General features: G+C 38.9%; 2 protein-coding genes across 12 annotated transcripts; both read right to left on the bottom strand.

The window, feature by feature from the left end:
• Positions 1–2,071: 2,071 nt before the first annotated feature.
• Positions 2,072–64,699, bottom strand: CALCRL (calcitonin receptor like receptor). 3 transcript variants are annotated; one of them, XM_033064949.2, is made up of 13 exons: positions 64,681–64,699; positions 29,077–29,176; positions 27,925–28,069; positions 26,373–26,483; positions 25,347–25,459; positions 22,888–22,979; positions 18,419–18,545; positions 16,870–17,023; positions 15,617–15,677; positions 15,445–15,511; positions 9,699–9,917; positions 9,311–9,352; positions 2,072–3,057 (listed from the first exon to the last, which is right to left on the bottom strand). In XM_033064949.2, the coding sequence occupies exons 2-13, from the start codon at positions 29,125–29,127 to the stop codon at positions 2,836–2,838; spliced, it is 1,404 nt and encodes a 467-aa protein (XP_032920840.1). In that variant the 5' UTR covers positions 29,128–29,176; positions 64,681–64,699; the 3' UTR covers positions 2,072–2,835. The 3 variants fall into 3 exon arrangements, with proteins under 3 accessions (XP_032920840.1, XP_032920838.1, XP_032920839.1); XM_033064947.1 differs by lacking the exon at positions 64,681–64,699 and adding an exon at positions 62,348–62,424; XM_033064948.1 differs by lacking the exon at positions 64,681–64,699 and adding an exon at positions 38,397–38,415.
• Positions 64,700–67,942: 3,243 nt separating this feature from the next.
• On the bottom strand, positions 67,943–109,007 carry TFPI (tissue factor pathway inhibitor). Of its 9 annotated transcripts, none has more exons than XM_033065350.2 (9): positions 108,827–109,007; positions 91,798–91,917; positions 84,452–84,652; positions 78,474–78,512; positions 75,226–75,426; positions 74,018–74,128; positions 73,453–73,545; positions 68,598–68,780; positions 67,943–68,231 (listed from the first exon to the last, which is right to left on the bottom strand). In XM_033065350.2, exons 2-9 carry the CDS (start codon positions 91,910–91,912, stop codon positions 68,119–68,121), a joined length of 1,056 nt encoding a protein of 351 aa, XP_032921241.1. In that variant the 5' UTR covers positions 91,913–91,917; positions 108,827–109,007; the 3' UTR covers positions 67,943–68,118. The 9 variants fall into 9 exon arrangements, with proteins under 9 accessions (XP_032921241.1, XP_032921238.1, XP_032921234.1 ...); XM_033065347.2 differs by having other exon boundaries at positions 74,018–74,152; positions 108,836–109,004; XM_033065343.2 differs by having other exon boundaries at positions 74,018–74,152; positions 108,827–109,004.
• Between the last annotated feature and the right edge of the window lie 35,172 nt (positions 109,008–144,179).

A 144,179-nucleotide genomic window follows, 5' to 3' on the forward strand; every position in this document is an offset into this window, starting at 1 on the left:
AGCTATGTAGAAACTGAAAAAGGTGAGGTAGGAAGACAAAATAAGGAATTGGTATTTTCCAATGCAAATTAGATTATCTAACCTCAGCAGGAGAGGGGAAATCTAGCTCTGCTATACCATGTGACCCTTCACAGCTAGAAAGATTTTCTTGCACATCCAGCTGGATGTCTTTCTTTTCCAAAGTGAAGATGGAGGTGTGTGCCTGGAAGGAAGATGTGATTGTCCACCTGGAAGTAGGATAACTTTTGGATAAAAACAATTTCCCTCCTAAATTACCATTACAAGTTTCTCTAAGAGAGGGCAGAGAGCAATTAGAAATATGTATTAAATGACAAAATCTATAGTCTGTTAAATTTAAACTGCCTCTCTGACAATTAAGCTTAATTAAAGTCTAATATGTATCATGTTCTAAACCAACCATGTGTTAATTAGAACAACAATCCACCAGGTACCATGAAATAATTGTCTAATAATATTCTATAAATGGCTTACAGCACGTTAAATGGACTTTGAGGCTCAGTGGTACCTGCAGATCCTGCAAAGGGCACTCAAGACAGATTTATACCAGCTGGTGATCTGGTCCCACAAATGTAAAACTGCTACACCGGAGCAGGGATTTTCTGCACCACTTGATAACTTCAGAACATTGCACAAATTTAAAATAACACTACAAAGATCAGCAAGCAGAGTTTAAGCAACCTCTAGTCATGTTGTAGCAGACATTTTTACTGTCACTCTTAAAATTTAAGAGACTGTGACATCTGATTGCCAGATCTCACACTGCCCTACACTACACAAGCCAACAGATTCTTCAGATCATTCCCATCAACTGACCAGACAGCCCTGCAGAAGAGGAGAAATCTTTATTTGTGCATCCTAGCTGAGATTCTACATTGTGAAACGAAATCATTAATAAAACACTTTCCATATTCAAACTCCAGTATAAGAACTGTAAAAAAAAACTAAAGAAAGGTGCAAGTGCCATGATCTTGCCACGTCCTCCTAATGTTTTCTAAGTCCAAAGCATTTAATGCCTTATGAAATCACAAATTAATGAACACCCAAAATTACCTAGAAGCATAGAGAAAAACTACTGACATAAATATTTAAATGCCAAAGTCAAGATGTTTTGTCTACACTAATTTAGTATCCAGATTTCAAACCGGTCTCAGAATTAACTGTCTTGCAATTTTTTTGAGTGGACTACATGCAGCAGAAATATCCTCATTAGCAAAACAGTCTATCACAGTTCCAGCATCTATTTCTTCTTCTGCCTAATTTTGGATTTCCCCCACTTCAAGTAGACTTTGCTGCAAATGAAATGTATATAATTTTTCTTACATTTTTAATTTTCAGTGAACTCACCTCGTTTCATGCCCTCATTCTTGAGCATTTTTGTCATTTCACTTCACTGCTATTTCTTTAAAGTGTAAAGATTTAACAAAAACATAAATTTCTATAATGACACATTATCTCAAGACCTTCCTGCAACCTCCTATTTTCAGTGAGCCCTTTATGCACCAGCAGAACCAAAGAAACAACATATAAAGTTCACTTCTTAGCTAATTGAGACTGAGATTCAGAATCAACCAATTGTAAATAATATTAAAATTCTCAATCTGTAAGGTTTTGAACCTTTATAATACAAACTTTCTACTGGATTTTCCAAATAATAAGAATTACTAACATTAGTTTGATGAGTCTGAGTCTCATATACTGGCTTTAAAGGTAGTATATCATGTGCACTGTGTTCAGTCTTGCATGCTCATCTCAGATAACAAAAACAGCCACAAAATTAATCAAAACTTTGCCCAAAAATGAAGGAATAAGTTATCAAGCATATGGCCAGGGAAATACATAAATGTAAAATCAGAACAATGCTACAACACATTCTGTACGTGATCTTCTCCAGTCGAGTAAATTCCTTAAGCACACAGTGAAGTTCCACCAGCTGCAGTTACTATGAGTGTCTGGAGGCACTTACAGTAACTCAGGTTACTCCTTTGCTCTCTGGCAGTGAGGCCTCATCAGTCTTGTCTTTGTTAAACCCAGAAGAATTAGGAGAAGGAGAAACCCATACAATTTAGGAGAAGGAGACACTTCTGAATATCCTGAAATAGCTTAAATAAAATTGCTCAAATCTTGGTGCAAGATATTACATTGCAGTACAGAAGTACATCAAGGCTAACACTGGAAGTGGTGTCTCTGTGCTTGGTGTAAAACAGTGGGAAGAGAACAAATCAAAGCATCAATCTCTTTAACCAAAACTGCGGTATCTACCTTTGAATCTGTTACCTCAGACAACCTGTCAGGCTTTTCTGGCAGCCCAACAAATGCTGAACCAAAAAAAAGAACCTGGAAAACTTCATGTTATTATTGCACCTACTTAAACCATTTTGCTTCATTCTATTTTAGGTTGAATTAAGACAACAGAGTATGGTATTTACACTCTAAGATTGTATAGGCAAATGAAGTGGCTTCAACACAGCACAGTCTTATACAAACTTCCAAGAAAATAAGAAATCCTTCATTGATTCCCTTTGTACAAAAATTTGCCAACTTTGTCTACACAGTAGAAACTGAAGAGGCAAAGTTTGTATCCTTATATAAATGCACATACATATATAGATATATATGTACAGATGTCCATACTGTATAGATACACAGAAACACAAACATACATATCTATGCATGTCTGTGTATATATATACATATACACACACACACATATGTATGAGAAACGTGTTGGTTGAGCTTGCATCATTCAGAATAAACACATCCCAAGGTAGGTGAGGTCTTCTGGCCATGAAGTCACTGAAGGAGCCCAGCCAGCTCTCAGCCATAGAGCTTCTCAGTCTTGAGTGCCACGCTGTCCATGTCGTGGTAGCCCTTGCCGTTGAGGTGCTCGCTGGTGCAGTCGTGGCCGTAGCCGTAGCCCTGCACGTCGCTGATGGTGGACACGGTGTAGGAGGCCGTGCGCATGGCGTCCGAGTGGCTGAAGCTGTGCTCAAACTGGATCTTGTACTGGTTCCAGTGCCTCCTCAGCACCGCCTGCACCTGCGCCCGGCAAAAGCAAAGAGCGGTCAGACGCTGGGGACATAGACATGGTCTCAGCAAAGGAGGCACTAAAGGCTCAGAAATCCTGGGCAGGGATTTCTGCCAGGAAAAGTGGAGTGAGATCCAGTTGCTGCAAGGTCTTTTAAAGCTAAACAGTCCAATAGAAAATTAACACCTATATTATTTATCCTTTTAACCCAATAACTAACTTCTTGTGACCCTCAGTGTGACACTGACTGACCAACCAGAAGCTACCACCTGAAACCACGAAGAAGGAAGATGAACATTGAGACACCACCCAAAATCCCCCATCTTGTCCCACACCCATCACTATAGTATTAAACCTCAAATTTAAAACCCTTTACCATGTGAAAGCACACACTTCTATTTAACTTCACACCTGTGATTTTAGCTCCATTACCCGCCTACATGCCATTTAGCACTTGAGACATTCAGAATTATTCACCCCTTAGGTAAGCATTATTTTCAGCAAATTTGGTGTGATGTAATGGCAATTCCAGTGTACTAGCTGCTCAGAAAAAGCACAGCTTACAGGAGGAACAGCAGCCACACAATTTTCTGCTTCCTCCCCTGTGAACTGCAGTCTAGTGTAGACAGATCAGAAACAGAGGTGAAAAAGGTAATTTCTGTTCATGCTTATTTTCAAAAGGCCACATCCTCAGCAGCTGTAAATTCATTTACTCTCAACAAAGCATAATTTGCATTTGCTATGATTTAGGCACAAGTCACTCTTTCCCAATTTCTGACTGTACCTTGAGCAAATGACTAGAAGGACAATTTCCTGAACTCCACATTTCTACCAGAGTTAAAAATAAAGCTGATAAAATAGCTGAAGGCCCCATTGGTTTACATGTCCCCACTGAAAGGATGTGATGTCTGTTGTGGCCTTCCTCCCTGCAGGATGGTTAAACACCTGTGCAGAGTGGAGTGATGAAGTGTCACATTCATGAAATTCACATGGAATTAGTCTTTTAGGGAAGATGCCAAGTGGGGAATGCTAACAATGGTAATAGCTCCTGTGGTTGCTTTTTCAAACATTTTTCTACATTAAAAAAACTGCCTACAAGTCATGAATATTTAATTACTTTTTCAGCCCAACTTTGTACAGAAAGCAGTCCTAACTGCTAACCCAGTGAACAGTGACTGCCCCAGTTAATTGTTTATATTGTAGGCAAATATTTTTAGGATTTTCCATATGTCTTCAGGATTTATGTTTGCTTTCCATTTCCCTCACACAATGGCTCCTTTTGTCTAATTTTACTCTGGCTTTAATGATGAAAAATAAAAATAAATACAAGAAAAGGGATGCAGTCTTTAGACTTCCTGCAGCCTAGTATCACAAACCTCTGTTTAAAGGAAAACTTTATATTTCTCAAATCCTTTACAAGAGAGTAAGGAAGAAGTATCAACCAATTAAGATAAAAAATTAGCATTTCAGGGCAAAGGAAGTGCTCTCTTACTGTTCATAAAAATTTGCTAATCCATTCTAAACATCTAAACACAAATCTTCAAACCATGAGAAATCAACGATCTTAATACTTTTGAGTTTCATATCACAATTCTGTATTTCTTCAGAGTCTAAAGGCCGAGTTCTTGTTTCAGCATGGGAAATTTTTGATTAATTAATACATACATTGCATAGAACCTTAGAATAGAGCCAACAGAGCCAGAACCTTAAGTCTTTGGACAGGTTGAATCCATCTCCTGTAACCTATCATAAAGCCAAGACACGAAGCATATTCAAAATTCCAACTTTTCCAAGAGGGAAGCTTAGAATTTAGTTTGGAATCAATCAATCTGTGTTCATCATGAAGCTGTGTTCTATTTGTTCTCCTTTCACAGTCAGTTGCTTCAATAGGCTCAGAGTTTGAATGTAGACACACATGCAAAAAATTACGCATTGAGCAATTTTCACTTTAGACAAGACAGGCTGGAGGTGGGGAAAATGCCAGCAACTGGAACTAAGTGACTTAACAAGGTCAAAGAAGTGTCTTGGCAGAGCTGGGAGATAAACTAGGCTTGCCAAATTACACACTCCAGTCCTCTCCCACACTTCTCGTGGTTACTTCAGTAACAATTGTTCATCTTATTTTTGCATGTTAATAACATTTGTTAACCAGTCCTAAAGGATACCCAAAGGATTCCACAGCTCCTGAGAGCCACTAGCATCCCTGCAAGACCAGTCTCTTGGGGCTACTGCCAGGGAAAAGCAGTCCAGCTGCTCCCTGCCAGGGACAGAGAGCTATAAAAAGGGTTTCCTGTACAGGAGAACAGCATTTCCTCTGTGCTGCCCCATCACACTCTCCATGCATTTCTAACTGAGCCATGTATTCCTGGCATTCTTCCCAAAGCTTCTCCATTACTGCTGAATCAGGGCTGCACCTCTGTCCTGCTCTGTGTCTGTTCTGGAGGGTCTTATATCCTTTCATCTGCTGTGAATGTCTTTCAGTCTTCTCTAACCTTCCAATCACTTACAGAAAAAGGTGGGAAAAATCAATTACACTCTAACAATACGTGTGTCTGCCCACAAAGAGAGAATAGAGCTTTTATCACCTTCTCCTCAGCTTTGAGCAGTGGCACAGAGCTGTAAATTCAGCTCAGGAGGGGTAGAACTTTGTAACTTTGTTACAAGAAAGGATATTAAAGAATACATTGAATGAAAAATATTGTAATAATAGTTGTGTTTCTCAGTCATTAACAGAGATGCTGGTTCCAGCTGGGCGAGTCTTTCTTTCTTTCTCACCTTATAACTCAACAATGGCTGGATTTGATGGGTTTGCAGGAAGGACTCCTTCCAGTCAGCCCTTTAACACTGGAAGCTTGATGCTGAATATCAGACAAATTAAACAGCTCAGTCGCCAACCAGGAGCTGGCAAACCAAACCAAAGCCCAACACAGACTTATCTCTCTCATCTATTGTACAGCAGACTGCATAACCTTGCAAACCTGAGACAGTGATCTTCATGGCAACATTTTTGTAGGGCAGTGAAATGAAAGGAAAAAAACAAACCCCACAAGGCTTACACAGATCATGTAGGTCATTATAGCACCGTTATTAAAATGTCAACAGGATATTCCTACTGGTTTATCAGAGATCCAGAGCAAGCTTCTCCTCTGACCACAGCCTGTATGACCCCAAAAGCCATGCTAAGGCCATCTGAAGCTGGAAAACATGGTGTTAGAGCATCTTACTCTGTGGGCTGCTGGCCCAGGAGCAGAATGTGAATGTCCTTGGGGAAGCCCTGCCACAGAAGATCCAAGCTGAAGGGCTTGCACATCCACCCTGTCTGGAGGAGGTTTGTGACCAACAGCTGCAGTGCCTGTAAGAACTGGATTTGACAGGCCATCCCTGGCTGCTCTGCTCAGCAAACTGGAGATGTTCCTTGGCTACAGTCAGTAGCACATACCAGCTATTTTTCTTGCATTTCTTAATTTATCTTCACTGAAGTTCTATCCTAGCAGATCACTTTTGTTCACTTTTTGGCCAAAAGTGTCTTGCTTGAACAGGATTTGGCTCCTGATATTTGATGTTGAATACACTAAAGTGTACAGCAACAGCTGGGACAGTCTAAGACTTAGAAAGAAATTAGTTCTTTTAGCATTTTTTAATTGCTAATAGCCCACTGGGAATCTCTGCCCCACTATCACCCCAATTCCATTGTCAGCATCACCTCTAAAACACAGACTCAGTGCAGCCAGGTGCTGCCAGCAGTCCCTGGTGCTCTCCTCCTGTAACCTCTCAGGAGGTGTTGCAGGGAAGGGGGATGAGCAGCAGCCCCTGTGCAGCCCAGCTAAGCTGCAGCTGCAGGTTCTGTTCAGCCCTGCTGTGGCTGCAGGGGAGCAGATGAGTGCCTGCAGCCCCACTTGCCTTGGCCAGAACCTTTTAGGAGACAAAGCAAACACATCTTTTCTGTGCTGACATTTTTCCCTACTTACACTGTCCCCTTGGATTTCCTTACTGATACAGTTGTTTGTAAAGCACTGAGTCCCTTTTTGAACAAGGTGTACTGAAACTAATTTTTAAAAAGCAAATAGTGGTCACTGAAGCACTGAACCCAAAAGTGGTTTAAAAAGCATAAATTTCCACTCTCTAGAGAGCAAACACAGACATGTATGTTTAAATAAGTCCAGGTCTATGATCTAAAAATTGAATTCCTAAATTAATTAATGTTAAAATACCTAAGTCCTCCTTTAAACATTATTCTGCCAGTAGATATTAAAGCAGTGATTCACTTATAAGCATTTGTAGGAGTTGTGGAAGAGCTCATCTTTTACCACTGATGAGTCCATGGTGAATTTAGTGCATGACTCAGGTTTGGTTTTTCTTACACAGCAGAAGAGGATATGTTAAAAAAATATGAGCTTTTAACAACGAAATATGAACAGACACAGGAATAGATTTCAAACTCAATCATAATTTAAAATTAAAAACAGCCTTGGAAGAGGCACAAGGAAGAAGACAGAACTGAGCAGTGGACAATGTTGTTTCATAAAAACTGCAGAAATTTCGAAGTTTTTCACCCCTCCTCCCTAATTTTCCAGTGCAGCAGAACAAGTTGATTTTTTTCCAAATACCTGTTCTTACGAGGCATTCTGAACTATACTGTGGCATTCTGAAGGCATCCTGAGCTTGTTGCTCTGTAGAAGGGAAAGAGTGTGTGAAATGTAAATGCAGAGTGAGGGCAAGTGATCAGATTGGATCCAGAGCACTTAATGATCTTGCTTTGAAGCAAATGTGTGAGCAGGGACTTGAACCTGCATCTACTCTCTGGTAAAATCAGATCAGGGTCCCTGCTCCAGGCCCACTGAACTCAGAGAAAGCCTTTCTTCATCTTTTCTGGCTCCTGGGCAAAAAAATCAGTGAGACTCATGCATTTGGGAGGGGGGACACACAGCAAAGACACACAAATAAACCTTCAAAGCCCATGGTAGTTTCATTGTAATTCTGACAACTTTGGACTTAGGAAAAAAAATATAGGCAATCTACATGAGTCAATTCTAGTGTTAGCCAAATATTTACCTGTGAGTAAAAATTACTGCCCAATAAACACTATGGAAACACACTGACACAATTTTAGAACATCTGATAAAAAACCCTAAGGGTTCAGTCTTAGGAAAACATCTGGTTACTCCCACATTTCTGCTTACAGCCCATACTGTAACCACACTAAATGTAGAACAAATGAGCAAACAGATGTGTAGGAATAAATATGACATTGCAATTGTTCCTCTGCCAAAAGCATTGGCAAATTACCAGTTAGTTTTTTTTGGTGGGGGTAGTTTTGTTCATTTGTTTTGGGGTTGCTGGGATTTTTTTTGCAAGCAAAAGCAACATGGAGAATTTTAGATCTATTTGATCTCTGACATTAAGCCTCTGGAAGTGCACTCTCTACAGCCTGGGGCAAGAGTTTCTACATGAAAGTCACCCTGTGCACTCCAGGGACCCTGACCTATCCAAGATAATAGCAAGGCTTCTTAGCTTCAACAGGATCAATACCATCTATTACTGAAACCTGGCACAATCCTCGAATGTCAGAACAAGGTTTGTGCTTGGAACTGGCTGATCATGGTACCTTAAACAAGCACTTCTAACCCACACATATTCCTGCCCTAAGTGCACCAAGCTGTTAAGGTCTGACCCTTGGAACGGTGCTTTTAATTTGTTCTAAAAAGCACTTTTCCAAACTGCAGCCTAAAATTTTCACAGAGTGTCACAAAACAATCCCAGACTCACAGAAGGAGAAGAGACCTTGGTGACCATCTAATTCCAGCCCCATGCCATGGGACACAGCCATACCCCAGCCCAGCAATGTGTGCAGTGTGTCCTGCTCCTGCTACAGAAGGACCAGGCAGTGATTCTCCAGGATAACATCCTGTACAGCTTCCAACACAGACAAATAAACCTTCTGGGTGTTCAACTGCTTTGCAATGTTATGATATTTATATGGACTTTATAGCAAAGTGACAACTGTCTTCAATTTCTTAATCAAGACAAATAGCTTAGTGTGTATAGCTCAGCACTCAAGAATCAGTTCTAACACACTTAATGGTGCCATGAATGATGGCACAGTCCTTTCAAAGCTCTGCTCTTGCCATCCTGATACTTTGTTTTCTTCTTTTAATTTAGGCAAATTTAGACATAAAATCAAAAAAGAAAAAAAAATTACCACCTCCTTAATTGCTGAAACAAAAACATAGAAAAATTATTATATAGTAAAAGTTGTTACTTTACCTCGCCATTAAAGAAGCAGAAAATTGTAGCCACCAGTAGACCCTGTAAAATAAAAACAAAGATTTTGCTTTAATTCATATGCATATGGGCTACTTCAGGTGTGAGATAATTAAAGGTTTCTGATAAAATTCAGCTATAGGTAGCAGAGAAAATGCAGGACAAATCTAAACATGATAAACTACTTCTAAAAATAGATCACTAAAAATATAGGGCCATCTTTCCTTTGAAAATGGGAAGGCAATTAAATGAAAATTCAGCAAGCGTATTGAGAAGTCAAAGACTACTGGATGAAGATCTTTAAAAACTGAAATAGCGCGATCATTTCTCTTTACTTTGCCATGCCAGCTGCTCTGGGCCCAGGTGAGCAGGGCTGTGTGCTGCTGCCCACCTGGTAGTGCATGAGGATGTGCATCACGTAGTCGTACACCTCCTCGGCGATCCGGCCCTCGGGTCGCCATGGGAACAGCACAAACTCGATGCCAAGCAGTGGCACCAGAATCAGGGTGGCTCTCACTGCTTTCATGTACAGGTTGGACTCTGCCTTGTGGGTGTCTTTCAGCTTGGTGATGAGAACACGGACGATATTCAGCAGGAAGAAAAGGTTCACCTGTCGGGAAAGGAAATAACACTGAGAAGGAGGTCTGAGAAATAATCCTACACAGTGATCTGTGAGACTGGAGACAGACAACACAAACTCACACTGCTTGGCTAGCACTGTGATTGTACAAGAGATAGCAGATAAACATCTTTGAAAACACCTTTAAGTAACTGAGATGTGTCTCTAACTTCCAGTATCCACATCCATCCCTCGAACTCTCCAAGCAAGTGGTGACAATGCACACACCTTTCCCTCTGCTGTCAGTAACAGTGCATGGGTGAAGGATTGATTCTTTTCAGGTTGGTCAAGGATGAAGCTTTTTCCTCCTTGTATTTAAATATGGTTCTTCAAAAAGCTACTTTTTATTTTTCAAACATGAATTTGGTAAATTTATAGAGAAGAAAAAAAATCAGAATAATAATTATAAAAAGGCAAAATGCTGTACAAGGAACTGTATATTCCTCCAGACAAACAGTAGATTTGGCATGCTTACAGTAGCTAAAGGTTGGTTCTTTTATTCTTTCAGCAGAGCTGCCAATGGGGCAAGAACTGAGATGATGCTCTATGTCATTCCCTTGCACTACTGAACCTGTTTATTTCCATAGTTACTAAGGCTTTTTTTTTGTTAGAAATGGTCTCTGTTCCTTCAGATTGACCAGAAAAAACATCCAAACTGTCACTGTGAGCTAGCACAAACCTGATACACACACAGATATGTGTATGGATGCACACACACAGATATGCGTATAGATGCACACAGAGAGATATGTGTATGGATATACACACACAGATATGTGTATGGATGTACACACAGATATGTGTATGGATACACACACACACACAGATATGTGTATGGATATACACACACATCCCCCAAGGATGAGTACGCAGAGCAGCAGCAGCCTGATGGATGATCCTACCCCACCCACATCTGCTGTGCAGCTCCTGGAAGAAGCTGCAGGTGGATGAGACCCTGAGAGCTCAGCCAGTCCATCCCCTTATCCAAGGCACAGAGACAGGACAGAGCTGCTGTGGAAAGGAGAGACACAGGCTCTGCTCCTGCCTCAGCTCCCTGAGGATTGTCTGCCTTGCCAACAACTAGAGAGGGGAAGGGGTAGGGAAAGAAGCTGGCAGACAGACAGACAGACAGAGACAACTCCCTTCTAAAACACCTCAGAATTCCTGTCTAGGAGGATGCTCTGTCTTGCCGTAGTACAAGTGCAGGAGGGAAGGCATTTCAGACCACGGGTGTCACGCTGCCTCCACAGCCCAGCAGAATTCCTTCTGTCAGTTCAGGCTTTCAGAATAAATAGCTGCATGCTATTATAGCAACACGGCCCTTTACAGATATGGGATGTTATTTATATTCTACTTGCATGCTATTTAAATCATTCCAAGAGGAAGTTGTTTTACATAGGAAACTACTGCACAAATTTCTCCTGGAAGCCTCCAGCTACCTTTAAGCTTTGTTTAAACAGCCAAGGTCTTCTGATTCTTTCTCGAGGGATTTATTTAGATTTTATGTAGCCCACGATCCCTATCCAACTTCCTATAGTACGTGCAGACAATGAGTCCTTCCTCCATTTCTAAATTTAATCCTTCTCAAATCTACTTGCTCCACATTAACGTGTCTCAAACACTGAGTTTTCTGCCCTCTCATGTTTTGGTAGCACGGCCAATTCCTATAACACTATCCTTAAGTGCTAACTGGAGATGAAAGTTGTAGCAGCCAAGCATAAATAGCTGCTTCTTTTACAATATGCACAGAGTTTTTCTATTTGTTTCACCTACTCAAACCAAAATGCATAAAATCAAGCAGGCAAAGAGTTTGCAAATTGCTAGAAGGGCAAACAGAAAGCTGGAGGAGGCAAAGCAGAGGGCAGAGCTGAGTAGAACAGGTTGAGTGTCAGTACAAGTGTGTAGCACCAATTTTTGATGAATATCTCTTCTGTCAGAAAGCAAGAGAGAAATTGGGATGAACTGAATTTTTAATTAAAGTAATGAAAACAGGTCCTGGTTTTAAGTGAGGTGCTGAGTAGATTTTTACATTTAAGCAAAAGTAGGGCAGTGGAACTCCTTGCATGCACATTATCATCAAATTGACTGTGATGGTTTTGAAAAGCCCAAAGGAGCTCTGTTGTGCTAACTGCACAATGAACACAGAGTGAAACAGCAACAGCCCCACAGTGACCTGAAAACTGAACAGGGCAACTGAGCAAAAATAGAAACAGGCAGAGAAGGCAATCCTAGATAAAAAAAATGTGTTGGTGCTTATACTAGAAACTTAGGAGCGTTTAGGTTCTGGCTTAAGAGTGGCAGTGAAATGAAGCTGAGTTCCTAAGTCAATAGGGGCTGCAGTTTTTGATTAAACTCTCCTCAGATGATATTTCTATTTCCCTCCATGCTGAGTTTGCACTAAATAGTGCAGTAATCCTTGTAGGTTTACATTCTGTTTCAATTCTTCCTTAGGATGATATAAACAGATCATTCTCACTTGAGGCACTCAGATATTCTTAGATATGAGTTGGTAGTTTTTGTTTGACTTTTAATGCAGTTGTGCAGCTCCATGTCTTTGCCTGCTTGGACACAACTGAGTAATCAACTTCTAAACTCCTAAGCCTGGCACAGATTTCAGCTTAAAGTCATTAAATACAAGGACATGAAAGGCAAAGCGGGGAGCACCTGAATGTCCTTCTAGCACACCTTCACTCAGAACTGGCATCTGTAATGCTCTGTCAGACTGAGACACTAATACAGAATATTATTACAAGGAGAAAGGAACATCCCTCTAACAATATTTACATAAACAATGGCATAACTAAATAATCCAATGGCACCCAAACAAACAAAACCACAAGAGCACTGGCGCATCTGAAGTAGACACAGAAATCATGACTGCTTTCACTAAAGTGCAAACCAATTCCTTTACCCTTCCCCCCTCAATTTTGATCAGTATTTGTCTAGCATGAAAACTAACATCACTCTCTACTGTCTCGTTCCCACTCTGTTTCTTTAATTTTGATTGCTTAGGCAGACAGCTGTAATTTAATGGTGAGTTGAAGACAATTCCAATCAAAGTGCAACCTATGTCTGCTCCTGTTTCTTTGGCAGAAGAACTGACCACAGTTATGTAACAACAGGGACCATAAAAGCAGCGTTGTTTTAAACTTTATGTAATTGTAGGATTTTCAGTGATGTACAAGAGTTAAATTCCCATTGATTTCTGCCAATTCTCCCTGGCACTCACTTGACAGTCCCCTTCACGTTCTTTGAGATCTGCTCCTGCAAATAGAAACAGTGTCTTCCCCCTCGTTATTTAATTTGCAGTTTAATGTTGTTGCTTAAATGTCTACTAAAGCAGGTCATGCTTAGTAAAGTGTGGAAATTGTATCTGGCAAGCAAGCTGCTTAAGCAAATGAGGGTTCTGTTCACAAAGCCTAAACACATGCATTTAATCTAATATCTTTAGCCCTGCCTTGTCTTTTCTGAATTGAAAGGAAAATATCTTTTTTTTCCCTGTCAGAAAGGAAAGCAACTCCTTTAAAGTACATTCACATTACAGGCAAGATGTGCAGTTTAATCTGTGATTCCTGCATGATTTTCAAATAAATTTATGATTGTAGTGAGGCAAGAAAAACACAAGAGAAACACTTTCAGTTGGGTCATGAAAAATAAAAGAATATCAAAGGTGAACAAAGTTGTAAATTGCAAAGAGGATGGACAAGGACTCTACCCAGATCAACCCCACAGTGATGACTATTATGCCTCCAGTAAAATCAAAGAACATTCTGAATGTGGCCTTGAATAGAAACAAGACTTGATCATTTGGGACAGATCCAGTACATTAGAATCCCACAGGAGTCTGGCCACTTGCAGTGTGATTTTGTTGAGGCCACTGCTTAGGAGGAGAAAAAATGACCTTACATCCTAAAATGAGGTCACTTAATGGAAGACAGTACAGTGTTACAGCTTTTACACAAATTTTTACATTGCTATTTAAAACAAATCCTAATACAAATTATCGTTTGGCTTGAAAGAGCTTTACTTAAATGATATATCTGTGAAGAGACCAGAGCAATAGAAGTAACAACCCACAAAAAACCCCACCCTATACTTTTCTGTGAAAACAAGGTTCCATCTTTTGTGTAAAGTAGAGAGAATAAAAACTGAAAGGACTTAGAACTGGGTTTAAGTTTACAGATTAGGGCACAGTAGATCCTTACATGAACAGATAGAGCAGACCTGACTGCCAGGACAAGAGATTACCAGCAATAATTCACACCCCAAGAGCCACAGCTCTCAATAACTTCATGGGCATTGCTCTGGCTGCCCACACAGAGGGGCTCAGGGGTGCCATGGTATCATCACAGTCTGCAACATTTAAGTTCACTAGTTAACTTCATGGTGGATGAAAAAGGGAGTCACAAGAATCTCAGGATTTATACAGTGGTCTTCTGAGAGAATTCTCTACACACAGAATGCCCTCCATGGGTATTTATTAAGTTAACAGAAGAGGAAATTGTAGATCAGAAACTGAAATCTTTCCATAAAATTACTTAAGGTTTTCATTCTTAATCAACTTCTTTTTGTGAACTGAAAAGCAGGAAGAAAACTCAGCAGCCATGGACCCAGCAGTTTGGCCAGATCAGCTCGAGGTTTCTGTTACAATAAAACAAATGACTGTCATACACAGTCAGGGGCTAATCACATATGGATTGCCTCTATGCTAATTATGCTCATTATGCAGATAGTTGTTTAAGTACACACCTATTTCTATTTAGCAACAATCTGCTGACTGAATTTCGTAGGGTAAATCCAGTCCCAATGTAACTGACACACAAGATAGATTTTTATGCAGTAATGTCCTCAGTTACCTGGAATTTGATATAGTAGTGAGCACTGAACAGAGCTGGCATTAACCTGGGGTGTCAGACAGAACACTGTGCTCTAAGATTTCATGAGCACTCCAGAAGCAGAGGAGCTGCAATACCCCAGTGGCCAAAGCAGACAGTGCTAAATTAGTATGAGGACAGGGGCAGTCACAGGTACTGACAGAACCATTTGCACTGGTTCTCTCACAAAGTGCCTGCTCTAGTTTCTCTCCATCCCATATTCCCACCACAGCCAGTCCTGGAGTCCAAACCCCTCTCCCTGAAGCTCAGACAGTCTGGTGGCCACAGCACAGTGACACAATGAGGCTTCTAGCAGGGTCCACCTGGCAATTAGTCTGGGCATGAGGGGCTAAAGAAAGGATTTTAAATTCCCCTCCAGTACTCCAGGTAAGGTTTAGTCCTTCCTTGTCTCTAGCATTTGAGTGGAATGATAATCAACAAAACCCTGAGTTTCTCGAAGGACCAGAGGCACAGATCCTTAACCAGGGCAAGACTTGCATCTTGTGTCTGAGGCTGGGTTAAGCAGCAGACTCACAAGTGACAGTGACCTCTAAATGCTAGCTTAAAGCTCTTACCTTTGAAAGTCCATCAGGAGTAGCCAGAAAACAAACAAGAAAACAAAATATTATTTGAAAAATGCTTACCAAGAGAGCAGCACAGATAGGGCCATGGATGATGTAAAGCAGATGAGTATCAGAGCTGATCCAACAACTTCAGAAAACAAGCAGGGGAAAAAAAATGCATTTATTAGATTTGGGTTATTTTTTACCTTAAGGAAAATATAAAAGTTTTGCAAAGCAAGTTGAAGCTACTTACTTGTCATTGTAATATAAACTTCTTGCAACAGCATGTATGCAGGCAGGGATCAGTGGAAAACCTGTGGAGAAAAAAACCACAGTATTTTCTCCATTAGTAAAGCCTGTTTAATAACTAAGTAAACTTGCAATCTTCTGTATTTTCACCTCACCCAAACTATATACCTGCAGAAAAAATAAACTAACATGGACCAATTTAAACTTTCTTTTCTTATCTTTCTTTCTGAGGGCTGTGTGAAACCTTATTCCCACTGACTTGCCAGGAAATCCACAACAACACACAGGAAAGGCAAATCAACTTTTCACTTTTTAGAACATAACAAGTGATCTCCATTAACCCAGCTGCTTTTCAATCTGCAGTAACACCAAATAGGAAGGTAATATTAAAATGGTGGTTGCATACATGAGCACAGTTTTAACAGCATGACCATGGTGAGCATGTTCTCATTGATACGAGGACAAAGTGTCAATTCCTTGCTGTATTCAGAAAACAACTTTGAAATTAGACTGAGGAAATGAAGGTAAATGAAAAAAATTAAAAAGAATAAGCAAATAAGTCACCTGGAGCCCTGGTGGTACCTGACCTTCAGGAGCTGCTGAGCCCCTGAGACCTTCCAGCCAGACCTCAGCTGTGCCTGCAGTGGGACAGTGACCCAGGTACCAAGTCCCATTGGAGCTGAGTGTGCAATGCAGCCAGGCTGCCAGAGCCTTCACTTCCACTGTGTGAATAAGCCCTTGTGCATTAGCTGAAGTGAGCAGGCTTGGCTTATTAGTTTTGATATTGATACTACTTGAGATCTTCAGTTACAGCTATTCTGTGTTTGCTTAGTGAACAGCATAGGTCAAATGGAACTGCTGGAAAAATAAATCCTCAGCCATGTCTAACTCAGTTCTGACTGTCCACCCTCGGCACGGAGAGACTTCTCTGAAAACAAACATTCATTCCTGAATAAACATCTTTGAGGTGAGGAACAATGAATAATTACTTCTTAAGGTCTTTTTTATAATAGGAGACTATTTTCTCTATCCAAAGGAGGAGTCACTTCCTGACTCCAGAAATGCATAATCTCTCTCTCAGCAGAGGTACACACAGCTTCCTACATTAATATTTCTAAGCTTGTTAAAACACTACAGACAAAGAATCGGGGTGTGCCACTGTCAGTCAAAGCTACAGCTCAGAGAGGCAAAGGTACAGCTGTTTGAAGGAGGAAGAGGCTGCATTGACACGAAAATACACAAGCTGAAATCACATACCCCAGCCAAGAAGGTAATACCACATCAAGTGCTGCTTCTCAGCAAACACAGCCACCACAATCAAAGTGTGCAGGTAAATGCCTTCACACAGCATCCAAAAGTAGTTGCAACCCATCAGGTACAGGTAGATGAACTGTGACACTTTGCAACTAACCTGCAGGAAAAGAAAAAAGCAGAGTATAATATAAATTTTTAATTTGCAGAAATCTCAGAGCTTTATTTGCAAAGTGGAAAAAATACCGCTCGAGGTAATGTTTATTCTGTTTTCCACTACAACTATGTATTTATTTACTTTACTTTTTAAAATAGAATTTTTATGGTATTACAATCCCAGCTTCATGGTGACATAAAACTAATAACTAAGACTGGATTTTTATTATTCATGCAAAAGGACCTTGAGATTCTCAAGTGTGGTAGAATGCTGTTATTTTGCCTTATTGCAAACCTTGCCACACTTAACCATTCCAAACCCTTGAATTATCTGATAGTGACCTCACAAGAAATGTACTTTGATGTGGGTAAATCTCCTCTCAGTTTTACCATAACATATCACTACCCCAGAGAACAATTCATGTTTTTAAAATGTTTACAGTACTTCCAGTTTTAACTTACTCATAACTGCACCTAGGGACCAAGAGTTTCCAGTAGGTTCTGGTGAAGCCTGGCATTTATTTGTATTTAGCTTCATTCAAAGTATATTCTGCAGTTCAAATGTTAGAATATAATTTATTGGGAAGTCTAAAATGTGAGGTTGTGAACAAGGAGCAACAGCTAACATGCAGAATTGGTCACATTAAATCCTTTTTTTCTCCCCTCCTTCCAGTATTGTTGCCTGTTTGATTGTTCTATTTCTGCCACTTGGCTTAAAACAAACCAAAATCCAATATTGTTTTACCATTTTCTGCTACCTAACTCACTTGATGATGATTTATTAGCACCTATCTCAGGTGTGTTTTCCAGCACATTGATGACAGCTTCTACAGGAGAAAAGGAAATTACCTTTTTACCTAATTCAGCTTCTGGAGTTTTACCTTAACTTTCATAGAATTAAGATTTATCTTCAACATCTAAATAACCATAAGGTCAGAACTAGGGATTTGTTTGTTTGTGTACTTCAGCTTTAGACGCTTGTATTGCAAAAATAAATTGTTATTTTAACTGAAGATGGCCAAGTTAAAGCCATGAGGAAGGGCAGACAGATCTAAAATGCCTGGCAAAACCTTTTTCCTGCCCTTCCTTGGTGAATTCAGCCGTCAGCCTCCCTGCCACCATCTAGAATAGGCTTTCCTGCAGTTGTTTCAGGGCAAAAGCGACTCTGCGGAGCTGGGAAGAGGCGCTCAGTCAGCTCAGTCCCTTCAAACACTTTCACTATTTCACAACCCCGAGTGTGCAACGTCCCAGGCTCTGTGAGACATCTGCTGTGCTTCGTCAGGCGGCGTCAGGAACGCTGAAAGCTCGCCACACACAGCATTCCATCAGCTGTGCAGCTCCCACCTCTGCTGAGCTGCCCCAGCCACCAAACCAACAAGGCAAACACGCTTTCACTTACTGGGTTAGTTGCAACTAATTCCTGGTTGTTGGCAACGGCTGTCAGTGAAATGATTGTTACAACAGAGTTGCAAACAAAAGAGAAAAACAGATTTTTATGCAGGGTAATCCTTTGGCAACTCAAGCTCCTAGAAAAGAGAAACAAGAACAAATGAGTACATGGGAGGACAACTATGTGTACTTGGGGACAGCTCTGACATTTTGAAAAGCTTTTGATTTTACTAACAAGTCTTACATCAACCCTTTCTTCAGGTCCAGAGCAAATTTAATACACCAAAAGCAAGAAAGCATGAACATTTAGATCCAATATGTTTATAGTGAATGATCTCCTTTGCAGTGGCCAGCTGAAAATTATTTAAATGCTGATAATAATTTTCAGATCATGTATTCTTTTTTTGGTTAGTATTGAAGAATTTTCCAATTACCTATTCTATGGATTTACCTTTCCCAAGCACCTATCACGCCTGTGCTTGATCAAGCTTTCTTATCCTGTTTCCATTTACCCAAATCTGTTCAGATCTTTTGAAGGTAATTCCTGTTATCATATCCTTGTCATTTTTCTTCCTGCAGCCTAAAGCTAGAGAAACATCTAAACAAGCAAAATAATGCAAATCTCCCCTGGCATCTATCACTTACACACATGCCACTGAGAGAAATCAGAAATATTCTAAAGAGCAGCAGAGGACATGTCTAAACTGTCACCCAAGGGGAAAAAAAATAAATCAAGTTTTCTGGCCTCTTCAAATAGCACGCCTGGAAGAAAAGATAAAGGAGGTATATTGGCCATTTATTTTTAATTTGAGAGGACAGAAGGAAAACCTTTACATTTCTTCAGAGAAATGTAGATATGGAATCTTCACAAAGGCTGGAGGAATGTATTGAAAAGTGCTGACAGATGAAACAACAATCAAAGACCCAAAGGAAAAAAAGAGCAGCCCCATAAGCCTGGCCATAGGGCAGATCTGGGCTGCATCCTTTGCAGCTCTCCCAGGGCAGAGTACAAAGCACCCACAGATCCCTGAGCTCACAGCACACACTGCAAGCCCTGGGACAGTCTGAGCACAAGGCACTAAAAACAGGGGAAGGAAACCCTTTTAGAAACCAGTGCTGCCATTAAAAGGGACCTACAGAAAACTTTGGCTGCCACGTGTCATTTGGCTGAAGAAAATACAAAAGAAAGCCTCCAAAATATGGAAAACAGGGTTGCATATGAATTTGAGGAAAAAATATTTTCCATTAGGCTCTTTAAGATTTTATTTGAGTCTTGTCTTAATGCCCCAAATGGATAAACTTCAATTGTTATAATACGCAGTGTCTCACATTCTTTGAAAGTGTATTTTTATATGTTCTTCCCCTGTATGGTTTATATATGAAAAGAGAGACAATACTAGATTCCAGCAAAGGGCTTTGTGTAAACAAGTCCTGAAAAACTCTGGAATTCTGTCTGCTTATTGTTAAGGCTCAAGGCTCAGGCAAGGAAGAGCACGTACAGCTAATGGGGCCATCTCTCCGGGTCATCCCGCAGCTGTTCCTGTTGAATATTCAAACACACCCATCCACACCCACCTCCACCCATGCATGAAAGGATTGAAAGGATCACCGGACAAGAAACAGAAAGCAAGACTGATGACATTTAAAAACTAAGACTGTTTTTGGTAATAAAAATTTTTTCCTAAGCTTCCGCACCCTCCCTCTTCTGTTATCCTTCCTATATTCCTTTTTTTCTGACTGTTTTTCTTAATGACATAATATCCTTTAATCACTTAATTCTCATATTTATGATCTAAGTACATTTGAATGACCAACCCTTCAATCAAACCACGTGTAGTAAAATAAAAACAGACTTCCTACTAAATTACTATTTCCCTTTTTTTGGCTCCTGTATATCCTGGGAATTAAGGAAAAATTAATTTCTCCAATATTTCTCCAAAAGAAAAAGGGATGACATTTTCAAAAGCCCCTAAGTGGGTTTGAGATTGAAGTTTTTAAGGTATTTCAATACTGCAAAACTCAAACCAGTGAGCTCCACACACACACCTGAGGGGAATTACCTGTTCAGATGACATTAACTGAGTGACTTGGGGAGCTCCTGTCTCCAAAACAATCCAATGATCAGTGCTTTGCTACTCTCTCTTTTGCAGAGTCCTGCTCTCCTCTGTGACTGCTGTCGTGGGATTTGACATGACACTTGATCAACAGCTCCTTTATTTCAGGTGGGTTTGTTTGGGTCTTTTTTTGGCTGCTTTGAATTTTGTTGGGAGGGGTGGGGGCGTATTTGAAACTAGCTCCCCTTTATCCTAAATCACTGCTTTTAAAAATATCCTTTTGCCTTCTTTTTCATCCTTTATGAAAACCATATAATTATTTTAACATTTGCAACACGTGCATGATCTCAAGTATGTAACAGAATGAGAAAGCAGAGACACTGCAAGGAGTTACTTTTATGTCCCATAGTTGAGTTTTCAGAGACTTTCAGACTTCCAAGTTTATGACCCATTTCATTCTGTTAAAGCAAAAACTCCAGTGCACTTAGGGAACACAAGTCACAAGCTGGACAAGTATTTCCAAGGAGAAAATATTCCAAAGAAAAAATAAAATTTAAAATGCAAATATAAAATGCAGAAAAATTTTAGTCTTAAAAAATAATTCAAATCCCAAACAGTTTTTATTTCCTTTGGGGAAAAGTTTCAAATTTCTAGACAAATCTAAAGATATCCTAATGATCAGAAATCCAGCAAATGTTGTCTGGAAACTGTCAGTTGACTTACAGAATAAAAGTTTTGGAAATGACAAATTCAAAGACACCCCCCACAATAGAAAAAAAAGTCCACCTGTTAAAGCTATGAATAATTATCCAAGCCTTAGTGATACATAATACATCGTGGTATTAATCTAGGTCCTTAAATACCCTTCTGCTACTAAAAATACTTTAGAGGAACTGTACATCCCAAGAGAACAGCTTGCAGAGGACTTTCTTTAACTTCCTTTGAATTTTGTAATTTCCTTTTATATCCCAACACAACCACGGTCTAGAAAATGTGGTTTGTGGGTCTGGATTCACTCCATGCAGTTCTCTGAGGAAGGATGATCCTGCTTCCAGAGAAGAAAATCCCTGGATGGTGAGACAAACACGACACAGGATGGCAGCACAGCAGATCACCTGCTTTTGCACTAAGTGCTGCAAGCAAAGATGAAATAACAATTATGTGCATTTTCCTTTATGAAACAAGATCAGAAAAAGCTGAAATGTCATCTTGAATACTGGGTTTCAAAAGAAAGAGCTACAAAGCTGAAACACTCCTGTTTGTTGGGGATTTGCAGAAATGCTGTGGAAACCTGGGGAAAAATGCACAGCTAAAGTGGAGGCACTGCTTTCAGCCAGATGTGCTTTAAAGAACTTTTTTAAAATCAGCTATCAGCTGCCTCCACTAATCAAAGCCCACAGCATGAGAGAAGCAGCATCCATGGGCAGTGTGCTATTCCTGTTTAAATGTCAGGAGGAAATGGAAGCTGGAGTGAGGCAGCAGGGTCCAGGGGCAGGAGTAGGTGAGTGTGAGGAGTAGATGTGCATTGCCAAGGAGAAGGTGTTTATGGAATGATTAAACCAGGCTGGCAGGGGCAGCACACACTGGGCACGGCAGCAGCTGGCACAGGGAACAACTTGTCTTTCTCAGCTCTGCTCATGTGGCAGCACTCCTGGCTTCACCTTCCCACCAGCCCTCAGCAGCTTCTTAAAGGACAAGAAAAGGAGCCTTTCATAGGGAAGGAAAGAAAGTTCACCAAATATGAAGTAATAAGACAATTTTAAAAGGCTTGTGTAGTCTATTATGAGCTGTTGGGGACAGTGTGACACACTGCTCAAACTTCCTTTCAAGAAGGTGACATCATAACTGTTAGTCAGCAGATGACAAGCCTCTCATACACAATACTGGGAATAAAAAAATGGGATTATTTTTATTATTTCCATTTCTACTGTAGCTCTTAGCCTTACTTCCCTTACAGTTGTCATATTTTGTAAGTACCACTTTGGAAAGTTACTGTACCTATCAAATGTCAGCACTATTTTGGTTTGACTTGCTCTTCAGTTCAGTTGATGCTTGGCATAACACAGAATCATAGAACATCCGGACCTGGAAGGGACCCACAAGGATGGAGTCCAATTCCTAGTAACCATACTGTAGCTTATCACTAAAAAACCCAGACATCACAAACTTAAAATGAACAAACATTTTCCCATTTCCTATTTTCAAGGTATTCTACAGTTTTGGGTTGCAGGTTTTTGATTTTAGGTTTCTGAGAAAAGATACTTCAATTTTTGTTACAATATAAAGTCCAACAGCAAACCTACATACTGGCTTTCTCCACCTTCCCTCTCCATCTAACTTCATTTGGATGGCTGGTGTTCCAAAGCACTGAAAGCAGGACTGTGGCCACCACTGGGATTTGATGAAGGATTTGAAGCATACTTACTTAAAATAAAAGAATATGCCAAGAGAAATCAGAAGGGATACAATTGAAAGACCGTGTCCGATGATGGCCAAGTAATACAAGTTCAGAGCAGTCTGCAACACAAAAACAAAGCCAAGTGATTCAGACAGAGCTACTGCTGATAAAGCACATATTTACACAGCTCCTCTTGCAGTTAAAGTGACTATAACACTAATAAGAAATAAAACCCAAAGCCATTTCAAGGAACGATGGAACAAGTCCAGAATCCTGCCAAACAACATCCTACTGAGATCTCCCTCCATAGGGAACACAGCAGATTAATTGAAGAAATCACTAAAATTTACCATTTAAAACACCAAGTTTCCAATATACAGTGCCATGCTTTTTTTTCTGAGTATTCATATAAATCTATTTGAGGTCCTGTACTGGGTGCATTGCTGTCTGAGGCTTGATCCCTCTCTTAACACAACTCCCAAGCACATGCTTTCTGTGTCAATTTATATAATTTTTTCCCCACAGATTTTTTTTTCTCAGCATTTAAAGATGCTTCCTTCAAAATGAGCTATGATTATGGCACTGGAAATTCGGTTTTTATTGAGCATTTCAGGAAGGGCATGAAAAAAATTGACAATGACTCAAAAATAGTGAAGACTACTATATTAAATAGTCATAATTATGTTTCACTATTATCTTATGTTAAATAAGCCTACTGCCAATTACAGAATTATGAAAATCTGGGTAGATAGAAAAAGTAAAGAAAAAGGAACTGGTGATTTAATATTTGGAATATGTTCATGTTATCATCAATTCTTGTAGCTAATATATTAACTAATTAATTAGTTTTATCAGAAAGTAACAAGCCTTTGCTTCCGGTCATGAAATCTGCCTTGCAAAAAAACCCTGCTGCATTAAATGTAAGGTTATCATTTGGCACATAAGGAAATGAAGATTTTAAGGTTGAACCTTATAATCTCACAATAAAGCACAACAACTTGCATTACACATACTCACATACTGCAAACTCTGTGTATCCCCTGAATTTATCATTCCAATTTAGGACAGAGTAATTGCAGCTTGCTATATATACTGACTTTTGAGGTAATACAAAAGGATTACAGGTAAAGCTTTAAGTAGGCTGTAAGATGACACAAGGGTGACTCTTGATGTGTGCCAGAAATTTTCAAATTATAATTACTTTTTTAAATGAGATAACTTCCTTAAAAAAAAAAACCCAAACAACAATGCAATAGGTATAAGTGGAACTTATTGTGAAATTTGGGAAGGGAAAGATTTGTGAGAAAAATCAAGCATTATTCCAAAATGCTAAAATTGGAGATGTGTAAATGACAGCAGCCATTCTATGCCAGTTCCATTTCCTGTATCACCCCCTCACTCAATGACCAATCTATGCAGAGGTGCATTTTAAGGATTTACAGCTTGCCCCACAATTGAGAATGGGCACAGAAGCGTGGTACAGCAGGAAGCACAGCCGAAGGCACTAACAGTGAGAAGTAACAATGCACAACAGGCAGAGTTACTGTGCAGTGTCTCAGCAGCCTCCCCAGCACAGTGAGGAAATAATGCTGCTGAGCATAACAACACACAACTGCAGCAAGGCTTTCTTTGGAGCTGTTATTCCATACAATGGCTTCAGATTTGTGACAAGAGTTGAAATATGCTGGCAAAACAGCCTGAGGGAAACGACCTCGTTATTCATAAGGAGGGCTTGTCATAGATCTGCTCCTTTCTGAATAATATCCTCCATCCCCAGCCTAATATTAGCAAGAATCAATGAATTACAGAAATTCTGCTAATGGAATTAAACTGCCATTAGCAAAATCAAAGTCTCATGGTTTGAGAAAAAGCAATAGTAAAATGCCTTATCTGTAACCATCATTTGTCCAGTATGGTTTTTCTGTAAGTACCCTAAGGCATTCAACAGCAAAGGTGCAGGCAGTTAGAAACTCTATTAGAGGTCAGATTTCTTGACACAGCTATTACTGAACCCTTTAACCTGAGGGTCAAATTAATTTACAGCCTGTCCTGGTCTGTGGTTTGTATTTACAGTTTCAATTTACTGTTTCTTCCAATTTACAATTTCAATTTACTGTTTCTTCCCATGACTGAACACTTCATAAACATAAGGAATATTGGTGGACATAAAGCTGGGGAATGGGGAAGAATATGCAATTTTAGCTACTGTATCCTCACATACCACAAAGTGACTGTAAGAGGTCGTTTAGAGATTTTGTTTTTCTTTTTCTAAATCTTTTAAGGGATGGGCATGTTCCAGATAAACTGAAGTCTATAAAAATAGCATCTATACATAGACCTACACAAGTACAGAGGCTACTTTCGATATATAGGAAACTGCTCAAAGCGTTTTTGCATCAACTCTGCTGCCTTTTGAGTTTGGAAACTTGTAAAGATTCTCAGTTCAGTTTCTTGACATGGGTACCATGCACTTATTCCTCTCCTACCTTCACTTTTTCATGGGTATGGCTATTGCACTGGGTGTAGTTTGTCCACGTCCTGTTGCTTTCTGGGTGTCTAAACCAATTCCCATTTAGATCACAGATCTTGGTAACTTTTTCTGCAATCAAAGTTGACAGAATGAAAAAAACAAGAGAAGAAAAGTGAAAAAATATATCACAATAATCAGCACTGAAATTCTCTTTCCTAATGTCAAGTATTCAATAAAGATTGGCAAAAAAATGACAGTTTTATTAATATGACTAGAGAGAATTTGCTTGTTACTATGAATTCTGAGAAACTTGAGGCCGTTGCTTTTGCTTGGCAAGGGTGAGCGATGATGTGATTTTCCTTAAGAAAACAAATAGATTTTCCCTGTCCAATCCATTAAGTACCAAAATACATTGAACTAACTGTTAGAGAACTACCAGATGAAGTGACAAAAATATTTAAATGGCTTGCTTAACATCCAAGATGGAATGTGAAGCCTAACATCCTACCACTATAAATTAGTATTGGGCAGGCAGGAAAACATAAAGAGCAAAACTGCTCAAGAATCAAACTGGAAAATTGCTCAAAACACAATGATTTCTATCATCAAATAGAGGTATGAAAAGATCCTGGGAAATACAAAGAAATCCATGACATTTTTACGTGCTCACAAAGCTTAGCCCACAGAAACAGAAAGTAATTAAAAGTGGGGGAAACTCTTTGTGAACTTCAGCTGTTAAATTGAGGCAAAGGAGTAAGTAATATTTCTGCTTGTCTGTCAGAAAAGCCAAGAGGAAAAAAACTGATCTAACTTCAATTCCTACTCCTTAATCTACAGAATCCCTCAGGGACACAGTTCAGAAAAGAAAATAAGTAACTTGTCATTTTTCTGTGTGATAAGAGGAAAATGCAAATAATGGGTCTTGAGTTTCTGAAATCCCAGAGCATTAATGTATTGAGTGAGGCAAACAAAGAGACATCAAAGCCCCAGACTCTCATTTCAGTGAGAAATAACGTGGATGTAGAAGACAATGCACTCATACCTGATGGGTTGAAATCCTGAAAGTAGTCAGGACAGCGCTGCACTGACACGGTCCCAGCAGCAACGTCACTCCAACACAACCAGCCATCCCAGGTCCTGTTGCAGTAAGGACCTGCAAACAGATAGAGACCTGGGAATGAAACAACTCTTCAGAATGGTCTTTCAAAGGTAAGATGTAGGACTGGGTGAGGTAGGTTTGTAGCAACGGAGAAAAAAGAGAAAATATTTAGCAGTGGTTGATTACAACTTCACTTAACAGAGATAGTTCCTTATACATACATTTCTTTGAACACATTTTAAAATCTTTTCTCATTCACCTTGAAACGGCTCACATCTACAATTTACAAACCTCAGATCCAGAGCATGGTGGGCAAAACCCCAAAATCCATTCATACTCAATAATGTACCTTAGCGAAGAGCTTCATGCTTTCAAAGATGGCCTTACTGAATTTATTTATTTATATTTTGGATGTACACCATGCCTGTACATATGTCTGCTCATTGACAGAAAACACAGTGGCATCCCAGAAGCCGTGACAAAGCCTGGCTGGGAGGCAGGCACAGCTGCTCTGTCCAGGCTGGGCTGAGCCTGCAGCAGTCACTGTGGACAAACACTTCCCTAAGTGCCCCAGGAACAGGGAATTCAGTGTCCCTCAAGAGCTGTTCCAATGCCTCATTGCTCACACACATTTCAACATCCCAAATAAACCTCCCTTGAGAATGAGCTGGCATTTTATAAACAGCTTCTTTCCCAAAAGGCATGAGGAATGACTGTGTGCCTCTCTACAAATCTCAAGATGTTTTTATTATCTCGCTTCAGTTTTCTTTTAAAGACTTAATGATGTCCCCATCTCAAAGGCTGCAGTTCTCAAACATGGTGTAATTCCTCCTCATCTGAAGATTCTCCTGAGGCTGTGAGGCCCCCTATGCTGTGGGCCTAAGCTTACACTACCATCTTTGTATCCATTTCTGACCTCCAGTTCTTCCAAAGAACCATTTTGGAAGAGAAGAATCTCTTTGTAGAAGAGCACAATCACCTTTCCTTGCCTCAAAAGCCACTCAGTGGCTTTCCAGAAGCTACCAAGTGAATACAGCAACAGGTGGAGTCAGCTCTAAGTGACTTAACAGGAAAAGCAATAATGACATCAGCACAACTCTCAGAGCAGAGGAAACTGTGGATTAAGAGACTTAATTTTTAAAGGCAGATGTGACCAGGCAGACAGAGGAAAAATAACAACATGAAATGAAATAAGGTGGTAAGATTAATTACTCACGATTTTTTGATATAGGTATCTATTTAAATTAACATTTTGTTATTTCATCAGAAAGAAAAGCTTTGTGTTATATCAGAAGTGGTGCTATGGGCAGATAGTAGAACATACTACTTCATGCATCCCGAAGTAATGATAATAAAAAAGTGGGAAAATATTGTTGCAACCTGAAAAATAATTGCTAGCAAGATAAGAAACTAATATAACCTAAAGGACCCTGAATTACTGAAATAATTTCTGTTGACCACTTGCATTAGTAAAACCTCATGGGAAAACCTCTACCTTCTTTCTTGTGAATAGGATCTTGCATAATCTTCTGGTAGCATTCATACTGTGCTGTCATGATTTTATTCCGTGTGACACTCAGCTGGGCAAAGACCACTGAGGTGTTCTGATGTCCCTCAGCTGGAGTAGCAGTGGCAAAGAACTAGGAGAAAAACATTTCTTTTAGCAAACCACGTACAAGCTCCAATATAAACTTTTTCAACATCAATCTTTTCAAATAGTGTACTTGAAATATTATTTTTCTGAAAAATAGTGATCTTCAAATCTTATTACTGACAACATGATTTTATGTTTTTCTGGTTAATTTAGCAATTCTTACTATTGAGTCTTGATAAATGTCTCTTGAATGAGTGTGGGGTAGGAACACTTGGCAAGATTTGTAAATAAGAATGGCAATATGCATAGAAAGCACTGAGACAGTCAGAAGCATATGAACAGCTTCTTTAAAACCCAGTGAAATATATCAAAGTTTAGTCTAAAAGACATTTCAGTCAGGCCCAAAATGATCCTTTACGAAAAAAGACCTTTCATATATTTTATGCACTGAAGCATTTGGCTTGTCCAGAGCTATTTGGTTTCTCTGTAGTCTGGTGAACCATAAAGTCAGCCCTCAGAATAGAGAATGTTATTCAAAAGACAAGACATCCACTTTGATAGTTATTAAAATTAAAAAATCTTAGAAAAGTTTATCTTGACCAGAACCTGAACCTTTTAAGTGCATTTTTAATATGAATTAAATATTTTATGGGAAGCTACTAAGCTTCACAGAAAAACAAAGCTGCAGATTGAAATATTGTACCACTGTTGCACAAGGGATGAAATTAAAATTTCTGAGGATGTCTCTGAATCTCAATCAGTTGCCTCCTCCTCTTCCTGGGATCTGCAGGGTACTGCCTCTGTGTCACTTGTCCACTGCTACTGCTCTGAGCCAGCAGAGAGTATACTGGATTCAGCAGAGGTAAATACTATTTCTGTTCCTTTGCCAAAGGAATTTAATGGACAACAGAAGGTAGATAAAGATCCTGTTGTGCAGAAGCTACATTTGAACACAAAATTAGCTCTTTCTGTGCTTCCATATTAATAATTTCTGTGGTACTCTCTACAGGGTTGTTAAAACTGGAAGTGATTTTAAAAATTCATAAGACTCACCATAGTAACCGATAAGAAGAGCAGAAAAAATGTGATCCAGATTTTTGCCATTTTTATATCTGGTGCAGTCAATTTTATGTTGTAGCTGAATGAACTCAAACTGCAATAGAAAAAAATAAAAAGAAAGAAATTGAGCAATTAATGACAGCCAAAACTGACAAAAGACTTTCATATTTTATTTCTGAACTAAAAGAAACTGATGAAGGTCCTCTCCATTTCTTTTCACGCGCAGTGATGCCATGTGAAACACACAGGGATGCACAATATGGTACCACAGCAAGGCACTCAGTTCCTCAGCACTGAACTCCAGCAGCAGGGTTTTCCTGCACTGCTGCCTCAACCAACACCTTCAGAGGGTTTTTCCCAGGCAGGTGCCTGGTACCAGCCCCACACCAAACAGCCCCAGGACACAAATGGCACTTGGGGCCATCCCTGCCTTTGGGAGACCACAGCAAACTGCAGCTTGGTTCCCTCAAATACACTCAGACTTTCAACCACCCACATGTATTTCCCATATTCTTCACACCTCCTGATACTGAATTTTGCCATTCCTGGAATAACTGATCTAGTGAAAAGTTGCTTCATCCTGAACTTCCAGCTTTACAAGAATTAATTGTGAGCAGTAAAATAGTTTCTGCATCTGCAGTACCTGTACTTTATCTGTCATTTGAAGAAAAAAAATACCCAAGCCAGCTATGACCACCTTACACTGCAGACTCTTGTTGGAATTGATTCTTGAAGTCCAAAATTCACCCAAAGCATAAAATATGCACCATTATTTATGGAAGCATGCAGACCATCTATCTAGTGTAATCCTGCTGTGACAACTGCCTCAAAAGGAAGGGAAATGTCAAAGAGTTTTGTCTTTTAATATTTCAGTGTCCTGAAGTATCCTGAGACCAAAAAGCTGGGCCTGGAACTGCCTGAGATAAGAGCTTTTCTTCTGATTGCATCATGGAAAAACACCTCTGCATACTCAGTTTAGTCATTATAGTGAAACCTCATTTCAAAAATCCAAGTGTCTCACTGCAGCAGCATTAATGAAGTTATTCTCAGCTAAAATAAAAGCAATAATTTCAGACACAATCCTTGCACACCCAAAGTCCCTCCCACAGCACATCCAGCTCAGAGACCCCAGGGCCAGAGAATGCCGAGGGCTGTGGGTGCTGCACCCACACACAAACCTTCGTCCTGACCCAAGCACATTCCCCCTCACATCACTCTTGCTTTCAGTTTTGGAAGTTTTTCTTATTCAGCAGTGATGTGCTATGAGAGAATGGGGGATGACAAACACAGGCTGTACATCGGCCAGCAGTGATAATGGTACAAAAAGCTCATTAAAAGAAAACCCCACCCCTGTCTCTGTCACAAAAAGCAAACAATCAACATTGCTACTTTTCTGCTTTTCTGCTGGGAACTGGGTCCTCCCAATACAACTGCAGTACAACAAACAGCACCTTGTAGGACATTATTAACTACAAAATATGAAATCACTGCTGTTTATTGCACAGTCTGATGCAAAGACAAGAAATGTGTTGTCAAATCAGCTGTGCCAGTTTAACCCAGACTAAAGTTGTATCCATGATCTTCCTTCTATTTTTACCAGTGGCATGCAATCCTGGAACACTGATTGCTGTAAATTGCACAGGTGAGGCTCTGGAATTCAAATCTGAAAGCTCTTAAAACATTTAGAGGAAGACAAATTAACATACATGAAATACATCCTTGGTTTGAGCTACTGATTCCCTGGAAAATCCATGTAATAAGAACTAAAGTGAATAGATAACTTTAAAGACCATGATCTGTTAACTAAAGAAAAATCTAAATATCTTTGTACAGTGAGTAAGGCTTGACTAAAACCAGATATCTAAAGTATATCTAAATTAACAGAAGGGCAATATGAGCTCAATTCTGCATGACAACTTGGGGCAAGCGTGATTAATTCAAACCTATCATATTTCATTCATTTACAGCTGTGTCTGTTTTCCTAGGGGAAAAAACCCTGACCTTCTAAGGAAATTAGAATTAATAACTTACTGTAAAGTAAGTCAATAATATTTTCTCTCCCAAGTATGACAAAGCACATCTGTACAGGGTTAAAATCTACAAATGATGTGCACAGGACAAGCCAAGAGATGAACCAAGTAGAAAATAGCAACCATAATTTGGTGTATGTTTTTCTATATATGCATACAAGAGTTCAAAATATTTTTCTCCACAGTAGTTCCAAAAATCCTTATGCTAAAACAAATGTTGGATGAAAAATTTAAAATGCATGTTTTTATATTGCTATCACTTAGCCTTGTTTATTTTAATTTATCTAAAAGATACAATACCATATAAACAAAGGCAGAAATTATCTGCTTTGATTCAGAGCCCAAGTTTATTTCTGTTTCACAATATCAAAAGTCATCCCTTAGCTCAGTTCCTGTAATGGTCCAAGTCTTTTCACACCTAGTGGATTTGTAGACATTTCCTATCAACTGCTCCAGTACCTGCTGCTAAATTTTTAAATCTTCTCAGGAGATAAAATGTTAAGTCAAGCCTGTAATGCACTCTATGCTTTCCACTCCTTTCTCTCAGTTGCTAACATATAGAGAGAAAAAAGCCCCAACCACTGCCTTTTTCTAAACATCTAAACACCCCTACTTATGGACCTAATTACAAAACACAGGATGAAGGTCATTCAGATGCCTGTTTGGACTGCAGGAAAGCATTTCTTGCATCACTGCATGAATTCATTCACTCAACATTTATTCCAGTTAATCTGGACAAGACTTTTCCAAGGAAAATTTAGAGCTTTCTTAGGGATGGACAGTAATATATTCCATTGACTGAGGCAGCAAGCCAGTACTGCTAAGAAAGTCAGGCTGCTTTTATTAATCATCTGCTCTGATGAGATACAAACCAAGGCTAATTCTCTGAAAGTTCTTTCCTTCTCAAAGCTGGGAGGTATCAGGCCCACAAGAAATTACTAGGGAAAGAAGAGACCATTCTTAGGTTTCCTTAAATAATGATGCTTCCCAAGCTCTTCTGCTATCATAAGTCTGACAAGTCCACTGTGGGGCAGAGAAAAGAACTGCATTAGATTGAGATTAATCTGAGTGTGTTGAATGAATCCCTTGAGTCCACTCTGTGACAGTGGGAATCTGCACAAAAGCCAGTAGGGCTGGGATTTACTGAAACTAAGGTGGCATAGACAACACCACAGCTACTGGCACTCCTCTGGCTCAAGTATTTTCCCACCAAGAAGGAACAGCAGTGAGAAGATAATGGGGAATTGTAAGAGTAAATCAGATCTTCCAGATCTTTGAAATATCATCTTTATTTCTGGTGCATGTTTGTGCATTTAGTGAAGACTGCAGTAACTTAAAACAAAACAATGACAAGAAAAGAGCCATTAAGGATGGCCTATATTGTGTTTGCCACTGATAGCAGTGACACCTACTGAAGAATGAGGAATTAGAAAGGAACTGCAAGCTGGACTTAGCTAAAATAGTCACTGGTATAGCTTTAACAGATGTTCCCATTTCTCTTCCTCCTGCTTTCTCTACAGAGCCAGCCTGCCTCATCAGCTGTTTCTACTTTTAACTTTTCCCCATCCTCCCAGGAGCATGGGGCACCCTTGATGAGCTCCAGACACTTCCCGTTTCAACCATACAGTAAAAGGGTTAAAAAAGCAGTCATTAAAAAGAAAAAATAATCATGTTTTTGAACTTGAAAAGCACATTTAGTACAAAACAAAAAACACATGCAACTTCCACCTCTAGCAGTTCTCAAATCTGACTTTAAGTGAGAAGACTACTTATGGCATGGCAGGCCCATCCATAAATGCCCAAACATTTTTCACCAATTGGTCATTTTGGATTTGCCCACAAGTCAATAAAACAATCTTTTAAAATGACAATAAAGAGAAAGCCACAAAACCTGCGCAGTGTCAATTATACATCTTGCAGTGTGCTGTAACCTTGTAACACTGAACTTCAACATGTTTGCATACAGACATAACCTTCATTGGGAAATTGGGTTCAGAATGGGTATTTGCTTGACACTTTTGTTGCTTCTGGTTCTTTTTGGAGGGAGGCATACAAGTTGAAGTATTTAAAACCTGGTTGTTTCAGCCCAAGATAAAGGCAAAAACAAGTTGGAAAATGCCCAATATTTTTCTATGTGTCCCTAGAAAACTCCCCCAAAACAACAAAACCAGTAGCCTCAAATGGAATTACAGATAGAGCCTCCACTTGTATCTTAACTCACATAAACTTTCTGGGAAATACTTTGGGCTTTGCAAGTGGGCAGCACCAGGCAAAGAATAATACACCCCAGATTCACTGAGTCCTGGACATGGACTGCAAAATCTCCACACTTATACTAGAGAACAGTGCAAGGCAGTTTGGAGATCTTCCTATTTGGATAATCTGCCTTTTTTTTTTCTGAGGGAATCACTTCTGAACAAACTGCTCAATGGTATCTCATAACTGCTCACAGCTGTATGTGTGGGAATTACTCCATCCTCCCAATAATTACAGAGTTTGAAAGTAAAGGTAAATAAAATAATGCCACACAAACATTCTCTCTCCACCTTTCTTTCCAGGAGTTTCTCCTAGGAAGAAGTTGTGGCACAATGGCATTTACTGTCTTCTTGAGGATTAAAAGAAATAAAGAAACACAGTGGAATACCTCAATTTATCCCTGAGTTATTCCACAGCACCTTCCTCGTGCAGGTGGTAGTTCAGCTCAGTAAGAGAAAGTGCTCATGTTTAACTCCTGGGGTGTGTGCTGTGCTGGTCTCAAGGTACAGGTCTGGGCAAGTGGGAAATTGGGACTGGCTCACTAAGGTGTTTCACATCTTGTATTCTCTTTATTAGCACACTTTTTGCTTTTGTTTCTGCATCACTCTGGCTGCATGTCAGAGGCCTCTCAGAGATTGCAGAACCATCTGCATATGAGATTACACAGATTAAATTACTCCTGGGTGCTTCTTCCCATGAATAGCTTTTGGCAGCCATTCAGATAAGTTTTGTCACCTGCACCCAACAGAAATTACTAGCAGTAATTGGCAACACTCGTGGCCAGTTTCAATAACACCTAAAGTTACAAGAACCTATGACAGAGTGATAGTGGTGCTAGTTTTCCTCTATTTTCTAACATTTCTTTTGATCAGTTCACAGGTGTGGATGACATTGCATTCTGAGGAGGTCCAGTTAAAATCCAAACCAACCAAAAAAACTGAGCAAAAAATGCCTCCACAACAGAGCTTCTCCAAATAAGATTTTGGAGGAGGGAATGTCTACAATGTTCTTGTCCTGGCATATTCTACAATTTCTCCCTTTGCTCAACACTACTCCTCTCCACACAGCAGACTGCAGAGCAGATTTTTTGTGGTTTTGTCCATCACACTAATTTTGGCTCTTTAAAACACAATTTCTACTGAAAAAAAATGGTAAGAGTATTTCCTCCTTGATTTTACATTTTAAATTCTTCTCTTGGCCCTTGTGCTTTCCATGCTTTCCCCATAAATTACGAAGGCTCTGCCCCTCCTTGTCCAATGTGATGAAGTTCTTGCTGACTCCTGGGCACACGAAGCCAGCAGTACAGATCATGCAATGCCATGTGGAAGAATGGCAAGGACTCAGTAGAGGTTACATTACAAGTCAGCAGGATATCTAACCCTGCCAAAGAAATGCAGCACAGGAATTTTAAAAAATACCGAAGCAAAGTAAAATTATGTGTCTCTCCTGAGGAACTAGTTGTTAAAGGAAGGCAACAGAAATTCTGGCAAAATAAAATTTTTACCAAGAGACTGCTGGGGCTTTACTCTCAAGAGATGCAAATGTGACTTCCAACAGTTTATAGTTCTTAATGCCTCCAGAGTTTCCAGTGAGTACTATTTGACTACTATTGTGTAAGCACATTGTTATGCTTATTTTACAAGCTTAACCCTCTTCACCTCATAGCCCCAACCCAGCTGTATCTTGATGCCTAAAATCCATCAGCATAGCAACATATGCTGCCAGACATATCTCACCACGTTCAGTTCAAAGTTCTGTAAGCCACGGCACTGAAATTCCAGAGCAATCACTCAAGCACAGAGCAAATCCGCAGGGAGGCTCTGCTGAACAAAGTTACCTGTAAAAATCCACTATCAAACATCCTAAAAACAACTATTAACAGAAAGGAACATGATGGCAGACTTGTGAATGATTAAATTCTAATACCTGATGGATCAAGATGATTTAGTTTTGGTACATCCCTTTTAATTTTTTTAAAAACTGTATTATATTCCTGTTAATGGTAATTTGAAAAATTGATTGAATATATTCAGTAAACTTGCCTGAAATTTTACTTCTTCCAAAACAACTGCCGTGAAGTGGCAAGGATGTTCCAATTAACACACTATTTTAAATAAAAGGGAATTGCTCATGGCAATCTTTCTTTTCTGTGGATTTAACAATTTGGAGAGCTCTCACATTGTTACTAGGTATGTAAGTATATTTACCTAGATACATTTATATACGGGTTATACTTTTAGCCATAGAATTTAATTTTAGGTAGTCCCGCCAGGAGCAGAGAGATGCACTCAATGTGCTTCATGGTCCCTTTCAATTTCAGAAGTCCTATGATATATGTGAAAAATACAGTATACACCTCCAAAGAAAATTTCTCCAGCTTCAAGCAAATTTATTTCTGTTTTGAATTAAAGCAAAGACGGCATGAATTTATGAATTAATCAAATGGACCTTAGGACTTGTGTAATACCCCTTGTTGAGATGCTGAAGTGGGGCTTTTTCCCAGCCACTGCTGTTTAAAAGCTGCAGAGTGTACTGTGCCCCTTTCAGGCAGTTTTTTTTATTTGAATGACTCGGATACTGTTTACCAAGTAATGACCCAAAAGAGATCCAAAGGTTTCTTTGTGAAAATGTTTACGACATGAAGTAATTTTCTCAACTGGCTGAGTTTTAAAAGTTTTTTGTTATTTCTTCATTGACACATGCTAATTTTACAAGAACAGTATTTCCACAGTTCAAAGACTTTTCTCAAGGTCAGAACAAGTCACTGGGAAAATGGGTTAAGCAAAATGTACCAGGACTTTTGTTTTTTTCAGAGTTTACCACTCAGGCTTTTTCTCATTGGCCCCAGCCCAGTTTGGCAGCTGAGCATATCCTATGACACTTACAGGTTTTACACCAGTTTCCTTTAGATTCACATTTAGAAGTGTGAATATTTATGCACATAAATATATTCCCATTCAGTCATAAATAAAGCGATAAAGTTTCAAAATGTGATTTTTAAATTGTTAATTTTCAGGTGGCCTGTGGCACAGCAGCAGCTCAGAGCAGGATGGGGAGGGAGCAGGTGGCCAGGAAAGGGAGCTGCTTTTGCCAGGATAAACAAAGTGCTGGTGCAGCCACTGCTGCAGAACCGATGTCCCAACTTTGGGTTCATCTTTGGTCAATCACTTGACCAGAACTGATGAACAAAGTGTAGAAATAAACTCTTCATGGAAATGTCAGAAGCTCTATGGTCTACTGATTTTCTGTTGCATTTCTTCCTTTTACTTAAAAAGCACCCCAAACAACAACAACCAAACCAAGCCCCAGAGTGCAGTACAGAGAACTAAAATATCCCCAAGGCAGCTTTCACTGGCAATAGTTTTAGTCTGGCTAAGGATGAAATTTCAGATGGAAAGTTCATGCCAAATATTAACATTTTCTCCTATAAGATATTTCTGATGCATTTACTAGTCCAAAAAGTTTCAGGTAAATTTAAGGCAGATTTAGAAAAATTCAGCTTGGTATACTCATATAAAACAAAATAAACCACCAGCTACTTCAAAGCCTTTACCAGGTCAACCTAAGTCACCACAGTTCAGAACATTTTCCTCTCAAATTTAAAATTTCACATGCCAGAAGTCAAAAGTGCAAGCTCTGGAATATTTCACCCTTTGAATATTAGACAATACATGTTATACTGTGCTAAATTATCAAAACTACTAATCCATCCTGCAGAAAAGCCAAGAACAAGCAGCAGCCAAAACCAACCTTTTGAATTCTAGTGTTCTGCAGCTTGTCTCCTTTGCCTTTATTAGCTGCAGATATTCCCCATCTTTCCTATGTTTTTGCATCTGCTGCATTACTAAAATGGCACTTTAACAGCAAATGGTTTAAGCTGGGCTCACACAGGGCATGCTGGCTGTAAAGGAGTCTGTGAGGCTCAAGAAAGTTAAACCAGAGGTAGTTAATCTCAGCAGTGTGGAAGGAAATTACCTTCTATACCTTTTCCTAGTCCATATCTGCATATTGGTATATGCACCTGTCGAGGCAGGGGAGCAGGACAAAGGCTTGGGAACGATCTCTAATGGAAAAAAATCATGAATGCACATACTTGAAGGGCAGACTAAGGACACAACATCAAAGCTTTTCTCTTTACATTTATAACCAGAGACTTCTTTTTATATATACAGGGAGATAGCTCTTTCTCTTTGCAGACTAGCTGCAGAAATCATCCTAAGGCAGCCATAAAGTTGGCAGTGATAGAAGGTTTTCCCATCCTCTGCCCACATTTCCTTCAGATGATATGTACCAAGATATTGCTAAGGCCAATGGTATTTCACATTAATGTTATTTTCTGTCAGTCTCAGTTAACATTAGTTTTGCCAAACTGAGGTAAGTATTACCCAAGGTTGTTTCTAAGTCTTCGAAATGGGAATTATCTTTAACTTCATCCATGCCCTGCCACACTCACAAGAATATCGATATAATCAAAAGTCTGACAGGGGCCAAAACATCCAGGAGAAAGAAACACTTTGCTAGAGATCTTGTCAGTTTAAAAGTCAATTAGAGGATCAAAACAATTAACTAATCAGCTTAACAAAATGAGATCCTTGGAACAGAGGCAAACTGCTACCAGTGGCTGCACTAACCCCTCTTAGTATTTGCCCAATGCATTCCTCATTCCAATCTGGACAAAAAGGGCAAAAAATAACAGAATAAACTTCAGAATCTCAACTTGTTTTGTTACATACAATCCCCCAAAGGGCACTTATGACTCTTTGGACAGGCAATGCCATTTTCAACCACCCAGAACATATTTTATTGTTGATCTTTATGAACTATCATTGTCAGTGTGCACTTACTTTTTAAAAGAGTAATTTCTTTTTTCCTGAGCTCAGCCTTTTAGTTTGAGGTATCTAAGGTAGGTAATCTAAGGTATCTAAGCAGGAAATCTTTAGCACTAACTGAAATTATACATTTCTATATCTTTTCTGAAATACCACCTAGGCAAAATTTCTTTCACCTGAAATTGTATATAATTCTTACCTGAAAGTAAGAAGCTAAGCCTTTTCTAATTTTCAAATTTGTCCAGCAACTGCATCTTGAAGTCCTAATTCACATTCTGAAATACTGGAGACTAACAATGCTGAAAACTGGACAGGCACAAGTCTAGCTGGCCTTATACTTCAGTTGACACCCTGTTACATTTTCATGCTGTTAATAGAGAAGGGATTCCGTGCCACTGAAAAAATTCTGCTTGCAGAGCTTCTGCAGCCCTGGAAGACGTGAAAAGTTTGAAATAGCAAGAGCAGCTGGTGGGGGAGCCGACAATTTGGCTGGCACGCAGTCTGAAAGCCACACACATTTCTGAGGGTCAGCAGGGCCCTCCCTGCCAGCCCCACACGGGCAGTGCCACCTCCCAGCCTTGCTGCACACTGGCTTTGTGTGCTTGGCTCTTCCCAGGGCACATCCGTGTGCTGCACGAGCGTCAGGATGGAAGCAGCACCGCAATTATCGCATAAACCCCTCTGCTCCCGGCGAGGCAGGGATTTACAGACAGTGCCAGCTGCAATCTGTAGGAAGCAGTGTGAATGTTTCCATGAATTCAGTTGAAGATCATATGCTCAGGGTGTGGCCGTGGGAAAGACCAGTGTATCTTACACACAGTCCCTAAAGTCCAATTAGTGTTCCTTTAATTACAAACAGACTTTTCCATATCCTTTTGCAGTATTCCACCCTCTCTTACCTGAATGAAAACCAAAATAAAATACTATGAGCACTAGAAATACTACATAAATTGGACACAATTGCCTTGATTGAAACTGGAGTCTCACTTGGACAAGATATGCCATGAAGATGCACTATTACATATCAAATGCAATAAAATATTACGAGCACTATAGCTACAGCAGAGGAATGTGCATCAAGCACAGCTATTCTGGTCATGAATTGTATGCAAATTTTATTTGCACATAATTTATACATTTAAATATATTATCTCCCCTCCAGATGTAACATAAACAATAATATAAAGGCAGGAAATGCAATGGAAAAATCTCAGTTTAAAGCTTGTCAAAATTGTAAGCAAATGAAAATTTCCACTGCAAGGATGACAAATATTATATGGCTTTAATATAGGTGCCCATATTTTCTGCATACTCACATCCTGCATTTATTTTCCTTGAGAAAAATAAACCTCACAGAAGTCTCAGACTGATTTCACACTCCAGAAAAAAGTCCTTGGCAGGAACAAAATGCATGGAATTGGATGGAAGCTTTTATAAGGATGTCTACCCAAATTAAGTTAAAAAAGAATTATTTGAGTTTGGATTTGTACAGAGCAGATCCTGCCATTGTTCAGTCAGTGTCTCAGATACCAGTGCAGAACTCACATTAGTTTGGCTTTGATACACAGCTTGGACATCAAACTTGCAGGCATTACTTCCCTCAGACTGAGGTACCAAAACCCATCAAGAAATGCACTTGGCATGCATTTTAAAATTACCACCACCCCATACTCTTTAACTTAATAAGACACCTTGAAAGTCTCATCCATTTCATGCACCTGCAGACTCTGGACTTGCACCCCCCTTCACTGTGACCCTCCCAAAGCTGCATTTGCGCACCCTGTTCCACAGAGCATGTGAAAATTCAAATTCATCTTGCTGAGAAATGTTGTTCACAGCTGCTTGCTTGGCAGACATTTGGTTGGGGAGGGAAGGGAGGGAGGAGGGAGAGAGAATTTTCCAAGTGGTGGGGAAAACAGCACAGAACTTTCATCATCAATGGCCTTGACATTGCTGGAGCCAGCGGAAACAACATCACCCAAGTGACTCCATGCGAGGGAACCATTCGGACACAAATCAAAAAATCTCCTGCATTTATTTCTATCAAGTAGCTTATGCCAAACTTCCTTTGGTGAAATCCAGATTTCTCCTGCATTGGCTTCCTCCTGCTGTTGATAGAGCAGGATATTTGCTGAAACAAGCAGGTAATGAATGAGATATTCTGAATTAATCAGCATATATGCTGGAGAGAGAATTGTGTTCTCTTCCGAAGCTCTAAGAGCAACTGGCTGGGTTTTTCCAAAGGAGCTATATTTAGGTAATAGACATAGGATTTCAGTACTAAATTCTAACTGGATGCAAGTCTTGCTGGTAGATGAATTCCATAACAGGTACATGTCTTACTGACTCTGCCAGTGATTTTACGGAAGTAAAAATGCCTGGAGTTGATACAGGCCTACACCACACCAGGAACAGGTAACATTTCATGGTTAACTTATTGCCATAACTCTTCCACGATTCCAAAAGAAATACAAATTTGCAGGAAAAAAGCCTGGTTGGTTTCCTCTCCAACCAGTAAATATACTTCCCTTTCTCAAGAGAGTATTAGAAAAAAAGTACTGCACAAATCTATTTTATTACTGCTCAATGATGAGTATAGTGTACAGAAACCACAAAATCATTTTTATTCTTGCTGTTCACTTGTGATATCCCAAGACTTTGGTGACTGTGCAGAGCTAAATGCTTCCTGTACAACATTCCAAAACTAGTGGCACTCTATGGATGGCATTAGGTATTCCAGATAACATATAAATATTTTATAGACCAGGAAGCAAAGTACTTTTAGCTTTGTCCAAGCTAAGCACAGAATGGATTAAATACATACCCTGATCAAGGACATTAACAACTTTACATGTATTTGGATTTTCTACTCTGAAAGACAATTTCCCAAATATTTGGCAAGATGCTGAGATATCAGAAAGCATCATTTGCAACCCCCAGAACAAGTAAATCCACTCTCACGTCATTGCCACCAGACAACTTCTACATTTGAAATAATTTTTGATCCTCAGGATGTTTCATTACAGTAATTTCACAATTATAAGCTGCACTGACTATAAGCTGCATCTCCAGGCGCCACCAACTTTTCATTTTTTGTCCATACATAAGCCACACCTGATTATAAGCCACACATTACAATACAGAGTGTGATAAAAGGTATCTGTTCTATCACCGTCTGTTGAGGGTGGGGGCAGTGATCCTTATCTCAACGGCAGATATTCTGCTAATGGGCCATCCATTGAAACCAGGCAGGGCAGTGTTCTTTATCTTTTCACAACCCATCCTTCCTCCAGCCAGTCATTTTCTGCTAATGGCCATTGAGTCCCACTGTGGGACTGATAAAATTACTGCATCCCATTGGGAGTTGCTCCAGCCAGGGGGAAGAGCCCAACATTTCTTACCAAGATAAAAACAGAGGCTTTGGGACACTAAGGGAGCCCCTTTCTCCACTGGACTCCAGAGGAAAACCGGATTTCTCCAAATCACCACTGGACCTCCAGAGGGAAACTGCACCTTCTGCAGGAGCACTGCTCCAACTGAATCACATCTGTCACTGCAGGAGGATGCAGCCACCATTTAATGGGACTGCTACCAACACCCTGCTGACAGGGTGTCAGGTTGTACTCTGACTTTGTCAGGGTTTGCAGTTTGTTTCTTTGTAGTACTGTATTTCTATTTTAATTTCCCTAGAAAAGAACTGTTATTCCTAATTCCCATATTTTTGCCTGAAAGCCCCTTGATTTCAAAATTATAATAATTTGGAGGGAGGGGGTTTACATTCTCCATTTCAAAGAGAAGTTCCTGCCTTTCTCAGCAGACACCTGTCCTCCAAACTAAAACAGCAACTTCTCGTTCTTTGTTCATATATAAGCCGCACCTGATTATAAACCACACTTCAGGTTTGGACCAAAATTTTAGTCAAAATGGTGCGGCTTGTAATCGTGAAATTACTGTACATTTACAAAGCTTTAGAGAACAGAAAGATGCTTTTGAAGAGTGTTTCTAAGGAACAGAGAACTTTAAATCTGAAGTGGCCATCACCCAGAGATCTGAACTCTGAACCCCATTTGGCTGGTGATCTCTGAGGGTCAGACATTACATGAAATACGACCCTAAAGCATCTGTTGGCAATCAGACTACCAAACTGATGGGACGTTCAGTCTAATCCAAATGTTGGAGCCAAGTCTGCTACTGAAAATATATAATGCTACCAAATGTAGAATCATTACCCTGTCAAGAAAGTGGTTTCAGTTCTAGCAAGAAAGTCATAAAAAAATAGCCCTTCAATGCAGTTTTTCCTGTAAGGTCACAGAGAAGCACCAGAAAAGAATATAGGGGAAGACAAGAGCAAGAGAATTAAAAAACCCTGATCCTAAATCAAAGAGTTGAGTCAGTTGATATATTCTGTAAGGGCTTTGTGGAAGAATTCTCAAGCCATGTGTGACTCTTACAGACATATCTATTGTGGGAGGTATTTTAAGCAGCTTCATGTCTGACAGACAGTCTGTGGAATATAAATAAATTTCAGCTTCTAATATAGATACAATTTTCTTTCTCTGTAGGAGTGAATACCGATGAGAAAGTGTTTAGGATCAGTCCATTTGGATTTACAGTTTCTGAGAAGTCTACAAAAACTGACAGATTTTGAAGGCCATAAGTAATAAAACCCTTAACGTGTTCAAAAGAAAAAAGGAAAGGAATTAAAGAGATTTTCCCACCACCACTTTGCACGTTATGTCACAACTGAGGTTTAAATGTTAATTCAGCAATCAGAAATGGATTTATCATTCATGTCTGTTGGGATTTTCATCAGAAGGACTGCAAGCAGAGAGTAAAATTTCTCGGGTTAAAAGAAAACCTAGCAAAATGAAAAGTCAGGAAAATACCCGTATTTCTGCTAAAAAATTATCAGTCATTTATCATCTACACCAGCTTTTCACCTGGAGTTGCACTTACTTGCCCCTGAGACGGTCTCAGGACAGAAATCCCTTCTAAGGCTGTGGTTTGGATGTTAATGCCTCTCACTAGGGAGTTTAAAGGAACATCTCCCACAAGGAATTCCCAGTGCTAAGTGCTACTCAAGTGAGACAATCTACATGAACATTCTCTTTGCTCCAAGAAATATGAAGGAGACTCTTGCCATGCTGAGAAGGGACCATTACCTTCTGCCTCCAGCTCTAGCCCCTTCTCATCTCCTGCTGCCCATTTCAAGCGCTCACCCCACAGACTAAACTGCATTTAGCAGCATTGTGGGTGTCATTTTTCTTAGCCACCTCAATACTGACTCACACCCCCTGCCCCAATAAACAAACACATACAGCTTCACCTCATGTTCTACCTGCAGCTCCCAGCTGTAAACTGGAGATTACCTACTTGGTGTAGTGAAACTCCAGTGCCACAGCCCACTAAGTGACAGTCCCCTGCAATAAAAAGGCACTGAGAAAGGTGGCTGAAATGTCTGATTTTACTAACCTGCTAAATCAGTCACATTTGATTTTCCTGATTCCTTCATTACTCCTGTAAAGACCTAAGAGGAATTGGAAATCTCTTTTACATGTAATCACCAAGCATTTACAGCTCTTAAGCAAGCCATCCTGACAGAGGACAAGAATGTTAAGGAAGGACAGGAACCATGAGAAAATTACCTGCCAGAGAGTGTATTCCTAGGCAAAAATGTAAAAAATACTACAGTGTAAAATAGAATACAATTTATGTTAAAATAGTATGCGTAATATGTCAGTACTAGGTATCCATTGAACACCACTGCACATTCAAAATCCAGTACCTGATAATTATCATTACTGAGGATCAATTTAAAAATCTGCAGACATAAGAGTCAAACCTTCATTTAGATTTTGAAACACTCAAACTAAAAGCAACTTTGAACAACTCTACAGTCCTTTTAGTTGGGGAAATTTATTCACAGTGGTCTGGTCGAAGTACACCAAGGAATTCTCAAATCTCTGCACTCCAAACAAAACAAAGGAACTGAATGGGTGTTAACTTCAGAAGCTAACTTGAGCTTTTTAAATACCAGCACTATCATCTATTTTTCTCTCCAAAAAATACCCCAGGGACACCCACAACACATGCTAGTGCAGTGGAAATGGACCTGCCCAGCTAATCAGGATCATCCATTTTATTTTTAATTGACCTTTTACAATAGCAAAAGGTGAACAACACACACAAATATTGCAGAAAGTATAGAACCATTAGAAATAAACCTCTCTCATTTTTCTTTCTCCAAACTGCTGGAGGGTAAGCAGTCTCTAGTACAGCCTCCATGTACACCATGCTAGCACTCAGCTGTAACTGCACACATCTTGACAAGGCTGCTCCTCACCTGAGTGGGTCAGGATACAGAGTAAGCCCAAAGGGTAAATTCCCTGCCTCTCACAGAGCTCCTCTGAGATGCCCTGAGGGTGTAAGAGACACTTGCCAAGACTGGCCCCCGTGGATCTGCTGTATCCTGGTGGATTGAGCCAGGTTGCTTCCCAGGAAGCAGCAGGTGCCTGAGTGCTAGGTCATCCCATCCCATCCCACCCCAAACATGGACCACTACAAACCCTTCCACTATTAGTGGCTTCCCTATAAACAGCTGGGCTGAAGGAACAGGAATAATAATAATAATAATACAATAACAAAAAAAAAGAAGAAAAAAAAGAGTTCCTCCAAAGCAAACCCACACCAAAACAAAAAAAAAAAAAAAGAAAAAAAAAATTGATGAAGAATAAAAAAACCGCATAGCATTCTGACTGAAGTCACTGAATAATAACATGCCCAGAGCAGAATCAAACAACTCAGAAACAAAGGTCCTGAGAAAAGGGGGTCACACACACTGGGCCACCTCCAAGGACTGCCAATAAAGGGCACATTGCTAAGTACAACTTTTAGAGAAACCCCAACAAGAGCCAGGAGAGCACGATGCAAATTTTTGGTGAGATCCCAACGCAGAGCTGAAAGCTCTCCTCAGCAGGGTTGTCAGCATCCAGAACCTGGCAAACATGACTTGAGCAGTTTTCCAGGGGCTGCAGTGTCCCAGTCAGCAGGACAGATGAGCACTGTGGGCTCCCGTCCATCCACCCTGTTTACACAGCCCTTTTTGCAGGAAACGGCTCCTCCCAGAGTCTGAGGGACCAAAAGAGTCAAGTGATCTTCAAGTACAGAGAGGAGGTGGAGGAAAGGGTGGTATTCTTTCCCATCAAAGATCATTTTTATTTAAATATCATTCTCTGTTGAGCTTAGACTCTTGTTCCTGAGGCTGCAATTAACACTGATGAGCCTTGCCAAATAGCCTTACAAATGGCAGCTCTGGAGGTATAATCTTACAAAAGCAGCACACGAGCACCCTTCTCCACTTCCCAAAGAGATGTATCTTTGTAGAGACAACATTTGACAAAGAGATTTATATACTCAAGGAGAAATGCTATTCTGCACTGAAATAAGACCAGGTTGTGAACCTGGGTAGTCCCCTGAACAAGCAGTAAGTCCTCTCAAGTACTTTCACCACATCTGGGAGAGCTGTAAAGCCCAAAGAGAACACACACTAAAAACAAATAAATAAATAAAGCGCATCCGCATTGCTCTGTGAGGTCTAAGTTTTGCTCAAGGTCTCTTCCACGGACCTTTGGTGACTGTTCAGCTGGAAATTAAGGGCCCAAGAGATTTTTGTGAAAGCAGAAAGGGATATCCTGAGTCCCAGCCAGCAGCATAACAATGCAGCTCCCAACAGCCAGGACTGTGTGGACTGTGCTAGGAACATCACTCATTACCGCCCTGCGCACTCACGGAGTCTGCTTATAATTCCACTTTAGCTATAAAAAATGTTCTATTTATGAAAGATACTAGACTTTAAGCAACAGGTTCCTACTCTACAAAAATCAAACTATGAATTTTAATTTTTATTTCTCAATATATTCAGGTAGTGAGCTTTAAAAGGTACCTTGTATAATTCTAATATATTAATTGGGAAAAAAAATGTTCACAATTTGCACAGTGGAAAGTCTATTTCTAACTTTGCCTTCATTTGTATTTGACCTCGGACTGGTGTAATGTGCAATTTTTTTAATGACAATCTGTTCTAGTCTTCAAGGCAAAAAAAAAAAATTCTAAACCCAAACCAAAATTCAAACAAGACAAAAATCCCAGCCAGTTTCTATTAAACTCCCATTGAAAACCTATGCATCTCCTGCTGTTTCCTACCATAAAATAGTTCAAATGCATTTCTCCCAGCAACATCCTCTCCTGCAGGACTGTGACATAGGTGGAGATGATCACTGTGGGACTGGATGAGATTCTTGGCAAAAGCAGTTATGACGTACTTGCTGCTACATCCTAAGGTTTGTTAGCATTCCTTGTCCTAGCTGGATCTACACCCCAGAGGGACCACTGGGGAATTATTGCAGAAAGCCAGCATCTGAGCTGTGGGTTTCAGAATTAGCTGCATTTATGTCCAAGGGATGAAACGCTTCAATAACTTTAGTGCTATAGCACATTACTTTCTATTTGTACTGAAGCTCATAAAAGCAAGAAAGCAGAACTGCCTGAATTATAAAACTCTAAAATTTCTAAAGGTACATCTTCACACTCTCAAGACAAATTTATGTCCCATGCCAGAGTTAAAGAGCTACAAACTGTTTAAAACAGTGAAAATCTCTAAGTTCTCTCATTTTTTGGTACACCTGGCAGGTAATTTGAATGAGGGTGCTTTAATTTAATTGCAGAGACAGACTTGCTGATGCAAATAAAAATGTGAGTCTTCACACATTCATCATTCTCCCTGTGCTGCTTCTCACAGTTTGATGGCACACTGGGAACTGACTGCTCCATGTCATTTCTGCAAGGTTATTCCCCTTAAGTGCCTCCTTGTGAGCCCTCCCCGACCAAAAGAAACCTGCTTGTGATTGTGGCTCTTCCCTGGGAAGTTTCTTCATTACAGAAACTTTGATTATTTTTCATTTATTCTTTCCATACTTCATTGGCCCTCAGAGTATCACGAGGCAAAACACAGTCATTGAAATGTAACTAACTTATTGAGGGCATCTCAAATTATTAAAATGCACAATGCTTGATGCTCACATTATTAATCCAATTTCTTGTTGATGAAAGAAGAGGCAAGATTCAAGTAGGTGGTGAGTATTGGTCCTGCCCTCAATAAAATTCTAATTATTGATGTTCAGATGCTCAAATGGTGTTCCTCACCATTCCCAGAGAAGTAAAGTTGCACTCTTAGCAAATGCTTAGTGGGTAAACGAGAATTTTGTCACTCTGACAAAATTTTGTCACTTTGATAAAATCTGACTCTATTTGAGTCACAAGTAGTAAAGTAAAAAAGAGAGTTGTTGTTGATCAAGATTTCAAACAAAACACAAATGTGCCTTCCTTTCTGTGCTAATTCTAGGAGGAGAAGGAAGTCAACAAAATTAATGGCTGATAATTATAAAAGTACTGTGTTACTTTATATAGAGCAGCATATAGCTTTCATAAACACTAAAGATGTTTCATTCAACTCCTTTCAGTCAAGTCTTGGATAATATTATACACCATCTTTGTTAGTGAAATGTATAGTTAGATTAAAGATACGTGAGTATCACAGTGCTAAGTAGTTCCCAAGGTCATGAAAAGGGGAAATTATTTTTTCTGTAGACAAGTCATTGAAAGAATAAATTTAATTTCCTAAGGTGACATATACTTTTGTTTTCATTTCAGGAAGCACCATGCACAGGGTGCATACAGAAAACAAAAGGATACTAATGCTCACTGGCCTATATCTGATTCAAGATGGGAAATCTTATGTCCCGAGTATAAAGGTTCCAATTCAATTACACCTGTGAAACAACATTAAGTGTTGCAAAATAAATGAAAAACATGAATTTCATTACAAAAATAAAATATCCTGACCCCTGAAATATTCTGATCCCTGAAAACAACATGTCACTGGTAACAAATCAAAAACATCTGTTTCCACAACATTAATTGGTCTTAAGAGAAATTTGTTGTGGAGACAAACTTTTAAAAACTTAAGAAAAAAAAATCGTCAGGATGGGACAGAAGGTAAGTGGGGTAAAGAGCTCAATCCCAGCATCTGGGAACAAACTGGCACATTTTCTTCAGTTCATTGGAAACCTGGCACATTTGTCAGTTCTACAACATTCTGAAGCTACAGCTGCAAGGTACAAATATGAACATACAGGCCATGGTATGAACATAGAGTATGATCATATACAGACCCCTTGGACCTCAAAATTTCTTGTCCTTGTGTTATAAGAGTTACCTAATAACCACTTAAAATTTGCAAAAGCAAAATTATTTAGCTAGATGCAATATCCAGGAGTCAACTCACAAATTAGGAGCAAAGGAAAACAAAAGTTTATCAGCAAATACAACCATGTTTGACTTGAGACCAGATTACTAGCAGCAATTCATCTCTGACATGATTTATTTTGGATACAGGTGGTTTCCATATGTTTTTTCTTCTGTTGCAGATCTGCACATTAGGACATAAAAATTCAGTACAAATTTATAGTAGGTGGAGTGAGATGGTGCTGAGGTTGATGCCCAAAGACAGGGAATTGATGAACAAATTCAGCTCCTCAAATAAGAAGTTGCATATTTGGAAAAGTTCAGTAGCCTTCTGTATATTTAATGTTCTTCCAAGCCCCTTCACATTGTGAACAGCGTACAGAGGCACAATAATTTATCTGATAAGAGCAATTTGAAACTTGGCTTACTAATGTTTGCTGAATTAAGGCTGGTAAGAAGACGCTAGTACTGGTCTCAGTGCAAAAACACTTAACAGTCCAGCAAGAGCTGGATTTCCCCTCAGAAGTGAATATATTTTCCTGTCTCTCATCCAATCCAGGAATGCTAACATTTCTTCATGAGCTGATGCAACGGTACGTAGATACTAAAAAAGTACTTTTTTTTCCCCAGCAAAACACCTGTAAGTAAATAATGATAAAGTCCAAAAAGAGCATCCTAAACTGTTCTGTAGCCACAAGTTATGCTGACCAGTGCTTTTCCCTCACACAGATAAAGATTTTCCTCCTAAAAGGCTAATGAAATTTATCAGATTATAAAACTTTATTTAAGGAGAATATAGATGCTAATAAATAAATAAATAAATAAATAAATTTTTAACCTCACATATCACAGAACACTGAAACCATAAACAGGAGTCAACACTGGAAAATATGTATTTGTCCACACAGGTAATATACGGCAAATGTGTTTTTCTTTGAATGATTATGTTTACTGATTTATATCGGTGTAAGACGAGAAACATTTCCAGTGAGCTCAACCCTACTTCCCTGAGAAATAAAGCAAAAACAAGGAGCAGCACCAGCTGCTTGGCAGGGCTGTGCTGGAATCATAACACGGCCTTGGAGCGCTCGTGCTCAGGCCATGGAATAATTGTTGGTGAGTGTGAGCCCAGCCTCAGCACTGAGAGCTGCTTCACCTGGCCAGCACACAGCCTGCTCTGCTCACGGTGCTCACTGCTCCATGCACAGCTTTCCAGAATTAGTTCTGCATGCACTGCACATCTCCACCAATGCTGGAGCTAAGGAGTGGACCGTGTCAAGCTATCCAAAAAAGATTTGTGGACAAGGGAGAATTTGATATATCACTAGCATAAAACTCGGTGCCTAAATCTACCTGAAACTAAGCAATAAAACCCATTTTATTTAATAATATTCACACACTAATTTGAGTGAATCTTCATTAGCAATCCAGTTCTAATTAGAAAATAAGTCTGAACTTATATATAAGTTCTATAGTTCACTCTGCAAAACTCTCATCACCCTCCAATTTAACAGACTCTTGTTCATAAAAAGATTACACTTATTTCTAAAAGAATGAAAAATGATCAATCTGAATTTAAAAAAACCCAAAAAACAGTAACAAGGGAAGGGGACAAAGAAACAAGCTAAAACTGTGCAAAAGTATTTTTATACAAAGTGAAAAAGGAAGAATAGCAACCAAAAAAAAAAAAAAAAATTTCAACCTGAAAGCCAAAAAACAAAACCAATGAAACCACACACCCAACAAAGCCATGCCACATCAAAGAAACTCAACCACAAGCTCCACTGTAACTGTGTAGGTTTCTACACTTCCTTGGATAATGTTCCAGATTTGTTGGAAATCTGGACAGGACTCTCATGAGATCAGGCTTTCTGATGATATTTCAGATACTCCCAGGTTATAAGTCTGCCAGAAAAAAATGCAAGAGCAGCCTTTTTCCATAGTAGTTTTGTACTTGGATCCCAACTCCAGCAAAAAAAGTGGGAACTGCAGAGATGTGCAAACTTAGAGAGGGATCAGCCACAAAACTTTCCCCATTCCTGACCAGTGCACAGTATGGTAGAGCTGAATTTTGGGGAAGACGCAAGAGAAATAATTTCATTCGACTCACTTCAGCCTTTTCTAAGTTTTGAAAAAAAGTATTAATTTGTGCTATTGAAAACAAACACCTCACAGTGCTATTCAGTGTGTTACCAAATGGTTTTCTAATGAAGATCAAGGATTTCTGTCTGCCTTGAGCACTGTGTTGTGAGCTGAACAGGAAGGATTCCTGGAGCTTGCAGATATGGCTGGTAAATAAAACAGGATGTTACAAAGGTTACCTTCCTTACAAAAAACAAGGAAAATACTGAAATCATTGGGAGACTCTGAAAAGGGATCTTCAATCTGCAACAACAGCAACAACATGCTAGCTACATTTTGGAAGGGAAAAAAAAAAGCCAATGCAACAAATTATTTTCTGTTACTCCTTAATGTTGGCAACAAAACTAGAGGCGTTTCATTGCTGAAAACAACGATATAGCCACAACTTCCACACGTATGTCTCACACTTCTTTGCAAGAGATGCAACTTATGAACAGGTGTTCTGAAAACCACACTCTTGTGCAGTCAAGACAAAATATCTTAAAAAGTCTTCTGGGGGAGGAGGTTCCTGGCTCAACCACTTTTTGTGTTATTGGCATAGGTTTGCTTCTATGCCTTGTTTTATTACAACATATACTCTCTTGTTTTATGGGGAGAGAACAGTAAGTTCTTCCAGAGGGCTGCAGAAAAGTGAAAATCCTTTATCTACACATTTGTGGACACAGACAGCTTTGGAAAGTCCAAGGCTCTTAGAGCACAAGAAAAGGAATGAAGACACATTTGGTAATTACAGAGATTCTGGGAGATGAAGAGTCAATAGCATCCGAGGAACACAAGGCAGAATGAAAAGAATTACCTCCATCTCTTGGGGTATTTACCTTTCCAGCTGGGAAAAAAAAGCTCTAGATACTGGTAAATTCCCAGGAGCAGCACTGGTTTTTCTTTGAAAGCTCAGGTTCTGCAAAGAGGGGCAGGAAGGGCAGCTGAATCTCTTCAAACAGAGAAGTTGCTAGATAACTCAGTGACCTTCCTGTGAAGCCCAAAGGGCCCCATGCACACAGAATCCATACCACCCATGACATCATCAAACACTGGAAGCTGTTAACCAAATTCCCAATGTCAGGAAACAACTATCTGTCTGTGAAAAGCTGAGTTCTTCCCTCTCTTTGGGACTGGAACTAATTTATTTTCTTTCAAGGTATGCTTACAGTCTTTCTCTCTCATCAAAAGGAGCATTTTCAGCAGTCACTTGCAACTTACCCCTCTGGAAACCCTAAAGAAATTGCTTTTAACCTGTTTTGTTATCCCTTTACTGGAATGATATTCACCCAAAAAACTAGTGCCCTTTGAAACAGTCACCCTCTAGTAAAAACCAGCAGATTTAAAAAATCATCACCTGTAATCCCTTTGTCATGTTCAATGCTCTGAGTATTTAAATGTTTCCTTTAAAAAGTTACAAATGGATTCTGGAAATCCACATATATTTCTTGGTGCTTTTAAAGTTCAATAGAACTGCTTGCATTCATCCACATAAGATCATGTGGTGTTTCAGGATATTGTGCTGCAGTTAATTTAGACAGAAGTACTGTTGATTGACATTAATTAGTTGCTTTTTTTTTTCTTTACACTAAACAATGCACACAGCCCTTCCTATGCAAAGTGACACATTAATTTTTTTTTTAAACAGACACAAGTAGCATTAGATATGGTAAATAACTACTGGGCACCCTCTGTATCTCACCTTTCAAAAGCAGGAGTGCTGTGGACCCAGTGCACAAGACATTTTCAGCATCACATATGTACTCTTCAATATTTCCTGCTCATCCCTTGCTTTTTGAACTGCTTTTAAATTGTTGCTGGATTTTCAAACCTTTGCTTTGTGCTCTGAGCATCATCCATACAGTCTCAGTAAGTATGTGGACTTTGTATGTTCCTTGTAACTTTAAGGATTTTATAGGAGACTCAAAAGCCAAAAGGAGTCAGGAAAAACAACTGGCCTCTAGTGAGCCACTTGTCAAACTGGACAAAAGCTATCCAGCTCCCAAAAGGCTCCAAGGAGCAGCACGAATTCCAATGTCACCCACTGTCACCTGGTGTCTGTGGTGTGTCCCTGAGACAGGGAGGAACATCCCTGCCTGGCCAGCTCCCCGCACTCGTGTGCAAAGGAGGCAGCCACAGACCCGCTGAGGGATCCTGCCAGACTTCCCCTCTCAGTCCTGCTAACCTCAGCCCTGACCTACAGTACCCTCAGTTTTCCATTCCTTAGAACCTCTTACACAAATATAGCCCAGGATTCCAAATTGGGCTGTGTTTATGGCGAGAACACAAAGACAACCGTTTTCACATGAAGAAAATTACGTGTCATGATAAAAAAATTGAAGCATTTTCATACAATGCCGAAAACAAATGCAGTTTTCATCAGCACCCCAAATCCCTGTGGACTGGGATAGTCTATTCTATCAGCTCTAGTCTATCCTGGATCCTAATGCCAAATTCATGCCTTCCCAAATTTGACTGAATCCTCTCTTGCTTGAACTCATTTCAAACTAGGTGGAAAACTTCTCAAATGTTTGCAACTGTGCCCATTAGTAGGTGTCTTTCAGGCAGAAAGTTAGTTTAACAGCACACAGAAACAGTCCACACTTGTTGCTCTAAGTCAATTTTTTGTCTTTGCCTTTTAAATCAAACTGAACATTTGGATTCCAAGTGCTGCAAAGCATTGAAATATCCTATTTGTCAAAAAGCACCACTGCAAATAAGCTGCTCTCTTTTCAAAATTCAAAAACAGTACATTTTTCTTTTAAATCTACCTGAATTTTCCAATACTACAGAATCATAAGATTCTGTGATTTCATTTTGCTAAGTACATTAAGGCTAATTTGCAGTTTGATGGTGAAAAAAGTTCCTGACTTTTTTTTTTGTCTCATTACCAATGATGATAAATAAATACCAATACTATAAAAATCCATAAATTTGTTATAAATACTGAAAATCAGCTTTCCACAGAGCTATTAGGAAAAAAAAAAACAACTCTTCATTTCAGCAAATTGACCTTTGCTAGAAAATGAGCAGTTCATAGCCTTACAACACCAATTAATAATAGGGTGCTGACAAATAAAACAAGCTGGTAAATATGAATCTTGTTCATAACAAGATTGCACAAGAAAATATACTGTAATGACCCTGTCTGAACATCCTGTAATAGCCCATTGTTCCTCTCTATTACTGTCATTCAGCAATTTTTTTTAATAGCGGATGCGTGGCAGCAGAGGAACCAACGCAACGTGGGACTGCACGTGCACAAATCCTGCCCCATCCTGGAGGTGAGGAGACAGCCCTGCCACTCCTGGGCTGCTCACTGCCTGTGGACATCTGCACAACAGCCTCACAACTGCAGAACTTCACTGAGAAATAAAAATACTCAGCTACAAGTGCCTTAATGATTTGTAAACTATGAAGAGCAGAATCCTTTTACCTGTACAGGGCAAATTGCAGGAATAACAGGAATGAGTATGGAAAAATCATAGGTTTAAATTCTGAGAGATTTAGTCAACACATGGAAGAAGAAATAGGAGGTATCCTTCTGTTCCACAGAAGAAAGGTGCTAATAAAGGTCTTCCAAACACAACTGGGTATTTCACCTGGTCTGTGTATGAGGAAAGATGTGCTAACTCAGCACTGCAGTTACTGACACCTCAACTAGACCATGGGCTGAAACACAGCATCTGGTTTTGCTGTCTAATTAAATTACTGAATAGACAACTAATTTCATAACCACACTGTGAATTCACATCACAGACATAACTGCAAGTAGTGGTTTCTCACCAGTCAAAGGAACCTTTCTGTTTATTGAAGTCTGACTGGCCACAGGACACCTGACTGAGCTTTGCCTCTGCAATAGGAGTCATGCTAAAGGAAACATCATTCCATTTACTGATTTGCTCAGTTCACTTTCCTAAGGGAAAAACATTTTAAGGTTCAGGTTTTGCTTTTTCCTTGGTGCATTTCTTATTCCTTCCATCCTTTTGTCTTCCTTGCTACCAGGCTTCATTGTTTTATTGTTAATTAGTACTGAAGGAAGGAGGAGTTGGACAATGTCTTCCTTAAAATCTGTAAATGTTTAAAAATATAAAACTTCAGAATTTTATGAAATGCAAGGAAAAAAAATTGTAAGAATAAAACAAAACAAAACAAAAAAACCTCTGGCTTAACAATTTCTGCATTCCTGTATGGAATAACACTATTTTTGAACACTTTGGTTTGGCACACGTGCGTTCCCTGAGGAAGCTGAGTTATCACCAATAACTCTGTCATGCCAGTCTTTCTTTGGACAACATAAATTTCCACAGGAACTTCTGTTCCCTTACCTATGCTGACTTAGAAAGGTTATTGGTCCCTAAAATCTGCTTTAAACCAGGGCTCTTTTGGTGCTGCCACACTGCAGCTGTGTACCCTGGAGGTGGCAGCAGCCACTGCCATGCTCTGGTGCCCCAGTGCCCCTGCAAAGACAGCACAAGCATTCTGCCAGCCTTCCAACAAACCCTGAATTACTGCCATGTCCTTCACTGGTGTGTAATGTGACTCTAGGAAAAGCTTAGCATGTCTATTTTATCCCTGCAGCCCTAAATAAAAAGTGTCCAGCTAAACCACTTTGTCTGAATTCTTCCCTTGGATTGCACGCACAATTTTCAGAAAAGGGATCTTAGGTAGAGAAAGAACTCTACTTGTGCAGGCTCTTCTGAAATAATTGAGAGAGAAAAAGGAAAATAAAACCTAGGCCCAGCAGCTATCCCAGTGGATCATGCTGAAAGGTTAAAACATCCGAGTGATTTTCCTAGGTACTCTCAAAATGCTGATATAGCACATCCAGCTGGGTTGGGGGAACAAAAGGCTCTTAAAGGATCGTGCTGTGACTTCCATAATTAATCCAATAAAGACACTTTAAAGAGCTGAAGATGGACCAAGATCACCTTCTTTAGTCAGAAATAAAGAATTTCCAGAATCAGAAACTAAAAATAATTTCAAATGAATATGACTGTACTCCAGACAGAATTGTTTAAGCTTCCAATTATAACCATTACTCCTGTTTTAGAGAAAACCTACACCATGATAGCAAATAGACATGAAACAAAAATCTATTTTCACTGGTGTATAATCTGTGGCAATGTTAATTGTACTTAGGACATAATACACAGAAAATTACATCTGATATAATCTTTCACACCTCCCCTAGGAAAAATTATGGAGGGTGAGATTGCCCAGTTCTGTAGGACAAGACTACAAAAGCAGAGTTTAACTTGATGGGAATTCTTACTCTTATTTGCATATTGGTTTCTAAAGTTCTTCTTTTCTAGGACCATAATTTCCCTGTTGGTTTTCAACAGAAAGGCTTTAATTTCCTGGTGCACATTCACAATTAACAGATTAGAAACATTTTTAAAAATCCCTCTTTACCCACTTCTTCTAAAACTGGAGAGACAAAAAAAACCCCAACCAACAAAAAACCCAAAACAAAGGGAAAAAACAAACCCTCCCCCACAAGCCCCACACTATGCTGGCACGAACATAACCACAAGAAAGGCTGCAACTCAGTTCAGTGTTTAAGTGCCTCCTTAGCATGTGCTTTTTTCCCAGCTGCTGCCAGCCACACACAAACCCAGCAGCCCTGGTGGCCTTCCACGCATTTTAATGCAATAAACAACACACTGAATAAAGAATGAAGAATGCGCAGTGGTAGCCACGCACAGAGTACTTGAATAGCGCTCAGGAAAGAGCCTTAATTTGGCTTTCCTGAACTTGCTGAAGGTAACTTTTCCCCCAGCACACGCTAAATCAGTGCTAGAGAGGTTCCCGATGCCGGCGCTTTGTCGCACACTCTGCGAGGAACACGGTCTGAAGTTCACCACGGTCATTTATGGAAAGGGCTCCCACCCCCACCTTCCCCTTCCAAGAAACTGGACGTGTGAAGACAGACATTTCTTTGAGAGGAAGGATAAGGCAGAGGTTAATTTCATCTGCATGAGCCAGTATAGGATAAGCTTTTGGAAATATTGTCAAGCCACATTCTTAATGCCTGGCAAAGTGACTCACTCAGAGTCATCACAGGAAAGGAAGTTGAATAGAATCAAAAACGGAACAGGATGGGGGCTTAAACAGGAGAAAGAAGTGAGAGAAAGGAAACTGGATTGTTTAAAGTAGGCTGAGGTTACAAGTTCTAGAATTACATTATTTTTTAAATAAACATATAAAATATATATCTGTAAAAATAGGTATACACATGTATATAAATACATGAATGTATGCATGTATTTATTTTTAAAAAGCTTCTTTCCATTTAAAGAGAGACTTGTATTCATGGATTGTCTTCCAAAGCTGCCTGCTGAAGTATTTGTTTCTGTTTAAGGTTGCATTTCCATGGTCTGGGAAATAAACAACAATCCTCTCTAGAAACTCATAAGTTTTTAACGATCACATTCCTATTCCACACAATATGAAACTCTCAGAGAATGGAGCTCCACACTTATGTAAAAATCCACCATGACACATCATTCCCTAAAGAAACACTAAGCAATAAACTAGACTTTTTTTTTCCACACACAAAAAAATTCACCATTGATTTTACTTGAAACTCCACGACACATGGAAAAGTTTCTCTTCTCCAAACTTTTTACTGTGAAAATCTGGGTGATTAGGCACCCCACATATCAATTTCAGATAAGCCAAACAAACAGTATCTAGACTGTCTCAACATGTAAGTCACTTGCAGAAGCACCTCCTTGACTTCATCACAACTGAAAACACATTACTTGTGCAAAAGAATGTCCACCAACAAAGGGAACGATTTTGGTCCCCAAAGAAGATGATAAAAACATTGTTTCAATATCATCAAGACAATATTAAACTGAGTCACAGCTCTTTATGTTTCAGTCATGTCACTGGTGAGTACAAGTTCTGACTGTGTAATCCCATACCAGTGACTGCCCTTTTTCATGCTCAAGGGGACACAGAAAGATGAATACACCCATCAAATAATACAACTAAAAAAAATAATAATTCAGACTTAAGGAGGCATGCCTGGTCAAAAAATCATCCTGGAAAAATGCATTAGAATAAATACTTCTAAATTCTCCTAAAAAAGTTTATCTCTGTGTAATATTTCTTATTTAATCCCCAGAGTGACACCTGCTGGATTTCAGTAACTGAAACTAAAAGGCAGATATTTCCATTATACAAAATATTTCAGGATAATAATTGCAAAAATGTGTCATTTTAGCAATAAAAGGTAGCGCAGTATAATACTTTCCCTCCATTTAGGGTACTAAATAAACACACAGATGCAACCACAGAAGAAGGAAGTATAATGTCTAAGTGTCTTACTCATTTCTGAAAAGCAAATTTGACAATTTCTATCTAGGAAGGCTTATAGGGCACCACATTTGGTGACAAATTATATCAATTTCTGAAAATATTAATACTGAAAACATTCTTTTAAAATTAGTTCATACATAACAAAAATGTCCTCAGTACATGCTTTGATTTACTTCAATGAAAGGCTAAAACTCTACCAGAATTGTCAGTTTTGGGATAACATAAAAAGTTATGAAAATTAATTGGCAAGATTTTACCACTTGGGGGAAGGAAAAAGTAAGGAGAAAATCTAAATGCTAATTCAAAGAGTGATGCTTTATGCCCATACAAACATTCAAGGTTGTGCAGTGTTCAAGCTGAGAACATCAAAGAATAGGTGGAAAAGATGATGCAGTTTTTAGGAACATAAGATATTCAACCTAAACACAGCTGATGGCAAACAACAGTGTATGAGGTAGGTGTAGGTGCTTTGAACATAGTAATCAAAAGAAAAAAATTACTAATTCCTTTGGTTGTCTCTTTGTTCCTGGTATTACATGGGGAGTCAGACTGGTATGGGCTTCATTAAACAAAACCATCACTACTTTTTGGGGGGGATATTGTTTTTCAAATGTAGCCTGCATGGCACAGACCTAAATCCAGAAATACATCATTATTTTATTTTCTAAAACCCAGTTAGAATGGTCAGCTAAAACTTAAAAATGGCCAAAACTACCAGAAAAGGCTTAAGTGATACCTAGCATATACTAAAAGGTAACAGCCTCAGACACACATGTAAATTTACCACAAGAGTTTGATTTCTTTTCTTGAAGGGAGAAAGTGGCTTTTCTCATGAAAAGTCTTTTTTTGGTGCATTACAATGAGTTAAGTGCATTTCAAATGCATGTTTCCAAAGAAAAGCAACTCAAAATAAATCACTTTTGGACAGCACATACTGCATAAATGATTGAAAGTGTTTGCACAGAGCTAGGGCAGAAAAAGGATGACTTTGCTGGGAAAATGTAAACAGTATAAACAAACTTGGGAGACTGAAGCATGAGAGACAACTGTTAAAACAAAACTTTGAAAATGTGAAAGTTTAGCATTTCAGTTCTGCCCAGATTCAAAAATAGAACAAAAAAAAAGTGTTTCTAAAGAGAAATGGTCTAATGGAACCCAATTTCATAAGATCCTCTGTTGTACCACAGTAGCTGTAGAATTCTCCAAGGTAACAGGTAAGAAATAGGCTATTTTCTGCTGCTCTTTGTGCAAGTTTTGTACACTGAAAACATCAGAACTGCCAACATGAATAGAAAAAGTAAAAACAATGGGTTGTGTCCACATACAGAAAGCTTTCTCTGTTTTGTTTCAAACATTAGAAAGATGCAGCATTCAGATGTACTAAATTCAGAATATTAGCACATGTGATTCCCAGTTTTCAAAAAAAAAAGGGTAAGGTCTAGGGTTAATTTACTTTGAACGTTTCTTTATAAACCTATGTTCTCTCTTTAGTTGCTGCATTGGCAATAATAGAAGTCAGCATGAAATGGACCTGCATATGTTGTACGTAGAAATAATATACTAAATATGTTATTATACGCCTAATACACATAAACACATATAAAAACACACTTATTTTACTGCCTGAAAGTTATTTGTTGGCCAACTCGCATCTGTTTTGATAGTAGCAATATTCATTCCTTCCTCGACACAGCAGTACCAAGGATACAGTTAATTCCTGAGCTCTGACAGTTTGCTACACCAAACACTTCCCAGGGACAGAGCAGTTCCATGGGCAAGTAAAGACTGTTTTCAATAAGTGCAAAGCTTGGCTTAGGACACTGCTGCACATGAAACTCAATGACAGAGCTACCCAGGGCACCGAGGTAAGGCAAATATTGTGTGGGTGCCACAGGAGTGGCAGCTGCTCAAAAGCATTGAAGGGATTTTGGTACCAAATCAAGAACATTATAAACACATTGACAACAGATGGGAGCAATTTCTTAAGGAGAAATCCTGCTTTGTTTTCCTAACTGTAGACTTGGACTTCTGATTGGAGAAATTCCCCCAGTGGCTTTAATAGATAGCTTATGTTCAACATTTCCTATAGCAGTGACTACATATACCTCTTTTAAATATCACTGTATACATGCTATTATTAAAAACATATCAATAAAGATCGTTTCTTCCAAATGACCATGGCCCAGTTTGAATTGCATGATTTCATGACTTCATGGACTCCTGTGGGTCCAATCCTACCCAGCTCCTGCACAAGCCAGGAATGCTACTGGAGAAAGATGATTACCTCAAATGTACAGAATACAGAAGTTACTAATTATAGGGGTGTCAAACGAAATCTGTTTGTTCCCTCAGTTTTGTTCTTAATTGTATCCTGACCTAAAATCTGAGCTGCAACACCCAGGTAGCACATAGAACAATCCTGTATTCCTGGAGTAATTCCCTTTACTGACCCAGGTAAGGTATTGGTCACCCAGTGAGACACAAACAGATCTGTGTTTTCCAACTGGAGTGCTCAAAAATTACAGAAATTACAAAAAAACCCAACAAAACAGCTGCCAACAGACAGCAGAATGTAAGTGCCCGGATGGGTGATTATGTCTAATACCCACATTTAGGAACGTCTTGCCCTTTGACATCGGTGGAAAAACTCCCACTGGCTCTCCATGGGCCAGGATGTCAAGAGTTGTGTTGTATCCAGAAAATCCTATTCAAAGGGACAAGCACTGCATGTCTTAATGCAGAGAAAGACTCCAACTGATCAGAAACTCAGGATGCAGTAACACCTGAAGTCGAAAGGACACTCATAATGCGATTCTTGAGCCTGCAATGTATTTTGGATATCCAGGTCCTTAGTTTGGTCCAGTAAAAAGAGCAGTCACACTGTTCTATATCAATGCCTGTCTTTGCTTAACCTGCAAATCACATAGATTCTGACATCCAACCTGCAAACACACACATGCCTGGCACATCCCCTCTGGGCAAACCAACTTCAACCTACACCAGTTGCTTGTGAAGAACAAAAAATAAGAATCTAAATCATTTAGCTGATATCATTCTAAAGACAGTTGTTCCCAGTGCACTGATCATTAAAACAACTTTTATGTGAAGTGCCACCTCCATTGACTTAATGTCACCAAGTGCCTTTTGTGCGGAAGATTCCCAAAGCTGGATAAAGACTTTGGGATTGCTCCTACATGCAGTGAAATAGATGAGAGTTTGAGCAAACTAGAGAAGAAAATCTGTGCAAATATAGACCATTATTTTTAATCAAGAACTTCAGACAGTACCACAGCACGTGCACTTTGAAAGAAAACACATCTGTTTTCAGATGTGGTCTTACATTGATCTACATCTAGAGTGTCTCCTTCCAGTGCACCAAGAGGACCTCAGGTTCAGAGCACACCCTGAGCAGGTTTCAGCTATTAAACACATTCATTATTAGTGCAAGGGAATTACAAGATCCCCAGTAGGCACAGTAACACTGGGAAGACTGCATTGGCGCAATTGTAAGAGCAACAAACTCCATCCCCAAGGTACCTGGCGTAAGTTTACTAAGGCAAAGAGAAAAAAAAAAACTACGCTGTTTTTATAATTATTTCATTCTCTTCCCTTATAAACTGCATCGATAACTAAAGGATTCATTGTAGATCAAATCCAAGTGTCATTTATAACGTAACAAGATTTATTTTCCTCGTGCTGTGGCTCCATTACTTACACACACATTGCTAGCAAATGACTAGAATTACCAATCTCAGCACTGCAACCGCATTTGTAACACCCGAGGGTATCGCATCTGTCTTGGAAAGCTTAAGGAGCGGCAAGACTTTTAACAGCCCATCAGCTGGTACTCCAAGGCACGGAATCACACACTTGCCGCGCTTCGATAGTTTCTCGAGGAGAGGAAAAGTGGGCAATTAGCTGTCAATAAATCAGCTCGGTGCTTGCGGTTAAAAACCTCAAACAGTAACAAGCCGGCACGCGTACAGGCTTCAAACCAACACAACTTTTCCTCAAGCAAACAGAACGCCCAAACAAGCTTTGCCTTTTAAGTTATTTAATTACAACACAAAACCTAATTATGAAACAACTCGAGTACGACCTCTTTCTGGTACAGCAAGTTTAGAGAAATAGTCACTAAGCAAACCTACACCGCTTTATCACCTAATTCAGCCCCTATTGAAAGGGTTGCAGTTGTATGAATTAGTCTTAAGGATCCTTTTCAAGCCCTTGAGCCTCCAATTCTCAACAGATGCAAAGACAGAAATTAGTTAGTTAATATTAGAGGTTTCAGGCAGAATCCTTAGAGCGCTGATTCGGGCGCTTTATCTCCTTTTCTATCTATCTATGTATCCTCACCAAGCAGAGACGCTAACAGCACCAGCGATAAAAGCAGCTCACCGAAAAGGAGGGGAGGTTTTCCCGCAGCCCGCGCCGAGCTGGATGCCGGAGCGCACAGCGCGCTGCGATCGCGGATCGCTGTCCCGGTGAAACAATGCCCGGAGCGGCACTCACCGGGCTGGCCGCTGGCACAGCGCTGCCGCCCGCAGCCCGGGGCTGCTCGCTGTCCCGGCAGGGAGAGCCCTCGCTGTAATCCCCTCCGAGGCTGGCGGCTCTCCCGGAGCAGCGCTGTGCCGGAGCGCCGGGAGCGTGTCCGATGGCAGCGGAGCGGCGGCAGAGCGAACATCAGAGCTTCCTGTTACATCACCGACCCCGCCTGCGGCCCGCCGTGAGTTACCCTTCCTTCTCTCCCGAGCCGGGCTCCCCGGGCGGCCAGGGGAGCTGCCGAGCCCCGCACTGCCATCTGCTCCTCCGCCGCACCTGGCCCCAGCCCTGAAACCACTCGCGGAATCCTCGCTGCTCTGCTGCCGAGCAGGAGACCACGGGACCTGTCCTTTTCACCTATGGAGCCAGTGAGATTCGTCCTCCTCCCCCATAGAAACACATCAGTTTTGTTTTATTCGCAGCCGCATTCCTCCTCAGTCTGACCGACCCGACCCACCTCTGCCAGGGGCTGCATGACATCTCATACCGTAAGGGCTGAAAAGCTCTACACAGAAATACCTCTATTCCTCAGGTGTAAAGCAGCCGCAAAGGTCAGATTTAAATTTTCAGTTTAAAGCAGACACATCATTTACATGGCCGCTTTGTTTTGTACCCAAGGAAAAAAAAATCGTATTTAACGAAATAAGTCTTTGAAGTGTCAAGGGTAGAAAAAATTACAACCAACAGGAACACTATTATTGCTGATCTCAATGCTATATTTTCCCAAACACTGGTGATTTGAAAGCACAAGTATTAATAGCTTGAAAACTGCCATGACAGAGGACGAAACAAAATAGCAGTCGTCCTACTAGCTACAAAGAATACTGTACCAAATTCTAAAAATGTTTCTTCGCAATATTTGTCACTTGCTTTTATACAATCAATTCCCCGTACTAGGGACAGAATCTGTGCTCTCTAAATCAATAACCTGTTACTGTATGCACAGGACAACACTATCCTGAACAAATGGGGAGTTCATGGAGCATCAGATTCAAATTACGTGAACACCTGTAACACCAGCACTCCTTAGGGAACACCATAAGAACCTCCCAAAAGTCATATTGTCATAAGGATCTATCAAAATAATTATACAACTGCACTTTCTCATAAAACAACATAAAATAATCTGCTTGTTTCTTGCTACCTATCACTTATCCACTTTTTTTTTTTTTTAACTGGCAGAATCATTTGTGGAACACACCACTAAATGGATGAAGGAATTCATCTGGGCATTGAAAACATTTTCCTCAAGAAGGAAAACGGTGAAAAACACAAAGCTAAGGAGGGAAAACCCCCATAAAACAAAGAAAAAACTTCAAACAAAACCCAACCCCAATCTAGGGTTAGGAAAAACCTGGAAGATAGAAAAGAGGTTCAGGAATACTTTAAATCCAAATGGCTCCTAGACAATACAATTTGTGAAATCCCACTCCAGGGTTACCAAAAAAAACCGGGCTTGGATACTCATTTGGCACATGTGAGAGTTGGTGCTTCTAGGATCTCACATCAACTGGAGAATGTCTGAGTTTTATAATCAGTGAAGAACTAAGGACTGGCAATCTAAACCCCTAGGCAATGTAAACAGATATAAACTCGGGATTAGCTCCGATTCTGAACAGTGATGGAAATTAACTTCTCTAAAACAAATGGTGTCATCTCAGGTACAGGAATTTCATCAGGAGTGAGCCTGGTAGCATTGCTTTAGACCAATTAGGTCTGGATTGTAGATTGCAACAGGGTACACTGCACACTCTAATTTAGAGAAAAAATCATATATTCCAGCCAAGCACACACCTCCAGGGCAGGAAGCTGAATTAGCTAGAGACATGTATTATGCAGGCCATATTTAATTTGGCTTGTCAAAGTCAGTTGAGTTTTGTGCTGGCTTTTATTTTTCGTGGTTTTTTTTTTTTTTTTTCACTTGGTTGGATGCTCTGGGGGGTTTATTTTTAAAAGGTGTTGTATTCTACTGATTTAGGTAGCATCAAAACTTATTTACTGCAGCCCTACAGCCAGCCAAGACCCCTCAGCCGGTGCAGCTCGCATTTCTGAGAGCGGTGTCCCCCCGGCACTGCTGCATCTCCCCCTCCCCTGGCTGCGAGGAGCGCAAATCACACCCGCACACACTGCCCTGGCGGCCCACAGCGAAGGAGGGAGCAGATCAAGGGGACTTCAAAGTGCCAGCCTACCTGCACTGGGACCGAAGAGGGGTTAAAAGCGAGAAAAGCGGTAAATCCAGAGAATTCCCCCTTTTCCATCAGAGCCATCCCGCCCGGCGCTCCCCGTGCCGCCGGCGCCCTCTCGCGGCCGTCCGGGGCAGCTGCGCACAGGGATTTACCCCCTTCATTAATTCACTAATTAATCACCCGGTGTGAACACCCCCTAACCGTACAACTCCGCTTTGCTTAAGCCTCGCTTTGGAAACATCACTGAAAACAACAGGTTAGGAAACGTAACCTTTGGTCCCCTTCACTAAGTTTGAGAAGGGAGAAGCTAGAAAGATGAAGACTTGCTAAAAATGTAAATAAAAAACTATCAGCTTTGAGAGAGTAAATGGATTGGAGATGCAGGGAGAAATGCTGGATAAAGTGAACTGGAAATAAAACTGAAGCAGGGAGTAGAAAACAAAAAGGAGGGCATACCAGTAAAAATGCGAGGGAAAAAGAATGAACAAAAGGATGCTATTTCTCACATATATTATTTCATCATTTTTGTAGATTAAGGGCACATAATAAGTTATTGCAGGTGATATGATACATGGAAACTCATAAAACCTCTGTTAAATTGCTCCAGCTTGCTGGCTGTTATCTTGCAGCATGGGAGAAATCTCACAGCACTCTGCATTTCCCCGCCAAAGCAACTGGTGCAAATTCTGGAATGAAAGGACTGAATGGATGGACTCTAGTCCAGTGGAACTGTACATTCAGTGTAAAAAAGCACAGCTTCATGTTCTGACTGCTTCACCATTCTGGCACCTGATCCACATCTCCTCCTGTGTTGTGCCTCAATTATCCCCCTGCTACGTCCATCCTTTAGTTGTCTTTGGGAAACGCGTAGATATTTTTTCTTATTCTTGGATTTGATTTTTCTGCAGCTATGGGAAGTACAGGAGCAAAAAGAAGTGAATGAAGCAGAAGGGCACAAAAGAAACTTCTCATTATGTTGAAGATTATATCACATTGCAGTTTGGACTACTTTTTATGGGAAAAAACTATCTCTATGTACTGTAGGGCTAAACAAAAACAGCTGGATAGCTGGTGTGGTGGCCAAACTGAGTGCACACGCAGCTGAGAGCAGCCTGAACTCTCAGATCAAATCTTGATTTATTATCAGGTTTTCACAGTCTGTGACATCGCAGTCTTGATTCTCATTGCACTAAGTAACAAGCCTGACAGATGAATCACTGTGAAATGTTTTCTCAGCCAATTGAAACAGAGGTACTCCTGAGATGCTAGTGGTATAAATTCTCTTCTGTCTTAATGATGACACGAGAGAGCCCTCACTGGATCACTTCATTACTGCTATTACAGAATGTACTACAGCAGCACAAGAAGTTTCTTCAGTACAGTGTAAGTGGGGTAGGAGAGGATGGGAGAGTACCTGTCAGTCCCATCCTAGCTACAGCAGTCCTGGAGGAGCCTGCACAATCCTGGGAGCAACTGGTCCCTCAGTGAGGAGCCCTGTTAGTCTGCAGTAGAGCTCAGGGAGAAGGAAGCTTTAAGAATGAGAGCAGCCACACAGCCAGGGTTTTGCTGGGACAGAAGGGATGATTTCCAAATTTTTTTTTAGATTAGATTTTTTTATTCTTGTGTGGGTTTTGTAGGTGTTGAACCCAGCCAGCCTGGGACCAGTTGCTGGAACAAGAGAAAGCCTGAAGGAAAGGCACTGTCATGAAATGACACAAGACAATCTGCATAAAAATTCATCTTTCCTTCCCTATCCTATCCTTCTATATCTATTGTCTCATTTCAAAACATTGTTTTAGAAAATCCATCATTCTAGTTTGTAATCTAATCAATCTTACAAAATAATTTTCAGTGTTCTTGGTGGGACAGCTTAATAAGTTTCATGTCTTTTACATGAGAGCCCTAGATGTTTTAGTTTAATGCAGTCACTTCAGCTCTGTCTCCCTTCCTTTGGGGTACATCATATAATCTAGCAATTATATAAGTTTCAATACTGGAAATTTGTATGACTAAGAATGGAAGATCAGATATTTTTACTGGCTTGACCATAAAATGCAGCCAAGGGGAGGTGCAGCTATTTGTGCCCTCACCTGCACCCATAGCCAGGCAGACACAAGCAGGGTTACCAGGGCTTAAGTGCAAATCTTGACCCTCCCACCCCAGGTGTGCCTAAAGCCACTCACTTGGGGAGGGACACAAACTGCTGTGCTCAGGCAGGTGCTATGGGATGAGTGGAAAGGCCTGGGAGCAGTTTAAACCCATGGGTTCTCCACTTGTCTGCAATGACAGATTCCAGCTGGTCCAAGTCTTTACCCTGTGCAGTGCAACACACACCTACAGACTCCTGGTGCGTGAAGAACAGGAAATCCTGGAGAGAAAGGGCAAAGTGATGAACCAGAACAGGAAGATAGCAAATAGGAACTGGAACCTGGGAGACAAAATGCACCAAATGAATTCTGTGCACAGCAGCCTGTGGAGTTCCCAGGTTTCCTGGCAGAACTGCACTTGTCTGATTATGTGGTTATTGCAGTGATAGTCTGAGGTGCTCATCCATTTTACATGACAAGGCTCTACACATATGTGCTCTCTGGTGTATACTCCCGCTCTTCAGAATCTTTCAAACCAGACTTAATGCATCCTAGATTGAAAGGGCTTGAAAGGACCTGAGCACCAGAAAATAGATTTGGATAAAATGTCAGTATGAAAGTCTGATTTTACTTATCCCCTTATTCTGGTATTTTGAATGCAAATTTTTTTACAGTTTCAGCACTAAGGCTTAGCCATGAGTGTAGATCTGTAACAAGGACAAAAGTCAATGATCCCAACACATACACTTCTAAATCTTTCCAAAAATTTGCCACACTACTTCACACCTTTACAGCTTTAACACTCCCTTTATGGATTTTGGTGGGTTAATTATTATTTCATGCTCATTTTAGAGTAGTGTAATTATATGCACTTCAATGGAGTTAAGTCTAGGCCTGCATAACCTAGAATAAATCTGATTAAAACATATCAACTGCCTATTTCCTTTTTATAGCAATACACCTATCTTTCAGTCAATGATTGAAACACTTATGCTTGACTAGTGATTATTTTTTCACAAGTGTTATGCTTTCTTTAGTACAAAAGTAGAATTCAAAATGAACAATGGGATATGAAATTAAATTTAAATCTTCTCTGCATTTTAACCATTCACTCACATCATTTGTTGTCCTGCCGCAGCTCTGACAATTACATACAACCAAACTGCAACTGAAAAGCCTTTAGCAAAGTAAAAGGTAATGTTTATTAACATGATTGAGGAATACATAATAAAAATATATGCAGCTTAGTAATATATAATCAAAATAATCAGTACAGTAAATGTATTTTAATGGTGTACACTGAAGGTTTTTCATTCACAGGTGAAGAGTAGATTACTTCACATTTCTGTAAAAATCAAAGTTGAGCTCTTTCAGGGATGATTTCTATGCCCAGAGACTTTACTGGCTGTTTCTTTCTTTTTTTCTTGATTTTTATTAATCTTCTTTCACCTTTTTTCTTACTGAATCCTAAAGGTAAAATTAACAAAGTAAGATTAGAAGACATTCAAGATAACAGAAAAAAGAGACAAGACTAGTTTCAACAAATCTTTAAAAAAAAAAAAAAAAAAAAGGAAAAAACATTGTCTTACCTAAAGTCTTCATATGCCTGACCAACTCCAAGTTGTCTTACTGCTGTTCTTCTACACTGCACTTACTGTCCCTCCTTCTCTCTCTAGCTCTGCATCTCTCTGATTTCCGCTTTCACTTTTCTGAGACTTTCAACTATTACATTTGATCAGGCCAATCCTTACAACCAAAAGCGGCAAGAGAACTTTTTGACCCGCACAATATTTACCTCTCAACGATAGCCGGGGGCAGAATCACTTCCCATACCTTTCTTGCAGATCCTCAAACACGACTTTCTGGAGATGAAATTGTTCTCATTCCCACCACAACCGCTGTAGCTGAACGGGCGACACCTTCCAGTCGAGTGGTTGTAGAAAAATCTCAGCTCTTTGGCTCTGCAAAGCCCGCTGTCCATAGGGGTCATGCACAAAGAAGGGATAGCAGGTGGTTCTGGAAAAGGTGGTTCAAGAAACACAAGGTGAGGCGACATCACAGTGTTCCAGTTCGATGTCAACATTATTTGAAATTTTTGCTAATTTAATTCTGCTCTCCTGAAAATCCAATGTACTTGACATAAGCATCTTTTTATGATTACAAAAAATATATTCCACAGTAAAATTCCACTCTTCCTTTGGATTTCCAGCAAAAGCTTACCTGAAAGCTATACATTTATATGTGTTGTTAGTAATAAAATTGCCACTTCTGCCATAGGAGAAAGCACACAAATTCATTTTGAGGAGTTTCAAGTGAAGCATTTGTAGAAAGTGAGGTGAAATCAATTAAATGTGAACAGCTTTAAAAATACAGTAAATATTTCTAATAATTAATGCAGTGAATCACTGCTAGACATTCTGAAATCAAGAAGGTAAAAGTATCCAGCATTTCCAATACCTCAGTGTTGAGTTTGTTGAATGAATACAGAAAACTTGACCTAAGTAACAGGGTCTGTCAGCAACCATTGAGCAACTATAAAACAATAGGTTGTAACTTGCAGAATAAAAAGGTACTGAATGTGAAGAGTAAGTGCACAAATTAGTGGAGATGCTGGTGTGTGAGTGCTGCTGGCAGGATTTTATCATTCCAAGGAGAGACTGGTGGTTTGTTCTTCAGGGTTGCTGCAAGTGAGAACTGAAACACTGGAGGAGGAACTTGAGGTAGCCAAAGGACCTGGGCACTGGAACAAGTTCAAGCAGCAAATCCATGCCAGAATTCCCAAACCTGGAAGAACTCCATCTATCACCCCAGAGTGACTAATATACAAAATGGGAACTGATAAAGTTGCAGCACAGTCTTCAATAAGCTGAATGGGAGCCATTATATCATCAGTTACATGGGACCCAAAGAGCACCATTTTTCCTCAGGAAGCAGCAGAACTGAGGTAGCTGGTGCATAAATACAATAAATGAATGCAGAAATGCCAACGTGAAGCCATTCAAATGGAACTCTTGAAGATACAACGTCACACAGAAGGGGTCCAGTGGAAGAACAAAGTAAAAATTTCAGGAAATCATTTGGGTTACATAGAAGCTGAAGACATCCTGTGGTTGCAAAAGTGGGAAGCAGATGAGTTGCTGAAAGCAAGCAGTTATACATTAACCTGGCAATTCAGGAGGCTGACAAAATATCCAAAAAGCATGTGTTACACCTTGGGTGCCTTACACATGGTACAGCTGCTGAAAAAATGGTCCATCTGAAACTTATAAGAGCTGAATTGGTGTGGTGAAAAAGTATGAAAATTGCTAAGACAGAAATAGAATGGTTATGATAGCAACATCATAGTATTTAAAAAAAAAAATCCTAAAATTCAAAATCCGAGTTAGGAGTTGCTTTTTCAAGATAGACTAAGTTAGTTTCAAGTTATAAAATGAGAAACTCTTGACTGTTTTTCATAATTGTGGCATTATAGCAATAATGGGTCCAGACTAGAAGTCCACGATAAAATCTATATTATACTTACTGGGTTTTTTTATAATGAAGATGGTAGTTAAATTAACTAAGGCAATGCTTTTGGTACTGCTCTGGGAACTCCTGAGCTTGGAACGAATTGAATCTCTCTCTAGCTGGGGAGGATGATAGTTTTCAAAGTATCTGTTAAGCATAGCTTACCTATTTTAACCTGCTAATTTCTGAAGCTACAAAACACAGAGCAGAAAGGCTTGCAAATGAGGAAAGGCCCAAACAGCACAGGTTTGTTAATTCTATCAGAGAATTCAAATATGCATTTTGTAAAGTAAATTACTTATCTGTCATGTAGAATTCTCCAGTGAGTCCACAGTCCCCTCACGAAGGAGTTCTCACAATGACTGCAAGATTTGGGGGAACCATGGAGCCAGCAACAAGGTAAACAAGGACTGTGTATGTACAGTGCACCAGAGAGAGCCAGGTGCTATTCAGAATCCCCAAAAATTATGCTATTCCTTGCCTGTATCATTGTTAGATAAATGTCCCAAATACCAAACACCGCTCCTTGCTTTTCTTAATAATATGTGCATGTTCTTCACTCACAGAAGTAACCAGCCCATGAAGAAAACATCTTAATTTTGCCACCTAGAGCCATTTCTTCCCAACAAAACAGCATTTTACAATTAAAAATAAATAACTTAACATAATGTCCTCTCTGTTGAAGATCATACAAATTACAAATTTATTTGAATGTACTGATCACTAAAAGACTTGGCTTCAGGCAAGCAGAAAACATTCCCTTGTCATGCCCAGGGTGTCTGTTGGCAGGACAGTCTGAAAGCCTGCGAGGCAGTGTGTAAACAATGTCACTAGAACATTACAGCAGGTGAGTTGTCTCTGTTCAGCTCCAGCTCCCACTGCTGCATTTATGGATGTGATGGAACAGAAAGTGGAGATATTATGCCTATTCTTTGAGAGTTTCTCTCCAAAATGTTTCCATCTTACAACCCCATTTTTTTGAAAGTTGTTAAAAAGTTCTCTCTCTTGCTTTTTCTATGAAGAAATAAAGTGAAAGAAGCAAAATTCCCACAAGTCACAGACTACATAAAAAACGTATACATTGTATGGTTTAAGATTGAATTCTTACAACACAGCCCTTTCTTGAATCCCATCCTCCTGAGGTATAAACAAGCGACATGATCACGACTTCAGAGTCAGAAACACACATCCAGATACAGACTCACATTTATCAGCAATAACCCCAATTCTGCATTGCAGCAATAATCCTTATCCCTCAGGCTTTGCAGGGCTTGTGTGACAACAGACTGCTAATTAATCACACTACAAAACAAGTTTGAAATTATCTTGGGAGGAAAGGGAATGCAGTGAGCACTGTTGCTTGCTAGACACGAGTGTGTGGCATTCCTGAAGCTTCAGGTTTCTTGCCAGATTTTCGATACATGCAGACTTCAGCTCCTCATTTCTGATTGCAGCAAAGCAAAAATAAAAGAATCTTCAAGTGGACAGGCTATTACAAAAATAACAATTCATCTGCACTTGACAGTACTCCACAGGTATAAATTGGTGCAGATCCATTAAAGCAAATAGAACTGTGCCAATTTATATCAGCAAAAGATGACCATGAAGAAAAGGACCTGCATCCTTGTGCTATTCCAAATTCACTGAGCTGAAAATTGACTTTTGATCCTCTATCCCACTTACATCTCAAAAATCAAATGTAGCTACAGCACTCACAATTTTCTACCACAGATCACATAAAATTAAAGCTTTGATTCTTAGCCTCACTTTTCCTTAGTTTTCACAAAATCAAAGTTATTATAGATGTTTCAGCAGAGTGAGACCAGAACAATCTTCAATCTCTGCAGAAAGTTCATTGCTGAGAGTGCTAGAAACTTCATGTCTGTATCCATGCTTTGCTTTACTTGGCCATAGAACAGTTTAATTTTCTGAAGATCAAGAGCTATGTTGTAAGTCTAACAATCAGATATTGTTACAGAGTTATACATACCAAAAACAATCTTTGTTTTCTTAAAAGATGAAATAGTATGTCAATTATGAGGTGAGGTATTCTATAAGAGACAACTCCTTGTAATTTTTTTGATGTAAATTAACTAAATTATATTTTTTTATAGTCTTTAAAAATGATACCAAAACTTAAATGATTTTTAAAACAATTGTCAAAAGTTTGACTGTTTTATATTCATTCATTTAAAGAAGAGTGCATTGACGCTCTGCATGTGGTAAACAAACAAGACAACTGCACAGAAGCCTATGTCAAACCAGCAGTGCATGTGGATAACAGTGCAGGCAAAAAATAGAGTACAACACACATTCATGCTTTATTAGGCATTCCATCCTAAGCAAAAAGCACAGGAATGCCACCTACAAACCTGTTACTTATAGAACACATAAAGTGCAAAAACCTTAGCAAGTGTCTACTTCATTCAGTCCTCAAAAATACAAGCAAGTGCAAATACAAAAAACCAACAGAAATACTCTGTGAGAATGCTCAGGCTCCTTCCAACTGTTTGTGGCTTCCTCTTGCACAACTGTGGATCATAAAAAATGACATGCCTCAAATTCAAACACGATGCACAGTGTGAGCAGGCATGAGCCATCTACCGTGGACAGTGTCCAGCTGCTGATACTGTTAAAGCCTATCCCTCCCCAGTAAAGGTCCAGAGCTCTAGCTTTTACATAGTGCAAAAAACACCTTGGAGCAACATTTAAAATTAATTTATACTCACTGAGATTGTGCTCAACACAAAACTGAGTTTAATATGGTCACAGTGAAAATAGAAACATTATGGTGTTAAATATATTATACTCCGCCATATTCTAAAACCCAAATGTTGTTCTTTTTTAATGGGTAAAAGGAGTTTAAATCACTTGCCTATTAGATCTTTACAAAAATATTAATTTTGACAAAGAATTATGCATCACTGCTTTTGCTCTTTGTATTAATCAGGTCTTCAGGAAGTGCACACTTTTAAACACAGTGGTCAGTCTTCCACTTCCTGATATTTAGGAAAGATCTGTAAGTTGTGATATATTCCCTTGTCTCTGATTTGCTTATCAAATCCTTTGGCAGAGATGAAAGCCCATTCTTTAGTCTCAGGTATGTCTGAAAATGGAGTGAAATGGAAACACAAACCATATAAAAGACTGAGAGCTGAGAACTGGAAAAGCTAATTCTTACCAAAGAAAATGGGGAACTGGTTGGGCTCCTTCTTTGGGGAACTACTGTTCAGGGTGTTGGACTTGTCATTTGGAGCAGTTGGCAACAAATTAACTAAAAGAAAAAATAGAGAGTTGGTGTGAAGCAGTCAAGGATGGGATATGTAGACACACCCAAGCTCTGGAAATCAGCTGTGATTGGTACTGTTGGCCCTGCTCAAATCCATTACTGATGCCAGTTGCCAAGCAACATCTCAAAGGACTGAAGGCACAGGAAACTCAGCTTGCTGAAACAACTTTGCAACAGGTTCCTTTTTCATTCTTAATTTTACTGGTGTAAAATTTAGATCATACACAGCTTGCTAAGGTAATAGTTATATTGCCAGCAGACATTCTAACCTTTGCAATTGTAAGCCTTTTTCAAAATGTGTATTGCTGGCAAGAAAGCAGCTCTTTTAATGTTAATGACTTCCCTGTGCTCAGGTATTTCCAGTGACATTCATGTCTTCAAATAAGTGGGAAAAAATCAGTGGACAAACCAAGGAGCATCACAGGGATGACTATAAACAGCAAAAGCAAATGCTTACCAAAAATCCCAGGAGACTGAGTGTGTTCTTCTGCTGGGGAGCTACTGTTCACAGTGCTGGGATGTTCTTCTGCTGAGGAACTTCTGTTCACACTGTTGGGATGCTCTTCAGCTGTAACAGTTGGCAATAAATTTGCTAAATTTAAAAAAAAAAAACAAAAACAACAACAACAAAGGAAGGGAAAACTGTTAAAAATAAAACAAACAAATCTTGGCATCAATGATTCATTATCTCAAAAATAAAAACTTTGATCTATTTAGACCATGGTAACAGCCCCTAACCCTCTTTTCTTGTGTGTTCATGAAAATTTACATGAAGGTGTTATTTTAGACCAAAGTAATGAAAAGGAATATTCTGCAGCTTTTAGTACAGAAGGTAAAAGTGGAATCACAGCCCAGAAAAAAATGCTTCAGCAAAAGTAGGGGAAATGCACATGGCTCTATATTTATAGTTTAAAAAAAAAACATCTTTAAAAAAGAAGCATAGTGGGTCTTCTCTACTTTAAGTGTGAATATGCCTGAGTTCCCCTTGCCAAAATGACAGCTTATGAAAGAGTGCTGGAAAAAGGCCAACTAGAGACAAGCAAGATAAAAAGATCTGGAGGCTCTCAATGGGAAAATGTATTTGCCTTATGAATAAAATGAAGCACTTGGTGAAGGGAGAGAAGTTCTGTATCCTGATGTAGAATAATTTGTTGGAAGGAGCAGGATAAGGAAGCAAATGGCTGAAGGGTTTTTGTAGCCTAAGCTGCACAGCTAAATCATTCCCAAGGGACACAGGTGTTCCATGAATCTTTGGGGGGAAGCTAGCAATAGTAAGTTAAAAATTCCTGCATGGGTACCTCTTGGCTTGGTTTGAAAGGAGCATATGTAGACCTATGGGTTAAAAACATACACTAGTGTTTTATGGTATTATAAAGCCAAACAAATGCCAGAGTTTATGTCAGCTGTCATGAGAAAACTAAAGATGTAGGAGTACTGTAATATTCCTTAAATAATACCTACAAAGTATTTACTTCGTACTTTACATTTTGGTATTTTTATTTAAAAATATGTATATGTATCATTATTGTAAATTTCATATATAAATTATTGCTGCCTCAGGGCACCCTAAGTTGCCTTTTTTTTCCCCATGCAAAATCCCTTTAAAACACACACATTTTTTAATACAAGAGTAAAAACTAAGAGTGATCAAAAACATCAGCTTACAGTTGTCTCGGCAGACAGTCTGGCACTCCTCCAAAGTCCTGAAGTTGTTCTGGTTTCCTAGACACCCACCATACTTGAATGCTTCACATGATTTTGTCTCTTTGTTGTAGAAGTACCTGGTGAAATATCCTCGGCAGACCCCTGGCTCTTGGGGATCGTAGCAGAAATCAGGCATTCCTAGAAACAATGCTAAATGATGAACTGGGTGGGTGAAGAAAAAATTCAAATGCATCCCAAGACAACAACAGAACTGCAGGAAGTTTACAAAATCAACCTGTGACATCGGGCTAAAGGCCAACTATAAAATAACTGCTGCTTTATTGCGCTGCTTTTGTTCTATATTTAACACTGCTGGAACATTATAGGAGTATTTATTGCTCTGTTTAAGTAGCCTAAATTACATCTTGAAAAACATCAAATGAGCCCTTTAAAGTTCCAAAACATTGATGATCTAAGTTGAAAATTAGTTTTCATTCTGATTTAAAGGAAGACCTGAACCTCAAATGGATCAATTGCACCTAAGTACACATCTTCATTATTTATGTTTCAGTCAATGTTGATGCGAATTATACTCAAAGTAATGTTCAAATAGAAGAAAAAAGGAAGGAAATTTAAAATAAAACAAAAAACCTAGCAGCGCAGTTTATCCTTACAAAAGGATACTGGAGACAGGGAGACAGAGCAGCTATTCCACAACATTTCCGTCCCAGTTCTGAGTTTGCAATCAGTAACTATGATAACAACCAAGGAATAGTTAACAAATGAATATTGCATAATTTGACTGAATATCACAGCATGACATCACATCATCTGGCAGGGGAGAAAAGCACACAGCCATATGACAATCCCCAAAAGTCACTCCTCACCATTTTCAGTTTTTTCTTAAAATAGTATGCTTAAAATCATGGTAACAATAATGAAATATATGTGGAGGAATTCTCAGATTCTGGTTTATAGATATTTTGAAATACGACTCTTGTCTGAGCTGACTTGCTGAGAAAAATCTGTTTAACCATCATATAAGAAAATCCTACCAGGTGTAAGATATAAAGGCCTTGCTTAGCTGTGAAAATTCACAAAATATCAAGACTAAACCGGTGTGCAGCAGGCTGTCATTAAAAAAAAATGGCTATAGAACAGTTACTTTGAAGTTCCTAACATTTTAGAAGTAGATTATCAACTTCCAAAGAAGCTAATCCTATTACATCTATTTTAGGTTCAAAACCGTTGCTAGAACAAGATTATTATTATAGGAAGTAGATATATATACTGAATTTATATAAAATAATACCTCATAAATAGTGTTTTTCTATGAATAAATTTGCAATACATTGCATTTCAATTTCTATAATACTTCAAGAACAGCAAAAAATAATTTTCAGAGATCACATGAAAAATTAAATCACTAAAATATTCTTGAATAAAGCAACCAAATCAACTGTTTTTATAATTCCTAAATAGATTATTTTTGATTCATTACAAATTTCATTCTCTGCCAGTAAGAGTAATCTTCAGTTCAGTTCACCTCCCTTACTACACCAAAGGCAGCACCTACTGATGTGCAGAGATTTAGAGAGTTAAGCTCACACAGAGCAATAAATATGAGAAATATGTGCAAGGCACGTATTGTGTTTTCAGCTGAAAACAGAGGTGAGACAGGTGCACAGACAGGGAGCAGCAAGACTCCACCAGGAGTGTCTGTTCCATCTGCTAGCACCTCACAGACAACAGGAGCTACAGAAAAAATTATCAAACATTGCACAATACTGTGAAATAACACAAAGTGATTAGATAGATATTAACTGAAAAAGGAAGGTGGACAAAAGTAAAGGTATGCAAAGTAGGCTACAGGATTATGACTGATTCTGTAACACAGATGTCCTTAATTTAGAATGGTCTCACATTAAAATGGTTCTTTCAGGCTCTTGCAAATGAAATTAAGCCTAAACTAGCTGAGCTCACAGCTAAATTTTATAGCCACTTTTGAAGAGAAAGTTCATGAAGGCACTATAACCCTAATCATACAAACCAGTACTATACTTCTAAGTGCCACATTCTCCAAGGATTTGATATTCAAGGCTACGTTAGAGGAAACATCAGCACATGTGCAATAGTGCTGATGATAGCCATGAGCTGAATTTTACAGGATGTGCTCTGGTTTGTCATTAAAAGCAGGGAACTATGGTCAGTCCTTAAAGGAAGTAGTGCCAAAGTCTGCAGCATCTGTGGAAAATCAACCGTAGTAACTTCCACAGTATAATCACAATTATTTTTTAAACATTAAGAATAGAAAAGACAGTAGAAATCAGGAAAAGAAAACCATCATCTCATATGAAAATATCACAAATACCATTATGTAAAGATAGAGGATTTGATTATCGTTTAATGTAAAATGTACGTGCAAATATTTGCATTTCTGCAAGTTGCTAAATGCACACCCATTCAGGAAGCCCTGAGTGGAAGGAGATGAAGGACAGTAAGCAGAAAAGAGGAGCTGACTTGTGAAAAAGTGTACTCAGGTCTGTGTTTGTGGAGCTCTGGCTGCCCAACAGGTGAGTCTCCAATGTGCAAAGGGGAAAGGTAAAATAAGTCTCCACATGCTCTGCTTTGAGTGTCAAACTGAAGCAGCCTTGGTAGGAATACCAGTTTTCTCAGAAGACCAACAGTGTTTCAGTAAGGGACTCCCAATACTTTAGCACTGGCTATTTTGGAAGTCTGGGGTATTGGAATTTAAAGTTCTGTTAAAAGTCTGTCCCTTCAGGAATGGGGAACTTGCTCCCTTGTTTGATTTGCAATTAGAGCATCTGCCCTAATCTCTTGTAGTTCCTCCACAGACAATGCTTAACAAGTCCTGCTTCACAGCAACTTTTTTCCTATTTTTCTAAAAGTAAAAAGGCATTAGTACAAAGCACTTAGTTTGTTCCCACAATACATGATAAGAGTTTCCTGTTGTAGCTAATTATACTATGCTTGAATCTCTGCTGAGTCCCTCTTCCTACTGAAGAAAGAGAAAAAAATCACGATGTATTTATTTTGTGGAGAAGAGATAGCAGCTACCACCTTCAGTGATCACAACTTTCCTCAAATTCTTTAATGTAAACAGAAGATTTGGTCTAGGAATTCACTTTAATCTGACATTGCTGTTTTTGTTAGAAGATAAATTATGTATTGTTTTGAAGTAACAAAAGAAGAAAATAAATCCCTTATTGCAGTAGAACAATCCTAGATTATGATGTAAACATAATTACCTTTCGCAATTTTTGCTAACGCCATCTTCTGAGGCAATTCTGCAAGATAAATAAAAATAAAAGTATTTAGCAAAAGCACACATTAAGTCTCACCTGTGATACCAGTGTGTTGAGCAGTGACAGTGAGCACTGAGAAGCAAGAACACAGCATCTCTTCCTTCTCTTTATTTAGGAAGCAGCACAAAAGCTCATTGTGGAGAACTGAGGTATCATTATCTTTGTATAAGAAAACCTGCTGTATTGGAAATTTGACAATATAGAAAGTGCTGAAATCAAATTATGCCAGTATTGAATTGAACAGGCAAATCACTCCTCTTGCTGCTGGATCCAGGATCCTGCATCATGCAGTCTTACTCCTTGAAAGAGGAGTAATTAACAGACCAATAACCTGACAGCTACTAATACTGCTCACAGCTTTGGAGCTGAGGGAGACAGTAAGACTTCCCTCATCCAATCCAATTCCCTCTGCTCTGCCTTGTAGGGCCTGAGTGAAGCTTTCCTTACGCAGTTAATGATATTAAGGCCCCTTTGGCCAAGGATCTTCAGCATTCCAGGTGTGTAGATGAAAACTTTGTCTACCTGGTTCTCTCTGTGCATAACCTACACCAAATAAATTGTTACTGTCATTTTCAGTGCAGGAGCCTGGGTTTTATTGGATCAGCTCAAGAAACTGGGTATCTTAATTCAATCCCAAATTTCTTTTTAGAGATTGAAAACAAACCTTCTCCTTGTAGGAGACTGTCTAATCACAAAACTGTGAAGGAGCCCAAGGGCAGAGCGGATCATCCAATGTCTGAGAAATGCTGACTATTTTGACAGCTGAGAGAAAGGTGGCCAGCAGCTTCTGGACTCTGCGTCAGCCACCTTATCTGCATTATCTCATAATTCTTGTTTTACTGCCCTTTTTAATCATAATTCTACCGTAGTTTTCTCTGGAAACCTGCTGACGCTATATTTTCAAAGCTGATCTATTGGGTAGAAATTCTGCCATGACACATTTTTCCTTCCACCTCTGGGACAATGCAGCTGTTACCCTTTAAAAAATATTAAAGACATGGCACACACTCCAGAGTGACCTAGCATTTCTTTGAACAGATTTCCAGTTTTTCCTATTAGTAGGAGGCTTGGCCCTCAGCATTTAAACCCATGACCTAAACAACAGACACGCACATCAGGCTGTTCCACTAACCTCACTCAGCTGTCCCCTTCTGGGCAAAATCAGTAATCATATTTTGGCATGTGATCTCTACTCTTCTGGCAGGGAAAAGGAAAATTTTATTGTGAATTTATATGGGCCTACCATCTTTTAATCTTACTACCATGTCAACAGTGTTTTTGCTTCTGGTTTCAGTCAAAAAGCCAAATCCACATCTGAGTTGATTTCATTTTTGTAAACAAAGTGTATTCCTTTGTAGATCCACTCTAAGTAATAGACATTAGAATTGCCATCATGACCAGAATCATTTATCAGCAGGTATTTTCCCATAGTAGCAGCTTAAGTAGCCTAAAATTTATATTCACTGTCTTGAAAATGAAGATCTTGGTGCTAGTGATGACATTTGTGATTATACTCATATCCAGTAAACAGTGGAGCCTACAGGCAAGCTCTCCTTAGAAACTACTTTTTCGTTCCCTGAAGTTGTTGAGTATTGGGCACAAGAAACAAGGAACACAGCTGGTTTCAAGGAAGCTTGATTCAGAAGTAGTCATCTTGAATCTGAACCTTGTCCTGGAGAGCCTTAGAGTGGCCAAGGTGCAGCTGGGCTCTCTGAACTCTGTTGTACTGACATCTGTCAGTTCTGTCTGGTGGCTTATTGATTCTGCACTGTTAACAAGTTCTCCTGATCTGGTAATTCACTCATGCTGGCTCATTAAATCTTGTGTTTGTGCTGAATATTGAAAATCAAGAACTTTGATCAATCACATTATTTCTTCTGAATTTCTACATCTATTAGATAGCTGCCCTTGAGCTTATTTTTATCAATATTGGTCTGCACATTCCTCAAAGTGTTAATTTAATATTTCAGATTTTTCTTTATTTTAAAGCACTTTTGTGTCACTCGTACTCTCTTTTCAGACTCATTTCTACAGTCACTAAATAGTGATCTCCTACAGTAATAAATACTGGAAATGTAAGATGAATACAACTATATGCAACAAGACTGCACAGACAGAATTAGATTTAACAAAAATTCACAGAATCATACAGGGTTGTGCTGAATTACGTTAGAAAAAGGGATTAATTTAAGAGTTTACACTGCTTTATGCCGGATGGTCTGCAGTACACAACACCAAACCATTTTATCTGCTGTTATCCATTCAGAGAATCATGAGCCTTGGTTTCTCCTCTTCCTCTGAGCAGATCCAGCTCTTTGAGAGTCTTCAATCACTATTATTCATACACTGAAAAGTGGTTGTGGGCTGAGTGCCAAGATGGAGACACTAAGCCAGTTCTCATTTTAGATAACTTTCAGTTTTATACTACAGAGTTATGCCAAATATATGCCAGTACAGGATTTGGTCTAGAAGATTTGCTCCAGATCCAATATGTGTGTCAGAATCAAATTAATGCTGGGTCCCTTCCAACTCAGCTTATTCTGTGAAAACAGCAACATCAGACTGAAGAAAAAATGGGATAAATCTTCACTCATGATACATGACTATGACTTTTGGACATTCATTCCAAATTCTGCATTTATCAATCCACCCTTTTCCCTTTTATCCCTCTATCTTAGTCTTTATATTGAAATTGAGGACAAACACTCCAAATTTCCTATGACAGGAAGTGTCAAGTTTTGGATGAGATACTGGCAGGTACAGTCTTGCAAATAACCCCACTCCAAGCATGGTAAAGATACTGTGGGGTGCTGCTGAAACCCAAACCTAATACAAGCTGGAAACCACCAAAAGTCAGCCAGGTGTCAGACAAAGAAGAGCTAATTAATATCCTAGACTCCAGGTCTTCCTGACACTGAATGCTATTCAAGGAAACAACTTTCAATTTTTTATCTTGAAAGATTACTCTTTAAACTTGGTGGAGTCATAACTAGAAACAGATTAAACATCTGTAATGAATTCCTTCTTTGTTTGATTTTCTGCCCAGAAATGAGATCTGCTCCCATAAAATAGTCTGCAAGGAAGATTTGAAAACCTGTCTTGAATTCTATCTTATTTTGGTATTTTTTTAAAGCTCAAGTATGATGAATCAAAGACACAAATAGTATTTTCTGGAGAAGGAACAGTGTTGTAATCAGCTTTTTTCCTTACCAATTGCTAAAATACCAAGTACAGGTAAATGAGCACCAAAATACTAATCTGCACTTCTGGAAGTATCTGAGACTTCAACATAAAAAAAATAATTCATTAATATAAAGATTTTTTCTCTTTTCAGCCACTTCAGGAATTGTTTGCTTAGGATCTGGATCCAAGTAGGACAGAGGTTCTTGAACTTTGTGCGTGCTTGCATTTAGGGTAAAAATGTTTTTCTTCATGTCATCCTTTTTTCCTTTTTTTCAAATTTGAAATGCTAGATTGTGTTATTGAACAACTAAAGAACTGTGATTTCCATATACCTCTTTCTTGATGGAATGCCATTTTAGTAATTAAGATAATCTGAATACCATTACCACTGTGTTTACCATGTATTGCATCTGAAAACACAGCAAGGCAAGATTGATTCTTGCCACTTCTTCCCTGGAGCACCTTTGGTCTCTGAGGCATATTAGTAGATCTCTCCAGAAACCATCAAAAGGTTTCAAATTAAAAAGTTTCATCAAAATGTTTCAAATTAATCCTTGGAGTGAAATGCACAGGAAAAATGTCATCCACTTAAAAAAAATGGGGTAATCTTTTTGACTTTGACAGGTTTTAGTAAAACTTGGTACTGTTTATTTTTTTTCCATCCTGATAAAGATAGCTTTATAAGTAAGCAATTTTTTAATAAGCAAAACCTAACTGAACAGAAATTATGGTGGCACCAGCAGATCAGAAAAATAGATCTGAATGGTAAATAATATATTGATTTACTATGCAGTGAGTAAATAAAATACATGCAGTCTCCTCTTTGGAAAGACCAAAGGCATCAAGACCAGGGATGCTTTCAAGGAATATCCACAGAAGTTAATAAGTCAATAGAAAGGGCTTATTAACATTTGCATTTTGTTAAGATGAGAGGTATTAAAACTAACAACACACTCTTGAAATACTACTGCAGGTAATCTGTAACCAGCTCCAGCCATTATTATAAACACTGGGGTGGGAGACAGATACTTTGATTTCTAAATAAATTCAGCCACCTGATGCAGAGTAATTTTGATCAGGAAATACACATGTGTTGAGAAACAGACAATAAAACAGATTTTAAGCCGGATGTAAACACTATGTAGATGTGAATTCTGGAAGGGATGGAAAATAGGTGAGAGACATTTACATTTGTTGCCAGACACAAGCTGATGATATAAATTACCTTGTCATATTATGCAGTCTGCTTTGGGCAGAAAATCCAAATAGGAGCTTCTGAAATCAGTTTTCTAATCTGAAATTTCTTGGAAGGATTTTTTTGTCACCTGTAAGAACTCACTGTGCTTGCAAGCCTATGCTAATCCTAGAAGATACAAGTTTATATCCTGCAAAACAGTTCAGCACCCACAGCACCTTCAGCAGATTTCCAGTTTCAAAAAAAGGTCTGGGTCTCCAAACAATGATGAAAAAAGGGCAAACAGAAACACCTGCCAATGTCTGCACAGCAGTAGGTGCTACATCACTAACAGACAGCAGAGTGACAATTTTCAGCTACTTGTGTTGTCCATCCCAAGAACAATCCATTTTCCCTGCTGCAGAATCACCCAGCACCACAGTCTTGAGCTCAGCAACCATAGCAAATTCTGCTGCTGGGCAAAGTACACGTGAGTGGAAAGTACCTTCTGTTGGGAATGAATCCTTCTATCTTACCTTCAAGTCTGAGAAATGAACAACCAATGTATGAAGAGTCTTGAGAAAAAACCTCACATAGTTGATATACTACCTGAGTGTTATTACATACCTTTGAGGACCCCTTCATTCTGAAATTTTCTTGCCATTTCCATTGCCTTCTCCCCCTTCCAGATATCCCTAATCACTTCTGTTTACACAGCCAGACACATTCCATCAAATACCAGTGAAAGTAAGATCCGTAGTAGGTATCAGGAGGATGCCCTCAATAAGACTAGAATTCTTCCAGTCTCTGAAAATTCAAGCTTGCCAAATTTCTAGCTCCACTGGCAGATTTAAGAATCTTCCAATTTTCATCTACTCCTGTGAGAAATTTGCACACTGCTGAAAACCTTTATTAATTACAAGGGTGAATTTTAATAGCAAAACCAGCATTCACAAGGCTCTTAGAGCACATTGTGCTGTGTATCTTATGTTAGGTCTCGTTTTCCTCTTTCTAATGATTAACTGAGGAGGTTTCAATAAAACAAAGCTGACAAATGGCTATAACTGAGAATTATCTACTACTGTAGTAACGTAGTGTAGTAGTAATTAGGCTGTAACAGAGAAGATGGCCAAAATTTTGGACAATTTCTATCATCTTCTCAAGGACAAACCTGGGATCAAAATTTGGGTTAGACACTCTGAAAGCATTAAAAAACATCCTTGCTACCCACCACTAGCTTAGGCCAGCCTCAAAATCAATTTCACTTAAGAACTCACCCAAAACAGGGCTCTAGATAGAAAAATAAGATTCCTTGAATTGGTGTCTCTATTCCACAGGTACAATACAAAACCCTCCTCTCTTTCCAAGTCCTGCATGCCTGCTTGCACCATGTAAAATAATTCAGATGACTACAACCTACTTGGGAACATAATTAAAGGGATTTAATTTTTGTATTAATAGGAACTAAAGAGGGCTCCTACTTTCCAAATTCAAGGGAGTTGCAAAGGAGAAATAATAGATGCAAATGAAGAATTGGTAGGAGGGTAAGAAAACAGGTACTGGCCTGCTGGCGCACACTTCTCCTGACACTCCTCCAGCGTTAGGAAGTTGTTGTCATTGCCATGGCATCCACCATATTCAAATACTTCACACTTGCGGTTTTTAATGTTGAAGAAATAGCGCTTGTGGATGGCTTTGCATGGACCATCGTCTGCTTTCATGGCACAGAATGGGTTCACAAGCTTCAGTGGTGGCCAAGCAGCACCTGTAGTACAGAGGAGATGCAGAATAACTGAGTTAGTTTGCCTCATACTGCATGGTGCAAGTCCCAAATGAGATTGTTTGTGTGTTCTGCTAGAGAGGCACTGCACAACATCTGTCTGCAAAGCTCTGAACACGCTAAACAGATGTAAAAAGAAAAACATCATCTGCATTGGAACACAAATTCCATTCGATCAAATGTGCGGTTTCAATTTTCCACTGAAACAGCTCAGCACAAACCTCAATTCCTCATCACAAACCTCCAAACAGTTATGGAGCGTGGCTTAGTCACACAAACCGGGGTGTGATGCTGAATAACAAAAACACTGAGAACGTTTTGGTAGCTCCAAGTGCAGAAAGATTTCCTTGGGCTCTCTTCCATGCACTGCTCCCAGTGAACTTGGCTCGTAAAGGATCTGCCAGGGAGCAGCGAGGGATGGCCAGAGCCCTGCAGAGGGCATCCCTCTCCTGCCAGATGGCACTTCACTGGGACCAGACTCTTTGTCCTTGGATCTCACCCTCCTTGCACTACAGCTTCAACAGCGTACAACTAGAAGGTCAAGGCGAAACAAAGCTGAATGTTTTCAAATTGTGTCATTTCTGTCTTTCAATACATATACAACATTCCCTGACCAAATATAAGTTGTCACATGCATTGTGAAGAACACTAGCAAAGCTTCACCCTGTCAATGCCTATAAGGAAATTCTGACTAGAAATCCAGGTCCTGATACTGTTCCCTTTTAAATATACTTTATTTATAACTAATAATAACTAATTTATAATTAAAACTGTAGTTTTCTGATTTGCTTTTCCAAGGCAGTATTTTACCCTAGAGTGTTTTGAAACCTCTACAGAGCTTGTGTGCTTGCCATAGGAGCCAGAAGAACAGACCTAAAGTTTTTTATTAATTCTCCTACAGCTAATTAGAATATTGAGGTCTCAAAACATATATGTAAACTTACCTATCTGTGCTCTTTGCAGTGGACCAGAAAGGAGACAAAAAAAAAATATGAAGAGAAGAGTTTATATGGTTGTGTAATCATTTCAGATTCCTACTATAACTAGGTTAAGTTTCCAGTTTAAAAGAGTCCACAAAAATCAGCCTTATGTTATGGTTAAAAGGGAACTTGTGTACTACCTACCTGCTCTGGGGATATCTAATTTTAGTATCTAAAATTGACCTTATTATACAACCCTTGAATTCAAAGAACTGAGATAAATCCTCATAAGTACTGAGGTCCATGAAAGCTTACTAGTTTTATTCCATTTATAACTATTAAACCTACAGAGAAGAAACAAATTTCACCACTAAAATATTTTAAAGAATAGCATTTAAGAGAAAATCTTGAAAAACTAATAACCTCTATTACACAATTACTACCAACAGAACAATTGTAGCACACAGATCACCCAAAAGTGGAGCACTTGGTGTTAAAACACATAAAACAGATTGATTTCAAAAGTCTGTTTAAATACTCAGTCCCCAAAATAGTTTGTGACTTATGCCATATTGGTGAAAACACATTTTCAGATTTTGAAGGGTATATAAATTTGAAAATATTATTGAAGACAGTACAATAGGAAATATTGATGAAACAAAATTAATAATTAGATGTTAGATTTGGTAAACTTGTTATGAAGCTCAGCTTGCCAAACAAGATTTCAGAACTTCTTTTCAGTTTCCTTAGCTGGGTCTTCCCAAGTCCACAAAGATTCAGTATTTAGAAGTCACAATAAATGCTAAGTTGGACTTCAAAGCCTTGGGAGTCCTTTGCAAGTCACTTAAAAAGGCTCAACTTAAAAACTTGAGGGGATACTGCATTGCAAAATGAAACTTTGGATTTCCCCTGCTCAGCACCAGGGAAAAAATGCCTTCAAAACATCACAGTTTTCAGTAAGTTATGAACACACTCCTGAAATGCTAAAATCAAACACTCAGAGCTCCACAGAAACCAGTCCAACTCCAGCGTGGTCAGGGTGAGGGCTGGCAGCTGGTTTACAAACACGTCATTTTCTTGGTAGCCGAAAAATGAGATCCCCTCTGTGACCTCTGCCAGTGACCCAGTCCAGCACACAGGAGGTTGTGAAAACTTCCCAGGTTTCTTAACCACTGAGACTTCAGACACAGAGTTATGTCAGCTCGTTTTCTTGCTGCATTGCACCACCCCAACGTTGTGGGCTATCCAAACAAAAATAGTATGCAAGCATAGTTGCAAAACTACACAAAGAGGATGAATAAATGGCTTAGTAGAGTTCATCCTGGGAACTTTCTGGTCTCCACTCCTAGCCCACTTCCCATCAGACCCACAGAACAAAATCATTGTTTTGGTTACCTCCTAAGGCCTTTCCCCTGCAGTCACAGGGATGCTGTTAACCACTGTCAGATGTCCTGACATCTGCTACAAACATAATGACTAACTGTGTCACACTTCTTGGCAATCACTCAGGTTCCCAGGAATGCTAGAAAGCTGCCATAGTTTGAGTAAAATCTGTACCCTGTCAAACCCCCAGGGGCCAAACCCTCCAACTCCAAACAGTAACCAAGTGACTCTGAAGAAATAGGTCTCAAAGGGATTCATCGGAACTGAATCATTCTTCTGTCTGGAAACAGTGACAGAATTCTTCCCCATTATTTTACACCTGGGAACACTTAGCTCACACAGATGATATAAAATTAGCTTTCCTTCTCAGATTAGAGCAGCAGATGAGAAGGCAAGCAGGAGTGTTGCCCAGTAGATCTGCATAGACACACATCTGCCTGCACTCATTTCATTTGTGGAATATACCATGACAAAACTAATTCTTAGTGTGAGGCCTCATCCTCTGCTCTTGAGCACTGGGACAAAGTGTTATTACATTTAGGTGCTGTGTGAAAAGCACAGGATATGGCATTTAGTGAAGATGTCTGTCAGGAAGGTCAGTGAAAATTCATCAACAGAAACAGAGGAAGGTAACACTTGAAGGGAAGGTTCACAGAGTTTCTCATCCAAGTGAAGTAAAATTCCAAGCAATCTGAAGCAGTCAGCTCTAGGATATCACTATTCTTCTTGTAAGACAGCCCTTCTTTGGGTAATATACTGCCTGAATATCCTTTACTATACATATTAAATGATTTTTACTTCCTTCATGCATAGGCAATTTAAAATCATACATACACACAGGGCAAATCAGTTTTGATTCTCCAATCCACCATTCGCATCTCGCAATTCAAGGCTGCTGCAGGAGAGAAAGTTGATTCCTGCACTTCAGTAGCCCAAACCTCTATCTACTTTCTTTTTATTGGAAGACTTTAGTTGCCTGTTAATTATCTCCGTAATAAATAAACTCCTTTCTTCCCATCTTTTATTGGCCTTGCTTTCTAATCCTCTCATAACTCTTATTTGGATGTTTCCTATTGGTGTGGATTCCTGGCAAAATGTGCTGCAGAGAGTTGAATATAATCCCCTACCTGAGGCATTACAAGTAGCAAATAGAGTGGGATAATTATCCTTTGGTTTTCTCCTTAATCCAGTGCAATATCACTGCCTTTGTTTTTAAAACATCATTGAATTACTTGTGTAATGCTCTGTAACTTCTATTTACCTTCAAGCAAATAGAACCTTGTTATACAGGTGTTTCAACATTAATTTTCCAGCTCACATTTATGATTGCATTAATTCTCCTTAAGTATAGCACATTGCATTTGTAGTTTAAAAACAATTAGTTTAAACCCCCACTTTATATCTGACGCTGTTGGGTATTTATTACTCATTCAATTTTGACATCTGATCCAAACACATTGGGAGTTCCTGTATAATTGTAGGACTGTACTAGCCTAGATCAAGACAATTTTGTTATAAATACATTAAATAATGATTACACTTGATGTTCACTGTCACACAGAAGTTATTACTTTCCATTCTAAAACTGAAAATAAACCCAGCAAAATCTCCTTTCCCCTTTTCCTTTCCTCTCCCCAACTTTTTAATGTAATGGCTCCTTCACATGAGCACTGAACCCACTGCTCTGTTCTGACAGTCACTGCACTCCACAGTCTGTGTTAAGACCAAAGTAATACCCATGAAATGGCTCACAATGAGAATGAGCTCATTGCAGGTATTTTTTGTCACTACTTTCTTCCTCCAGTCCTTCAGCCTTCCTGCTTTTAGCAACTATCACAAGACAGGGGCCAGGACTGCTCCTGTACAGCAGGACCATTCTCACATTTGGTGTCACTCTCCAGGCAGCTCAAGGGGACTGTTTGAACACCACTCCCCATTCCAGTGCACTCACTTCACTGAGAGAGCCCCAAGAAGCTGCAGCCAGCCCTGAGCACAGGGGCTGTAGGTGATCCAGGCAAGCACTGTTATTTCTTCACTAGAAAGCAGGGTAGCATTAAAAAAGCAGAGGCAGTGAATAACGTCTCTAATCTTCTTACATTGGTACAAGTGAAAACAATAGCTTTCCTCTGGATGTAGGCATAACAAAAGACTCTAATTTGGCTTTCAGACTCTTGTGGATAATCTGCAAGGCTGTTCAATAAAAAGACCTCCTTTTAATTAGGAAATGAACTGATTTCTATACCACACCTGCAGCACAATAAATATCAAAGGTAAGAGTTATGGAGGAGCTGCTTTTCAGAACAGAACAAAATGAATTGGGAGAGTAAAGATCATGAATATTTCTGAATTGTTATGCAAAAATGCTTCATTTTAGTTTGCTTAGGTTATGCATTCTCAACTTGATATGGATTTCTGTGGTTATCCTTAATTGTAAAGATACGCTGTCATCTTTCCAGCCTTCCTTGGCAATGTCTCCCTTTGATAAGTGGTATCAATACTAAGCACCTTGTCACTAATGAATAGCTGTTTCTTCTCTCTCCATCTTTGTCAATTTGACAGCTTCCCACCCACACACTGCTCAGTGCTCTTCCTACCCTGTGTTTCCTACACTTTCTTTAGGCAGGCACATTTACACTTGGCAAGCTTTCACATATGAATAAAAAGCACATTCCATTTGTGACTCATTTTCTTCAAGCTTTGGAACATCAACTCAAGTTCTGCCTACCACATAAGGGATTAATGAACAATATACATAACCTGGTTATTTTTATACCTTTCATTTTTGTTATTACACTTGTCTATGGATGGAAAAATGACAGATTTTGCTGGAAGAGAGCAAATTAAAAATCCTTTTTTACTCCATTTGACTTGACCCTGCAATCTTGATTATTACTGTAATTAAAATAGACAAAAAACCCACCTCTTAAATTCACAAAGCACTTGTACTCAACGTGATCCAAAAGCATGGCATTAAAAATAATGAATGCACGCAACTAATTTTATCCTTTAATACTCAAAATTTATGGAATGCTGCTGTAAATGATGCCATTACTTTATAATCATCTGACTTGAACAATAAATGTTATCAATGATATTGCAGCCTGCCAAATTTCAACACTTAAAGTCTCTGGGTCCAGAAGTTAAATCTTGAGAAACCACAAATACAATTTTAATTAACAATAATCCAAACATTTTGTGAAAACAGAGTACAACAAAAGCTTTTTTATTGTAAACACTCCAACTGACTTCAGTAGTCACAAAAACAGGATCTAGTTTAATACCTAAGCCTCACATTTGATGGTTTTTTACTTAAGAATTAAAGCCCAGAAGTTCAGAATTGTTTCTCATACTAAATCAGTTAGTGAACACATTATCCTAAGTAACAGTTTGCAAAATAACCAGTGAAGAAAGTAATCCCCAGTTAAATGACTATTTAATTTCCTTGAGATTATTTACTTATTTTCTTTTATAAACCAAGTAAATAGAGGAAAGAAATTAAGCCATCAGATTTCTTGTTATGGTGACAAAGTGTGCAAGCTGAATTGGGCCTTCACGACCTGTAAGCTTGGTTAAGAATTTATACAGCACTACGAACTGTGGGGCAAAGATCAATGGGATTTTGCCCTCAAACAAAAAGTGCATTTTTGTACTTCAGAGTTAAAAAAGAAAAAAATGCATTTTGCAAGAACCAGTCTTTTACTACTCAGCCATTCTAAGGATACTCTTAATCTGGAACAGTGCATACCTTAAACTGTAGTGACTAATTGTGACATTAGTACAGCCATAACTGTGCACAATTACTATTTCTGTCTCAAAGTCTGATAGAGAGAAATCATCTGGATGGAAATAAGAAAAAACATAACAAAAAGATTCCCCTTAGCTGCACTTTCATTTGCACTTGAAAATCAGACTTGTCAAACAAAAGCATCCACTTCATAGTCCTCAGCAGTTTAGGGAATGATCAGAGTTTCAAAGTCATTTCCTCAAAGGAAAAAGGAATTGTTAGTGTGACCCCAGCAGTGTGTTTTTTCCCCCATCTTTCTCAGAACTGTTTGGGAAGGAATTGAAATACCCTTCACAATGATATCCAGACTAGAATTCTAATCCATCTTAATTTCAGTGAAGTAAACAATGATCTTACCAAAGTGAAAAATTGAGAACATCCCCAGTTCTAACAGTCACACTGTTTTTCTAATGAAAATTTTCAACTGGTGAGTTTTTAGTCACAGAATTGTAGAATATGCTGAGCTGTAAGGGATTAACAAGGATTGAGTCCAACGCCTTTACTTATCCAGTGATACCAAATCACTTGGGCCAATACAAAGATCTTCATTAAGGACCAGGAAAACCACCAGGACAGTAATTGTACCATCTTTAAATCCAACTTTGCAAATTAACTGTGACAAGATATTTGTGCATGGAACACAGCAATAGCAATCTGCAATGGCATTGACGATATTTCTGCTTTTTCTGTGTGAGGAAATAAAGCCTGAGTTCAACAGTGCTATGTTTCCTTGCCTGAACATTGAACTTTTCCATGCTCCTAAAGCAGAGCTTTAGGAAATTATCTTGCTATGTAACCCAGTGTTTGATTAGGATTAGATGTTCCAAAAAGCTTGGGAAACAGAAGCCCCAGTATAAGGCAATTTTGCTGAAGCTTAATAGATAATTCCAAGCATCTCTCTCCTACTTAGAGACCATTTTTAGCTTAGTCCCAATTTCAAAAGTTTCCCACAAAAGTTCTCAAGTACAGAATTACATCTGCAGTGCATTTTAACATAGTGGGCTTTGTTGGTTGAGTTTCAGGTGTTTTCTAGTATCTCTTACCCACAAAATGCTCCTCTTTGCTGTCATCCAGCTCAGCAGCTACATGCCCGGCAGCACAGAAGAACAACAATATAAAGGGTGAAGGTAAGGAACGTCTCTTCTTTCTTCCCTTCATCTTCCCTATGTAAAATAAAAATGACAATTGACGAATTCAGTAAGGTTCCTTGAGCAAAAGTCATTAGCAGGGCAGTGCATAGCCCTGTGGGCAGATACAGAAGGAGCACTTTGGAGATAACGTGAGCTCTTTTAGTGTAATCATGTTGTAAGCACCGTGAAAAACAAGACAAGGATTGCAGCTGTGCTCAGCAGATTGCAAGTCTCCTATCCCATCTGTAGTACAGGTTAGAGGCACTGCTACTGCTTTCATCCCAAGCCCCAGCCAAAATCACCTCCCAGGACACATCACAACACAAAACACTTGCCACTTTAATGTCCTGACATTAATTATACAGCGTAGTGGTGCTTGCCAAGTCAAATCATTCCAAGTTTTACTCCACCTGTAGAACCTAGATTCATTGCCACATTTTAAACAAATATTTAATCAATTTATAGTTCCCAAGTTCCCAGACTCTTGAGTAAGTTGCATTTCAGAGGAATACAAGAATTTTTTTGCAACATGGGCTTCAGGGCTTTAAGCAAGATTTTGTACCTTGTAGATCTCTAATACTGAGAATCTCACTTATGTACAGAGCTATTATTTTCCACTTTGAATCAGTGCAATCACTGACAGAAAGAAAACACTTCTATTCCATGGTAGCTAGCATGTTCAGGTTGCCAAAGATGAGGTTACACATGCACACATGAAACTAACTCTAGAAAACTTATGCTTTAGCTTCTTTTGAAATACGTATTTCACAACTAACTAGAAGTTCCTTAAGGATCTCTGGATTTAAATTAGAGAATAGGCTCAATATCTTCTTTGTTACCAACAGATCAATTCCCAATTCATAATCCTTAGTTCCCCTACCCTCTTCTCAAAGTACAATATTTTCTTTTGCTATGCTAATTAATATTAAGTAAATAAAACCTAAAAATCTAAGGGCTCCGAAGTTCCTAGCCTTCAGACACTCTTTGGTCTTTAACGTTTTTTGTTTACATGCCTGTAATGTCTTCACCAAATCAGAGTCACAATTCTCATTTTTCTCTAGAAAACTTACCATTTTCCCCCCTTGCACACTCATTTGTTTTCCCATCTTGCAGCATATAATAGAAAGGAAGTGAATTCTTAAAACCAGCTCTTGGTGAAAACCACAGAGTTCTTCAATTTTTCTTTTTTTAATAATGGAACAAAAATTTTGGGTTTAAACGAATTGTTATTTTAGCCAGAAAATATAGCCATAATAGGTTCTACATCATAATGCATTCCTGCCAAAATAAACAAAAAATTGAATGTCTTTGATTCCCTCTAAACTCAATTATTAAGCTTAACTTCTATGGGAACAAATAAGAGGCTTTATCCACGTACAAATAAGCAAAACATTCTGCAAACTAATACAGATCTCATTTTGTGCTTTTAATCATGATTTCAAAATCATCCTCAAAGACTATTCTTTAATTCTGTAAACAAATTCAGAAATTATTGTTTTCTAGCAGAGATGGAATAACCTCTCGTGGACTTGAAACCAATGCACAAGGTTTGAAATATTCTGTAAATGGAAAAAAATGAGCAAGAGCTAGAGTTGATTATTTTCAGACATTTTTCAAAGAAATACAAGTAACATCTTTTATCATAATTCTAACTGAAGCCCCAGTTTTACAGTTCTTTATAAAAAAATTTTGTAGTACCTGACCTTGAGGAATTATGCATTTTCATCCAAGGCTTAAAAAAGTTACAACAAACCTTTCAATTTACTCCTGACAAAAAGTCCAGTCATGCTTTAAAATAGAAAGTAACTCTGTACAAGGTAGCCTGAAATTGTCTAAGACTGCCCCTTGTGATTTGAGAGGTGTCTGATTTATGATGTTCATTTGATATCAACTAAAAATAAATCCGCAACTAATAAAAATGACACGGGGAAAAATATTAAGTAAAAAAATTCAAAGATACTTAGCATTACAATATAAACAAAGCTGGTGATAGTTTGACATCATCTAGGCTCACTTAAAGCAGAAATAGCATCAAATATTCAGATTTGATACTTAGATATCAACTTTCAAACCACCTGGGCTCCAGTGAGGTCACTGGAATAAAAAAAATTGCAAAATACAGTTATAGTTCTTGAAATTATGCGGGAAAGAGCAAATTTCTAGCACATTGTTTTCCTTAGAATTAGTCATTGGCACAATTGTGGCTCCTCATAAAGGAACTTGCTAATTATCCACAACCTCAGTACACATGGATTAATCCCATGTTTGTCCCCAACAAACATGAGCCTTCATTTTCCATGTTTGAGTTCTTCCAAATATGCCACCATCAAAACTCCCAACTAGTTCAGTAAAATTCTATTTGAATTTGGTTTTCTATCACTGAAATTGAGGCTTTGGTTCTTCCCAGGAATCCACAGAGTATAGATTTAGATTGCAAAATTTAGTAAGCAGTTTTTAGACACTTATCCCATATTCTCAAACGCTTTTCCCCAACTAGAAGAAAGGCAATTGGGCAGAAATGGAAATCCATAATGAGTTTCTATTTCCAAATGAAAAAAATTACAGAATTTTGTGTATCATGAGCTACCACACAGAATTGTCACTGTGTGATTATGAAGACAAATTACTGCATTTTTACAGAGAACAAAACCCTTACCAGGATATAGTATTTCTATTCTTCAACTCAACTCCTACATTTCCCTTAAAAGGAAGGGTCAAAAGTGTGTCAAAATCTGGGCATCTCCGTGCTTGGGCCAGTTCCCAGCAGGAACAATGCAGGCTGTGCAGCAGCGTATGTGCCTTGCTGCAAAGTCTCCTGACCAAACACAATCCCCTTTTTACCTTCCTGCTAACCTTCCCAGGAGGTCACACAGTCCCAGAACATTGGGTCAGGTTTGGGTGGCGGTGGGATGAGTGGGGGGAAGGTTTTGGTAATAAAATGCTTAAATCCTTCCGTAGTTTAATTATTTCTTATTATTCCTAAAGGAAGAATGAAATCCCAGATCACAGCGTACTTGGCACTGGATTTTCAATTAAAACCCAAACCTCTAGAAAAAGTCCAGGTTTTCTGACTGGATGTTCAGCTGCCCAGTAACAGAACTTAAAAGCTGTAAGCCTCTTATGATATTGGTATAAATTTTTTTAAAGCATTCTGATTTTTTTTGTTGTTGTATTTGTATGGAGGGCAAAATTCAAAATACTTCATCTATGATGACTGGCTCAGTAAAATGTCAAATGTATACAGTGGTTGTGACAAAAATAGGAAATGTTTCAATTTTAAACAACATGTTTAACTGCCTGATTATTTCAGCCACATTCTGAAAATTTCTCAGAGTAAATAGAGCCTTTTCCTCCAGAAGGATTCTAGCTTAAGACAGTCAGGCATCAGTCCAGCATTAATACTCTGCATCACCATGTCAATGTATATCTTATACAGACAATTCTGTAGGAACTGGCATTCTTCTGTTCTCAATCTCCCCACCTTTTAATGAGACATTTTATAACAGACAACAAGAATTTTACTTGACAAAGGAGATCAAAGGTCTGTGGGTAATAATTGGCACTGATTTATTTAAACATTTTCATTTAGTGCCATTAGCTTCCCTCAGGCTGAAATACAGGTAGCCAAGGCAGACCAGAAGCAATCAAGGAAGCTCCCAGTAACAGATCCTTATTACCTGGCTTTATTACCAAGCCTTTTTTACCTCAACACCCAAAACAAAACAAAAAAAAAAAGGAAGATCAAGATTTTTTCCCAAAACCAGAAAAGTCTAAAACTCAGTGTCTTGTCCATAGTTTGCAGGGCTTTTATGTGTGTATATATACACACACACACTTTTTTATACCTAGCAGTCTCTTCAACACCAATTTCTATAGTTCCCAGAATATTTAGTCACAAACTTTTTTTCCAGCATGGCATTTATCTCTAGCAAGTTAACTGGAAAAATAAATAAAACTAGCATTTCCCGTAGTAGTAAAAAAAATACATCCTTAGAAAAAGGCCTAAGGTGACATTGCAATGACTGTAAAAGTGACTCATTCACACTGGTAGCCCAGGAAATAGAAATACACACAAAGAGAAAAAAAAAAAGGCAGAGGATATCATTAAGTAGAGGAATTAATAGCAGGAAGTAGGATGTGCATGGCCAGAGGTCCAATTTAGCACAGCCTAAAATTGAGGATTAAAAGGCCTAACTAGACAGGACTATAACACTTCTGATACAAAAGCAGACCTTTTTCAGTTCACTATAGTTCAGAGGCATTGTCTTTGCCCTATGATATCTTGCACTACCTACCAGGACTGTGTGACAAAGGTTTCATTAATCTTATCTGCAGCATTGTCTCCCAGCTGGCAAAGTCAATGTTCCCTGAAAAATTTATTTGTTACATGTGCTGGTTTGGAGCTGCTTTCTCATTCCCTCAGCTGTAAATATGAAGGATGAAGTGAGCAGGAATTCTATCACCTCTGTTCTAATGGTGATACCTGAGTCAGTGATGAGCTGTCAATTAAACTGACTTCCACCAGAGTCAGCAGAGCCTTGTGCTGTCACAGCAGCTTAAGTTCACGCAGTGCACTGTGAATCATGAGCATGCAAACATCGCTGACTGAAAGAAAAAGCTATGGAAATTCCACCCCCATCCCAAATGATCTCCCTTTTTTGTGCCCAGCTGTAGCAGTTCTCATGGTCTGTGTCCATCCTGAGACCAGGAACTCCTTCCACTTCCTCCAAGAACTTCAAATTCCTTCTTGTCATCAAAGAGAATCTGGGTTTCACCTTTCACCTTCTAGCATAAATTTGTTGCTGCTTCACTGTTCCAGTCTCTGAAATCCCCTAGTGAAAACTGGAAAGTGAAATTAAAACTGGGAACTACAAAGAAAATTTGGAAAAACTAATTAGTTTTTATGCTGAAAAGTTGTCACTTTTCACATTCATAACTGATGTCACTGCTTCAGATTTAAACTCCCACCTTCTTTCTGCTTTTATGAAGGTTGTAAATGCTGCTTTTCAAGCACACCTAATAAAAGAATTGAAAAGAAACACCTCATCCTATTTTGAAATGGAAATTTTAAAAAATAAATTAATTAACCCAGTGCAATAAGTCCCCTTTTCTTTTTTTCATAAGCCTGTACACTTCCTGCCTTTTCACTTTCCTTGTTAGCTTCTTTCACTCTTGCTTTAAGACTGTTTTCCATTTCCCTACCCTTAGTCCAGGACCTATTTTTCCCTTCTGCTGGTCTCTCCACATCTGGCACTAGGTACTTCTGCCATCCTGTCTCCACTCAGCTTCTCTTGTGACACAGTTCCAGACTCTAAATTCCTCCTCCACTGAGTTCTCCTTCTTGCCTGGCTCAGTCAGGTGTCCCATCCATGGTATCCATGACCCAAGAGCTGGATATTATCAGGTAGGCAGAGCCATAGCGACAGTAAGCCTTGTCTACAAAAACCTGCAACAATTTTCCCAACTTCCCAAGAAATGCAGAGTGTCTGATGCAACAGCCAAAGTGAATTATAACTTCTGAAATTAAGACTGATTTATTAAAATAACTGCACTTTTCACAGGAACACAGGGTTTGCCTACAGCAAATCACATAACTAGCTCCTTTTCATTTTGATACAGCTTTTAACGGGGAAAAGAAATCTTCTGCTCTTATAAAAATATTTTTACATGTGGGCTAAAGCAAATAACTAGTTCACATAATTTCATAAATCCTAATAAACAAAACAAACCCGCTGCACTCAGGCTGTACTGCTCAGACAGAAACTACCCATTGGTAGCAAAAACATTGACCATCTGATATTATTTTCCAGGGAATGTTTTCAGTATGCTAATAAAAACCACTCCAGAGCACAAAACCCACTAGCAAAACAAACAAGCAGCAAAATTAGTTACCATCTAAGCACTACCAAGTGTTTAACCTTCTTTTTCTAGCAGTTTGGACTGGAAAAGTCCAGTCCATGTGTTCAAGTCTCAGCTGTGCTTATCAATAAACAGAAGTGTATTTGGATGTCAGTTTGGTTCGCACAACCTGCTTTTCTAGAGGGGAGAGTAGTTTCAGTACTATATTATATACATATGACCCAGTGGTGTGTGATTTCCCACTTGCACATGCTGTGGAAGCACGACTACTCAATTGTGAAGCTGTCAGACACTGAAAATACCACAGGAGGCCCAGGAGGAAACTGCTGCCACAGTGATGCCTCTTGGGACTGGTTTTGATCATACCCATTCACCTTTTCTAACTTCATCATCATATTTTCACACATACAGAGGTTCAAAATACAAATTTCCTTGCTCTGTCAGACAAGTTTAGCTCACCTGGTCTATCTTCCCAGCTGGAGACACCACAGACACTTTTCCTGCAGTGGATGTGTGACCATCCCACAGGTTAGAAATGCTGAAACTGCCTTCAGTGGGAATCACCCAGTATTCAGAGTGCCTCAGATTACCACCCTACAGCCACTTTAAACCAGCACAAAATATCAATGTCATACAAAAGAAGGATTGTATTCCCTTCATCTCCCACCAGCAGAGGTCATGCTGCTTGTTCTGATGGCAGTGCCAGCTCCTGAGGACATAGAGCAAATGCCAACACACTTTGAGAGACCTTTCTTGAAGTTCATAAAAACAGTACCAGCCTAGTATTTACATTATAAAAACTGTGTATTTCTAGCTTACTTGCTGCAACTTCTCTTTTCAATGTAGTTACATTAAAATTAGTTCTCTTGGAATGTTTTATTTTCTGAAGGAAGGTCAAATTTTCTGAAAGAAAGTTGAACTTTCTTGTGGTTCAACTTACAGGGTTCAAAACCCTAGTTTTAATTTCTCACTAATCTGTAAATCTAATTACCTGGTTAACTTCAGAGTAACACACAGTTATGAGAGGCACTCATGAGGGAAGATGGCAGCAATACTAAAGATGGGGAAAAAATAGCTGTATTAACAGCACAGGAAGTTATTAAGAAACTGAACAAAGAGTAGTGAGAGAAAATGAAAAGGATTAAAATAAGCCTATTTTGCTGTGAACTAACTATGAGGGGAAAGGAATTATACAACTCTCCATATGGTTTTGCTTCATTCTGTCCCCAGGGGCACTCTGTCTCCATTGTAAAGTTAAATGGTTTCATAAGAGAAACATACAGAAGTGGGTAATTCATCCCAGTTTTTTAAGACAGTTTTCCCTAGTTTCACTGTGAAGAGCAACTTCAAATAGGAAGACTCCATCAGCCTCTCTGGACTTTCTGGAGACAAAATATGACTGTTCAGAAAACAGCCCAAACAAACAACACTAGTAACTACTGGAATTGAACAGATTTTAAACACTTCGCTCCAAAATTGAGATATGACAGTCATGTAAACCTCAACGCTACTAAGTTCTACTGATATTCTTCTTTTAAATTTAAAAATTTCTTTTCTTCTTCCTATACACTCTGAGTTCTTCTGGAAGACATTCTCAGAATGAACTGAGCGCACATCATCAAAATCACAACAGTAAAAAAAGCACTTAAAGTAGATATCACATTATTTTACAATGCAAGGTACTGTCAGAATTACCTTTATAAGTAAATATTAAGGCAACCTTACAGAATGTGACAGACTGTGCAATAGTCTTTTTCCAGAGGAGATTCCTTTTTTCCAGAAATAATCTTAATCCCACTGATATATCAGTGGGAATAGTCCGTGTTCTGTGCTCTAAAAGTAATCCAAGATGCACAGAATCAGAATAGCATAAAGGATATCAGTGCCCCTGTGCTGGAGAATATCTGGGTACCAGGGTCTGCTTCTGTTTATGTACTTGGAAAGACTCTTTGAGAAACAAATAGTCCTTGCAGGTAGAACTCAAACTGAGTGATTCTTTCTCTGTGGCCCTGGACATGTTCTGAGAGTCTGCTAGGATGCTCCTTGTTTTACATCCTTGCATTGTTTCCAAGATCACTTTTCCTCCAATTTCTTAAAATTTCCTCTTCCCAGAAAATCTGCCTTCTATTTGGATGCTGTCCCTCACTTCCCTTCAAATCTAAAATAGACACTAAAGAGTCCAATTTTTGCCACTGGGTTTTCAAAACTACTCTCTGATGAGATTAGGGACAGATAAACTCAATGCCATTAAATTTCTATCTGTCCTGAGTCCGAAACACAAAACTCCGATTCTGCATTTAGAATATTATTGCATGAATAACAATTAAGTTTTCAAGAGCAATATGAATAAATGTGGGCACTGCACTAAAAGGCTAAATGCACTTTAAACATCAAGTAGCTACACCAGAGAGCTGAAATGCTTTAAAACTCAAAATTACAAACTACGCAATGCACAACGTGAGGACAAACATGCAGATTACTGAATGGCAATTTAAAGGCCACTTGGTGACTCTCTGGCATAAAAGTCATAAAATTTTCAACTAAATGGATTAATCAAGCAATTGGCCACATGGCTGCTTTTTAATGAACCATTTCACATGGGGCATTATTTGATGGGAGTAAAGGCCAGAGCAGGATGTTTTAATCATCTTTACCTCCTCCTCAGCATTGTTCTGTGTACACTACACACAAAGTAAACTTGATTATAATTCTCAAATTCAGCTTAAAGAATAATTCAGAGAAACCTGCTGTGGATACAGACATTTACTGCCTGTACAGACAGTAATAAATGTCTCCTAGTGAAATTAAATAATGGGCAGAAGGTTCCAAAGGGCAAAGGCTGACAGCTTTGCCCAAGTAGGTGCCTAGCAATTCCTCCTGCACGCCCTTGCTGTCCCTATCTGCACTGACAGCTGCACTTCCTGTCCCTGTGCCTGTCCATAAGACACTCAGGAAGGAAGGTTTATATCTTTACATGTTTCCCATGAAACTCTCACAGTTAATTCCTGGAGCACTGAGTCAGACTGACCATCCACACACTCTCCCCCTAAACCAAATTGCTATTTTTCTCCCTACTCCTAATTTCCCATTGTTATGGGCCTTCTCATGTAAATTGACAATTTTTTAACATATTAGTCTGTTCTAGCAATATTTAAAAATACAGGCTAGTATCACTTTTTTATTTTTAAACAAATTGCTAAAACTGAAGTTTAGCTCATTTAGTCTAGGTAAAATATTACAAAATATTCTGTTTTTTTGGGGCACAGCGTGCATTTGTTACACTGATGACTAGACACCTCATTCACTACCCTCATTAAGGGTTTCTTGCAAATTCTAAATATACTGTGAGCGAAATTGGCTTATGTCCTATCAGCTTAATTTGATTCTCCTAAAATCTTCCTGTACTTCTCAAAATATGAATTGCTCCAGATGTTAGTTGCCTCAGAGCGATTTGAAACAGCCTGGCAGACCACTCTGCTTGAATCAAGCCTCTTTTGGATCTACTGCAGTGGAGAAATTGCTCCAAAAAGCAAAAGCTTTTCTTCAAACTCAACCTATTGATCAGAATTAACTTATTCAGCTTTAGGACAGCTTCCTTGCCAAGAACTGTCTTGGAGTTTAAAATTCCTCGGACTGAGATTATGGCAATGAAATATTAGTTGTATTAATCATACAAGTATATTCATTGTCGTGCTGTTTCAAATGTGCAGAGGAGAAGAAGTCTCCCTTTTTGCAGCACTCTTTGCTGGACTTTGAATCTAAACATCTGACTACTGCCTCTACAGAAAAGCCACCAGCTGATACTGCTGTCGGCAGCTAAAGGAAAAAAAGAGTTACTCAGTTAAAACCCAGCGTGTTTCAAAGTACTCACCAAACTCCTAGCAACAGCTCTTGAAGAAAGAGGGAATTCCTGAATCAGGGCTGAATATGATCCTCCCCTACCGATTCGTGTAAAGGGGAGTGGTGTAGAGCTACAAAGGCAGGGCTGGGAGCTGGTGTGGCCACAGCGGAGCGCAGCCCGGGATCGCTGCTGGTCAGGCGTTTGGTGACACCCGGGCTCGCTCCGGTGCCAGGCCGGGATCTCACAGGGATCTCACAGGGATCCCGCACGGGGCAGTGCTTCCTGGCCGCGGTCACATCTGCCTGCAGCTCGGGTCACTGCTGGCCAAGCAGCACGAGCTGCAATGGAATGCAGCTCCAAAGGGTGACAGTGCATTGTACCCGCAGGCTCTCATGCGGCTCCTGAGGATGCTGTGCTCCTCACGGATTTAAGAGATGCGGTGTGATGGGCTGCTGGGTTTTGTCTTTTTAAACGGGGGCACGCTGCTCACCCGGCTGTCTGGAGCTGTTCTGCCTGCAGCTACAGCATCCCGTCTATTTAAACATCACACACAGCAGTGTGTGCTACAACTCGAGTTCAGGGTCATTGAGAGTACTATGGCTGATGACAGGGGGACCTTGTAACTCGTCTCCAGAATCACAGGGTGGGAATTCCCAGGTAAAGGATTAAACAGTAAGAGACAGAAATACCAGCTGAAGTACAATAACTTACACAGTCAATAGCTGTAACTCATTGTAATTATTTCTAGGCAAAGACAAACAAGCAGTTAAATCACTTTAATTGAAGGTTGCAGTCAGCTGTTCATCACCATCCTGAAACAGACTGCCAGTTTGTCCTGGTCACTTAATGGATTAACTATCTCTAACAAACACAAGGGCTCCTGGCAGCTCCTTAGATCTCCTGGTTGTAAAAATGTCTGTAATACTTTCAGAACAATGTCAGCAGTCAGCTGAGACTACTTACTATTAACTGGGTCGATAATCAAATGGAGTAACTCCCGAAATAAAGGGACAGCTCAAATGCTGGGGGCGAGGTTCTACTGTGCAGTTACTAATTACCAGCTCTGGTAAAGCAAGAGGCAAGCCAGCTGCAGAGGTCAGTGAAAAGGAAATGGTCAGTCTGTCATTTTTGTCACACCACAGCAGATGAAAAACATTGTGTTAAGAATCAGTATCTATCAGTGCTAGCCATAAATCTGAAGGTCACCAGAAAGACAGTCCAAAGCTGATGCACTAAAATTACACCATGACTTAAAGAAATATCTGTACATTTACAATACAAATAAAACTCACTAGATTTCAAAAAATGTACATGCTTCTCCACTTTGACAATGCACTTTTATGGATGAACAATAATCTGTATGGATAGTTTCAAACCTGTTTTGCTCTATAAAGAACTTTACAAAGAAGTTGTTTTGGTTTTAGTTGTGCTGGATGCTGAATGGTCTGAAATTGCAAGTCCATACAAATTTATTTCAAATCTAGGGACTAGGCCTGGCCATAATTTCAAGCGGATTTTTTTGCTGTTTTTATGAGATTCTTTTAAAATGAACATATACAAAAAAAAAGAACTTTCATAGTTTGTGTCAATGTGTCAACATCAGTCTTTTTCTCACAAGATCTTACTAAAGTAGCTCAAAGGAATTCTGAAAAATATAGTCCACATAAACATAAAAAAATAAAAAGGAAAAACTACAGTTTAAAACACATTTGACATTGTCAAAAAAGGGGAGAAAAAACAAAGAAAAGGACTTTAAAGAACATAAAAGAGAATAAAACCCTTATTTTGATTAAAAGTTAGGCTAAGAAATCTTTGGTAAATAATAAAACAGAATGAGAGCAAAAATACCACCATGTACTCAAGGAACGCATACTCAAAAGAAAAGTTCCAAGAAAACATTCATTTTCAGATATGCAGTTTTGCTTTCTATTCTGTTGATGCTTCTCCAGCTCCCACATGCAGTCCTCCTAATTTAGTTGCTGGGAATTAATTTACTTGCCCTCCTAATTTAGTTTGCATTGTAACTACAACATAAAAGGCTTCAGTTAGAACTAGAATCAGACTTTGAAGATGGAAACAAAACTGATTTGAGCCTTTAGTGTGATCAGAGAATTCCATTCAGCTATAACAGGCCTAGACAATCACACTTATCTCTGGCCTGCCCTGAACCCTCCTTGTCTTGTCTGTCCACAGTGGAAAACATGAGGAGGTATCAATTAGCAAATACATACAATAGAGAACAGCTAGAGTAAACTAAAACAGAGATGCCATGAAGAAAGTTGTTTGTACATACTTGCCATGCTCAGTACTTGGCTCTGAAAGGACCAAAGCTGAGATGATGAGAGAATTAGTGCATGGAAGGTCTATATAAGAAGTCAGTATCATTACAAACCTAATGAGCAAACAGACACTGCTTGAAAAGGCACACTGTCAGTACCCTCTGGCCACACAAAAAAACCCTTTGCTCCATATTGTCAGCTGTGAGCTCTCACCATGAAGCTGCTTCAGGTGACAGCCTTGCTTTTTTCTAAGAGCCAAAACAGGAGACAGTGTGCAATCTCAGGATACCCCGTGGCCAGGAGCTCTGTCTTTACTACCAGTCTGCAGAAGGTAGGCAAGGATAACAACACTAATGGTAAAAGTCTTTGCATGTGCAAAATGCTTACAACACACAGGTTAAAAACACCTGACTCTGCCTTGAGACACAGCAGTGGCTTCAGGCCAGGTATTGCACCCTTCTCTCTTCTGTATCACTACACAGCTCACATTTCTACCAGAGTGTGGCAAGCTGCTTTTGCACTGACATCGTTAGTGCTAGCAGGACATCAGGAAATGGAAGGTGAGAGCTAATAACTATCCTGAAAGCTTCAGAGGATTGGGGCAGGGTCACTAGGGCATTGTCTGTCACCAGTTTGGGGTGGTGCTCATACTGACTGAAAAGGATGGAAGGAACGACAGTGAACTACAGATTCAGATTTTCCTAATCTCCAAGTTTTTATTTGTACATAGTGCAGGGTATATATACTTCACCGTAGCCCTAAGTATATGCTGTTCATATAAAATGATGCATAAATATCCAATGCTGTAATTGTTCTACTGTACTAGAATAGAGATAAAGCAATATAAAATTATAAGTTTTATTCGTGCATATATAAGAAAATTAATATGTTAAGCCCTATTTCCGGATCAATATTCACTATGTCACACAGTGACAATTTTCACAGGGAAAAGACAAAGGCTTGCATAAGCTGTTGCTCACACGTGCCTCTCGGAGAGGGTGTGACACTGCTGGAGCTTTAAAAACAGAGTCTGTGGTGCCTTGTTGCCCTCTAGCGATGCCACTTGATTTTTCCACTACTTAGACTGAATCATAACTTAGCAGTTCCTGGTGCTTGGACGAGATGGGAAAGCAGAGGTATTTCTGAATCCTCATAAGGAGTAAGGAACCCGCGATCAAGCCAGCAGGAAAACCAGCACCAGCACAGCTGGCTGAGCCCAGGGAGCTTAGAGGGAGAGCTAAGATGTGGCAGTCACTATCACCTTAGAGAATGGAGCACACAGCAAACACTGACAGAGGGAACACAGACTCCACCTTCTCACTATCAGCAGCATTTCTGTGCTCAAGTGTGAGATTCTCTGAACATTAGCTGATTAGGTTTTATCCAGGTACGGTCATATACATGTCCATGACACACAAAACCCTAACGAGGCTCTTAAAGAAGAGCATAGCTAAATTTCCTTTTAGTATGAGTTTGAAAATGGCTCTATTACTGATTTATACTTGTTCCATTATTTTTATTGTGGTCTCGGCCATATTTAATATTTCAATTCCAATTAAAAACATGTGAATGGAAGTGAAAGAGAAAGATCTTCCTTAGTGAAAGCATGATCAGAATCCAGCAGCTGTCACTTGAAAAGCTCTCTCTGATGCACTCCTCTGTTCCCTTTGAGCATTTCTTTCCTGTAACTTTCTGATCTCATTTAAAAACTATGGCTGTCTCAAGGGTTTTCTAAAGACTGAAACTGAAATGAACACAGAAGGTGACTATTTTTTTCTGAAAGCAGAACACTGAGATAATAAAATGAGGCAACTCCAAAAATCCAGGCTGTGTTTCTGTCCTCACTCCAAAGCAGTAATAACTAAGTAACATATTAAGGCAATGTATTACTAATGGAAATGTAGGAACATCTTTAAAAGGGAGAGTCGTCTTTACTTAACACCCAGCTGATTTTTGCTGGGGTTTTGTCTTGAGGTTTTGTGCTTTGAAAGTCAAATCTTGAACAGCGCTATCAAGGGTAAGTTGGGTAAGTGGACTATCCTAACGTGCTTTTTCCTTCAGGGGTGAAAAGAGGAAAGGAATTGAGTGGTAGATGAGAGGAAAGTGATTATCAGATCAATTTCTTTCTAGCTGAAAATCTTCCCAAGTTGAACTACCCAGCCTGTTTGAGTAGCAGTAAGGAGTATATTCAGCATCTGCCTGATTTCCAAGCCCAGTCGTCTTATGGTTCTCTTGAAATTAAACTGCTTTGCCCAGCAGAAGTACAAAGGTTCTGCAGTCAGCTGAGGCTGCTGTTCTTTTTCCTGAACAAAGCAGAGCTTTTAAAATTTTCCCTCATTCAAGTCCAGGACTTAAAAAAAAAAACCAAAACAAAACAACCCAAAAACAAAAACCCCCAAAGGCTCCCCTTTTATTAGGCAGAACATTTTGTCATTTATCCTACAGAAACCCAATATTAGCATACCACCAGAATATAACATTCCCTGAGTTGATAACAGATGAAGCAGGGAATAATTACCCAGCATATCTAATAATCTAAACATTAAAATGACAGGGAGAAGCAGTGCAACCCTAAGGATTTTTCTTTTCCTGTATCACAATCAAACTACTGCCTCTTGCCAAAGGACAGATGTGACAAACTTCTGCCTTGCTTGTTTCCATCTGGGCAGTTGTCTCCCTTTTAATTATTTTAATTCATTTTTCTGGGCATTTCTTTTTTGTTCGTGACTTTACATAAGTAATTTTTTATAACTCATCAGTTTCTTAAGAGTAAAACATGGACAGCTTGGAGCATCCTAAAAAATTAGTTCCCATTACTACCTATTGAAAAAGCCCAGAGATAAGCTAATTCAGTAGTACAATTACAGGAATCAGAGTAGAGGACATATGTGACATTTGGAATAACGTAGAGATTTCAAGACTCATACCCAATAAAAGCAAAATTGGATAACTAAGGAAGTAGAAGGGTCAGGTCAGAATCAAATGCCACTCATTTTTAGAGCCAGTAGCTTTATGAAGTGCAAATGTCATTAAAAAACTCACAAGTCCTTCAACCAAAACAGAAAAATGGACATCTTATGTAAAAGGACAGCAAGCATTTTGTCACCTTCTCTACAAAAGGCAGGCTTATTTCTTTCTGGTCTTTTTTTTTCATTAATTTGAAAAATTGAAGGAACTTTCCACCACACACATCTGAGGTAGATCATATCTGCAGCCAAATAGAGTACAAGTATTACCTACTGAATTCTGTTTTGGTAAATAATAAAAAGGGGGTGTGTGTAGGCTCATTGAGCAAATTACCTTACCGAACAAAGCACTTGTTTTAAAAGAATATATTCCTTCCTACTTCTGAAACAGTTATGGAATAATTTAATAGATCATTTTTCATGATTAGCTATTTATCATGGTGTTCATTCTCCCACAGCATATCTAATTATCCTCTTAACAATTCCAGTGTTGCACTACAGATCTTGGTAAACAAATGTTCCTTTAGTGCTCATTCCAACAGCAGACAGCCTTAGTCACTGGATGTCACTGTTGCAGCACTGAGAACCCTGGTGTTTTATGTGGAAACAGCCAGCAACTACACTTGTGTTTTATTCCTTCTTGATTATTATTATTATTGATTTACATTCCTGCTCAGGCTGCAGTCAGTGTGAGTTTTATAAGTTAAATATTTAGAAGTACTCAGCCCTGAGCGTAATATCTACTTTCAGGGGAAAATATTTCATTAAACTTTAAAAACTCTTTCCTTTCTAATTTAAAAGTATGCCCTTTTTTATTTCCACTGCTCTGATAAGAGATTTCTGAGTATCTTTTTATGTATGCACAGTATACATATTTCTGCCATTACATATGTACACACAGACATATACACACCATGCCAGAATAATGTAATTTATGAATAGGTATGCACATATTAGATCAACATAATATTTCTTTAATAATTCTAAAATAACTTCTGGTAGGTGTAAGTAAGCTGTAAATTTAAATGATGACTTCTGCAATATCTAAAACACCTACCCCTTGCTTTAACAAAACTGAGACAAGGCTGAGTACTGCGAGAAACACAACTTGCTATGTTCAGAATGTTGAAAATTGACTAATTTAAGCATGCATGTAAGTTGCTTGCGCTGAGATTTCTTACATAGGTTTTTTTCAGCCCTCTCCAAAATGTGTTCTAGCAGCACCAAAATCTCCAATTAGCAGTACACTCTGGCAGTATTATTTAGCTGTTTCCAACTCTTGGTTAAATGAAACAAATTGAAATTAAATGGAGCATGCTTTTAGACAGAAAACACAAAACAAGCAGAAATTCCCGTTCATTGGGCTTTCTACTGATATCTCAGCTGTGAGCACTCCTGTAATCTCTTTATCTTGGCACAGGATGCATAGAAGTGCAAGTTATTTTCTTTTCAGAGAATTTGGGAGGCACTAGTTAGTGTTGCTCCTCCAGACTGTACCCAGGCCACCTTGTGTGTCATTTTGGGTTTTTCAATATGCCAGCTTCTCCCAGGCTGAGCCTTCCTCTGTGGCATGGTGGTGACTAAATCAGCTACAGGAGATGCACAAGCCATGCCATAAGGGACAACAGCAGGAGTCCCACAGTACGCTTTCAGGAAAGTATTTTAAGGGTATGAGGAAAGGAAGGAGGTGGCAACTGAGGACACCAACGTGTGCTGCCAGTTCTGGGGAGCCTGAGCAGCCTGTGAGAGGCGTTTCCTGGCACACAGAGCTGCCACAGGGTCCGACCTGCTCCCCCCAGCCCCACTGTGGGTACCCTCACACAGGAGCACTCCCAGCATCCCTGCCCCGCTTGTCACTTCTGCTCCATCACCTCCTGCTCCTCACATCTACACCAGACACAGGAAGGCACCCCAGGCACACACATACAGAGGAAACCTGTTTTCCAATCTGCTAAAACCCAAAATAAAGCGTTACCAACACCAACTGTGATAAAGACCTGCACTTCCTGGGGCTGGCTGCTTCCTCCCCAGCTCACTGACTTGCAGTCTTCCAGGCGTGCATTTGGAGAGGAAAAGGCTTCTCTAGGAATCGCAGAGACAGCAAAAGCCGTTTGGGAAACGCCACCTAAACTTTGCTTCTTATCAGTTGCTATCCAGTATCTAAGACAGCATCTCCAGGCAAAACAAACATTTCAAGTGTGTTCAAAAAAAGTCATTAGACAGCCAAACCCAGCCAGTTGTTCCTGTGACAGTAACTCAGTGTTTACAATTCCTAGAACAATTCCCTCTGCCCTTCACCAAGTTCCTGCCCTCCAAGAAACTGGAAACAATTTGTGTTTCACAGATGACAGAGCACTAATCCAGCTTCACCAAAGCTTATATTGCCTAGCAGTGAGAAAAAGATTTTTATTCTTTTAGTATTTAATACTACTTTTCTGGTAATAGAAAATAAGTGATAAATAATGAGATTAGACACGTGGAAGAAGTCTAAACACCAGATTGCATTCAAGAAAGGGAGAGGTACTGGATTAGAACTGAATGAAAAAGAAAAAAAAACTTTAATAAAAAGTCCAGCATCAGCCTATTTCAAAACCAATCAAACAAGAGAAGACTGTGCCAAACACGGAATACTCTGTACACTGTAATACTGCAGCTCATGACACGGTAAAAGTTGTGTGTCACAGGTCCTGTCAGACAGCTCCAGGTGGGAAAATCCTTTCCAACTCATTAGGCAACAGCCCCCTTAGATGACTGATAGCTATCAAATTATTCAGTGGTAAAATCATTTGTTCCTTTCTTCAGAAGCAAAATTACTGCAAGGAAGATGCTGGATTCAAAACATCTCTTCTGTGCAACTGTTTCATGGCAAACATACAAAACAACAACAAACCAAAAACAGATCCTTGGCAAGATCGACTCTCCTAGGAGACAGAAAATGGAACATAATGCCTTCCACAAGAGTTTTCCATTTTGGCTTGATCATTTCAAAACAAAGAGTAAACATCCTGAATGCTGACTAGCCAGTCTCTCAAGTGCATGCCTAAATCTAAACATGCAAGTGATAACTCTGGAGTAAGGCAGTGCTTTTAAAGGAGAGGAACACAACACAAAGGTTGCTGCAGAGCAATGTCCTGATGCTGCATTCTTGTCTCATGCAGCAAGTTCAGACATGTTGGTGTGCTCAGTAACTGGAGGAATGCAGCAATTTAAACTGTATCCACAGCAGCTCTTTAACTGAAATGACTTCATGATGGCTCAGGTGCAAGATTTCCTCAGAGTGCTACCAGAGGATGAGTCAGAAAGGAGTCTGACAAGTCTCTGGAGGACCGAGAACACTGCAATGAACCTGCTTCATTCATTAGAAAGAAACCCAGTATTTGGAGGCGTTTCCTGGGTGCTAAGTACATTCTAAGTACAGTTTAATAGGACTGTTCAGAATACTTACAAAAGGTGCATTTACAACATATGGAAAACTGTTTGGCTCTTGAGGGAAAATCCAAACAATCAGAGTAAAATCCTAGTTTGCTGGGTGGCAAATTTTTAACTGGCAACAATCTCACTCCAATATTCTCATCACCTTTCCTGAATTAGTCTATTTTAATAAGAAAACAGTCAGTGAAAGAGGATTTTTTACAAAGCTTGTGTGCTGTTGGTAAAAGAAGATTAAGAATTACTCCATATTTTTCTTTGATCCCCTGCAATCTATTTCTAGCACTATACAAATCTCCTCTAGATTCTGACAGAAGCCTGTCAGCTTATTTGATTTCTTTCCAGCCTGTGAGATAGCTGGGGTGATATTTTTTGCTTACTTACACCCCAAGGTAACAAAATTTGCCCAGAGCTAAGATGCTGTAATACACACAGCCTGCTCTAATGCACAGATAACTCCTCTAATAGACACATATAAATTTCTTTGACAGAATAACCCTCACAAAAACAAGTTACAACTGCTGGCACTTAGGTTTCAAAGAAGCTTTTAATACAAGCTACTTGCAGTAAATCAAACACAGAAACAGTTGCTTCTCAATAGCTGAACACAAGCTGAACGCAGATTTTTTTGTGATCAAAGTGCTGTGTTCGACCGTATTTAATTAAAGATGCTTAAGTAGTTCCCCCAACAGATTTCATTCCTTCAATTCAATTTTTAAAATTTGTTGCTTGTTGGAGAAATAGTTACTATATAGATACAAGATACCAGTTCATGGGGGCTTTTCATCCTATCAAGATATGCACATAATTTAACCAAATTAATTTTTCCTTTAAATGCTTTGTAATAACAAAAACACAACAACAAAAATAATAAACAGAAGCAGCACCTTAGTTTAACACTAGATGCAAAAGAAAGCGTGGAAATAACAGAGTGATTTAAATATTTCCAACTTGAAATATTTTGAGGGACAGCTACAACACAAAGGTCCGTTCTTCCCCTCCCACCCTGCAGTTCTGGAATACACTGGCATAGATTCCAGCCAGGAATGAAAACTAAAAGAGCTGTATATGCAGAAAGACTGCAATTACCATCTTCCTTTGAGAAGGCTCTGCTTGTTCAGTTGATCCTTCCAGTTTTATTTTACAATGAACTGTAATAGCTTGCAGTGCATTTCCTGCTTGTTCAGGACAGAGGACGCTAAGTTTGGAGGGTAAAGAAGTGTAACAACTGGCAAACTTCTCTCATTTTTGTTTCCTTGCTACTCAACTGACAAAAACAGAAGTATGGAAGCTTTGTAAGCAAGAGAGGCTTGAACAGATTCTGGACCCAGACTAGGTTTGGAATTATTCATGCACCAAAATGAAAGAAAATGAAGTCTTTCAGGACTTGTTCCACAGAATATGAAGTGATATGTATACAGGCAAAAGTATTTTTAAATTTCAGGATGTTTCTTCATGTCTACTATTGTAATGCTGGGAATAGAAGATGGGGACAAGAATAACAAGAAAGCAAAGTTGAATGCTTTTCAGAGTTATCAGTTGCTCATTAGAAAAAAATCCAAAAAATTATTCACAAGAACATACACTGTTATAATTAACCATTTTCAACAGGCATCTTGGACTTTACCTTCTTTTTTCTTACACAATGACTATTGGTTAAATTAGTGCTATTCATCAGGATACAGAACTTGGGCTTTTTTGGTTGGGTTTGTATGGTTTAGTTTGCTTTTTTTCATATAATGTCAACATTTTAGAAATAAATTAAGAACACAGGCATTATCACTGGGTTATTTTCCATTTAAAACAGAAAGCTCTTGTGTGTTTCTGAACTCTGCTTTTTGGATACAAATTGCAGTCAGGTGGACAGGCCAGATGGAAACCAGAAGGAAAAGAAAAGAACAGTAAGAAGTTTTAATTGCTCAAAACAAGAGACACTTAAAGATGAATCCCTGTGGAGGTTTTGTAAGTATTTCTGGGGGAAAAAGAAAACATGCTAAAATAGATCTTCCCTCAGTAAAGAGCATTTTTCTGAAACAAAAGTGCTTTTTGCTAAACATAGATGATTATCATTAAAAGAATGTCCTTTGATTTTTAAACACTCGCTTTTCTGACCAAAATATCATTGGTAACTATCAATACTTTTCTCACAAGAGATAGCTGAAAAATTTTAACCCAAATATCCGTGTGAATAATGTTCTTTCTTCTCATGAAACGAATGAAATTAATCAGTTAAGTGATCTGTTGTCAAGACCTGGTGCAGCTTTAAGGCATATCAAGGCCCAGGTGCTCCAAACACCAAACATGAAAAGAGTTTCTTGGTGATTTGTTACTGCTTTTTTGTGAGAAGGATTAAACTTAACATTCTATTTGATTACTTGCTCTCCTGGGACTTAGGTGTAGTTTCTGCTACTATTAAAGAGGGAAGATGCCATTTCTTCCTTCATTGTTGCCAACTGCTCCTTCTGCCTGTGAAATCCAAGAAAGTAGCTTCAGCTCTGCAATAATCAAGCCTGGAGTTCTCTTCCCAGCTCACAGATGGACCTTTATGCTTTATGCCAACGCCTGCAGTGTGTCTGCAAAGAGCCCATTTAGCTTTTATTCCAAAACAGCCTTGAAATCAAACAGCCTGCTCAGTGCAGCTTTAACTGCATTGATAAACTCATTATTTACATTCTATCCATTACAATCTACATATCTGAGGTTAAAATGGGTGGAAATAGGATTTGTGATTTGTTTACCTGTCATATGATATATGAAGATTTTGTTTGTTCACACGTTTGGATTTTCTAAAATATAAGGATTCAAACCAACTCCCACAAAAAAACCACCCCTCAACAAATAATCCCAAAACAGCAACTGCCAATTGTTTTTCCCCACTTGTAGGCAATATGGCACATGTTTTCTGTATGTCATACCAAGCAGTGGCTGTGGGGAAAAAAAAGTCAATCCTCCATTGAATATATTTTTGTATAGCAAAGCACCACACTAATTCTCTGGTATTACAGCAGCTACTTGTGAGAACATCTCTTCTCCTCCAAAATAAGCAGACTTTAAATAAAGTGGAAAGCTGAATAATTACCACCTCACAGCTGGAGATACTCCAACATCCTCTGGCACATCTGCGAGTGTTTGGCTCTGGCAGATTTTGGAAGTCCACTGTTGAGAAAACAGTTTAACCACTAGAGGGGGAGGAAGCATTCCCAAGGGTTCAGCTGTGTCACTGCATGGCCACAATGTGATGCATTACAGTTTTGTGCTCATTGAATTTCAATCTTTCCATTTGCCTGTTCCATACCTTCTTGGAATTCCACAGTAATTAAATTACAGAGGTGTTTCAGTAAGCTGGACTATACAGAAACCTGTGGGGTTCAAATTCTCTGTAGACAAGCAGCTCCTATTAACCTCAAAGCCTAAAGTATGCAGAAGTTCTAGCCAGGATGTAGAACACATTTTTTTTTTTTTTTTGTGCAATGACACGAATAACACAACCCAATAAGAAACTATGCTTTACTTATTGGTGTTGGTATAAGCTTTGAAGCCTTGAAAACAAAAACCAGAACCTGAAAACTGGGTATCTTAGCAGAGCTCTAGTAAAGAGCTCACAGATTTGCTCTGCTTGGAGTTCTGGAGCCCTCAAAAATATATTGACCACTTAAAAAAGCTTCATAAGGGAATTTCTGTATCTCTTCAGAAATACAAGTTATTCATTTGGTCAAAATCACCAGAAAATGATATAAAAATTTCTCTCTCAGTCCTAAATTTGCCTCTACATTATAGTTATTTGTTATTAAAGGCACTGCAATACAAGTTAATGCTTTGTACACAGAGCAGTTTGCTATCTGAACAAATGCTTCTGATTATAAAGGTTTTGTCTTTGGAATCTGCCACAAGAAACCATGTAGGATGTCATAACTAATTACAAAACTATGCCCAGTTATTATTCATGGCTCTTTAAAGCACACACAAACACAGCAGGCCCCCACATATGGAACATCCACTAGGCCTGTTCAAACATTAAAACCACTTCAAACGAAGAAAATAATTTGTTAGTCTAACAGTAGTGAATCCTACTTTACAGGATAAAAGAGGAGGTTTTTCAGCATATTTTTAGTCAAATTCCTCATCCAAAACGGTGACTTAAATCCAAGATAACAGAAAGAAAATTCTAAATGGATGGTGCTGCTAGTGGAGACACAGCCCCTTCTTGTATTGCAGGATTAATCCACACATCATCTTTCAATTTTCCTGCACATCTGGTAGCTGACAAAGGTTTGACTGTTCCAGTTAAAGAGAAAGAAACATCTTGGTAGACTAACTTTTTTCTAACTGTTCCTACCCATAGTTTGGGATCTAAAGGAAATGAAGAAATAAATAGCTGAATAAAAGAAAATCTTTTGTGTGAGGTGCTCTGCCCATCCACAGCTGTTGGATTAAAAGCAAAAAACCTGCCCCAAAATATATATATATGTCATAACTTATTTTCTTAGGATAAGAAAAAGAGAATATATTTCAATCTATTTGCTGCAAAAGAAGGTCAGTGATGGCTTGAATTCATGCTACTTCCTTCCAACTCACTACTGAAATGTAAAAAGAGGGGAACAAAGGAATAAGTTTTCCTAGTTGCTAAGTGCTCAACCTCTTCCTGCCCAACCATGGTAATTTTTGACTAGTTTTCTTTTGTTTATTTGTTCAAGTTTGTAAGTCTGAGTTATACCCATTAAAGTCCTTTTCTGGAGGTAAATCAGGTTATACACGGAATAAACTTCCAGAAAAGACACATCTCTGCAGACAATCTTAGCAAAAAAAATACTGCAACTGAAAAAAAACAAACCCTAACAAAAAAGAAAAAGCAGGTCTGCAGCAGTCTGTTGTAAGATGCAACAAATTAAGTGTATCATTTAATTCGAATCCATTTGCATTTCTTGATGTTTCTTACTTTCAAAATCAGCTGTTTAAGCATTCCATGCTTCCAGGGATAATGCAGGGGCTTTCAGAAACTACCAAAACTACAAATATCAATTTAGGACTTTTGAATACCAGACCTAATTAAGATTAGCTTCTGCAAGATACATTTATTTAACAAGCTATAGAACAAGTTATCCTATCTGTTAATATATTATGAAGTTTTGTAAGACAAAATAAATCACAGAAAATAATCATTCATAAGAGGGTAAGTAGAAATTATAGCCTCTGGGGAATTAAGAAATCAACCCTTGAAGCAATATCTGTTGCTGTGAAAATACAGAACAGACCTATTTCGCATGAACAGGATTTGAAAGTAAGAATGGTACTGCAGGCTCTCAATCAGCATGAAATACTCAAATTGAAGTCATTATTAAGCAATTTTATTCATAGACAGAACGTGATGTAAATGGAGGCTAAGCCTAAAGCAAGGCAAGACAGCTCTGTTGCTGTGCAGAGGGTGAGCCCTTGCACTGTTTTCAGCATCTTTGATTAGAAACACTAATTTGATAGCCAAGGAGTGAAGTGACTTTGAGCCCCACAGCTCTCAAGCCAAGGAGGAAGGAGGCTCACAGTGGAAAACTTCTTGTTTTGGAAACAAGTTTGGAACAGTTGTGGAAAACTGCAGCAGAGCTACAGGAAATTTTCTTTTCCATTGGACCAGTATCGTACTCACTTCCACAAACTCCCTAAGGCTATAAAATACATTCTATTTCAGAAACAGAGCAGAGAAGCAGGGCTGCTGTCCCCAACTGGCTTTTCTTACAAAGTATATTTTGAACAATGTGCTCACATTGCTGGCTGGCTGTAAAGAACCACATTCCTTACACACAACTACACTAAGAGGTAATTTCTTTAGCTCCTTGCTGCATCTTGTACATAAGTAAAAAAACCCTTGGAACTTCAGTAAACATTACAATTATGAAGCAAAGTCTCTCTGTTCTTGCTTGTCACCATTAACAAGAGCAAACTCTAATCGATGTTGTAGCAGTTTTTCTGGCTGAAAACCAACTTGTTTCTCTCTGACCTTACAATTGTGCATGTTTTAATGTTTAGGCATTTCATTATAGATAATGACCCAGTGACCCTCAAAGAGTGATTATAGAAACACCATGACCTGAGGAAAGGGCAGACACTGACAAACCCTGCACTTTCTCCCCAGACAATGTCCAGTTTCTAATTTTGTCAGGGCTTATATGAGGGCCCCTTTCTAAAGCCTAATAATTTTTCAAACATACATCACAGAGCCAGACAAATGTGCTAACTACAAAATAACATAACTAGGCCATTTAGCTCCATTTTCTCCATGTGCTGAAGTGAAAATACCTCAAAGGCCAGATGCTCAACCAGCAGTACAGCTTGAACTAGGGATTTTGGACTAATTCAGTTTAATAAGGTCCCCAGTAATGTCCCCTGAATAGCTACTCTGTGATGGAGTGAATTTCCCCCCATGGTCAGTCATAAAAATGCAGCTGGTATCCCACACAATCAAATAGACCAACTTACTGTCAGACATTTTACCTGGACTGAAGTGAGGTATACAGAGTTATGAAGCAGTTCAGCAAAAGGAAGACAAATGTATTGGCATCTTTTCACTTTGGTGCAGATCCCATTGAAGCACAAAAAAGGAAATCTATGAAGATTAAAACTCCATAGCGATTATAGATTTTCCAGTACAAATCTGAAGTTATAAAACTGCTATATAAAATGGCCTATTCTATAAACATTCCTACTTTGACTTCAGCTACTGCAGTATGTCTTAATGGAACCACACTTAAACAGCTTACTGCAACAAGAAAAAGCCTTTAAAATAACTTAGAAGAAATATGAAGAAAATTGCACATTCCTTATGCATCAAGATGAAAAGCTTTGTACAGCAGCTCTGCACTGTAATCTTATTAATGTTCTTCTTTATAAAAAACAGACTCTTTCTCAAACTTCCCTCTCTGCAAGGTACTAAATCATGTCTATATACAGATTAACAACCACCTAAAGTGTTGTATATGCATTTGGGAAGCAAGACATCCTTAAAAGTGGGTAGGCTGTACAAATAGTGGTGATTTACCATGAAACAGCTTTCAAATACAAAATGTCAATCCAATAAAACTTAATTTTCCCTGGGAATATACCAATGGAAAGCTACAATCAAATCTATCCAGAAAGCCAGAACCTGAAGACATATGCCAGTGTCATTTAGGGCTAATTACTTAAAAGAGAAAATGGTGTCAGGCAGGTACCCTTCTTGCTAGTCTCCCTCCCATTTTGCCCTTTTTATTGGGTGACTTATAACATTAGCAGCAACATGAGAAGTCTGGGCTCTCACCTATTCTGAAAATGCTTTAAAAAATGAAAAATCGTTAAATTAAAAACTCATCTCAGCAATTACATCACCTGCAAGCTGTTATTGCTTATACAACACAGAAGAGTCCTTCTTTCAAACCTTCTTATGGACTTTTACTTCAGCTCCAGAAAACTGTAAGTTAACTGGAGAAAGCACTTGGAGCTTTGGATAAATAGTTCATTGTTTCAAAGGATGATTTGTCTACAGCAACGAGCATTCATATCTCTCTGGACCATACTTATTACATAAAGCTGTAGCAGAAAAAGTGTATCAAACACCTGAGGTTTCCTTTCTCTTTAGCATTATGTGGTATTACTGAAGCCATGTGAGGCATTTTCTGTATTTGGGGGTTTTATATTTAGATTGCTAGCATTAGAGGATGAACAGCCTTTAGAAGTCACTGGGAGTTACAACAAAACTACTGAAAATCAGGTGTCCTTTTGCCTCCCCCTCTGCCTGAATTTACTGTCAGAACTCGAAAATGTAGAAATCCAGGTATGACTACAGAGATAAAAATGGAAATTATCAAAGCAGATGAAGTCAGCATACCAAATATCTCTTAATCATCTTTTGGTAAAATACTGGCAACACTTACAAACAGTCACACTACATGACAAATATTAAGAATATTTAATAGCAAAAAACTGAAATGAAGCTGAATGAGTGCATGCCTTTAAAGAGTTAATAATCACCATGCAACAACAGTGTCCATTCACATCCTGCCTGCCTTGGCCTAAGGCTAGAGTGGAAAAAAAGGAGAAAGTCATCCTAAGGTGGAAAAGAATGGGAAGTGCCACAGAAAATACAGTGCAGCCAACTCCTGTCCCCTTTGGGCAGGTGTGTGACATGGACAGACAAGTTTTGCCAGGAATGGAGCAGAGTCAGTGTGACTATGGAATAGGGAGGGACACAAAAGCATGAGACAGGTTGCCTTCTGCAGCTGAAGACTGGCTCACAGCCTCTGCTCCTTCGCTTCAGCTCAAGCTGGCAGTTCCTGCCCCAACACTCAACATTCACCTGGCAAGTTTTTGTGCCCTTACTCTTAACATAACCTCTACAACTCGCTTGATCTGAGGTTCTCTTGCAGGATGACAATGTTTAGAACATTTCTAAAATTGATGCAGTTAGTTCAAACTGCTTCTGCTCAGTTTGAAGCCAGCTGCTCTAGATACTTTCCTTTTCTGATACACATATAGACCAGACACAAAATTGCCCTGTCAGCAGCACCTCTGCAGTGTGACAGCAGTAGGTAATTCCTTCACCACATACAGAGTGCATTGTGGTCCACACACTTCTTTGCCTTTCTAGGGAAAAAGTGTTTTCTCTTAATGACCTCAGTAACTTTTATAACTTTGTTTTACTTGGAAATAAAATGTATTTGTCATCCTTTTATCTCTGAGGATGCATTTACAGCCTCCTCTGACATGAAACAGCAGAGGAAAATCCTCTAGTGACTCTCTAAATCACCCTCACTCAATATGCTTTTCCTCTGCTCTTTGTACCCTCTGTCTAAACTGAATGGACTTATCTTTCTGATCTTTTTTTTTAGAAAAATCTTTTCTTTAATCTTATTGATTTCCCTCTTGTACCCTGTCTGATTGACAGTAAATAAACTGGGCACTGTATTTAAGGCAACACATGCCTTTAACGAAATTAGTGAAAACATCATAACTTCATACAATTCTTTCATCATTTCAATATAAATGTATCTGGTCGTCTTATTTTCTTGATAAGATCTTCTTAGAACTTATCATTGATTTGCCACAACTACTGTTTCCTTCTACCTTATTCTCTCACAAAGCAACCTCGGAGAATTACCTGGGATTGGCTAATACCGTTTTAAACCTTAATTGAAATACTAATATTTATCACATGTTCTTTCTTGGAGGCTTAAGAGAACACTTTAGACTTCACAGCAAAATTGTTTTAGCAAGAAAACAAACCCAAAAATTCATACAGATATTGTAACCTGAATTATATAGTATCTTCAAAGCACACAATGTAAAAGAATAAATTATAATATTGCATTGCAATTTATAAATGAAGAGGTGATGTATTGAATTTTAGGTGGTAACATTATTAAAAATCAGCAATGATTGCAGTATCAAAAAAATTCATAAGGATGGCCTGTTGCTCACTAAAAAAAAAAAAAGCATTCACTAATGTAGCTGGAAAGTAATTTAAAGTTATTCTAAGATAAACCTGCCTGAACTTTACCAACCCTTGCACTAACAGAATCTGAAATTTTTTTTTTACATTTTTTTTTACTTGATGCAGGAAAAGGAGGATTCAAACATTCAGACATTGGACAGAAGATGCACTCAGCATAAAGGAGACCTCATATCCCTTCCTATCTTTTAAATTCCTTTGCAGCCTTCTCTCTTCATGGAGTTCATTCACAGAACACAAGCCCACTGTATTTTCTCTCCATTCCAGCAAAGCTTCTTTTATAGAAAAGTCTGACAATTTTAAAACCTGGGTATCCACATCACTCAAAAATAATGACAGATCAAAGAAGTGCCTGACTTTAGAAACTTTTCCACAGAACTTGAAACTGTATAGCACAGAAAAATCACTGCAGTCTGGCTTTGATTTTTTGAGAAGTTATGGAAAGTTTCAACTGCTCATAAGAAATGCTACTGTTTAACTGCTCATCTCATTTTGGAAGCAGATTTGTTTATGCTGAAACCTGCTCCACAGGAAAACAAATTATTTCAAACCAATAAATGGCACAAAGAAAAGTAGCAAAACAAGAAGGCTTTGTCAAGTTTTGTTAAGGTACTTTTATCTGCTAATACAAAAGCCAGATATGATTTCTGCTTATATCTCGGATAGAGAAACGTGCTGCATAAACAGCAGACTATAAGGAAGGTTCATTTCCTTGAAGAGCTGGGTATGAAGTCTGCTGCATCTATTTCCCTGTGAAAATTGAGTCCTGTTTGTAATACTTGACACTGAAAAACAATAACCTGCAGTGCCTTTCCCATAAAGTTGGTTTCAATTTCAATAAAATTCAATTTTGCCCTACTACGAAAGACCAAAATGAAAATCTATTACTGATCCAACAGCTGCTTTTTTGTGTGCTGAATGGTGTCCTTGAATGGGATAATATCCAGCTTACAGAGTAGCATATGACATACAATACATGTCCAGTTGTGATCACCCACAATTCTGTTCATCCTTCTTGATTCCCATCCACCTTCATACCAAAATTCTTCTTTTTCACTGATTTAGGATAAACAGCATGTCTTCCACCTGAATGACCTCACTTATTACCTTCAGGTCTTTAGTCATATAAATCACACACTCTGTTGCACTGGATCTTTCCGGGTGAAAGGAAAAATACATTACCAGGGTTTGGCAGTCTCATGATTTTTTCTGTGTAAAAAGTAATTTCCATGAGGTGAGCATAATTTCACCTTTAGCTTTTTCAGTAAAAAACAAGTAAGCTTAATTTCCTTTGATGGAGCTCATTGTTTTGAGTTGGGTTTAATTTTGGGGGCATTTTGTTTTTGTTTCCTTATTTTTCTTAATATTAAGGCAACCAATGCCACTAATAACATCTGTCCAGAGTGTGCTAAAAAAATCCCTAAATTATTTGTGTGTGATCTAACCAAAAATGAACTGACAGAAGAGGCTGGGGATGACAAGGAGATGGCTCAGTCTATAGTCATTATGCAGATTAGAAAAATTTGGTCAACAACAATTTCACCTTCTGGAATACAAGCTGGAAAACCCAAAGTAAACTCAAAGGCCACCCCTGCTGCATTTATAAATAAATCCAAAGGCACAGGCCTTCACTCTATAAACTGAATTGCACCTGCAACTGCAATTAGCCAGTTATGCAGAAAAATGTACAGACACAGCAAGCAAGACCTCTGTACAACAAAAAAGAAAATTACAGTTCATGCAATAAATACTCTCCATTTAGGCAGAACTACTTGCCTTTCTTATTTTCTCACACTGCTGAGAAAATAAGAAAAGTTCCACCCTTCTCAGCCTCCTGTCCACAGAGGGATTGACAATTTCTTCCACCTGGCCCTATGTGGCACTACTTACTCCATAAAAATATGTAAATATAAAAAATGAGAGAGACAGGGAACTGCCTTCTGTGGGATGGAGCTCAGGATTTCCAAGTGCTGTGCAGGAGGCTTTACTGAGCTATATTTGCCATCCATTCCCTCTCTCACATATTTAGAGTGTCTAAACTCTGGCAGTGTAGCAATGATTACTGGATGAACATAAAGCCACTAGTATTCCTGTTCTGGAAAACCCAGGCAGTCCCAGAAGAGCCCTTAACACACTTATTCCTCTTGAGGAAATCCAGTGCAAGGGTCAACAGCTCTGAAGAGAGACCCTGTATGGCATATACATAGTGAATTTTAACAGCTGTATTAAAACTGCAGCACAGAATTCCTAGAGAGTCACTGAAGCTAAGTGTAAAATATTGTCACTTTTCCCTCCAATGAGATATTCTCCCTTCCAGGACAATACAACACTTTTCCCTATTGAACAATTTTTACCTTAGGCCTTGCAACATATTTTAAAGCCTCATGTTTGGGCATATATTTTATATGGCTCATCTGAGACATTCTGGCTTACAATTTAAAAAATAAACAAAAAATTACTCCAAACAAAACCAAACAAAAACCCATCACACAAAAACACCACAAAACCTAACAAAAGCCCCTTGTTTAAGCTATATGTAAATTTAAGGTACTGCAAAAAATATTGAAATGAAATTCAGTGGGCACTGGCACAATAGGACACTTAGAAGTCACAAATGCATAAGATTTCTGAATGCAGAGATATTTTCTCTGGGAAAAGCAGGCAACCTGAGTTCTTATGTCTTCACTCTTTCAAAAGTCTAGTGATTTTGCCACTCTTGCCCAATTCAAAAACATGGAAAAATGTACCAGGTGCTTCTAAATCTCAGACATGTTTGAGTAAGTATAAGGGTGAAAATCAATTCTGTGGTTTTAATCAGTAAAAACACTTCCTAAAGTACAGAAAACCCACATATGAGTCCAGGGAAAAGCTGACACTGTTAAAAACCTATTTTTCTCCCAGTCCTTTGGAGTAAGAGGCAAAACCCACAAAACTTGCACTATTTGTGAAAACTGCATCTCATGCAGCATGAAGCTTCCTGTCATACTGAGTTTCATACTGAATATTTCTTGAATAAAACAAATTTAATGTTATACCATATTTCATGTATATTACATAGCATGTTACCACATTTTTGAACCAAGGTTAAAGATGACAAATGCTCATAACAGCAGCAATGCAAATGGAAAAACAGTCTCATTTTCAATAAATACTGAACCCATTTGTGAATCCTTTCATAGATATAAATAGATTTCCTTTTAATACCTATAGATGGTGCTGAAATACAACTGATCCTTAAAAAAAAAACAACAATCACAAAGTAACTGAAGCACAGTTACCCGCTAAGATGGGTTTTACTTCTGGTTGTACAGATTTACCTCAGGGAAATAGCTGAGCTACAATCTGAGGGCATTATTAATGTTTCAGGTATTTATCAAAACAGATTTCCCTCATATGCACATGATGCCTTATAGCCAGGACTGAAGTTGCAAAATATGAGGCTATTTTTTAAATTAATGGAAACACCCAATAAAAACATGGCCTGTGAAAATGTAGCTATCTTTAACATGGCATAACTACAAATGAAAGGAAACAAACACATTTCGCCAAGAATTTCCCTTTCAGGTTGCACAGTTCACCCTGATAAACACAAATTTTGCCATTAAGTATAAATAATGACAATAAAGCTACTAATAGTTGTCTGGGCACCAGCCCACTCTGCTGAAATGAAGCAGAACTAACTGGCTTCTCCACAAACATATAATGGAAAAGAACAAAATCCTTGCCAGGAATAATTAACATGTGGTAACATGATAATCAGCACCAGATGAATCCATACTTTCTGGCTTCAAAAAATACATAATAATTCCACACTGGGGCTTATTTACAGAGAAATTGAAGTGCTAGTAATTATGAACATGTTTTATGGTAAAAGTCATAGCTTGAGCCATTTCCTGTAATGCTAACACTCAACAGTTTCCAAATTCTATTTATCCTTGTAAAAGATGAAACTTGAGGAAACAAGTTACAGTAACAAAGTAAAATCATTATTTTTATAATTTTTAAAATACTAAAAAATTTTGCCATCAAAAATTTACATAATTAAATGATTACAAAGTTTTTGAACAAAAGTTCATGCACATCACATAAAACATGAAAGTTAAAAGATGACTTAGGCCCTGAATGCATCTCTATCCATTTTAAAATTCAAAACACAAAACACCAAGCTGCCTCTTTCCTCTTGCACCATAAACTGCAAGTCACAGAAGTGTTTTTCATCTGTTCATTATAAAACCCACAAAATGCTACACTCACCACCAATTCTATCCCCTCAATTTTTCTCTCAAGAGGAAAAAAAAATTAAGACCGAAACATTAAGCTCCTAAAAGAACCAAAGAGTTTCTAAAAGAAGAATGAAATTTGATATTTATTCTTTGATTTCTTTAGCTGCAAATTTAAGCTACTTCCAGAAAGCAAACAAAACTAGCTTGCATAGGAAGTAGAGGTGTACATCTCCATTGACATTTCACCCAGCACATTCTTTTGATTAAGATGTAATCCATGTTTTATTCCCCTCCCCCATCACCTTTCAGGCACTCCAGCTTCCTTGTAGCTAATTTGGAAGTTTAAACCCAGCATGACTAAAATGTAGTAAAGGAGTGCAGCACACACAGAGGTTGAAAATAGGGTATGAATGCACAGAGACCGTGCTGCAGCTTCACAGCCAAGGCAGGCTCTTGCTCTAGACATATAAGGATATTATCACCAGGTTTAGTTTTAAAATGAAAATATAAACAAATATCAATTTAGTCTAGGCTATCTCACCAAAAAAAGTTGTGAGTTGGCACAGGATGAACAACCCTTTGGAAAAATCCTGACCTATATTTGTCCTCCTCTCCTCAGATTCTTTTTGAATTAGAGGGCATTGTTAGTCTTCAATTCTGCTTCCTAATGTCTTCCTGAACTTGGATCACATATTTTAGTAGGCAAGACTGGATTACAAATTAGTAGTAGTAGAGAAAACTAATTCTTGAAAAAAAACAGGAGAAGCAAAGTTTGCCATCTATTTTCTGATCTTTGCCAAACTTCTATAAACATAGAAGTGAGTCTAAAGCTGTTTTAAGTTGATTAAAGAAGCTGCAAAAAGTGGAATTCGTTGGAATAAGAATGTTTTTACTCTCCCCCAGCAAAAGGTAGACAGCATAAATCAGACATTGTGGTTAATGTTTAAAATTATAAGTAATTATATCTCTATTAAGTAGTTTGATTACACTGGTAGCATTTAAGCTAATGTGAACAAGTCATTAGATAGGGGAGAATTATTTGGCAACATTTTTATTAATTCAAGTTGCTAGGGAAAGGACTTCCAAACTTAAGTAGTACAAATATAGTGCTGCTGAATGGTACAACACAGATCAATCATTCCACAGGCAGACAGCAACACACCCAAATGCAGGCATTTGTACTGATGCATTTATATCGAGATTGTAGCTCAGTATTACATGTAGAATCAGAAAAATCTAAGACAAAACTGTTTCAGAAACAAGTAAGTTTAAAATCCTACTGATTCAGAGCTTCAGTTGAACTTGACAGGTTCATTTTACAATAGGCATATTTCAAGGTTGCTCCACTTCAAGGTTTAGCAATCACCATGACCTGGCTGGTGGTGTGGTCATACCTACCTACACAGGGTAAAAGATCCTCTTGGCAGAGGAGTGGCCACTGGGGGATCTTTCTCTCCCAATTTAAACCATTCCATGTCAGGCTGGAAACCTGGTTCAATAATGTATTTCATCAGTTTAGCAATAAGCCAGCTCAGAGTTAGCAGCTACATTCCAAAACTACCCTAAAAAGGGAAATGCCCAAACTCTGCATTTGGCCCATCCTGTATACCCTGTCTCTGACAGGGGACTACATTTTGTACTTCCAGATAAATTTAGGGTGGAAAAATAAAATATCTGGCACATATGTAGCCATTAATCTGAGAAGCTGAGGGGAAACAAGACAATAACTGCAACCAGATTTCAGCCATCAGCACTGAAGTTGAAGCTTTATCTAAACTCTTGTCATTTCTCATGTTGCAAAAGAGACAGTGATCTCATTTGTCAAATTCTCACTGCAGACAGCTCAGACAGGATATTTCATTCACTGCTTTCTTTTTCAATGTCCTCTGAACCTGCTTGCAAGTGGCAGGAGTTGAGGTAAGTTATTATTCCTTCTGCCTTCCCTTTGTACTGTGGGACTGTCACTTTGCTTGCCTGCCTTACTGTGCCTGGTTTCTCTTCCCTTGGGGAAGAGTTTTCCCTCTACCTAATAATGCAATGCATATTTTGAGGGGATGCTGCATTTCACATCTCAAATGCTTAGCATAATCTAAGAACTCCCTGACTTAAAAGGTGGGCATCATCCTACACCTCCCAGCCTCCTACACCCTGCTTTTCCCTGTTGTTTCCAGTAACCAGATGCACCCTGCCATCCTCACTCGAACCACTGATGCTCAGTAGAGATAATCAACAATCTTGTTCAGACAAAAGGGAAGGGATCACGTAGCCAGTGGATGTGTGAGGGGAGGAAGGAATAGGGACTCTGCCCTTTTGTTGACAGCTAGTTGCTGCACTGGCTCAGCTCCAGCAGCATCACTTTCCTCATTTCCCAGCACATCTAAATTCTCCCTTTACCTTTAGTTAACAACTATTTCTCAAATTTGCAAGGCCTCATCCGCCACTATAAAAAACTTTAAAAACAAACACCTGTGTTTTAAACACAATTGCTGAAAATAACCAGCAAACATACCTTTCTCACCTTCTTGCTCCCTCTTGCATAGTAACTACCCCAGTGTTTTTCCCCCTCTTTATTGCTTTCAGAAAGATCATGGAACTTACATCTACCTTTTCTGCACACCCCATACTCCAGAGTCACTACACAATTCTGATCAGCAATAAAAATATAAATCCTACTCCTCCCATCAGCCCTCCTGCTATCCCACCTACACATAGGCTTTTTATAGACATCAGCTGCTCAATCAAGAAATTTCTATCTGCTGGTAGCTCTCTAAACATGACACAACCACCAATGCACTGATTTAAAAAAAAAAACCCAAAACATTAGCTAAGATATAAATGTTGTGCCTTTTTTTCCCCAAGTTTACACTGGCTCATGATGTTATTCGTGGCAAGGGAGTTGAACTCTCATTACTCTGGTGGGGAACACCAAACTGACTGTGAGAAAAACAGGCCACATTTCTGGGAGAGGCTGCTTGACAATGAATCCTCTTAAACCATTCTACTAAGTCATTACAGCACAAAATAGGTACTGTTCACTTCAGAACGATTTCATGAAATTTAAAAATGGAATTTATTCATGAAATTATAACCCAGATAGATTTTAATCCTATCCAACATGTTAATCTCAGACTGAAGTTTGAAGTCCTGAAACAAACTTACTGGTCACAATCATGCCTGTTAATGGCAGGGCAGCACAGCACAGAAACAGAAGGCTAAACATTCAAATAGTCATATAAATTATCATGGTAATATCTTAAAATACGCATACAATTCTGCTCTCCAACTGTAACATACCTACTTCTCTTGAATAATATTACTGCTCATATTGCTGGTGAACAAATAACTTTTTCCAATGCTCATGTGCCCATTCCCTGAAAAGCCTTGAAAAGGTTTTAGTCACAAAAAGAATGCCAAACCTAAGCAAGATAAAAATGTAGCCAGGTAATAGCTGAAAAAAACCCATATTTTTTTTTTTTTCCTTTCAATTCTATAAGCCCATGTTTTACTCAGTCTGTCCAACTTTGGTGCCTAATTATGCAAAGCACTAGCATCCTAACTGAATAAAATCCCATCAAAGGAGAGCAAAAGAAAGGATCTGCCCATATACTCAGCTTTGGTCAGAAGTGATTAAGTCAATGTTTATAAATTTCTGTATTTTATAGGGGGGAAAAAATAAGTAAAGACAAAGGAGCAACCATTATGCAACACTTATCCTTCAACAACTTTGTCCATCATAATTCATGAGTACTGTGCTAAGATCTTCTGTCATTGTCTAATCATTGGCTCTTCAATAACCACAAAGAACAAGAGAAAGTTTAAGCAGCAGTTACTTTCACAGGCCAGACTGGAGGGAATGAGAGTTTTATGGACTACCTTGGAAACTGCACAGGAAAGAAAATCCTGAGCCTTAAACACATTGTCTCATCAATATTCTATGAATGGTTTTACTCCCACTCCTGGAAAATTATAAATACTTTTCTCCATTCTATTGATTAATTGCTTGCAATGCACAGTTCTGGTAAACACTCTCAGCCTTCAGTCTTTCAGGAGTAGGTGGGGAATAAAACTACTCCTTATATTGCTTCTGACAGTATAACTGAAATTTTCATTCTATTTCTAGTTCATTCATTTCTCATTAACCCAGCCTGAGGTCAGACTGTTGTAGCACTCTGTTCATGAGAACAAAAGTTACTTTATTTACTAGAAATGTTCCCCAAAGCCTATTTAAAGCTGTTAAACTGTTCAAATATTCATGTGGGTTATTGCTTATTTTTCTTTATTGTATCAACACCTAGACAAAAAGGTGTTCTCATACTTATAAGCATTTTTTTCTTACCTTCAAGGATCTTACTTAGCAGTTCACATACATGGCAAACAAATGCTGCTACCCTAATTTAATCATAACACACTGTGATGGTATCTAGAGAAGCACAGAGCAGACTTGTGTGGCTTCTACCATCCCTTATCTCTGCTGCAATTCACACTGTGCTGCTTTGCAATACCCAAGGAGCACTTTGGGATGCTAATGAAAATATTGCTTTCCTCCTCCTCCTACCACAGGGAAGCTAACAGCTTTCATGAGGTACAAAGCAGAACAAAAACATTGTTTCTGTAATCACTTCATTAATAACTTATCCCAGCCACACACAACTCTGCTTTCTCCCCTATCAGGATGCAGCAGACACTACAACTCCAAATTATGCAAGAATTTGATTAGTTACTATCCTCATCAGCTGAGCCACTGAGCACAGTTAGCAAACTCTGTCACAGTGAAATAGAGGCAGGGTAAGTTACACCCAGCATTTGCAGTGTTTCAGAAAACCTCATTTCCATGCACACCTGACCTGAAAAGGGGCACGGCACATCCAGTTGCTGCAGCTTCCATGGGCTTTTCCCAGTGACACCTGGAAAAGCTGATCTGGAAGAGAGCAAAAGGAATAAAATAATTATTTGTTAAAGGAGACACCTTGGGCAGTGCAAGAGCCTGGCCAGGGCTGCGCCCAGGTGGGCTGTGGCTGCTCTAGCAGCTCCTCCACCAGCATGTGTAGAGCGATAAGCAGCACTGGGCAAAGACAACAAATAAAGACAGACTCAAACACGTGAGAAAATTAATAGTTTTCCCATATGCTTAATCAAAAGTTGATGGCAATATTCATAAATCACTCTTTGGCCCTGCTGCTTCTACAGGACTGGGGTCACTGCTGGACTTTGAGCCATCCTCATCCTTTACTTCAACTAAGATAAACAAACCAACGAAATACCCAAACCCTTTTATCGGGACATAAGCACAGCAGCTCTCACAGAACCTCTGTTTAGAGCCGACTGTGGGACCGGGGGGAGCACCCCAGCCCCTCCTGCCTCATAAACCCTGTGCAACTCTCACCTGCAATTAAAATTACTACAATTAATTAATTAGTTACTGTAATTAGCCCGGGAGGGAGAAGAGCATCCTCTACTCCAACCAGCCCAGCACTGCCTTCTTTAGAGAAGAGGATGGGACAGATCCCATTCCTGAGGGAGCCATGAGTGGCTGCAGCCCTATAGTAATTACAGTAATTTCACGAATACAAGCCGCAGCAATTTGACAAAAATTTTGGTGGAAACCCGGAAGTGCGGCTAATAGTCGGGGGCGGCTAATCTGTGAATAATTTTCTGACATTTACAACCCCAGACGTGCCAGCCAGGGCGCCGAGCCAAGCACCGGCCAGTAAAAGCCGGCATTTCGCGATTGTTACAGTGTTACTGTGTTGCCCTGGCTCCCTGCAGGCAGCACGGGGGGCGGGGAGAGAGGCGGGAGAGCTCTCTTTCCTCCTCTGCCGCAGCCCAGGGGAGGACGGGTGGGGGGGCGCGCCGCCATTGCCACGGCTCAGGGGAAGGGGGGGGGGGCCGTCATTGCCGCGGCTTGGGGAGGCGACGGGGGCCCTGCGCCGCCATTGCCGCGGCTCGGGGAGGAGGGGGGATGCTCTGCCCCTGCCCTCCGCCGCCGTGGCGGGAGCAGGGGGTGCTCCGTGCCTGGCCGGTGCCGCGGCGTGAGCGGGGCGCTCTCTCCGTGCCCGGCCGGTGCCACGGCGGGAGCGGGGCTGGGGCGAGCGAACCCAGAGGCGGCGGCCAGCCCCGAGTGGCAGCACCGGGCTGGGCCACCTGGCCCCGTCAGCAGCCCCTAGCGGGCCAAGCCTGCACAGCCTTAGTTGAGCCAGTAAACCCCGCCCTCCCGCCGTTCTGTTACTATTTGGCAACTTTGTTGCATGCGGGTCCTTGCTGCGAACGACAGAGCAGCTTATATTCGGGTGCGGCTTATCTATGGACAAAAACCGAAATATTTGCCAACACCCAGAGATGCGGCTTATACTCAGTGCGGCTTGTATTCGTGAATTTACTATACATTTGAGACGGACACAAGTGGCACCATCATCAATCCCTTGTTAAAAACATTACATGCCTTCTTTCAGGCAACTCTGCTCCCTTCCTCACAGGTAGCTCCACACAGCACTGACTCCTTCTATCCTCTCTGCAAGTTTTCTTTTTCCTTCTGCATGCCTGGCTAACCCCAAGCTGCCCATTACCCAACGACCTAACCCTGTCCGTCCCTCACACAGCATCTTCTTACCTTGTCTGTCCCTTGCACAGCCACCTGTCCCTTCCTTGTCACAGCACAGCCAGCAGCCTCCATCCCAAACTGCAACACACTCCGGGGCTCAAGCACCAACTATAACTATAACTTAGTCTTGACTAGCTCACCCACTCTTTTATAACCCCCGTCCTCATTGGGCAGGCAAGGCTGTTTCTACTCCTTGGTAATCAGTACAGCTGTAATTCATTAGGAAATATTGCCTTCTGCACTGTCCTTCTGCACAAACCATCTCCCCACACGGCCCCATAGCCCTCATCCCTGGTCACAGCGGCACTGCCTTACCCGTGGGGTGTAATGGTCCTCAAATCACAGGGAATAGGAGGAAAAGGAAAAAAACAAACAACAAAAAACAAGGCAGAGATCTTTTTCTCAAGGAATTAAGGGTTACCTTTCAAAGAAACAAGGTTTTAAATATCAAATACAAATATAAAACTGTTTAGAAACCAATGGAAAAGAGGTTTTACACAGAAGGAGAGAACAAAGAGTACAATTGCAGTCACCCTGCACTCCATGTGGCTCAGTGTGACTTATCCTGATGTTCCTGCTTTCACCTGAGTGTGTGAGCCGTAATTAGCTGACCTGACAGGACACCAACACTCCAATCTGCACAACGTGCCCCTGCCCATGCCCCAGCAGTAGCTGCTCCTCGCAGACACGTCTCAGGCGACACCACTTAGCACAGGGGCTGCAGCCCTGCACTGGCTGATAAACAACTGGTGTTAATGATACAAGTGCTCTGATGGTTGGATTTCACGCAGTTCTTAGGGCTCTAATAACATCTCGTTATGCTCATGGTTGCAGGCAGTTTGGCTCCACTATGTAGGTGGAATTCTCACAACATGCTCTGGTTGTTCATTGTGTTCAAGCACATTCTGATGCAGGCCAGCTCTGATTAGAAGCAGGTTGGTGGAGGATTATTCCAGAGGCAGTTAAATACTGTTCAGTAGAATTAATTTCATCCAGTTCCTGAACTACATATTTAAAATCCCTTTAGCACTTATTGCTTCCTCCATTTTAACAGTGCCCTGGGCTTGATTATTTATCTTCCCTATGTAGGATGATCCCCAAAATATTGGAGATGACATGAGGGAGACAATTGCCTTGCTCACTCCCTTCTCTGTTTTTAACCCTACATCCTCTTGTCCAGTCTGCAAAAAAGATACAAACACTCATGGCTTCCTTGGTCTTGAACAAAGGCTTTATTTCCATGTTCACAATTATAAATATTTTCAGATTGTTGAGCAGATTTTGGTGGGAAGCTGTGGTTTACCTCCAGAAGCAGTGTTTGGGTAAGGCACTGAGGTATGTCAGTGAGAAGAGCTGAAGGGTTTGGGTTTCCTCAGCAGAGCCCAGAAGAGTTTGTAGTGAGCAGAATGGTTTGAGCAGGAGGAACTGAGGTGGTACTACTGCTTTTGGGCAGGAAACACCGAGTTATTCACAAAAGCATTTGGGTGACAGCTGGTACGTAATAGACATAAAGAGTGTGCCAGATGATTCATTGGGCAAAAACAGCTGAAGAAACACGGAATTCAACTAATCCTTTGGGTGAAGGAGTAGCAGAGAGCCCTTGAAGGAAGAGCAGCAAAAAGCTGAGGAAAATCTTTACTGAAAAGTTGACAAAAGATGAAGGTTAGTGTGTGAGACAGTAGGTCTAAGCTGGTATGAAGCAGGAGACAGGATGAAGATGCCAGTAGGAAATGCCAAAGCAGCTTTCCTGACCACTGCTGACAGTTGCTCTGGGTGCTAAGTAAAATTCACTAAAGCTGAGTCAAGGGCTGTACCTTATGGTTTGAGACAGGTTAGAAAAAATAGCATTGCATCAAGGAAAGAAAACAATCTTCACAGACTTTTCAATGCCACCTGGGAACAAGGCTTTTGAATTATACTTAGAAAAGCAATAATTCCTAAAAAATTGAGAAAACAAGTCTTAAGCTCCCAACTTAAACCTTTTTATTATGTTGTATCCTTTACAGCACAAGAACAAATATGGGACTGTGACTGAAAGTTTTTAAGAAAACAGAGAAAAAACGTAGAAAGGAGGCTGGTGCTCAGGAGCTGAGGAGCCCTTTGAAGGACAGAGCAGTGTGGACAGCTTTGTTAGGGTGAGAGATGCCTCCTTTTTGTGCCTTGGTTTTGGCTGCTTTAATGAGCAGGACAGAAGGAACACTCTGGAAGGATGTAAGAAATTCATTCCTATTTTTTCCTTCTGATACCACCACTTCCCCAGACCTAGAAAATTTGCTCATAGTCATGGACCTCTGTTCTCTGCAGCTACTCCCAAGGGTGAAGGAGTGGAAAACACTGTATTAGCAATAAGACGAATATCTTGGTGGTAAAAATCATATGTTCAGAAAACCAAAAGAAATTCAAGCAAGTGTTTCTGGTAGTAATGCACTGGTATAATGGATTCCTGATTTATTTACCATACTTGCTACTCACTTTCAGCTGTAGCAAGAATCAATAATCCTTCATGCACAGACTCCATACAAATTCTCCTCACAGGGACCACATTCATAACTAATATTTTTTTACAGTCATATTATAGAGATGTGAGTACAATATATTATGGCATTCTTCATAAAGCCTGTAGGCTACATAAAACAAGTGTAACTCTCAGTCATGTCACTTCCCATAACTCAGGCTCTGAAAAGCATGACATGATTCATCAATTCTTGTTAGTCTGAGTATTAAATAATGTATGAATAAATAAATATGAATAAACAAAACAAAGAAAAAGATCCAGGTTGGTTTTGTGCATGCAAAGTACACAGAGTCCTATTAATTTATTTTCTTCATAAACTCTCACTCAATGTGTGCTTACTCTGTTTTCCTGATGGAAACCAGTGGCAAAATGTCATTATTTTCAGTCTGGCTAGCAGTTTACTGAAAATGATGTTACCAACCTCGTGAAATCCTCCTATTTAATTTAAGGGTATTTCTCCTATGTTTTTTAAACATCTACAAAGAATTGCAGGGAAGGCTAGTAATGATATCGGCAGTAGCAAGGGAGTTGTCAACACTTTCCTTCCTTCAAATCAAATTGCAAGTTTGATTCTGTAGTCTTAACTTTCTGCTTCTTAAAACCTGGTGGGTATCTTGAGAGGTATCTAATGAATCCCTAAATGGCATTACAACCTGGAAAGATTATCAGCCTCCAGCATTTTGAGCTGTAGCATAACAGTCATTTTGTTTCCATTAGATAGAAGACATATCACAGAACCAAACTGTTAAAAAGCCACTAAACTCAATCAGCCCACACATTATTCCAAATTTGAAAAATTGATGTAGCTTCATGCTAATGAAATGTACCTTAATGCTGGTATCTTTGTAGAAATACTATTGTGGAAATAAAGGTAAAAGAATGCTGCAATGGGCCCAGACTGGCACTAAAATGTAAGGGTTATTCAGTAATAAAACACTAATAATGCCACATGGAAAAGACTACAGATAAAACCCATTTTTAATGTATTCATCCTCTTCTATATGTGCAGAGCTCACCATCAGAACAGTTTGATCAGAGTATAATGGAAATAAATACATTTGTGTCTTTATTCATTCACCAAGACTTTCCAAATTAAGTGATACTGTCACTAAGCTGGCTGCTTTTGCTGTGTTTGCTAGTTTTAATTTCACACAAAGAATAACAAATACAAATGATCTCTTTTATATTCCTGCTCAGCATGTTTGAATATTGCTGCTTTTACTCTGAGAATGTAATCTCTTTGAAGAGAATGCTTGTGCCATTCATATATTTCAATGGGAGAAAGATGAGTTAATGTTATTATAAAATTACTTGGCATGTGCTATAAAAACAAGACCATCTAATTTTGTGATAAATACAATCTACAAGAGGGAAGAGATAGAACTGTCTATTTTCATATCATGTTTTGAAACAGCAATGAAAACAATACTAAAATATGATAGATTTGCAATTTTAAGGAATAGAGCTCCTCTGTCTGTGGAGATGATGGAGGGAGAGAACCACCCTGTTTTCACAGTACTCCTCATTTTTGTCCAATTCATTTCATAGGAACTATTGATAACCCTTTCATCATTATTACTCTCCTGTATAATTAGACTATCTAGATGAAGGATGAAATTACAGCTGTTACAGAATTATTCACTAAGTCATCTCCCCAGAAATTATTTTTCTGATGGCATTAGCTCTTGAGATATACAGTTGCTTCATTCATTGCTCATTTTTTTTTTACCCTTCCATTTTCCTTGACTTTTTAGGTAATGCTCAGATTGAAGGAGGCCACTTCCTAAGGGCTCACCCCACCAGCTGACCAGTTCTCTTTCTTCATTGGCTTTTTCTGAAACAACCTTCAGAGGAGGCCCTGTAAATGCTGGTTTTGTGATGTTTCTTGATTCCATACAAACCCCTTTGAGATAATGTGGAACTAGGAGCAGCTGATGGTGACAGAGCTTAGGAAAATTTGCATTAAAAGTTTTTTTGTACATTGGTAAGGTCATGAAAAAATTATGTTCTGTAGAATTTTAATCAAAAATTGAATGACAATCTATTAGGGTAAATATTTTGAATAACTTTTTAAGTTCCATAATGCTGGTATAACTTGAAATGCTTAAGTAACTTTCTGACAGCAGCAGAGAAGTGAAGTATAATGAGTACAAATTGATATGGCTTTGAGTTTATTTAGTGGGAAAAAACGTGTTAAAATTTCATTTTCTAAAGTGATTATCAGTTGCTAAATAACTATATGAAGTGAATAATTTGAAACTAAGACAAATAGGTAGCTCAAAATGGTGCAAAATTGTTTACCTGGTGTAACCCTGAAATCTGCCTAGACTGACGTTAGCCTGTATTTCTGCTGCATGAAAACAGCAGTAGCCATCTCACTGTCCACAATTAGTAGATAAGAATGTTCTTTTAAAGCCACCTCCAATGACCATAATTCATGATCAATGGAAACTGTCTCTTTTGTTGCAATGGAAAACTGTTTACTTCAAAACAAAAGCCAAGAAAATGAATTATTATATTCTATTTCAAGACAATAGATAATGCAGTGAATAAATCATTATTGTGGTACTCAGGATGACATCACAGACTTATTAACTGAGATCATAACTTTTTGTGTAGCTTAAGACAGACACTTTCTGCCTTTTGGTTTCTTTTTTTACACAATGAAGATGATTTAAACTTCCTAATTTTGTACTGTATTATTTGGATAACTGAATTAAATTTTCTGATAAGGAAAGTCATAGTAATAACATGGAGAGTGTTATATATGCATGAAATTTATAGAGGATATGGTGAATTCAGATATCGTGGCTATCCTAGGAGAGAGACTTTTCCTAATCTTCCATGAAATCAGATTGTAAATTCTCAAGGGCACTTCCTACTCCTAGCCCAGTGAGTAGCATAAAGACTCTTTGCTCAACTGCTCCTAACCTTGAAAATTTCAATTGGTTGTGTATTGGTTGAAATACTTTTTATAAGCACAAAACACTTCATTGTGTATTAAATTCTGTCTAGTTTATATACAAATAGAAGTGAGCACAGTGACATGGAACAAAAAGTGGGTGGAGAAAAAAAGACCAACTTAGTGATAGGAAGCATTACATGAGAGGCAGGTTACATAAGAAAGTAAATATATCTGTGCATCAGTTTTGTCTATTTATTAGAGCATGCATCTGTGCTCTGTAACAGAACTAAAAGTGGAGGTGGGGGAAGAGAAGCAAAGCGTGTTATTAGACAAAGTTTTGTGGAAATAAGCTGCAGAAACAGATTAAGTCATAAAACACATCCAGTTCTACCAAGGCTAATTTTAGGGTTTTCAGTAGCTTCTTCACTGCTTTAAGTTCACCTTAATATTTTCTCACTGTTAACCTCTTCCCAGAGCAAATATTTTTATGGGCTTCTTGATAACGCCAGCAATCATTGATGCTGGCACAAGGACAAAGGAACAATAGATATTGCAGTAGTTTCCATTGCCATTACTATCTGCTCTCTATCTTTGTTGGCAATGGTTAATTAAAAACAACAACAACAACATTAAAAAAAATAAAAAGAAAACACTGACACAAACTAGAGAGTTTCACTTTTAAAGTAATTTGTCTTCAACACAGCAGTAACAGAACATCTCCCTGTGTGAAGATCAATGTATTAATAAAAATAAAAGAAAAAAGAAAAGAAAGAAGGTCAATAATTTGTGGCTCTTGCTACCACTTTGTTGCCTCAGCTTGTGCTATGTACAAACAGGTCAATCACTGCTTGTTATTACTTGTAGCAAAGCACAGCAAGTTCTCTTCAGCAGAGCTTGCAATTTCTGGGACTCTCCTCAACTTACAATTGAACTGTTTTGATAAAGAATATAACCAAATTAAGTGCAGGAAACAAAGTAGAATTATGTCCTACACAGGGAAACCCTGGTACAAAAATAATATTTATTATAATTATAAGGAAAATGTAATTACTTTTTTCTTAATTTGCTATCCATAATGAATAGAAGAAAACTTTTTTTTTAATGGAGTAGGTATCAAAAGCAGATTCACCTCCCATGAACAGATTCAAGAGTAAAAGGATCCTCTACTTCATACAGAGAAGAAATAGCCAGTCAGAATAACTGAATAACAGAATATTGAACTTTTTTTAGATCAATGTGAGGGAAAAACTAGAATTTACCAAATATTTGTTCCTACTCAGAGTCTATTTCAACAAGACACGACTGATACTATCAGATGAGAATACAACAAAACGAACAAACTTTTTCCCTTTAAAAGAGTTTCTTCTCAAATATCCACGTTTTTGCAAAATTCAATCCAAAGTGAATTCAGTTCTTCTAAAGTTTCTATAAGCTTTTAATCAGCATCTGTAGGGCAACTATTTTAGTATCTTGAGGAAAACCACATGGTTGAAAACTCTGACCATGCACCAACAGCTCCTCCCTCAATCCACTCAGTCTTTTACCTTTATTATGTTGAAACTGTTTGGAAAAATCATTCCTCTATAGGCCACCATTTGCCCTGTGACTGCATATATCCAGTACAAGATTATTCCCCAGACAGGTAAATGCCAGGCTTTTCTTGGAACAGCCCTAAAAGCCTGAGCTCTCTGCTTCACCTGTGGCTCCAGTCTCTCCACATCACCAAGATTTCATATTATTCATTGTTACGCAAAAACCTTAATCAAGCATGAATGTGATCAAAGCATCTTCACTGGTTTTGAAGTGGGTGCAGGGAATGGTTATGTGATGATTAGTATGATTTATCTTTGAGAAACTATTTCAGGTTAGAAAAGGACAAAGCAGTTACTGCCGAGGCAGTCACTTGGAAGTCACAAAGAAAACAAAATGTAGCAGGGTTTGTTTTTTTTTCATGCTTTAATCTTTTATGTCTCAATTACTAAACCTGTGCTCCCAAGGAGCTCTCATTACCTGAGAGCAATAAATTTCTGTAAGCAGAGGTAACACACACTGTACCAAATCAAAACTCCCTTTGTCAAAGATGTATACTGAGCCTTCAGCACTACTTTCCATATGAATTTTCCTTGCTTTGTTTCAGCATTTTCCTGAAACTGGTTCATTCATCTCTTGAGAGCTGAAGACTCGAAAATACTTTAATAATGGTAGTTCTGATAAAGCCTTGATGTAGTTAAAACCCAAACACAAAATAGCACAGAAAGAATATATACGGAATCCCACAGAAATACAAAATATTCTTATTTCATTATTTTACTGTTTGTTTCTCATTGTTACCTCACTAAAATATGCAAAGCTTAGCAGTACAGAGACAGTTACATGGAAGGCAAAGTAGCTAACCAGTAGATACAAAGGGATTTTACTCTTTCACATCCTAGTTAAAAAAGAAAAAGTATATTTTTTGTCTATAGAAACCATTCCTTAGCACTTAAATTATAACTGATCTCTTTCATGCATGGGACTGTTTCCAGAAAGATTTAAGCAAGTGGGGAGTCACTTAAATTCAAAAACCTTATACATTATATACTTCTCCTCCCCCATTCCTTTGTCTACCAGCACCAGCAGCTCGAGCAATGTGTATTTTCATTTCTTTCAGTATCTCTATTTGTGAAGAATGGCATTTAATTCAGAAACTACTTACAGATAAAGCTGAGGCAGTTCAACCAAAACAATGCCGGAAATGAACACAGGCACAGGTTTGACAGCAACAAAGAGTTCAGGTCTGGGCTTCACTTAAAAATAAAAACTGAAATACAGTTTGGGTTAATGAATGGCTCGTTAGTGATTGTAAGATCTGTATCTCCCATTTACCACTAATTTATTGAATTACTGCAGCTAAATTGCTTTCAGTTTTACTGCTGCTGTTTACCCGTCTTTTTCTCCTCTTTCTCCTTCTCATTTATTTAAGACTACAAAGGCTCTTAATGTAATGTAGCCTGAGTTCTCAAAGCTATAAAGCTTCCAGTTGCATTTTAGTACTGTAATAATTTTTTAGAGAAAAAAAATAATTTAAATGAAATTCAATTTTCCCTCTCATTTGTCTCAGTCATTTGTTTGGCTCCTGACTGATTTATTCTTGGGCCAAAATATTGGGTTTGTATCGGTAACATGAACTGAATTTTGTTTCAAAGAAAAAAACCCTGAATTTAAAGAAACACTTTAAAAACCAAATCTGTTCACTGACACATCATAAAATACCACATTCCAGTCTCAACAACTATTTTGCCTTTCCAGATACATTCTATGCTTGTATTAGAATATTGTAGTCCTCATATTCTATCTCAAACTTTTAAATAACCTTCTCAAGAAGTGCTAAATTTTGTTAGTTTCACCAGGAGTTTCATCTGAGATGTAGATAATAATGTATAAAAACAGTGATCAAGGTATCAGGAAAACTGCCACCATTATATTTCCAACTAAATTATATGTGATAATCAGACAGACATTCTTATTTTTCATGGATTCTGACCAGAAAATTCCCCTGAGTGCTGAGAGGCAATGGAAGGTTGTGCCACTCAGAAAACAATAGGAGATCCATATTATTTTTATCATGCTTGGGTCGTTTTTTCCCCTAGGTCTTGAAAAAGAATTTGTATAGTTAGTTCTCTTCCCCTCCCCCCATTCTATTAGGTTAATGTTTATTGTTCTAAAACATAGGTTAACAGTAATGGACAATTCTGCTGAGCATCATGGCAAGGTGGGTAACATTGCTACTGTTAATCTATAATTACAATGTAAGTAGCAGAATGAGGCATTCTGCTGACATTTCTTCCTCATTCTGAAAATCACTGATTTAGAGCTACTTAACATAATGATGCTAATGGACATTCTTGGCATAATTCATATTTATGTTAGAACTTTTCTTCTCTCATTTTTTTAGTTTCAGTGTTTCCATGATAACCCTCATTTAGGATTAGAAGGAGAAAATCTGTCATAACCAGAGCAGGTGGATCTAAACCTCATGCTCACATGCAAAAGTAGAATATTGAATTCAAATTACTATACCTTAGACAATATACAGGGCAAAGCATTCTGTTCTTCACCACACTGCTCCTTTAAAGCTAATTCTTTGTAAACTTATGTAGCACCTACGTACAATACACATTTGGCCTTATATTAATCACAGAGCTTAGCTTTTGCACGGTGATATTGATGAATGCAACCTAAGGTCAAATGTGACCATACATCAGCTGTGTGAAATTTTTATTAACTGATTTACCAGAACAAAAAGTTAAGAATCTGAAGACCAGTTGGTTCAGTTTCAATAGAAGAACACCAAAAATGGTAACTTAATGTCTGGAGATACTATTTCCTGTACTTGGCACACATACATTTTGGAAGGACAGAATGATTTCTGCCTGTGTATCAGAACATGATTAACTGCTAAACTTCCTGACTACTACTGCTAATCCATTTTATTGCAAAAAAATAACTCCCTGTCATTTTTACCTTTTTTAGCTTTCACTTTCACCCTACTAGAGATCAAAAAGTTAATTGCTCTAGTAATTGCAATCTTGATCAATAGGAAAAAAAATTAAATCTGTCATTTACAAATTTTTTTATTCATTATACACCAAATTAAGTCATCTTGATGTTCTGGAAAGTGTCAGTCTTTTATTGTAAAGAAGAAACTGATCAAGTAGGTTTGCTTGTAGCTTCCAGGTAGTAATTATACTGAAGTATTTAATGTATCACAGCAATTATTTTCAGTTCTTCAAAGTTACCTATATTTTTTTTTCTGTGAAATACTGCATTACAACATGAAAGAGGGGAGAATTTGAAATTAGAATCATGCTCTTTATTATTGTCTTTAATCATAAAAGAATAGTATAATCTTTTATGATTAAAAAAATATATATAAAAGAAAAAGTTGGAGCTTTTTCCAAAGATCTCTGGGCATCACTGACAAAGATCCAAGAAGACAATTTTGAGGCAGTAGTGTGAAACAAAACGAAACATTTAGGATGAACATTAGAAATGTTTAGTAATGCTAAGATCTGCTAAATTCTAAAGGGTCTCCTTGAAGAAAAAGCTGCAGCCTGTTTGATGGAAACAGAAAGAATATCAACACTTGATATCACATCATAACAAACAAGCCAATATTGAATGTAATGATGAAAATGCACCAGTGTTGTATTTTTAAATATCTGAGAAAATGGAAAAATGGCACACATCAGAGTTTCAAGGATGAATGTAGCAGGTTGATCTGCATATCCAGAAACATTAACTGCTGCAAAATACTCCTGTGCTGGAAGACAAGGAAGTCTCAATATAATTGATCTCATCATAGCTTCCTTAATTTTGTTATGAAGAATCATTTCAGATGAATGACTTCAACAATCATTACATTGGATATTTTGTAAAACAATCTATACTGCAAAATGTTATCTTTCAGTAAGTATACAGTCATTAACTTCACCACCTATTATACTATACTCTTTAACGTTCTATTTCCTGTAACAGAAGTTTTCATTAAAAAGAAAAGTTAAAAAAAAAATCTTGAATTACCATACTACATAAGTGACATTGGAAAATCAACTTTCTAAATGTAGTCTGCCAATCTGTGGCAGTTAATTTCTACTTAAAACAAAAGACAGAGGGCCAACTTCAAATGACCTGTTCAAGAAAGTGTTATTTCATATAGAGTCATAAGAAGTGCATGAAAAGTACACACCCATAAAATATTATTGTGCTTAAGGGAAGACAGTCCTTTAACATGAACATTATTTCTCTGGTAGTGATTTTCATTGACCCTGAGGGATGGTTTTCTTCTAATTGCGCCTAATGAGCTGGCTAGACTATCAGTTCTCTCATTTCCCCACAAATTAGCTCTTCTATAACTAGAATACTGAGGGAATGAGAGAGAGCAGAAAACACTCCAATTTCCACATCACCAGAGCTATCAGAAAAATGCCAGCACTTCCATTTACGAAAGCTTTTTTGAAAAGTAGACTTCTACTGTCAAATAGTACAAAGCCATTATATTGGATAGTATCTCATGAGCACATTCCCAGATTTGTATGCAAAGAAGAAAAAAGGAAAAGGAAAGGTGAATGCACTTAGAATCATTTTAGATGCATTTCTGTGTTGCTAGGTGATATCCTACTGCCACTTCAAAGCAAGGCATTTTAATGATTGTCCCAGCACAGGGTTAATAACACAGAACCATATCCTCATGTGATGAAGACTGCTCTTACTCCAGTGAAACTGCTTTAAAGAGGACCAGCTGAAGTTCTAATTCTGCTTGAAAATCCCTCAGAAGTCAGTGAGACAGCTCTATGACTATTAATTGAGATACAGAATTAAAAACTTGCCTAGAATCACACAGAAAATGTGAGTAGCCATGGTTTGAATCCAAGTAATTTAAGATCTTACATCAGCATCAATGGCATCAGATCTCAGAGCTAGCACTTGGCATAGCGATCAAGCAAAATCCCAATAACTGAAGAACAAGCCAAAAGTTCACACTGATCTCTCTTTGTTTTTCTGGAGAGTAAAATTAAACCATAATGAAAACCATTAAAATTCTGTAAGCACATGAATTCACACACCAAAAACTTCCTGAAAGATAATTTTCCCAGACAGGCATCTCCAGATCACGTCTTGCAAAGGATTTCAGCTATGCACAGTATATTTTTTCGGCTGCTCCAACAGTGGTTTTGATGTGGCAGTGCTTGTGAAGGACATTGATCCTGTGGGATGATAACTGCCTTGTTTCAGTCAAGGGCTTGAATGTGGCCTGTTGGGGGACTCTTGAAAAGACTCTGATGTCATACTATAGGCAAATCTCTGCTCCTATGCATTTTACCTTCTGTTCTGCTGCCTAAACTCCTAAGGAAGGCCTGTAGATGAGGAAAGCCATTTGTGGCAGCCTGAAATTCAACATCATTTGTTACAGCTTTGCTTTTGCTTATGTGTCCCTTTACTCTACTGCTCTCATAATGTACTATGGCTTTTCAAGAGGCTGTTTTTACCCAAGAACCGCTCAGTTGACTTAACTTCATATCCACTAAATTGTGTGTAATCAGGTACTGTAATGTTAAGGGCACTGCAAAGTAGAGTTTACAAGTAATTGTCTCTCTCACCATCATATCTTTTAGTAATGAAGAGAAAGAATATAAAAAATCCTGTTTATTATATTAAAATACTCTTTCCCTCTCCCAATCACCATAAACAAATGCTATATTGACTCAGGGGAGTAATTCTTGTTAGGTCACCAAAACCATTCTCTTTAATTGGTGTCATATGAAGACAAAACTGAACATCAGTTGCCTGCTGTTCATCCCAAGCAAGTGTAACAACAATTAAAACATGCAATTTACCCAAGAATTAGATTTATCTATGAAAATTACATGTAGCTCTGGACTTGGGAATAATTTTTTAATCGCTTTAGGATCACAACTTCAACTAGTAAGAGGCTTGGAGGTTTACATTCAACTTTAAAATCATGCACTCATACTGCAAAATAACCTATATTTCTAGGATTTGCTTGATCCCTTTTGAATTTGGTTTTGAAGTGGCTTTCCATAAATAAGAACATAAAATCCGTTATACTTGAATTAAACACACAGTTCCTTCCTCAATTTGATCATATAATCTTGTTTTTGTTAGAACCTATGAAACAGACAGCACTGATCACAACTTTTGACTAAAAATACTCTATGCAGCAATCAGCCACCAGTTCTGTGCAAAGCATTATTGTAAGGGCTTCTTGAAATTCACCTATCCCTGCTAACTGCTTATGGAAAACTGCAGATTTTTAATGGGTGTGATTCAAGCTTTGAAGAAAATTAGTGCATTTATTCAGGTATATTTAGTAGCTAATGAATCAAATGGAAAAGCATGTTTAAGTGTACGTATGATAACATTAGAGGTCTCACTCTGAAGCTGATTTATCAGACGAAATACTCTTCACTGACATAAGCAGAGATAAAATGGGATCAAACGGCATCTCTTCAACTTACCAGCTTTCAGAAAAAGTGGTGACATGAAGCTCCTTGTCATGGAGATGATGAAACTTTCTGATTAGTGTACATAAATTGATATGTAGCAGAGAAGTGAGCAGGAATTCATTGCAGGACACAAGTCGGATTACACTGCTCAAGTGTGGTGTCCCTATTGCCTTGGGTGCTGACCTGTGACAGTGAAAACACT

Source organism: Catharus ustulatus, chromosome 7 (assembly GCF_009819885.2).
Source record: "Catharus ustulatus isolate bCatUst1 chromosome 7, bCatUst1.pri.v2, whole genome shotgun sequence".
NCBI classification, from domain to species: Eukaryota; Metazoa; Chordata; class Aves; order Passeriformes; family Turdidae; genus Catharus; species Catharus ustulatus.

Coding starts and splice junctions, on each gene's coding strand:
- TFPI (XM_033065347.2), bottom strand. CDS start 91,912: ATGAAGGGAAGAAAGAAGAGACGTTCCTTACCTTCACCCTTTATATTG. Junction 78,513..84,451: donor GGAGAAGTGTGCGCCAGCAG/GCCAGTACCTGT, acceptor TTTATCTTGCAG/AATTGCCTCAGAAGATGGCG. Junction 74,153..75,225: donor GACTGTCTGCCGAGACAACT/GTAAGCTGATGT, acceptor TTTTAAATTTAG/CAAATTTATTGCCAACTGTT.
- CALCRL (XM_033064949.2), bottom strand. CDS start 29,127: ATGGCAAAAATCTGGATCACATTTTTTCTGCTCTTCTTATCGGTTACT. Junction 15,678..16,869: donor GTATTACCTTCTTGGCTGGG/GTATGTGATTTC, acceptor TTTTCTCCACAG/GTTTTCCACTGATCCCTGCC. Junction 15,512..15,616: donor AGTTTATATTACAATGACAA/GTAAGTAGCTTC, acceptor TGTTTTCTGAAG/TTGTTGGATCAGCTCTGATA.